This window comes from Platalea leucorodia (genome assembly GCF_965183815.1).
Source record: "Platalea leucorodia genome assembly, contig: HAP1_HAP1_SCAFFOLD_190, whole genome shotgun sequence".
Taxonomy (NCBI): Eukaryota; Metazoa; Chordata; class Aves; order Pelecaniformes; family Threskiornithidae; genus Platalea; species Platalea leucorodia.
In genome coordinates, this window is record NW_028121365.1 from 1 (window position 1) to 125066 (window position 125066).

General features: G+C 52.4%; 3 protein-coding genes and 2 pseudogenes across 5 annotated transcripts; 3 read left to right on the top strand and 2 right to left on the bottom strand.

Annotated features, from left to right (window-relative positions):
- Positions 1 to 15009: 15009 nt before the first annotated feature.
- Positions 15010 to 15945, top strand: LOC309603740 (olfactory receptor 14A16-like; the record flags this gene model as incomplete). The annotated part of the gene is made up of 1 exon (XM_082338664.1): positions 15010 to 15945. The coding sequence occupies one exon, from the start codon at positions 15010 to 15012 to the stop codon at positions 15943 to 15945; it is 936 nt and encodes a 311-aa protein (XP_082194790.1).
- A 358-nt stretch (positions 15946 to 16303) lies between these two features.
- Positions 16304 to 81181, top strand: LOC309603741 (olfactory receptor 14J1-like; annotated as a pseudogene). The gene is made up of 3 exons: positions 16304 to 16382; positions 49438 to 49598; positions 80388 to 81181. The product of its transcript is annotated as an olfactory receptor 14J1-like (transcript).
- LOC309603747 (olfactory receptor 14C36-like) lies at positions 69808 to 70766 on the bottom strand (annotated as a pseudogene). The gene has a single exon. The product of its transcript is annotated as an olfactory receptor 14C36-like (transcript).
- A 14564-nt stretch (positions 81182 to 95745) lies between the features above and the next one.
- On the bottom strand, positions 95746 to 96681 carry LOC309603742 (olfactory receptor 14J1-like; the record flags this gene model as incomplete). The annotated part of the gene is made up of 1 exon (XM_082338665.1): positions 95746 to 96681. The coding sequence occupies one exon, from the start codon at positions 96679 to 96681 to the stop codon at positions 95746 to 95748; it is 936 nt and encodes a 311-aa protein (XP_082194791.1).
- Positions 96682 to 109759: 13078 nt separating this feature from the next.
- LOC309603743 (olfactory receptor 14J1-like) lies at positions 109760 to 110665 on the top strand (the record flags this gene model as incomplete). The annotated part of the gene is made up of 1 exon (XM_082338666.1): positions 109760 to 110665. One exon carries the CDS (start codon positions 109760 to 109762, stop codon positions 110663 to 110665), a length of 906 nt encoding a protein of 301 aa, XP_082194792.1.
- Positions 110666 to 125066: the final 14401 nt, after the last annotated feature.

Consider the following 125066-nt stretch of genomic DNA (forward strand, 5'->3'; position numbering starts at 1 on the left):
CCTGGTAGCAAAGGCAGCCAGCAGGGTCCTGGAGTCCTTTAAAACCAGAACTTTTGATCCAGTGGAACACAGTGTTACCTTGAGCTTAACCCCAATACCACTGAGAACAAAAGGAGAACAGAATATATAAAAGTCCAATTCCTTAGACATTTTCTTGGAAGCAACGCTTGTGGAAGACCCCAGCCTTCAGGCATTGCACCCAGGAGATCCCCTTTTATTGAAGAGTTGCAATCTGACAGGCCACATCTGACACAGTGTTGTGCAAGGGTCAGACTCAGCAGGATCAAATCTCCACACAGAAGGAATATAAACCCAGAAAATTATCCCAAAGTAGAATTATGAAAAGAGAAAAAAAGCAGACTCGTGTCATAAGATAAACTCTGGGAAATGTGCAGAGGAGGGGAGGCAGGTTATTGTCAGTGAAACAGCACCATTGGATCAGTTGCCATACTGCATCCTTGATTTCCTTGTTACTCATGCTGTAGATGAGGGGGTTCATTGCAGGGGGCACAATGAAGTATAGAACTGACACCACCAGGTCTAGAAATGGTGAGGAGATGGAGGGGGGCTTCAGGTAGGCAAAAAATGAGGTGCTGATAAACAGGGAGACCACGGCCAGGTGAGGGAGGCACATGGAAAAGGCTTTGTGGCGTCCCTGCTCAGAGGGGATCCTCAGCACAGCCCTGATGTGATCTGTACATAGGAGAGAATGATGAAAAGAAAACATCCCAAAAAAAGAAAACCACTAACCAGAAGAAGCCCAGTCTCCCAGAGTTAGGAGTGTGAGGAGGAAAGCTTGAGGATCTGGGGGATTTCACAGAAGAACTGGTCCACAGCATTGCCTCGGCAGAGGGTAGTGAAAATGTATTGGCAGTGTGCAGCAGAGAATACAGGAGCCCAGTGCCCCCGGCAGCTGCTGCCATGTGGACACAAGCTCTGCTGCCCAGGAGGGTCCCGTAGTGCAGGGGTTCACAGATGGCAATGTAGTGACAGTGGTGGAGATGCAGCCCAGGTCAAGAATGGAGAGGTTGAGGAGGAAGAGGTACATGGGAGTGTGGAGGTGGCGGTCGCGGGCTACGCTGGTGATGATGATGCTGTTGCCCAGGAGGGCAGCCAGGTAGATGGCCAGGAAGAGCCAGAAGTGCAAGAGCTGCAGCTCCTGTGTGTCCGCGAAGGCCAGGAGGAGGAAGTGGGTGATGGAGCTGCTGTTGGACATTGTGTCTCTCTGCCCATGGGGATCTGTTCAAGGAGGTAAAAAGTAAGAAGTTAGGGCTGACTGCTTTGAGAAAAATCTACTCACTTTCTTAAAGAAAGTGCCCAAACAGCCTTTCACTTTTCAGGAATAGCTTTGGTGAGCTCTGGTTTGTGCTGGCTGAGGGTGCTCCAGGGAGCAGCAGGCTCTGCTGGGGGCTCTAAAGGGGTCAGTCCTGCCCTACAGCAATAAGGAAACAGGAACACGGGGTGATCTCAGATGTGATATCAAAGAGCTTTTCAGCATTGTCACTCCCAATTCACCTGACTGCAGAGCAGAGCTGTGGGGTGTTTAGGTTGTGCCTTCTGTTGTAGTTGCCCCAGCACAGCTGAGGAGTGGTTTGAATGCAGCAATGCCTGGCATTTCTGCTGCACTGCAAGGGAAACCTTGTGGGTGCTGAGATTGGGCACAGGGACTGTCCCTTAGTGCAGAGTGAGGACAGCCGCTCTGCCCATCAGCCCTGCTCTCAGCTGCCCAGTGCTGGCAGCTCTTCCACCTGGAGGACTATCGCACATAGCACTTGCCCCAAAGAGGCCACTGCTGGGAGCAGAGGAATCCAGTTTCCAAGTGCAGATCTCCAACCTCCTCAGACACAATCAGACACTTGAATTTTTCTCCTATTTGGTGGTCAGGCTGATGGGAAGGCAACTTATGGCCAAGTCCCCATGACATTCAGGACAGGGGCTCTGCTGTGTGAGTGAGGAGACCAGGGGGTTGCTCCCAGGAAAGCATCTGCACTGCAGGGGATGGCAGGGAGATGCCTGAATCCCTCTTCCCACGGCATTTCTGGCAGCAGGTCTCTCTTCCTGCCTGCCCATGGCTCTGCTGCCTGGAGCTCTTCTTGGCCACAACCTCTTTCTCTGTCCCCACATCTCCTCCCTCTCCATGCTCACAGAGCCCATCCCTCCTGCTGTGTGCTCAGCTCTGCCCTGCAGGCACCTCCTGGCAGCAGGGCACTGCCCAGGGGCATCTCTGTGTGTGCAGGGGCTAAGGAGCAGCTCAGACAAGTCCTAGAGAGAACTGGGGTCTCATTGCCTATTCCAGAGCAGAGAAATAAATTCCCATCTCCCACTGCCCACTCAGCCAATGAAGAAAGGAAAAACTCAAAGCACAGGCTCCTTCCCTTTCCTGTAATCCCCTATCTTGACATCCATCTTTAAAATGAAATCTCTGCAAATGTCCTTTGTGTGATGCAGAAGTCTGAGCAGCCCTGACCCACGCTGTACCCTCTGAACAGCAGAAAGTTCCTGCCCTGCCAGGGGTTACTTCTTCAACTCACTTCCCCTCTCCACAGTGTCATGCGGAGCTCCACAGGCAGAGGAGCTCCCCGGGCAGGCTGAGTGCTGACCCTGGCAGGTTGCAGAGTCTCTGCCCCAGCACTCAGTGCCCTGGGGTGCAGGGACCCTGCTCTGATGCACAGCCGTGGGCACGCCTGGATGCACACCCCTGCAGCCATCCCCAGGAGAAGGCAGTGTCATGTTCTGTCCTCTGACAGTGTGGCAGGGTATCCCTGTTTTGGAGCATGTCCTTCTCCACAGTAAAGAGAAACTGAGTGCCATCCAGCCATTTCCTATCTGCAGCATGATGTGCCACGTCTATGAGACACCTCAAAGGCTCTCATGTGCATTGCCCTGCTGCCAGAGACTTACTGTGTTCAAGGCTGTGAAGATTTCTCCTGCAGTGAGCTCCCAGCATCCTCCCACCCCACACAGCCTTTAAGATCACTCTTACTTCTCTCATCTCCCCTCGCTGCCTGCAGGCAGTGTCCTCAGCCCTGCTGCGCTTTGCAGAGGAGCTGCTCCTGGGCAGAGCTGTCTCTCTGCAGTGCTGCCCACTTGCCATCAGCTCCCTCCATCCCAGGAGTCCAGCCCAGCTCAGCAGCACAGGCCCAGCCCAAGGCACCACTTTCTTTTCTCCCTCTGGGCTCCCTCCAGGTGTCCCTGGGGCTCCAGGGGAACCTGCTGGGAAACAGGCTGAAGGCATCGCTGATGTTCCCTCCCTCAGCTGCAGGGAGATACGCTTAGTTCTGCTATCAGAAAAATACTTGGGCATGGGAATCCACTTTTTTGTCCCATTATTAGATAGGACACTCAGGAAGAAGACAAGGAAGGAGACAAGGAAAGATCTAATTTCTCCAAGCTGGGAGGGTATACTCAATTGAGTGAAACACGCATTTCATTCTGGGTCTTTAGACCTGGGGCTAGAAAGACATTTGTCTCTCTTTTGTCCATGCCATCTCTCTGTTATGTAGAAAAGCCTTTGCACAGATGGGGTCTTGGACACTTGGTACCAAGGTTCCTTATGGCAAGTCAGATTTTGTCTGGTTCCACAGCTTTGTTGCTTCAGCCCATATGTGCAGCAGTGCCCTCAGCCAGGGGCACAGGCAGGAGGAGCTGGAGCTGTTCCTGAGCAGACAGAGCTGTGACATGATGGCAGAGCTCAGGACAGCTGCTCTTCAAGGACAGCATCTTCCAAGCTCAGCAAGCGTCCAGATCAAAACTCAGTCTAAACTTGAAAGGCAATTGAAGGGCACCATAAGGAGTGTTTACTGCTTCAGGAACAGTTAAAGGGAAAACAAAGGTCCTGCGTGGCCACTGCTGAATTTAGCAAGAGCAGGTGTAGATAGATGTGAGATTCTCGGTGTCCTCTTTGCCTCAGTCTTCCCCAGCAAGGTCTCCCAGGCCTCTGTGACTCAGGGCAGGACTCTGGAGGAGATCAACCAGCAGCAGATGGGAAATCAAGTCAGGGATCACTTGAGCAAATGCTTCCCAGTCTATGGGACAGGAGGGGCAGCATCCCAGGGAGCTCAGTAAGCAGGCCAATGGCACAGCCAGGCCACTCTCCAGCATCTTTCAGAGGTCAGGGAGTCTGTGGGAACTCCCTGACAATGGGGAAAATGCAAACGTTGCATGCACCTTTCCAAAATGCCCAAAGGATGTGCAGAGGAGCGAAAGGCTGTGCCCCAACTTGTGTTGACTCGGATCCCATTTCTGGGTGTCTGAACGAGAAGGGGACTGGACTTACCCAGGGGAGTTTGTCTCTCACCATCCTCTTTGCTTTCTCTGCTGAAAGGACAGGATTGCTGGACCCAGGGAGAGCAGTGGTTGTCTTTTGACCTGGAAGTCAGTGAGGTTTTCAAAATCCCCCCCCCCAATATTCCCATGCCCAAGTTAGAATATTCTGGTTTCTATGGGTGCATAAGTTGATAGGTAAATAACCAGATGGATGGTCAGGCTCAGAGGCACGTGGTCAATGCGTGGTACTCTGCCTGGAGGCATCTAGCTAGTAGGGTCCTGCAGGGGTCTGTCCTGCCACCTGCCCTCTTTAATGTGTTTTTAATGACCCAGAGGACATGAGAGAGTGCTTTTTCATAACATTTGTAGAAGGCAACACATTGAGGAGAGCAGACACTGCACTGGAGGGCAGGGTGGTCATCACAAAGGACAATGACAAGCTGGAGTAATGGGCCAATAGGAACCTCAGGATAGCCATTAAGTTGTGCTCTTGAGGTCGACTAAGCCCATGACACAACATCGTCCAGGGACTGCCCAGGTGGGCAGCAGCTCTGTGGAAAGGCTTTGGTGGTCCTTGGGTTCCATTAGGCAAAAGAGGAGCAATCAGGAAAGAAGGCCAACAGCATCCTGGGCTGTAGGAGCCGGAGTACAGCCAGTCTGCCGAGCAGTTTTGACACCATAGCCAGAATATTTTCCTAGGTTTTGACATCCCACAATGCCAGAGAGACCTGGACAAACTGGGGCCAGGTCAGTGGAGGGCCACCAAGGTGAGTAGGGTGGGAGAACTTGTACTGTGAGAAGAGGCTTAGAGAGCTGGGCTTGTTCAGACAGGAGTAGAGAAGATCTTGTGGGAAACATGTAGCAGCATTGCAGGGTCCCCAGGAAGATGGAGTCAGGCTCATGTCCATGACACAAGGACAAGAGGCAATGGGTTGAAACAGGAGAGGGTCAGGCTAGATAGAGGCAGAAATTATTCCAGCATGAGGATAGTCAAGTGCTGGAAGCTGTTTCCCAGGGAGTGTGCACTAGGATCCTTGAATGTGATCAAGATGTGTTTGGATAAAGGCCTGACTACTCTGTCTGACCCTGCTTGGAGCAGGGGGTTGGTCCAGACACCTCCCGAGGTCCCTTCCAGACGGAATGATGCTGTCCTTCCTTCCCCTTCATGTTTTCCAATTCGGGAGAGCGCTCAGGTTCTCCCTGACCCCAGAAGTCATTCACATCAGGTTCAGGGCTGCTTCACAGGTGTCCCCAAACAGCCCTGACCACATCCTTTGCTTCCCTTTTCCTTTGCCCAAAGCCAACTTCTTCTCTTTTACTGCCTTTATGCTCTCCAAAAATAACAGCCTAGTGTGTTAATCCTTTCAGAGCAGGTTGCTCACTAAATGTCAGCATCCACATACAGAGTCCAGAAATGAGCTGGGCATTGAAGCCATCATTGCGGAAAGAAAGACAAGGCATCTGACCAGTGCCCTGAGCCCTGGAATCTGTATGCCATGCCTCCTGAGATTCCTGGCAACACCTAAAATTTAAGTTCAGAGAAATGTGAGTCCTCTTTAAGTGTCCAGGAGAGAGGGACAAGAGAGCATGGTACAGTTTCCCAAATGCCATGACAGTGCCCAAAGCATCGTTCCCTTGGATGTTTCTGTGATTTCCCTAAAAAAAACAGAATCTCTTTTTTTAAAAAAAAAAAAAAAAAGAGTTAGGAAGATTATAATAGGCATGAGGAAGATCATGAGGATGAGCAGTGCCCTGCTGCCAGGAGGTGCCTGCAGGGCAGAGCTGAGCACACAGCAGGAGGGATGGGCTCTGTGAGCATGGAGAGGGAGGAGATGTGGGGACAGAGAAAGAGGTTGTGGCCAAGAAGAGCTCCAAGCAGCAGAGCCATGGGCAGGAAGGAAGAGAGACCTGCTCCCAGCAATGCTGTGGGAGGAGGGATTCAGGCATCTCCCTGCCATCCCCTGCAGTGCAGGTGCTTTCCCTGGAGCAACCCCCTGGTCTCCTCACTCACACAGCAGAGCCTCTGCCTTTAATGTCATGGGGACTTGGCCATGAGTTGCCTTCCCATCAGCCTGACCACCAAGGAGGAGAGAAACTCAAGGGTCTGACTGTGTTTCCCTCTCCTGCCTCCCTTGGCAGGGCTCCTTTGGCATGTTCTCCTCCCTGCCGCCCTTCTTACTGTTACACTCAGTGGTGTGGGGAGGGTGAGGATTCAAGTGCAGCTCAGACACCAACGCTGCGTGTGCTGTCATGCACATATGGCCATGGAGGAAAAGCATCCAGCTCACACCCTGTTCACCTGGGGGGCTCTGGGTACTGCACTGTGCGCGGCTGGCAGTGATCTCACCCTCCCTTCAGGACATAACAAATTCAGGACAGTTGATTCTGTCCTCGGGAGGTCCTGCTGGGCTGCAGGCTGCCCTCCCGTGGGGCACAGGTCTCCCAGGGCATCTCTGTGTTATGCAGGAGCCCCCTGCAGAAGACACCTCGGTGCTAAGGCCATTGAAATGCTGGTGGGTGGCTGCATACAGGCAGCTGTAATGAGCCCTCTGTGTCCCTGGTTGGGAGGACAGAGCTGAGATCCTCCTCAGGTGCGATGAGATGGGGTGAGGGGTTTGGAGATCTGCACTGGGAAACTGGATTCCTCTGCTCCCAGCAGTGGCCTCTTTCTTTTGGGGGGAACACCCGAGTGCGATAGTCCTCCAGGTGGAAGAGCTGCCAGCACAGGGCAGCTGAGAGCAGGGCTGATGGACAGAGCGGCTGTCCTCACTCTGCACTAAGGGACAGTCCCTGTGCCCAATCTCAGCACCCACAAGGTTTCCCTTGCAGTGCAGCAGAAATGCCAGGCATTGCTGCATTCAAACCACTCCTCAGCTGTGCTGGGGCAACCAGAACAGCAGGCACAAAGCAAACTCCCCACAGCTCTGCTCTGCAGTCAGGTGAATCGAGAGCCACAATGCTGAGAAGTTTTCTTATATCACAAGCAGATTTAATCTGAGAGCACCCCGAGTTCCCATTTACCTTTTTCTATAGGGCAGGACTGACCCCTTTAGAGCCCCCAGCAGAGCCTGCTTCTCCCTGGGGCACCCTCAGCCAGCACCAACTGGAGCTCACCAAAGTTCTTCCTCAAAAGTGAAAGGCTGTTTGGGCACTTTCTTTAAGAAAGTGAGTAGATTTTTCTCAAAGCAGTCAGCCCTAACTTCTCACTTTTTACCTCCTTGAACAGATCCCCATGGGCAGAGGGACACAATGTCCAACGGCAGCTCCATCACCCACTTCCTCCTCCTGGCCTTCAGGAACCCAAGTGAGCACAAATGCCATCAGCTATTCCTTGGGGTTCCATGAGGGCCTGTGGGACAGACAGTGCCTTGAGGTTCACTTCACGTTGGGAGTAACATCCCATGGGAAACCACCTGAATGTAGCACTAGGATGTGCTTCCTTGAGCCGAGGTCCCCGTGCCCATTCCTCATGACGAGGGGCATCTCAGGTGAGTGCAGAGCAGGGCGATACACAGCAGGGCTGAGGTGCCTCTCAGCCTCTGGCAGTGGCAGCAGGAGGCCAGAGAGTCCCTATGACTCCTGCAGTGCCCTGCCTCTCTGTGTAAGAGGGAAAGACTCTGTCTCTGAACACCCCTGGGTGCATAAGGAGTCCATGAGGCCAGCTCAGATGTGGACGCCTGACAGAACCCTGCCATTCCTGTGTGTGACTCCAGGAACAAACCCCACTGGACCAGCAAGATTCATCTCAGCTACCGGGGACAGGCTCCTTGCAAGGGCTCCTATCTGCCAAGTCACCCTTGCCCGTGATTCTGGATTGTGCTCTCAAAAGTGCCAGAGCAATCAGAGAGGTTCTGAGGTCCCTGGAAAAGGCAGAGGTCAATCCCATTTTGAGGAAGGGCAGGAATGGGAACTGGGAGAATTACAGGCTGGTCAGCCTACCTCAGCCCCTGGGAAGGGGATGGGACACGTCCTCCTGCAGCGGTTTCCAGGCACTTGAAGGACAAGAAAGGGATTGCTGAACCACAACGGGCAGGGGAAAGAAAGGCGTGTTGTGTACATGGAATTTTGCAAGGCCTTGGTCTCCTGTGGTGTCCTTATAGCCAGATTAGTGCTACCTGGGCTGAAGAAGTGGACATTGGGTGGGAAGCTGGATGGATGATCAAGCCCAAATGTCACCAGTGGTACAAAGTCCTCTGGGCAGCCAGCTGCTGATGGCATCCCTCAGTGACCAGCACTTGGGCCAACACTCTTGAACGTCTTTATTATCCCCCTGTATGATGTGATGGAGCGCACTTTCAGCTCCTTTCTGGATGATGTAAAGCTGGTGGAGGCCTTGAACAACCTCATCTGGTTCACCCTGCCTTGAGCAGGAGAGTGAGGCAAGATGATGTTCAGGGCTCTCTTCAGACACGATTCATTCTATGACTCAGTGAATCTTTCCCTTGGAGAGGTTTTTGAAGAGAGAATAGGTGGAGGTCTGTGATGATCACCCTGGGGCAGCTTGCTTGCGGTGTGCAGGGACTATGGCACAGAGCAGGTCCTGCTCTGCTGGCCCTTCAGGTCTCTGCCAGGCCTGGCTGTGTGAAGGACACTGCTGCATGCCTTCACCCTCCACACTCACACAGCTGAGCTGTACGCTGGTGTTTTCGTTTCCTGGGAACTTTCCAGCCCAGCCCCTCCCCAGCTCTCCCCACCTCCTCTGTCCTCTCCCCATCCCATCCCAGGAGAGCAGCCCAGCCTGGGCTGGCCCCATGGCAATGCCAGCCACAGGGTGCTGCAGAGCTCTGAGCACAGGAACGGGGTGCTCTTTTTATTTCTCCCCTCCACAGCCATGGTGCCCTGCTCTTCTCCCTGGACACCCCTTCTCCCCAGGGAGCCTTTCCCCAGGTGAGTGTGTCCATGCTGGCCTGGCCGGCCGTTCCTGCACCCCTGGCCACGTTCCCCACAGGTCCCTGAGCTGGCGGTGCTGCTCTGCAGAGCGAGGGGACTGTGGTGCCCTGGGGCCATGGGGTGGCCCTGCACTGGCCATGCTGGTCAGGGTGAGAAGCAGACCCAGCCAGGCAGGGATCACTGCTGCTCAGCCCCTTTCCCTCTTCCACTTCCCAGCTGGCCTGTGACCAAAGAAGGTGCTCAGTAGGACCCTGACACATTTCCATATGCCTCTGCATTTGGCTGCTGCACTAAACCTGACATGGGGTGTTTCAGCTAGGGTGTCATGGATCACTCTCCAGTGTCCCTTGGCCTTCTGCTTGCTAACAGCCCATCCGGGGACTACAGAGAAAGAGTGCCCCTGGATGCAGCCCATCCAGTCACTAGACTCCGAAGGGGTGAGTTTGCTTAAGGAGCCCCTGACTTGATCCTCATCCACTGCTGGTTGTTCTCCTCCTCCTTGAGTCCTCCCTGAGGGCACAAAGACCTGGGAGAGCTTGCTGGTGAAGGCAGAGGAAAAGAAGACATCGTGTACTTCAGACCGAGCTGCATCTACTCTTCCTAAATTCAGCAGTGGCCCACTTCACCTTTCTGTGGTTTTGTCATGGTTAAGGAAGATGTAGCAGCTTACCTTGTTGCCCTTTGACATCCCTTGCAAGCTTGACCTTTTGGGGAGCTTTGACTCTCCTAACACAATCCTTATTTCTCCAGACAACATTTCTAAACTCCTCCTTTGGAGCCTCTCCCTGCTTCCACCTCCTGCATGCTGGCTTTGACACCAGACCTCAGCCATGAGGTTCCTGTTCAGCTCAATGGGTTTCCTGAGGTGAAGGGTTGTTTCCCTGCGTATCAGGACAGACCCTTCCTGTGCCTGGAGGAAGATGTCCTTAAAGGCCTCTCAGCTTTCATAGATTTTTTCCTTTCAAAGCTTCCTCTCCATGGGATCTCCTTCTACCAGAGCCCTGAGCAGGGAAATGTCTGCTTCTCTGAGATCCCAAACTTGAGCTCTGCTGGTCTCCACAGTCACCACAGCCAAGGCTGTCACTTCAACATCCCTGACCGGCCCTGACTCACCCTCTTGGCCAGCTTGGAAGCTGGGAAAAGAAGTTGACCCTGAGACTCTCCAGGACCCCATGGGACTGTTTGCACCCAAGAACTTTGCCCGTCCAGTGAGTGCAACTGTTGCTGATCTGGAGACTTCCTCGGGTTGCCTACAGAAGACTTTGTCCACTTCCTCACCCTGACTGAGTGGTTCTAACTCCCACCTTCATGTCACCTTCACTGGTTTCTCCTCTGTTCCTCACCCACAAACGCTCACGCAGCCTGTCTTCTGCCCCACCATACATTCAATCTGCCCCATCCTTCATAGAGGGCATGCCCCCGTCTCATTCTTCACCAATCACCCTCAGTGTCTCCTAAAGAGCCTGTATCTAGCCATGACAGTGCCCAATGCTGTGCAACCTCTCCTGCCACATCCCTGCAGTGGTTCCCTCAGAAGCTCCATGATGGAATAAGGGGCTCCAGATGCTCCTGCCTGTGTCCCAGGCTGAGGGCATTGGTGCACACTCCGGTTGCAGCAGCTCAGCAAAGGCTTCTCATGGAGAAAACTGGAACCAAGCACCCAGGACCCCGCATATCCAAAGGCTTTGCTTCAGAGCAAAGATGTGCGGGGAAGGATGGCAGGTGGCAATGTAATGATGAAATGAGGTGCTCATGAAGACAACAAACCCTGCAGTCCCCAAGGCTGAGAAACGCAGGCCTGGGCCATGATGGCCTTGCAAGAGAGAAGTTTGCTGCCTGAGCTGATTCGGCAGCACCTTGTGCCAGTCTCCAGGAACACAAGGTACCCCTGAGAAAGTCCCTAGGTGAGGTAAGCCTGCACTCCAGCCAGTCTGTGGACATCTGTGGCATGGGGTTTTTTCATATCATCAGGTAGGTGGGTAGAGGAGAGGGGAGAAGAGAACTGTCAGGGGTTGAGAGTACCGGGACATGAGTGGAGACCCTGGTGTGATGGGCCTCCCAATCTTGCAGCACATGTGGGTGTAGACGAGATGGACCTTGCCTTCTTGCCGGGGTGTTGGCATTCAGGTGCTGGCACAAAGACACCGGACTCCTTTGGGAGGCCCTGCTGTGCCTGCCCAGACCCCCCTCCAGTGGGACATGGCTTTCCTGGAGGTCCTGTGCCATGTTTGCCAGCCACAGGCAGTTTCACTGGGCACCCCAGCCTCCCCTGGCATGGCACTAGAGGCCTTTCTGATGCCATTTAAAACAGAGCCTTGAAACAAGGTAGGTGCCTTCACTGCAGGGATGTGCACGTGCCTGAATTTTGCAGTGAGCTGAGCTCTAGGGAGTGCAGAGGATGGTGCTGCAAGACAGATCTGACCCTCCTTCTCGTGCACTCCTCCTCTTGGTCAGCTGAAAGTCCAGCAGCTGCCATGGAAATGTGAGTCTGACAGACATTCAGATGCCCTAAACATTGGGTGTAACCTGAGGTGGCCAAGGCACCCTCCCCACCAGCCCCATAGCTGATGCTCAGGCAGGTGTGGGTGTCCCAGGTATGCTCCATCAGAGCTTGCAGACACATCCACAAGTCTTGGACCACCCCTGGCACCTCAAATGCCACCAGGAGTTTGTGTGAGAGCAGCTGACTGCCGCCCCCCATCCCCATGGATCCCTGTGGGTGCTCAGGGCAGGGGCTGGTCTGCAGGCACCTATTTTGTGCACCCTGAGCTGAAGCAAGAGGAATCCCATGTGCTGCGGGTCTGTGGGGTGCATGGGGGAGATCTGGACCCCACTGCAGTCTCTGGCCTCCTCACCAGAGAGGAGACACCTTATGGGCTCAGCTGAATCCCTGCCCTGCGCGGGAGGGGGAAATGATCTCTGCCTGTCACTGCCGAGGTGTCCTGCCTGGCAATGGGATGGGGAGAGGGCTAAAGGGATGGGAACATTTCCACCTCTCGTAGACCACCATGCCATGTTAGGAAAAATGCCACTTCTAAAATGCATCTCTCCAGCATTCAGAGAGGGACAGGCAGTGATGACATCAGTCTGTGTCAGCCCCCGCTCCCCAGGAGAGACCCTGCTGCCTCTCAGGCGCTGTCAGCCCTTACAGCCCCAGGGACACGTGGAGGGAGCCCAGAGGGGCAGAGAAAGTGGTGCCTTGGGCTGGGCCTGTGCTGCTGAGCTGGGCTGGGCTCCTGGCATGGAGGGAGCTGCTGGCAAGTGGGCAGTACTGCAGAGAGACAGCTCTGCCCAGGAGCAGCTCCTCTGCAAAGCGCAGCAGGGCTGAGGGCACTGCCTGCAGGCAGCGAGGAGCGAGGCAGAGAGAGGTTAAAGGCAGTGTATAGTGGGAGGATGCTGAGACCTCATTGTGGGAGAAATCTTCACAGCCCTTGACATGGTAAGTCCTTGGAAACAGGGCAGTGAAGCTGCAGTTGCGGGAGGGATCTCCAAAAGCTGCTACATCCCACAGCCTGTGGGATCTTTAAGTATTATTCTCACAACTTCTCTAGTGTAGAGGAGGAAGACATGTTCCAGAGCAAGTTTTCTCTGCTGCATCATCAGAGGAACAGGGCATGGTGGCTGCCTTCCTCCGGGGATGACTGCAAGGATGTTAAGCCAGAGGCACAGCCAGGGATGCCCAGGGCTGTCCTTCAGAGCAGGGTCCCTGTGCCCCAGCGCTCTGTGTGCCAGGGTCAGTGCTCAGCCTGCCCGGGGAGCTCCCAACAGCGCTGTGGGGAGAATCTGTGGGTGGAAGAAGGGACCCCTGGTAGGGCAGGGTCCTTCTGCTGTTGAGAGAGTGCTGCGTGGGTCAGTGCTGCTCACAGCTCCAGTTCAGCCCCAGAATATTTCCTAAGGCATGTTTCAAGGAGAAGGTCATGGCAGGTATTGCCATAAAGATAATGAAGATTTCCTGAATTTGTGTTTTCAGTTTTCTGCATGGAGTGGGGGGGTAGTGGAAAAGGAGCTGTCAACTTTGAAGAAGTCACTGGACTCCTGAGCGAGTGATCATTAACTCCTGAGAGGAGCCTCCTAAAGTGCCCTCAGCCACTCCTCTGCCTATGGACAGCACCAGCATCACCTCTGCTGGACCATCAGGGTTCTTCTGACCTGCCCTTTTCCACCTGCAAACAGGAACATGCACCCAGCCAGTGCCCTGCAAACAGGCAGGTTTCCGTGGGGCCAAGGTGAGCGCACAGAGGTTGGGAGGGGGACTGTGAGCACTGAGAGGGAAAAGCCACGGGACAGGGGAACACCTCCCAGCAGGAAAATCTCCAGGCAGCAAGGATATGATCTGGGAATGAGAGGAAACTAAAACCAGAAATGTTGTGGGAGGGAGAAAACTCTGTGTGATCCCCTCCAGTGCAGACCCCTTCCTCTGAGCAAGCCCCCTTGCCTCCTCTCCCACCCACCAACGCCTCTGCCCTCAGGGCTGGGGGCTCCAAGGCGTGAACCACCTCCTCTGCAGCCAGAGCTCCAGCAGAGCCGTGATGCAGCTCTCCAGCCACGGGCCCAGTTCCCTCTGCAGAGCCCAGGGGCTGAGAGCAGCTGCCCGGCAATGGTGGTGTCTGGGAGGTGGCGTGCACAGCTGGGGAAGGGGAATGCTGTCTGAGTGCCCCAATGCCTCTGCCCTGGCCTCTCTCAGCCAGATCCTCACTGTATTTTTCCTTGTTACTCCACTTGTTTGTGTTATTGCTGTTGTTATTCCATTCTTGCTGCCAGGATCCCTGGGGAGGTGGAGTTTCAGCTGCAAAGTCACACACTGATTTTGTGGGTCCTTTCATGCAGGTGTGTCCCAGCTTTCATCTCACCTGTGGGGCTGTGGGCAATGAGGTCTATGGGGCTGGAGAACAAGCTGGTTTTCCCTTAATCAGATTCTATCGTTAGCACACTTGACTGTGTCCTTGAGGTGTCCTTCCAGGCTGTGAGTTGCTGTCCAGAATGTGAACCTGTTCCCTCGCACCCTTTTTTTATCTGAAAGCCCCATGCAGAAGTGTAGAGATGCTACAAAGGAAGAAATGCTGTTGGGGCTGGTGAAATGAGCCCTGTGTGTCCTGGGCTAGAAGTGGGATGCTGAGACCTTGAGAAAGGGTGAGACATTTAGTGGTCTGCACTGGATCCCTCTGCTCTCAGTAGTGTCTGGTTGTTTTTCAGGGTAGCAAAACAGTCTGATCACCCTCCATCTCATGAAGAACAAGGCCATGGCAGCTCAGAACAAGTTGGAGGGACAGACCAGCTCCCCTCACTCTGCACTAAGCCATTGGCAATCCTCTTGCCTCGCAGGACTCACGCTGATCTTCCTGAGTACAGCAGAAATGTGAAGCCTTTCTGTAATCCAAGAAAACTCACCAGGTGAGATGGGGGGAGCTCTAAAACCCCCAAACCTTTCAAACTGCCTTCTGCTATCCCCATTCCTTAGTACTGAGAGTGCAGATGTTGACAAAGCCTTCTGCACTAGGAGCAGTTTCATCTTACAAAGTCGAACACCAGAACTGACACTTACCAACACTCCTCCCATGAACCCACTGCTGCAGTGCAGGGGTGACTCCTCAGCAGCCGGTGGGCAGAGGCCCTGCTCCTCATGGCATGCTCAGCCAGCGTGAGGCAGACGCCCTGCTCCCCACACTATGCTCAGCCAGGGCTGCAGCCACTGAGCTGAAGGAAGGTCTCCTGGAAAAGGAGTAGGCGGGGGGGGGGCAGAGTGAAGCAGAGTGATGAATTAGGAAAAAGGCTTTGATTTTGCTCAGAGAAGTCTCCACTAGGTCTTCATTGACTCTTCCTCTAAGAAAAGGACCCCATGAACAGAGGCAGCAGATGTCCAACATCAGCTCCGTCACTGAGTTCCTCCTGCTGGCATTCACAGACACAAGGGACCTTCAGCTCTTCCACTTCTGGCTCTTCCTGGGCATCTACCTGGCTGCCCTCCTGGGCAACGGCCTCATCATCACCACCGTAGCCTGCGACCACCACCTCCACACCCCCATGTACTTCTTCCTCTTCAACCTCTCCCTCCTTGACCTGGGCTGCATCTCCACCACTGTCCCCAAAGCCATGGCCAATTCCCTCTGGAACACCAGGGCCATCTCCTATGCAGGATGTGCTGCCCAGCTCTTTCTGTTTGCCTTCTTGGTAGTATCAGAGTATTATATTCTCACCATCATGTCCTATGACCGCTATGTTGCCATTTGCAAACCCCTGCACTACGGGACCCTCCTGAGCAGCAGAGCTTGTGTCCGCATGGCAGCAGCTGCCTGGGGCAGTGCTTTTCTCAATTCCCTCCTTCACACTGTCAATACATTTTCACTCCCCATCTGCCAAGGCAATGTTGTGGACCAGTTCTTCTGTGAAATCCCCCAGATCCTCAAGCTCTCCTGCTCAGATGCCTACCTCAGGGAGGCTGGGCTTCTTGTGGTTAGTGTCTTTGTGGCCTTTGTGTGCTTTGTTTTCATTGTGCTGTCCTATGTGCAGATCTTCAGGGCTGTGCTGAGGATCCCCTCTGAGCAGGGACGCCACAAAGCCTTTTCTACATGCCTCTCTCATTTGGCCGTGGTCTCCCTCTTTATCAGCACTGGCATGTTTGCCTACCTGAGACCCCTCTCCATCTCCTCCCCATCCCTGGATCTGGTGGTGGCGGTGCTGTACTCGGTGGTGCCTCCAGCAGTGAACCCCCTCATCTACAGCATGAGGAACCGGGAGCTCAAAGATGCACTGAAGAAGCTCATTCAATCTGTAGTCTTTCAGCAGCAATAAGCTGCTCGTGTCTCTTCACAAGTGATTTCCAATGTATCTGGGGAACCTCCTGTCCTTAGGGCATTTTATCTGTGATAATTCTGTTTCTCTAGGAATGTCTGCACGCAGTCCGCTTCTCCAGAGGCACGAACCCAGTCTGTCTTTGCGCGCATGTCTGTCCTGATGGTACAGTGGCCTCCCATGTCACATGTCTGTAATAAAAGGGGATTTCCTCAGTGCTGGTGTCTGGAGGTTGGGCTCTTCTTCCAAAGCTGAGCTCAGGAACAGGCTGAGGAAGTTGTCCCCCACGAGGCTGTGCTGCTGTGCTGGTGTTCTCCATGGGCTGAGGGGAGGAGGGCATGGGGCGATGTGTTCGGGAATGGGACTGGAGGGAGCTTTCACTGGCGCCCTCCCTATCTGTCCACTTGCAGCACTCTCCACTCACCACAGGTTTATGGGTGAGTTTTTCTGCATGGTCATTTTTGCCTCCTTCTGCTGGGCTCAGGGCCTGCCCTGGGGGAATGGCCATCCCTGCTCGACCTTTCTCTCCTTGTCCAGACCCTGGCAGACCCTGGAGCAGGGTTGTCTGCAAAATCTTACATGGGATGCGCATAAGGCTGGGTAGGTTCCAGGACATGGGGGAGGCTGTCTCAAGTAGGAGGAACAGAAAGGGGACAGGGCACAAAGGGATGTCATGGAGATCATGCAAGAGAAGCTGTTCCTCACACCAAATACACCCTTTGCTCCCCAGTGCCAACAGGGCACTGACAGGGGCACGAAGCAGCTGCCAGGGGGTGACCACCTGGAGTTGGGGGCTGCAAGAGAAGTCAGGAGCAAAGAGAAGAGCATCAATTGCTGTGTTAGAGACCAAGGCTGAACAAGGCAAATGCAGGGCTGCTGCTGAAAAACAACAACAGTGATCTACTAAACAGGAGCCAGCAATGGGGCTGAGGGACTCAAGGCCTTCTGTGCCTGAGTCTTTACTCCCAGGCCTCTGTGCTCAATGAAGGGGTTCAAGGAGGAGAGCGCATATTGGCAGGAACCTCATGAAATCCCGCAAGGACAAATGCCAGTTTCTGCCCCTGCAGGGGACTCACCCTGGCAATGGCACAGGCTGGGGGCTGCCTGGCTGGGAGAAGCCCTGTGGGAAAGGTCTTGGTGGTCAGCGAGCTGGACAGGAGGTGTCCATCAGCATCCTGGGCTGCATGACCAGGAGCATGGCCAGGATTTCAATGAAAAGTAATTCTCTGGAATACGTCATCCAGATTTCAAATCCTCAACTCAGGAACAATATTGGCAAGCTTTACGGGATTTAGCAAAGGTCCCTGAGGACAGGCAGGGACTGCAGCACTTTGCTGGTGAGGAGATGCTGAGGGAGCTGGGCTTGTCCAGCCTTGAGAAGGGAAGGCTGAGAGGGACCTCATCCCAGCCTGCTAGTGCCTATGAGGAGGTCACGGAGAATACAGAACCAGGGTGCATATTGGGAGGAAAATATCACTGAGCATTCAGCCTGGAGATAAGGAAAATGTTTTTCACCATGAAGCTGAGCTCCTCACTCCTGGGCTCTTCTTCCCAAGTGAAATCCCTCCATGATGAAGTCCCAAATGTGTGGATCTGAGGCTAATTTGGCCTGAGGTACTCTCCTGACAGTGAGGGACAGAAATCAAAGCAAGATGCAATTACTTTGACCTCCAGTGCTGTCCAAAAAGGCCTTGCACAGGCATGGAAGAGGCTGAGGATCTCATTGCCTCGTTTCCCCACCCCTTGCCTGGTAAGGTCTGCCCTCAAGTCTTCCTGGGCCTTGAGTCCCCCAGCAGCCTCTGGGGTAGCAAAGCTTCAGCCATGTGAGAGCAAGCTGCAGCTGGGGAGCACTAGTGCCAGCTGGACACAGGCAAGTGCCTGGGAGCAGAGGGGATGCACCCAAGGGGGCTGCAGGAAATGGCTGCTGCCATTGCAAGGCTGCTGCCCTTTGGCTTTGAAATGTCATGGCAGCTGGGGGGAACATAAGGATCCTTGTTAGAAAGTCCAACCGATGGCCAGTTTCTAGAGGCGTCCGTCCTGGAGAAGTGCTGGGGCCAATGCTGTCTGACATCTTTAGTGGTGGCCTGGACAATGGGACAGAGTTCACCCTCGACGTGTTTGTGGACGACACATAACTGTGGGGAGCCCTCCATTGAGTCGGGGGCAGGGAGGGGAACTGGATGATGCCCAGAAATATCTCCCACATTGAATTACTCAATCAATCTTCACCTGGAGCTCTCTGTAAAGACAAACTTGGTAGAGGAAGGAGAAAGGGCAGAGAGGTTGAAGAAGAGATGGGAAATAGGTCACTAGAGATAGAGTAGTTTTTCAGAAGAAAATTTCTCCACTGAGAGCACTGGTAGGAAATGTATTTTGATGAACAGCTGCATATAAATGTGTTGGCAGAGGGGAAGTAATGTGCTGTGCTCATGTGGTCCTCCCAAATACAAAAATAAAAAAAGGAAAAGAGTATTAGCACTCAGCCAAAATACCTGACATTCTGCAAATGAAGATTGTTTTGAGTTGTTGCCTAGAATAAGTTTTAAGTAGGTTTCAACTCAAGACTAAGACCTGCGTTTAGGTCTGGATTCATTTGCCCACATGCAGAGGCTGTTGCTGTCTGAGCTGCCCCGGGGTTACAGATGTACCCATAAGGCGCTTGGAAATGTAACCCAGGGCTCCCTTCTGGAGCATTAGTTGGTCACCAGGAAATCCCCAGGCACCTCTGCTGGGACATCTTCTGTCTCTCCATTTACTGCAAAGGGAAGCCTAGGCAACTCGATCAGAGGTAGACATCTGCGCTGAGGTGTTTGGTGTTGGGTAAGGACAACCTTGTCCCTTTCTGCACCTAAAATAGAGTGACAATTCATGCACCGCGGAGGGAATGTGAAGGCAGTGTGTCTTGCTGATTTAGGGACTCCTTCCAGAAGTGCTGGTAACACAAATATGTTGGCCATGCAGAAAGAGAGCGTTTCCCTGAAGACGGTCACCCTTCTTCTCTGGAACGGTTGAGAGAGCTCAGCCCCTCAGAGTGTGACCGGCTGTGTGAAAGGGCGAGCAGTGGCAAGGCCAGTCCTGGGCAGGGAGTGTTTGAGGGCACTGAACTCCATGTGAGACACAAGCATACTCTTTTTAATGTTATAGGCCTGATTACAATGGAAAAATTTAGAAAATGTCAAAAAATAAAATGAAGCCCAGCCCCTCTGAAGGGAGCAGAGAAGGCTCAGCCTCCCCATCAGCCCCAGGGCTGGAGGCTCACCATGGCATGAGGAAAGGGAGTTTAGGGAAACTGCAGGACCATGGTCTCTGGTCCAGGAGATGCCACAGACTGACCATGGCCCATCATTGCCAGTCCCCCTCCCCAGGCCAGCACAAGAGTCCTGGCCAGGGCACAGAGCAGCATGCCCCAAGCGGATGCCTGCAGAAAGAGGTTTCTCTTTCTCATGGATTCCTCCCTGCAGGCACAGAAATGCTCCCTTGCTCTTTTCCCTGGCCATCCTTTTCCCCTGGCCAACTTGTCTTGGTTCCCACCCCGTGCTCTCCACAGGCCCCTGAGCTGGCAGTGCTGCTCTGAAGAGACCAGGTCCTGCTGTTGTCCACAGCCATGGCTCCAGGGAAGCAGCAGCCCCAACGTGAAGGTGGCAGAAAGGATCTGCACACTGAGGCAGCAAAGGGCATCCCTGAGGTCCACAAGTGCCTGCTCCTCCATGTGGCAGCTGGGCTCGTGGCCCCTTGACCCCTCCTGTATGCTGGGGCTGCACCCCAGCTCCAGAGGATTTGTCCGAGTTGGGGGCAGAGTCAAAGAATTTTCTGCTGGATTCTTTATTGGGTTTTGCTAGACAGGGAGCCTGGCTCCATATCTATGTGAGGTGTTTTGCATCAGAAAACACTGGCAGGGGAATAATAATATTATTATTTAAGTGGAAGTAATATATGACGTAAAATAAACAAAGAGAAAACCAAGAAATATATGATCAAAAGAGCATGCGAGCTTTTCCTGAGGGTGATGGCCACCTTACTGATGCTGCAGTAGTCTGTGTTCAAAGAGTTTCCGCAGGGCCTCTTTGATGTCTGTGTTCCTCATGCTGTAGATGAGGGGGTTCACTGCTGGAGGCACCACTGAGTACAGCACTGCCACCACCAGATCCAGGGATGGGGAGAAGACGGAGGGGGGCTTCAGGTAGGTAAACATGGCAGTGCTGATAAACAGGGAGACCACGGCCAGCTGAGGGAGGCACGTGGAAAAGGCTTTGTGGCATCCCTGCTCAGAGGGGATCCTCAGCACGGCCCTGAAGATCTGCACATAGGACAGCACAATGAAAACAAAACAAGCAAAAAAGAAGAAGGTGCTAAATATGACAAGCCCAACTTCCCTGAAATAGGCATCGGAGCACGAAAGCTTGAGGATGTGGGGGATTTCACGGAAGAACTGGTCCACAGCATTGCCGTGGCAGAGGGGGAGTGAAAATGTATTGGCAGCGTGCAGCACAACATGGAGAAACCCATTGCCCCAGGCAGCTGCTGCCATGTGGACACAAGCTCTGCTGCCCAGGAGGGTCCCATAGTGCAGGGGTTTGCAGACAGCAGACAGCAACGTAGCGGTCGTAGGCCATGATGGTGAGAAGAGAGTACTCTGCACCAACCAAGAAGAACACAAAGACGACCTGGGCAGCACATCCTGCGTAGGAGATGGCCCTGGTGTCCCACAGGGAGTTGGCCATGGCTTTGGGGACAGTGGTGGAGATGCAGCCCAGGTCAAGAACAGAGAGGCTGAGGAGGAAGAAGTACATGGGGGTGTGGAGGTGCTGGTCGCAGGCAATCACAGTGATGATGAGGCCGTTGCCCAGGATTTCAAGCAGGTAGATGCCCAGGAAAGTCCAGAAGTGCAAGAGCTGCAGCTCCCGTGTGTCCGTGAAGGCCAGGAGAAGGAACTCCTTCATGGAGCTGCCATTGGACATCTGCTGCTTCTGGGCATGGAAACTGCCAAAGGAGATAAACCAGAAAAATTCAGAGAAGCTTCTCTGAGCAAAATTTGATTCCTTCATTGTGAAATAGCTAAGGGAGCTTTTCTTTCCTGGGGGACCGTTACGCAGCTCCGAGGCTTCAGCTCTGGTTTGTGCTGGCTGAGTGTGCTGTGCAGAGCCGTGCCCTCTCCCCAGGGGCTCCTCGAGGGTCAACCCTGCTTTACAGCAATGACCCATGGAGGCAGCAACAGCGCAGTGTGTTTGGAGGGAGGGTTCCTGGGGAGGAGTTCCCTGTGCTGCACTAGAGCGGAGCGTGAAAGCTCCGAAGGACACTTTCTTCCCCCGAGGAAGGTGGGAGCTGAGGTGCAGCGAATGTGTCTCGTTACACTGTGGTTTAGTATTCAGACACCCCCCATCCCACTTGGGAAATGTTCTTGGAAAGGGTGAAATTGCCCCGTTGCCCCATTGCTCTCAGTGTAAACCTGGGTCGGTGCTCCCATCCAGGAGGGCTGCTCTGTCCATCAGCCTGGTGCCCAGCTGCTCTGTGCTTGCCCCGCTCCCAGCTGGAGGAGGACTGCACCCAGAAGTTGCTCCAGAAAAGCCACTGGACTGTCCTGGGAGCAGAGGGGTCCTGTTCCAGGTGCAGATTTCAAAACACCTCTCCTTTCCAGCACAGCTCTGCGGAGTAGGATGGAGAGGACAGGACAAGGATGCTGCTTTGTTTGAACAGATCGAGTGCTCTCAGACATCACCAAGGTCCTACAGGAGAGCTGTGCCCTTCTGGAGTGATGCTCACAGCCCTGCAGGACTCCCTGTCCAGCATGATCAGGTGTCTGAAGGTGATGTCTGCTAAGGGAAGCAGTGTCTCATTGCCCAACCACTCGCTGCAGTGTCTCAAGCCAGGAAAATGAAGAGAGGGCTTGGGCACCTTGGTCCCATGGAAACACCTCCAGGGCAGCGCCCTCCAGGTCAAGGCCAGAGCAGGCACTCAGCACCCCCACCCCTTGCCCCACACCACCACTGTTACTGCCAGAGAGCCCAAGAGCAGGAAGAAGAGCAGCACAAGCAGGTGGAGAAACAAAGAAAAACTCTGTGACTCTCCTCCTAAGGGAAGCAAGGAGAGGAGAGGCAGCCGGGCACTCAGGAAAGCCTTCTCCTCACCCAGCAGAGCACAGCACCTCCCGGTTAGCAAAAGCCCAGGGCAGTCGCTCTCAGCCCTGCAGAGGGAAGCGGCCCCGTGTCAGGGGAGATGCCCCTCTGCTGTGCCAGAGCTCTGGCTGCAGAGGAGGCACCTCCTGCCCTGGACCACACAGCCTTGAGGGCAGCGGCTCTGCTGGGTGGGAGACGAGAGCAGGGGTCTTGCTCAGAGGAAGGTGTCTGCATTGGAGGGGATGAGAGGGAGCTTTCCAAAGTCTCCCTCCCATGACATTGCTGGTTGGAGTTTCCTACAACACTCTGCCCATGTGTTTGCAGCCTGGAGCTATCCCTGGTGGGAACTGTTTTCTCCCTCCAAGTTTTCCCTGTCAGGGATCACAGACCCCATCACCAACTGCTGTCTGCTCAGCTCTGACCTGAAGAAACCTCCCAGTTCCAGGCACTCTCTAGAGGTACTCCCCGTTTGCAGGCAGTGAGGAACAGGTCAGAGAAACCCTGATGAGGACAACAAAGGTGATGCTGGTGCTCTCTGGAGGTAGAGGAGGGGATGGAAGCAGTTGACTTGCCTCCCACCAGAACTACTGATCTCTCAGTGTAGCAGCTCAGGACTCTCAGTCTCCCTCTCCACAGGTAGCAGCACCTTTCCCCTTTTTCCTGAAACAGCAGGAATCTGAAAGCACAGACTCAGGAAAGCTCTTTAGCTTTAAGGGATCCCCTGCCTTGCTCTTCCTCTGGAAAAGTCCCCTCTGAAATGCCCTGGGCAGCTCTGGCTGCACACCCTGCCTTCACCCCTTCACCCTTGTCTACCATGAGCCCCTGGGCTGGGAGGTCTCCTGACAGATCCCATAGGCTGTAGGCTGTGATAGCTTTAGGAGAGCCTTCCAGGAACGGCAGCTGCATTGCCCTGCACCAATAGACTTACCGTGACAAGGGCTGGAAAGATTTCTTCCCTTGCAGCTCTCCTCTCTCCTCCCACTCCAGGCTGCCTTTAATCTCTCTCTGCCCTACTCCTTTTCCCAGAGCCCTGCTGCGCTTGGCAGAGGAGTTGCTCCTTGGCAGAGCTGTCTCTCTGCACTGCTGCCTGCTTCCCATGAGCTCCCTCCATCCCAGGAGCCCATCTCAGCCCCGGAGGAGAGGACCTGCCCAAGACGTCACTTGCTCTGCCCCCCACCCCACTCAGCACTCCCTCCAGGTGTGTCTGGGGCTCTCCAGGAACCTCCTTGGAAAGGGACTGAAGGAATCACCGATGCTGCCTGTCTCACCTCCGCAGAGACGTTTCTTTGCAGCAGTGCCCTTTCTCCTCTCTGAGACACAGTTAGGTCTGAGAATCCCCCTTCCTTGGCCCATCATGAGACAGGACACCTGGGCACTGGCAGGGAGGGGTCTCTTTCACCCATGCTGAGAGAAGGCAATCAGCTGAGGCAATGGAGGCATCTCCTCCTGCTTTTCTAGTCCTGGGGCTGGAAAGGACCTCAGCTCCCTCCCATGCCTGCCACAAACCCACAGGAGGTGAGATTCCTCTTGCTTCAGTCATGGTGTCTGCTAAAAATAGGCACCTGCACTGCTTTTCTGTGGTCCCATGGTCACTGATGGAGATGGAGACCAGGAGTTCACACACAAACACCTGGTGACATCTGAGGTGCCAGACGTTGTCCACAATAATGAAGCAGTACTGAGAGATTGGGAAACATCTGGGGGCATCATCCTGCAGCCTGGTGAGGATGCCAGCTGAAATGACGGCAGATGCCCACATTTAGGACATCACCCCCTGTCCCTACTCACGCTGTTCAGGGCCGCCTAGAGAGGTGTCCAGCTGACCAAATGGAGTTCTGTGCCAGAGGGAGAGGGAAGTCTTTCTCTTTCTCCCCTCCTTTAGCTGTATTTACTAGCTGACCGTTGCCTGTAACAAGAGTTGTCTCACACAGCCCCACGGAGCCTAACCTAATTCAGGGCAGCTGCTCATTGAATGGCCAAACACAGGCCAGTAGGGCTACGTGAGATGCCAAGGCTCTCCACCAAAACTGCCTGTGGCTGGCAGGGACAGCACAGGACCTGCAGGAAAGCCATGTCCACTCCGAGCGGGTGCGTGACAGACACCCCAGGTGCCATCTCCGATTCCTTCAGTGCTTGTGTGCAAGTGACTGATTGCCACCCCTGCAGTGAGGCCAGCCCTGTCCCATCTCTATCCAGAAGATGCAAGGCACTGCATGAATAAGAAGCACATTGCACTGGGCTCTCCGCTTGTGGGCCTATGTTCTCAGCTTCTTCTAGTTCTCCTCTGCCTCATCCTTTACTCACCCTCTTGATGATACAGTCTTCAAAGAGCCCAGTGAATTCTGAGCGGGCGTAGATCACAGGATGTCCACACCCAAGGACGCTTTCAGCAGCACCTTGTCCTTCCAGGAGATCAGTGCCTCTGTCCGCCAAAGGCCCTCCAGGGCTGCAGAGACACCACAGAGAGCCATGCCCTCTCCTGCCAGGGCTGCCCAGCCCAGCCCTGTTTCCCTCGGACCTTGGGGACAGCAGGCATTGCTCTCTTTTGGGGCACCTCATGTCTGTCTTACAATGCCGTCTGCCATCCGCTCCAGCATCTCTGCCATGCAGCAAAGCTTTTGCACACATGGGCTCTTGGGTGCTTGGTGTCCCTGTTCACCATGACAAGGCTGAGGTTGGCCTGGAGCCACGGCTCAGGGGCTGCAGCCCAGATGTGCAACATTCTCCTCTGACTGGGAACAGCCAGGAGGAGCTGGAGCCCCGAGGTCTGTCACAAGCTGTGACTTCTGAGGCACAGTGGGACACCTCCCACAGCTGGCGTGCTGCAATGGATGGGTAAAGGTTCTTCACGAGGCACAGGCTGGGAGCATCAGAAGAGGAATACTTTCTGTGTGAAGGAGTTGCTTGGATGTATGGAGCTCCTTGCTGGGAAAGTCAACAGGTTGGGTGAGCCCTTGTGGGTGAGGCTTGGAGGAGAGGCCAGTTAGGGCGACATCGTGATGGGAGATAAGGAACTGGTGATCAAGGGGAGGAGGTGGACGGGCTCTTACTTAAGCAACTCCAGGAAGCCTCCACATCAGTGACATGGGGCTCTGTCTGGGGACTTTAATGACCCTGACATTCATTGGAGAGGGAACACAGCACTGTGAAAACAGGGCAATAGGTTTCTGGAGGGTGTTGGAGCAATTTCTTTGCAAAGCCACCAGCTGGACCAACAGAGATGATGCTCACCTGGATCAGGTCCTTGCAAACCATGAAGAGTCAGGAACTGAGCTTGGCCTGCAAAGATGAGGACATTTTCTCAACATTTATCTAGTATGGGAACATTTTCATCAGCTGAAATGTTTGAATACTTTTCAGAGAGAGAGAATATTTTCCTGTGCTGCCATCATGAAACTCTCCAGGATGTGTACTGCTCTCGGGAGAAGAAACCTTGATCTTCCCGGCACTTGCTTGACCACTGCTCTGTCCAGTATGGAGTGTACTGAATCTCACTAATCTTCTAGGTATTCCCACACATCCTGATTCAGCTGACCATTTCTCAAGTCATCTTCTCCAGCAGACTGTCTGCACAGATGCCTTTTTGAGTGTCCATCTGGTTTTCCTCCTCCCATTACTCTCCATTCCCTCAGACCCCTCCCAAATACCCAGGTGCTGCTTGGAGCTTCAGGCAGTTGAAAGCTTTCTGCTCCTGTCTCCTGACTGTCTCTGTAGCCAACGCCTTCATTGCCTTTCTCTCTGCCCTTTCCTACTAATCTCACTGCAGATTTTCCCCTCAAAAGTGCAAGTGGGATTTAGTGGAGGCAACTTGGACTTCATAGACAGCTGAGGAATGTTTTTTATTCTTCACTGAATGACTCTTCCTTTTTTTGTTTTTGTTCATGTTACACTAAGAGAAATGCTGTGTCTCTGGGAAAGCAGAAGGAAATGGAGGCTGAGACATTCAGCTCCAGCCTGAGTGGGGAAAGCTTCCATTTGAACATGAGTGATGTGAGTTTCAGGTGACCGGTGAGAGAAATGGCAGGTTGGGGTGGGGTGGGTGGGATGAAGAGTGTCTCTAGAGTGTCTGACAGAAAGGGTCTTGCTTTTCCTGCCTGTTCATACTTCATCATGAGACCGTCGGAATCAATTTGACTTGGAGATTGTCTATATTGTTTATTCTGTAAGTAGAAAAATAATGAAAATGCACAAATCTTTTAAAAATGTTATTTCTTTTTGACATCTTCTCATTTAGACTATACTCCTGAACTCTCCCTAATGAAGCACACAAGAAGGGAGGCATTAAAGAAAACTGCAGAGCGCCATGGCATGTTAGGGTATCTGCATTTCCATGAGCCCTCTGCTGCCAAGTTCCTGAACTGCAGCTACCGAAAGGAGATTAAACAAGCCGCTGCAGAAGCCTTTAAAATGTGATTAAAATCTCCAGGACTCTAAGGGTGTCAGTGGGCGCCCTGAGGGCCATCACAGATGAAGCCATGAAGGGAAGCAGGGGTGGAGGTACCCCTCCCTGGGGGCTGCCTTAAACTGGCAAGAGGTCAGCACTGGTTCCAGGTGACCAAGGCAATGTGCAGGTGGCTCTGCTGCCACGTCAGCCCTTGATGGGTTTCATCCAGAAGGATGGGCAAGCTCTCATCCCTGGCACCTGGGAAGGGAGATCCTTTTCCTCATGCATTGCTCAGGGCTCGTCATGGAGCAGTGTGATGTGGGGGTGTGCGATGACGAGTGCAGGACAACCCTAGGACTGCCTGGACTCTAGGGGGGATGAGGAGGCACCAAGGCCATGGGGCTGTAAGGAAATGGTGTTCCCTCGTGGCTCTTGGTGGCAGTGACAATATTGATAGCTGAGAGGAGAGAGACCTTGGTTGTGTTGGGCAAGCCCCAGCCCCACCAAGCCCTCAGTTGTCCCCATCACAGACTCTCCCATACTGTCCCATGCCTGCAGCAGTTCTGCAGACTTTGGCCACCCCCCAGATTCCCCACCTTACTCTGACCCCAGGATCTCCCAGGCTTTACAAATGTCTTTTTGTGCTCCGTGCCTTTTGCTTCTAACACAAAGCTGTGGTTTTCTGGGGATTTGTCAAAGCTGTGAATCCCCAAGCAACACATCCAGCTGCTTTCAAAGCTAATGCTCCTCAGTCACCTATGATATCCCAGCACCGTACTTACTTATCATCAAATCATAGAAAGAATCATGGAATCACAGAATGGTTTGGGTTGGAAGGGACCTCTAAAGGTCATCTAATCCAACTCCCCCTGCAGTGAGCAAGGCCATCTTCAATTAGATCAGGTTGCTCAGAGCCCTGTCCAACCTGACCTTGAATGGGTGGGGCATCTACCACCTCTCTGGGCAACCTGTGCCAGTGTTTCACTGCCCTCATCATAAAAAAGTTCTTCCTTATATCTAATCTCAATCTCCCCTCTTTTAGTTTGAAACCATTACCCCTTGTCCTATCACTACAGGCCCTGCTAAAAAGTCTGTCCCCATCTTGCTTCTAAGCCCCCTTTAATTACTGAAAGGCACCAATAAGGCCTTCCCAGAGCCTTCACTTCTCCAGGCTTAACAACCCCAACTCTCTCAGCCTTTCCTCACAGCAGAGGTGTTCCATCCCTCTGATCATTTTTGTGGCCCTCCCTGGACCAGCTCCAACAGGTCCATGTCTATCCTGTACGGAGCGCTCTGGAGAAAAATTAGAAAAAGCATACTTTTTTCACTGATTTCCCGGGAGAAAACATTGCTTGGGGGGTATTATGAATGTGCATAAATACCTGATGGGAAGGAATGAAGACAAGGGAGCCAAACTCTTTTCAGTAGTCCCCACTGACAAGACAAAGGGTGATGGACACAGATAAAAACACATGACATTCCATCTGAACTCAAGAAAACACTTTTTCACTGTCAGGGTGGTCAAACACTGGAACAGGTTGCCCAGAGAGGCTGAGGAGCCTCCATCCATGGAGGTATTCCAGACCCTCCCAGACAAGGTCCTCAGCAACCTGCTCTAGCTGACCGTGTCTCAGCTGGGGAGTTGCACGTGATGAACTCCAGAGGTCCCTTCCAATCTCAACATCTCTGTCATTCTGTGAGTGTAAAGGAGAAAAGTAAGATGGAAAGAAATGAACAGCACATAGCCTTGACGGCGAACACAGTGGGATCCTGTGGAGAGGACCCACGCTGGAGCAGGGGAGAAGTGTGAGGAGGAAGGAGTGGCAGAGATGTTCTGTGCTGACCGTAACCCCCATTCACCATCCCCCCAGCTCCTCTTGGGGTTGGGGTGGGTAGAAGAATTGGGAAAAATGGAGTAATTTGAGCCTGGGAAGAAGGAGTGGGGTGGGGAAATGGTCTTGAATTTTTTTGCTATGCTTTCTCTCTATCCGAATGTCTTCTAATTGGCAATAAATTCAACTGATCTTCCCCAAGTCAAGTCTTCTTTGCCTATGACAGTAATGAGTAAGTGATCTCCCTGTCTTTATCTTGACGCATGAGCTAGTCCACCTTATCTTCTGCCTTTGTCCTTTTGAGCTGGGGGTGTGAGTGAGCAGCTGGGTGGGTGTCTGGCTGCTGGCCAAGGCTAACCCACCACAGGACCAGCACAGCAGGACTGCTGTGTCCAGCCTGGGGCTCAGCAGCACAAGGAAGATCCTGACAGACTGAAGCAAGTCCTGCAGAGGCCGGAAGGATGGTTGGGGCCTGGAGCATCTTATGGACAAGGAGAGGCTGAGAGAGCTGGGTTTATCAGAAATAGCTGCATTTTTGAGAAATCCCTCAGAGCCAAACACCGGAGCCAGTACCCAGGCCAGCTGGGGAGGTCTCAGTCAATGGAGATTTTCAAAATTGGTTGAGACAAGCACCTGATTGGGCTGGAGCTGTCTGAGAAGAGGCTTGGCTGAGAGACGAGCTGTGGCAAGAGCTGTGGGACTTGGTGTGTAATGAGTGTCAGGAGGAAACGAGTTTCATTTTGATTAATAATGGCAGTGGAGTTGGGTATGACTGAGCCCCACAGGATGCTGGGGGTGACCATGCAGCAAAGGTCCTTCCTCAGGGCTGGGGTGTATGGCCAGAGATGGAAATGGTTGGTGTGTGGGACTGGTCTGGGACAATTTCCTGGGGCAGTTTCCCCAGGGTGTCCTGGAAACATAGCACAGACCAGGCCCCTCTCTTCTGCACCTTTGGTGTCTTGCTTCCTTCACCACGACACCTGACTCTGCACTGGGGGTGCTGGCTGCCCCTACCCTGCACACTCACACATCTTAGCTCTACACTGGCGTTTCTCTCTCCCGGGCTCTTTCCAGCCCAGTCCAGCCCCTCCCCACCTCTCCCCACCTCCCCTGCCCTCTCCCCAGCCCAGCCCAGCCCAGCAGAGCAGCCCAGCCTGGGCTGGCTCCATGGCACTGCCCAGCGCAGGCTGCTGCAGAGCTCTGGGCACTCACCCCACAGCCCCAGCCCCTCTGAAGGCCACAGCAGCTGCTGGGGGGCAGACAGCGGGGCTCAGGCTCCCCATCAGCCCCACAGCTCGTGCTGACCACAAGGCCATGGGGAAACAGAGGCTAGGCACTCTCTGGCTCTCCTGAACTCATCTTGTAGGTGATCCCCAAGCCCCACTTAATTTTCCCCCTCCTCTGCTGCCACCAGCCCCACTCCCCAGGACACCACCAGACTCCTGGCCCTGGGGGCCCTCAGGCATCTCCTGCAGCTCTCCACTCTCCCTTCCCTGTGCCTGCTGAGTTCCCACTGACTCCCATGGCACTGCAGAGTCCTTCTTCCTGGATACATTACTTTAGTGCTTTACTTTTGTAGGACTTCACCACTGGGGGTATTTCACCTTCTGAGTCTCCATTCATTCCAACCCCAGGGCACATCATGAGTCCCCATCGTCTCCTCACCCCTCCAAATACATTTCCAGAGAGTCTAGTACATGCCATCAGTCTTGTCAAACAGGAAGGAAACTGAGGAAATAATGGGGAGATGATGGACCATCTCCACTGCTCAAGAAGAGAGCCTTTAAAAGCAGAACTTTTAATCCAGTGGAACCCAGTGTTACCTTGAGATTAACCGCAAAACCACTGAGAACAAAAGGAGAAGAGAAATTTTAAAAGACCAAGTCCTTGGGCATTTTCAAAGAAGCAACTTTGGAAGAAGAACCGAGGAACTGTACTCAGGAGGTCCCCATTTATTGAAGAGCTGCAATTTGACAGGCCACATGTGACACCATGCTGTGCAAGGGTCAGACACAACAGGATCAAACGTCCACAGGAGTATGAACCCAGCAAATTATCTCTAAGTAGAATGATCACAAGAGAAAAAGCAGACTTGTGGACTGAGACAAACTCTGGGAAATGTGCAGACGAAGAGAGGCAGGTTATTGTCAGTGAAATGCGGTCCATCGGATCAATTTCCATAAGGCATCCTTGAGCTCCTGGTTCCTCATGCTGTAGATGAGGGGGTTCACTGCTGGAGGCACCACCGAGTACAGCACTGCCACCACTAGATCCAAGGATGGGGATGAGATGGAGGGGGGCTTCAGGTAGGCAAACACGGCAGTGCTGATAAACCCGGAGACCACGGCCAGGTGAGGGAGGCACGTGGCAAAGGCTTTGTGGCGTCCCTGCTCAGAGGGGATCCTCAGCACGGCCCTGAAGATCTGCACATAGGACAGCACAATGAAAACAAAACAAACAAAGGCCACAGAGACACTAACTGCAAGAAGCCCTACCTCCACGAGGTAGGAGTGTGACCAGGAGAACTTGAGTATGTGGGGGATTTCACAGAAGAACTGGTCCACAGCATTGCCTTGGCACAGTGGTAGTGAAAATGTATTGGCTGTCTGCAGAACAGCATTGAGAAACCCACTGCCCCAGGCAGCTGCTGCCATGTGGAAACAAGCTCTGCTGCCCAGCAGGGTCCCGTAGTGCAGGGGTTTGCAGATGGCAATGTAGCGGTCGTAAGCCATGATGGTGAGAAGAAAATACTCTGCTGATATGAAAAATACGAACACAAAGACTTGAGCAGCACAACCGAAGAAGCAGATGGCTCTGTTGTCCAAGAAGGAATTGGCCATGGCTTTGGGGAGAGTGGTGGAGATGGAGCCCAGGTCAAGAACAGAGAGGCTGAGGAGGAAGAAGTACATGGGAGTGTGGAGGTGCTGGTCACAGGCTACGACTGTGATGATGAGGCCGTTGCCCAGGATTGCAAGCAGGTAGATGCCCAGGAAGAGCCAGAAGTGCAAGAGCTGCAGCTCCCGTGTGTCTGCGACGGCCACGAGAAGGAACTCAGTGATGGAGCTGATGTTGGACATATCCTTCCTCTGTGCATTGGATACTGTCATAGGAGGAAAATGGAATGGGAAGTTAGGGGAGCCTTCTCTGTGCAAAATCAAAGCCATTTTCCCTGAACTCTCTCCCTGCTACATGCACCCACCCTTTTCCTTTTCCAGGAGACCTTCCTTCAGCTCTGTGCCTGGAGCTCAGGTTGGTGCTGGCTGAGTGTGCCATGAGGAGCAGGGGCTCTTCCCGCTGGCTGACGAGGAGTCAGCCCTGCTCTGCAGGAAACAGTTCATGAAAATGGTGGGTGCAGGGTCCAGCGCTGGTGTTTGACTTTGTCAGATGAAACTGTTCCCAGCACAGAAGGGCCTTTCAGCATCTGCGCTCCCAGTGCTAAGGAACGGGGATGGCAGAAGGCAGTTGGAGAGGTTAGTTTTACAGCTTCCCTCCATCTCCAATGGGGAGTGTGTTTGGATGTCAGAAAGCCTCAGCATTTCTGCTGGGAGAAGAGAGGGAGTCCTGAAAGGCAAGAGGAGTGCCTGTGGCTTAGTGCAGAGTGAGGAGAGCCGGTCTTTTTCTCCATCTTGTTCCCAGCTGCCCTGGGCTTGCATCTTTCTGGGCTGGAGGGCGATCACACTCCCACATTATCCTGAAAAGCCACCAGACACTGCTGAGAGCAGAGGGATCCAGTGCAGACCACTAAATGTCTCACCATTTCTCAAGGTCTCAACACCCCACATTTAGCCCAGGACACACATGGCTCTTTTCAGAAACCCAACAGTATTTTCTCTGTTGTAGCATCTCTGCACTTCTCCATGGGACCTTCAGATAGCATAAAGGTGCTATAGGGCAGGTTTGCATCCTGGAAGGCAGCTCACTACTTGGAAGGACACCCCAAGGAGGCAGCCAGCTGTGCTAATGATGGCACCTGGTTAAGGGAGGGTGAGCTCATTCCCAAGCCTCGCAGACTGCATTGCCCAGAGCATCACAGGCTAGAGGAAAGCTGGGACACGTCATTGCCATAAACACACCCAAATGGGAGGACCCACAAGATCAGTGCCTGACTCTGCAGCTGAATCTCCCGTTCCCAGAGAGCCTGACGTCAACACCAAGAGCAGCTGAGGGAGTCAAGGAGAGAGACAGGGGGCACTCAGGAAAGCCTTTTGCTTACCCAGCGCTGCGCACCACCTCCCGGACGGTGACAGTGCAGGGCAGTCACCCTCAGCCCCTGGTCAGGGGGAAAGGGGCACATGGCAGGAGAGATGCACTTTGTCTCTCCTGCTGGCAGATGGACGAGGAGGTGACCAACACCCTAGACCCCACACGCTGGCTGGGGGCTTTGCTAGGCGGGAGAGGAGACAAGAGGGGTGTTGCTCAGGGAAGGCATCGGCAGTGCAGGGGTGGCCGGGAGGTGCCCGTATCTCCCCTGCAACAGGGTTTCCCTTAGCATTTCCCTCCCTCCCTGCCCTTGTCTCTACTGCCTGGAGCTGTCCCAGCCGGGAGCTGTTTCTCTGGCCCTGCGTCCCTTCCCTGCCAGTGCTCACAGACCCCAGCCCTGTCCCTGTGTGCGCAGCACTGCACTGCCCTGCTCTGTGTGTGCAGGTGTTAAAGAACAGGTCACGCAAACCCTGATGAACCTGGAAAGGTGATGCTGGTGTTATCTGTGGGCTGGTGGGGGTGAAGGCACTTGCTGAAGTTCCCAGTAAACCTCAGTGTGATGGCTTAGGAGTCTCAGCCCTTTCTCTAACGCACACAACTGTGTTTCCATTCCCATCAAGCCGAGCCAGAGAAAAGTGGAAGCACAAATTGAGGAACGCAGAGACTGAAGCAGGAAAGCCCTGCCCTGAACGGACTCATGAAAAGTGCCCTCGGAAATGACTTGGGCACGAGCTCGATCTGTGAGCTGCAATGCCCCATGCAGCAACCTCTCAACAGCAGAAGGACCCTGCCCTGCCCTGCCAGTGGTCCCTCCTTCCACCCACAGCTTCTTCTCATAGAGCTGTGCGGAGCTCCCTGGGCAGGCTGAGCGCTGACCCTGGCAGGCGGCAGATTCCCTGCCCCAGCACACAGCCCCCTGGGGTGCAGGGACCCTGCTCGGAAGGACAGCCCTGGGCACCCCTGGCTGCACACCCACCTTCACACCCGTGCAGCCTTCCCTGGGAGAGGGCAGCTGTCATGTCCTGTGCCTCTGATGGTGCAGCAGGGAATCTCTGCTCTGGAGCACGTCCTCCTCTACATTACAGAAACTGTGAAAGTCCTCCTGAAAGATGCCATAGGCTGTGGGATGTGCCAGCTTCTGGAGATTCCTCCAGGAACACCAGCTACATTGTCCTGCATCCAGAGACTTACCATGTAGAGGGCTGTGAAGGTCTCTCCCCCAGTGAGCTCTCAGCTCAAAGCCTTCCCACTCCAGGCTGCCTTTAACCTCTCTTTGCCTGGCTTCTCTCCCCTTGCTGCCTGCAGGCAGTGCCCTCAGCCCTGCTGCCCTTTGCAGAGGAGCTGCTCCTGGGCAGAGCTGTCTCTCTGCAGCGCTGCCCACTTGCCATGAGCTCCCTCCATGCCAGGAGCCCAGCCCAGCTCAGCAGCAGAGGCCCAGCCCAAGGCACCACTTTCTCTGCCCCTCTGGACTCCCTCCAGGTGTCCCTGGGGCTCCAGGGGAACCTGCTGTGAAACAGGCTGAAGGCATCACTCATGTTCCCTCCCTCAGCTGGGAGGAGAGAGACTTACCTCCAGCAGTGTCATTACTCCTATTAGAAAAGTAATTGGGCATGAGAATCACTTTTATTGTCCCATCCTTAGAGAGGACACCCAGGAAGGTGACAGGGCAGGATCGAATTTCTGCAAGGTGGGAGGATGTGTTTTGTTGAGTGAATTTAGGCATTTCATTCTGGGTCTTTAGTCCTGGGGCTAGAAAGACATGCAGTTCTCTTTTGTCCATGCCTTGTCTCTGCTCTGAAGCAAAGCCTTTGCACCCACAAGGTCTTGGACACTTGGTACCAGGATTTCGTATGGCAAATATGAGCTCCACTGGTTCAACAGCTGTGTTGCTTCAGACCAAATGTGCAGCAATGCCCTCAGCCAGGGGCACAAACCGGATGAGCTGGATGTTACTGTTACAGACAGAGCTGTGACACTGATGCAATAAACTACCAAGGCGTGGTGGCAGACCTCTATACAGCTAGTCTTCAAGGACATCGTCTTCCAAGCACAGCAAGAGTCCAAATCAAAACTCAATTTAAACTTGAAAGGCAATTCAAGGGCACCAAAATGAGTGTCTACGACTTCAGGAACAGTTAAAGGAAGAACAAAGATACCGTGTGGCCACAAGTATGAGGCAGGATCTGGAGGAGAAGAGCCAGAAGTGGATGGGAATCAAGTCAGGGGTCACTTGACCAAACCATCTTTTACCAGTCTATGGGAGTGGAGGAGTGGCATCCCAGGTGTCCTGGTTTCAGCTGGGATAGAGTTAATTTTCTTCTTGGTAGCTGGTATGGGGCTGTGTTTTGGGTTTAGGATGAGAACAATGATGTCGAGGATACACTGACGTTTTGTTCTTGCTAAGTAGTTGCTAAGTGGCGCTCACAGTGGTAAAGGACTTTTCAACTGCCCATGCTCTGCCGGGTGCACAAGAAGCTGGGGGGGGGCACAGCCAGGACAGCTGACCCAGACTGGCCAAGGGGCTATTCCATACCATGTGACGTCATGCTCAGTATATATAAACTGGGGGAGTTAGCTGGGGGAGGGGGCAACGATCGCTGCTTGGGGGACGGGCTGGCCATCGGTCGGAGGATGGTGAGCAATTGTAGAGTCTATTGTTTGCTTTGTATTACTATTGTACTATTCTTACTTGTTATTATTACTATTGTTATTATTATTATTACTACTGTTCTATTTTTATTTTACTTTAGTTATTAAACTGTCCTTATCTCAACCCACGAGTTTTCTCCCTTTTACCCTTCTGATTCTCTCCCCCATCCCACTGGTGGGGAGTGAGCGAGCGGCTGCATGGTGCTTAGTTGCTGGCTAGGGTTAAAACACGACAGTCCTTTTTGGCGCCCAACGTGGGGCTCGAAGGGTTTGAGATTATAACAGATTAACTAGAGTGTATTAAGGAATTTCATTCTGTTAACAGTTATCAGTTGTAATATTGATTCATCCGTTCTCGGTACTAGTCTACCTGATCTGCACCATGCTCTTGTTTTTGCTGTGCTTTGCCATAATGAGTGATGTGTTGCCTGGAAGACTGGTTATTAAAACACTGACCTTGAGTGCTATCTGGTTTTTGGGTTCTGTAGTGAAGCCATTACTGTACTTCGGGTACCACCTCATGGAGACAATTAGCAATTATACCTTGTCTTCTGAGAGTTTTTTTATGGAGGAAATACAGGATGGCACCTTTGTTACTTTCTTCTATGATGTTTTCTCCTTCATTACAACAATTTTTCATTATCTTGAGCATCCTTGGGTAGTTAAGATATATCCGTTGATAGTTCTTGGGAATTTTGTTTCAGTTTTATCTAAGGTTAATAAGCAGCTTAAGAATATCATCCAGAGATCTCCTCGAAGGCTGGATAGTTATGAGTGGCAGGGTGTGTGGGAGAGTATGGACAAGTACCTAGGACAGTGGGCACCTCCAGTGTTTTGGAACTTCACCCCCGAACAAGTGCAGAATCCTGAAAAACTAGTAAAGTATTTGGAAAATGTATGTTGTCACCCTGGCAACTCCAGAGAGACACAGATCACTGCAACGTGCTGGGGCCTGGCCCATGCCTACCGAGCCCTATTCAACACTATTCAGAACCCTCAAGGGAAAGAGAAGGTCTCTGGATCGGATGACAAAATGACGATCCCCATGGCTGTGCCGGCCCCTGCCACAGGCACTGCGGCTGCGCCAGCCCCTGCGCCGGCCCCCATGGCTGTGCCAGCCCCCACAATAGGCACTGCGGCTGGACCAGAGAACCAAACCGTGCCAGTATCACTTGCCCCTATACAGAAGAAAAAATACACAAGGAAATCAGCTCGTTTAGTAAGGGCTGATGATGAGCCAGGGCCATCACAAGAACAGGAGGAGGAAGAGGTGGAACCCATAAATGAGATGGTAACAACCCGATCTCTGTCCCTGAGTGAGCTGCGAGATACACGAAAAGATTTCGGTCGTCGTCCAGGTGAGCACATCATCACCTGGCTGCTCCGATGCTGGGATAATGGGGCCAGTAGCCTGGAATTAGAGGGTAGGGAAGCCAAGCAGCTGGGATCCCTTTCTAGAGAAGGAGGCATTGACAAAGCAATTGGAAAAGGGGCAAAAGCCCTCAGCCTCTGGAGGCGACTCCTGTCAGGTGTGAAGGAAAGATATCCCTTCAAGGAAGATGTTATATGTCACCCAGGCAAGTGGACCACCATGGAGAGAGGTATCCAGTACTGAGGGAATTAGCTGTGCTGGAAGTGATTTATAATGACCTGGACAATGAGCAGTTATCCAAAGACCCAGACGAAGTCCAATGCACACGACCCATGTGGCGGAAGTTTGTACGGAGCGCACCATCATCACATGCAAACTCATTGGCAATAATGTCCTGGAAAGATGAAGAGGGACCAACAGTGGACGAAATGGCTGGCCAGCTCCAACAATACGAAGAAAGTCTCTCTTCCTCCCTACAGGCCTGCGTATCGGCTGTGGAGAAACTGTCCCAGAAGGTCTAGCAACTCGAAGAGGGTATATTCTACTCCTCACCTGTATGGAGCAGTATCTCAGCCATTAGGAGTAAGCATCCCTCTCTTCAAGAGAGAAGATACAGTGGATACACACCACGGGGCACCCTGTGGTTTTATCTGCGTGACCACGGAGAGGACATGAGGAAGTGGGATGGAAAATCTACCTCGACCCTAGAGGCACGGGTACGTGAGTTGCAAGGAAAAACAACTACAAAAGGTGGTTCTCCCAGGAGAGTTGCGGCTCCAGTTTCCAGCGAGCAGTTCCTCAGACAGGGTACAAGGGCTGATTCTGTTTCCGATCCTAATAAAGGGATTTTTGACTTGCATTTACAAGAAGAGAGTAACGAGTGCTATGACCAGGACTAGAGGGGCCCTGTCTCCAGCCAGGTGGAGGAGAGGGACAACCGAGTGTACTGGACTGTGTGGATTCGATGGCCTGGCACATCAGCCTCACAGGAGTACAAGGCTTTAGTAGACACCAGTGCACAGTGTACCCTAATGCCATCAAGCTGTAAAGGGGCAGAACCCATCTGTATTTCTGGAGTGACAGGGGGATCCCAAGAGCTGACTGTATTGGAGGCCAAAGTGAGCCTAACAGGGAATGAGTGGCAGAAGCACCCCATTGTGACTGGCCCAGAGGCTCCGTGCATCCTTAGCATAGACTACCTCAGGAGAGGGTATTTCAAGGACCCAAAAGGGTACCGGTGGGCTTTTGGCATAGCTGCATTGGAGACAGAGGAAATGAAACAGCTGTCTACCCTGCCCGGTCTTTCGGAGGACCCTTCTGTTGTGGGGTTGCTGAGGGTCAAAGAACAACAGGTACCAATCGCTACCACAACAGTGCACCGGCGGCAATATCGCACCAACAGAGACTCCCTGATTCCCATCCATACGCTGATTCGTCAACTGGAGACCCAAGGAGTGATCAGCAAGACTCACTCACCGTTTAACAGTCCCATATGGCCAGTGCGAAAGTCTAATGGAGAGTGGAGACTAACAGTAGACTATCGGGGCCTGAATGAAGTCACGCCACCACTGAGCGCTGCCGTGCCGAACATGCTAGAACTTCAATATGAACTGGAGTCAAAGGCAGCCAAGTGGTATGCCACCATTGACATCGCTAATGCATTTTTCTCAATCCCTTTGGCGGCAGAGTGCAGGCCACAGTTTGCTTTCACTTGGAGGGGGGTCCAGTACACCTGGAATCGAGTGCCCCAGGGGTGGAAACACAGCCCCACCATTTGCCATGGACTGATCCAGACTACATTGGAACAGGGTGGGGCTCTGGAACACCTGCAGTACATTGATGACATCATTGTGTGGGGCAACACAGCAGAAGAAGTTTTTGAGAAAGGGAAGAAAATAGTCCAAATCCTTCTGGAAGCTGGCTTTGCTATAAAACAAAGTAAGGTCAAGGGACCTGCACAGGAGATCCAGTTTTTAGGAATAAAATGGCAAGATGGGCATCGTCAGATCCCAATGGATGTGATCAACAAAATAACAGCCATGTCCCCACCAACCAGCAAAAAGGAAGCACAAGCTTTCTTGGGCGTTGTGGGTTTTTGGAGAATGCATATTCCACATTACAGTCTCATAGTAAGCCCTCTCTATCAAGTGACCTGCAAGAATAACGATTTCAAATGGGGCCCTGAGCAACGACAAGCCTTTGAACAAATTAAACGGGAGATAGTTCATGCAGTTGCCCTTGGGCCAATCCGGGCAGGACAAGATATTAAAAATGTGCTCTACACTGCAGCTGGGGAGAACGGCCCTACCTGGAGCCTCTGGCAGAAAGCACCGGGGGAGACTCGAGGTCGACCCCTGGGGTTCTGGAGTCAGGGATACAGAGGATCTGAGGCCCGCTATACTCCAACTGAAAAAGAGATATTGGCAGCATATGAAGGGGTTCGAGCTGCTTCAGAAGTGGTTGGTACTGAAGCACAGCTCCTCCTGGTACCCCGACTGCCAGTGCTGGGCTGGATGTTCAAAGGGAGAGTCCCTTCTACCCATCATGCAACTGATGCTACGTGGAGTAAGTGGGTTGCACTCATTACACAATGGGCTTGAATAGGAAACCCCGGTCGCCCAGGAATCTTGGAAGTGATCATGGACTGGCCAGAAGGCAAAGATTTCGGAATATCGCCAGAGGAGGAGGTGATGCGTGCTGAGGAGGCCCCACCGTATAATAAACTATCAGAAAATGAGAAGCAATATGCCCTGTTCACTGATGGGTCCTGTCGTCTTGTGGGGAAGCATCGCAGGTGGAAAGCTGCTGTATGGAGTCCTGTACGACAGGTGGCAGAAACTGCTGAAGGAGAAGGTGAATCAAGTCAGTTTGCAGAGGTGAAAGCCATCCAGCTGGCTTTAGATATTGCCGAACGAGAAAAGTGGCCAATGCTCTATCTCTATACTGACTCATGGATGGTGGCAAATGCTCTATGGGGGTGGCTGCGGCAATGGAAGCAGAGCAACTGGCAGCGCAGAGGCAAACCCATCTGGGCTGCTGCATTGTGGCAAGATATTGCCGGCTGGGTAGAGAACCTGGTTGTAAAAGTACGTCATGTAGATGCTCATGTACCCAAGAGTCGGGCCACTGAAGAACATCAAAACAACCAGCAGGTGGATCAGGCTGCTAAGATTGAAGTGGCTCAGGTGGATCTGGACTGGCAACATAAGGGTGAATTATTTCTAGCTCAGTGGGCCCATGACACCTCAGACCATCAAGGAAGAGATGCAACATACAGATGGGCTCGCGATCGAGGGGTGGACTTAACCATGGACACTATTGCACAGGTTATCCATGAATGCGAAACATGCGCTGCAATCAAGCGAGCCAAGCGGTTCAAGCCTCTCTGGCATGGAGGACGATGGTTGAAATATCAATATGGGGAGGCCTGGCAGATTGATTATATCACACTCCCACAAACCCGCCAAGGCAAGCGCCATGTGCTTACAATGGTGGAAGCAACCACCGGATGGCTGGAAACATATCCTGTGCCCCATGCCACTGCCTGGAACACTATCGTGGGCCTTGAAAAGCAAGTCCTATGGTGACATGGCACCCCAGAAAGAATGGAGTCAGATAACGGAACTCATTTCCGAAACAGCCTCATAGACACCTGGGCCAAAGAGCACGGCATTGAGTGGGTATATCACATCCCCTATCACGCACCAGCCTCTGGGAAAATAGAACGATACAATGAACTGTTAAAGACTACACTGAGAGCAATGGGTGGTGGAACATTGAAACATTGGGATACACATTTAGCAAAGGCCACCTGGGTAGTCAACACCAGGGGATCTGCCAATCGAGCTGGCCCTGCCCAATCAAAACTTATACGTACTGTGGAAGGGGATAAAGTCCCTGTAGTGCACCTAAAAAATATGTTGGGGAAGACAGTCTGGGTTACTCCTGCTTCAGGCAGAGGTAAACCCATTCGTGGGATTGCTTTTGCTCAAGGACCTGGGTGCACTTGGTGGGTGATGCGGGAAGATGGGGAGGTCTGATGTGTACCTCAAGGGGATTTGATTTTGGGTGAAAATAGCCAATGAACTGAATTATATGATGTTTGTTGCTGTATAATACTGTATGTCATCACTTGTGTGATTACTATATGACATATCAACAGTATATAGCAAGAATCGCCCAAACTAATGAAGAATGAGCTCTTAGGAAACCAAGCAAAGCGCAGAGATGGTAGAATTAGAGCTGGCTTCAGCATGCTACAATCCAACACCACGCGCTAACTCTCCTGCCCAGAAAGACTGTTATGACAGATGAATCCCAGAGTCATAAACTATGAACTCAACAAATGTTCTAGAGGGATAGCATATACACTAAGGGAATGATACTCGTGTATTGTATCAAAGGAAAGGAAGGGGGTGGTCGTTAATGAGGATATGTTGGATAATGTGGGACCTGGGCATGATGTAAATGTTATGGAATAAGGGGTGGATACTGTCCTGGTTTCAGCTGGGATAGAGTTAATTTTCTTCTTGGTAGCTGGTATGGGGCTGTGTTTTGGGTTTAGGATGAGAACAATGATGTCGAGGATACACTGACGTTTTGTTCTTGCTAAGTAGTTGCTAAGTGGCGCTCACAGTGGTAAAGGACTTTTCAACTGCCCATGCTCTGCCGGGTGCACAAGAAGCTGAGGGGGGGGCACAGCCAGGACAGCTGACCCAGACTGGCCAAGGGGCTATTCCATACCATGTGACGTCATGCTCAGTATATATAAACTGGGGGAGTTAGCCGGGGGAGGGGGCAACGATCGCTGCTTGGGGGACAGGCTAGCCATCGGTCGGAGGATGGTGAGCAATTGTAGAGTCTATTGTTTGCTTTGTATTACTATTGTACTATTCTTACTTGTTATTATTACTATTGTTATTATTATTATTACTACTGTTCTATTTTTATTTTACTTTAGTTATTAAACTGTCCTTATCTCAACCCACGAGTTTTCTCCCTTTTACCCTTCTGATTCTCTCCCCCATCCCACTGGTGGGGAGTGAGCGAGCGGCTGCGTGGTGCTTAGTTGCTGGCTGGGGTTAAACCACGACACCAGGGAGCTGAGTGAGCAGGCCAGTGTCACAGGAAGGCCACTCTCCATCGTTATCTTTGAAAAGCCACGGAGACTCTGGGGACTCCCTGATCACTGGCAGCACCCACACATTGCATGTGCCTTTCAGAATGCCCAAATGATGAGCAGGGGAATGAAAGGCTGTGGCCCAGAGCATGTCCACTTTCATCCCATTTCTGGGTGTTTGAAAGAGAAGGGGACTGGGTTTACCCAGGAGAGCTTGTTCCTGGCCATCCTCTTTGCTTTCTGTGATGAAAGGACAGGATTGCTGGATGCAGGGAGAGCAGAAATGGTCTTTTACCTGGAAGTCATCAAGGCTTTCAGCATCATCCCTCCGGAAATTTCTTGTGTCCATGTTAGGACAGTACGGGCTGCCTGGGTGGATACGTCGTTGAGTAAAAAAACAGCTGGAGAGTAGTTGGGCTTGGAGGAGTGTGGTATACGCGTGGTGCTCTGCCTGGAAGCATCTAGCTAGTAGGGTCCTGCAGGGGTCTAGCTTGCAACCTGCCCTCTTTCACATCTTTTGAGTGACCTGGAGGATAGGAGAGAGTACTTTTTGATAACATTTGTAGAAAACATCTTGTTGAAGAGACCAGGGCAGGGCTGGAGGGCAGGGCTGGAGGACAGGGCTGCCATCCCAAAGGACACAGACAGTCGAGGGGGATGGGCCAATAGGATCCTCACAATATCCAGTAAAGATTCAAACAAAGTCCTGCTCCTGAAATGGATGTTAGCTGTGAAATATCCTAGGACAGGGACTGGCTAGGCGGGTAGCAGCTCCACAGGAAAGGGTCTGCTGGTCTTTGGGTTCCATTAGGCAAAAGATGAGCCATCAGCAAAGATGGCCAACAACAGCCTGGGCTGTGTGAGCAGGAGCACAGCCAGGGCAAGTGATTCTCTCCCTCTGCTCAGAACTTCTGACACTGCATCCAGAATACTTGCCCAGGTTTTGGTTGCCCGCAATGCCAGAGAGACATTGGCAAGCTGGAGGATCCACAAATTTTAGTGGAGGGCCACAGAGATGGTCAAGGCTGGAGCACTGGTCCTGTTAGGAGAGGCTGAGGGAGCTGGGCTTGTTCACCCTGGAGAATGGAGGGCTTTGTGGGGAGAATGGAAGACATTTGCATTGCCTACGGTGAGGTTCCCAAGAAGACACTGTGGTGCAAGGCAGGAGCACAGGAGGCAATGAGCTGAAACACGAGGGGGTCAGGCTCAATATAGGGAGAAGGTTTTGCAAGGTGAGGACAGCCAGACATGGGAAGCCACTTCCCAGAGAGTGTGCACTGCCTCCATCCCTGGAAGTTTCTCAGACCCATCTGGGTAAAACCATGAGCAACCTGGTGTGACCCTGCTTTGAGGAGGATGTTTTCTACAGATATCTAGCCAGGTCCCTTCTAGCCTGAATGACACTCTCATTCCTCACCTCTCCGTGTCCTCAGCATGAGGGAAAGCCCTCAGGTTCCCTCTGACTGTGGAAATAATTCACATCAGGTACAAGGCAGCAGCACAGGCACCCCAAACAGTCCCGAGGCCATCCCTGGCCTCATTTTTAAGTTACTGCTTCCCTTTTTCCCCCCTCTCAAATTCTTCACTGTTCTCATTCTCACACCTTCCAAAAAGGCCAGCCTGCCCTGGCTGGCTGGGGTGGAGTGCATTGTCTTCATAGCAGCCCATAGGGTTCCATGTTTCGGATTTGTGACCAAAACTCTTTTAGCTATTGCTGAACAGTGCTTAAACATTATGAACACCTTCTCTGTTTCTCACACTGCCCTTCCAATGAGTGGGCTGGGATTTTGGCAAGAAGTTGGGAGGGGAAACAACCAGGAGAGCTGACCCCAACTGACCAAAGGGATATCCCACACCATATGATGTCATGCTCAGCAATAAAAGCTGGGGGAAGCAGCAGGAAGACTTTTGGAGTTTTGGTATTTCTCTTCCTAAGTAATCCTTAGTCATGATGGAGCCCTGCTTTCCTGGAAGTGACAAAACACCTGCCTGCCGATGGAAAGGAGAAAACATATTCCTGATTTTGCTTTGCTTGTGGGCACAGCTTTTGCTTTACCTATTCAAGTCTCCTCATCTTGACCTATGAGTTCTTCCTCACTTTGCCATTCCGATTCTCTCCCAACCCCTCAGGAGAGGAGAGTGAGTGAGTGGCTGGCTGGGGGCTTAGTGGCCACATTACGGACTTATTTCTGTTTTCATTAAAAGCAGTAACAGTACCATGCTCTAAAATTTCCTCTTCTTCTTCATGATGATAAATTTAATTTCTTTCATTTTATTTTTCTCATTCATTCTGAATTGACAAGATAGCTATAACTTAAGAGTATTTAGATTCTGGCACGAAAATTTTAGAATAGTTCTTTTCCTCTCATTGCTAACCCTTTCTTACCATTTCATGGTAATACCGGTCAGACAATGTTGCCTCAAGTTCATTTCTGCTCTCTGTCTTTCATCCTTATTTCAAGTGTGTGTGAGGAGTTAATTGTTTTATCAAAAAATATCAAGGGGCAGATCCCAAACTGGGCAAAATCACAAAGCAGGCCAAATTTTTATGTGATGGACACAACACCATTACCTCCATTTTGGATATCTGAAGACCTAACCCTTCCGCAGAGTGCCTGCAAGGTCTGAAGTCCCTCCATCTGCCCTGTACGTCAGCACTGAAGGTGAAATTACTCCAGTCAGAGGTGCTGTTTGGATTCCCCTCACAGCCTAAACCACCACATGGGTCAGGAGATATTCCAGGACTTTTCAAGGGGCATCGTATTCCTCTGGACCAAAAAGTGGAATCTCAGGGGTCAGGGCATACCAATACTTGTGTTCAGGGATCTGGTCAAATGACCCATCTCCATTCCTGTTACGGTGCTTGAGTTTGCTCAAGGAACCCTTGAGTCGATCCCCATCCACTGCTGGCTGTGCTCCTGCACAGGAGGAGAACACAGGGGGCATCCCCTCAACACAGGGGGCCTCCGCCAGACTCATCCTCTCTGCCCGTCTCCCAGCAGAGCCTGTTTTCCTCCATTGCAGAACCCCATGTGAGCAAGCTGTCCCACCACATCTCATTTCATCCCAAACCATCACAGTTGTGTGACAAGCCACGGGGGTCCAGCTCCTCCTGCCTGCGATCCACCTCCTCCTGGCTGTGCACAGTTTGGCCGCAGCAGCTCAGCTGTGGCACCAGGGTGGAGCGCAGACTTCTCACAGGGAAACCTGAGCAGTGATCCTGACCAGAAGACCACGGTACAGCCAGCTGGGCTGCGCTGCACGTACAGCCTGGCCTTCACGCCTGTGCTGTGCTGCACAGATCCCTTGGCCACAGGACAACCTCAGCAGCTCGTTGTCCCAAGGGGCCTGCAGGCAGCTCCCACTCAGTACCAGCCCTTACGCCTCCTGCGTGGCCTTGCCTGTACCTAACAGTGCAGCAAGGAGTTCTCATGAGAACATCCTTGCTCTTTGACTGTAGAGGTGAGGAAAAGAGGTGGTTTCTTGTAAGCAAAGCTAAGAGCAGCTTGAATGACCAAACCAGGAGACTGTCTTCTATGGATGGGGTCTGCATGGCATGCTGTGTGGGGGTCAGAGGCCTGTTCAATGCTACGCCACCTTTAGATGGGTCCCACCATCTAAAGGCACCTAAGCCTATCTGCCTGATTCTCTCCTGACAGGGTTAGTGCTAATGAACAGCATTTTAAAAGATCCCTCACAGCATCTGAGTGCCTTTCTTACTGGAATTAGAATGAACCAGTGCCTCCTGCTGAAAAACACTCTCTCAGCACCCTTGGGTGCAGCCCCTCCGGTCCCATAGACTGGTAAGGGTGTAGTTTGCTCAAGTAACCCCTGCCTTGGTCCTCATCCACTGCTGGTTGTCCTCCTCCAGAGTTCTGCCTCAAAGCACAAAGGTCTGGGAGACCTTGCTGGTGGCAACTGAGGCAAAGAGTGCGTAGAGTATCTCAGTCTACCTACACCTACTCTTACTACATTTAGCAGTGGTCCCACAGTATTTCTGATTCTTCTGTAGCTTCTGTTCCTGAAGTAGAAACAGCTCATCTTGGTGCCCTTGCATGCCCTTTTCAGTTTCAGTTGAGTTTTGGTAGGACCCGAAGCTGTGCTTGGGGGATACTTTCTTTGAAGACATGATGTATCCAGGCACACGGTGAAAATGGTTCGTCTGTTCCTTGGCTGTATCATCGTGGGTGTGAGTAAAGACCCCAGTGTGATGTGCTTTGTGTTCAGGCAATGCCTGCAGCTCTTGGGTAGAGAAGGGAAAGACCTTGCCTCTCTGATGGCATCTGATGACTGATGTCTCTGATGGTATCAGTCAACAGCACACAGGCATCAAATCCCACTGCTTGCAATGCCTTCTGGGGTGTCTGTCACACACCCGCCCTGAATGGGAATTGCTTTGCTGTTGGTCATAGAATCGTCACAGAGTCACAGAATGGTTTGAGTTGGAAGGGACCTTAAAGATGATCTGGTTCCAACCCTGCTGCCATGGGCAGGGACACCTTCCACTAGACCAGGTTGCTGAAGGCCCCATCCAAGCTGTCCTTGAACACTTCCAGGGAGGGGGCACCTACAACTTCCCTGGGCAACCTCTTCCAGTGCCTTACCACCCTCATAGAGAAGAATTTCTTCCTTGCATCTAATCTAAAGCAACCCTCTTTCAGTTTAAAACCATTACCCCTTGTCCTAGCACTATATGCCCTTATAAAAAGTCCCTCTTCAGCTTTCTTGTAGGCCCCCTTCAGGTACTGGAAAGTCTCCATGTGGCCTTCCCTTCTCCAGGCTGAACAATCTCTCTCTACCTGTCTTCATAGGAGAGCTGCTCCAGCCCTCTGATCACCTTCATGGCCCTCCTCTGGACTCACTCCAACAGGTCCATGTCCTTCTTGTATTGGAAGCCCCAGACCTGAACACAGCACTCCAGGGGGGGTCTCATGAGAGTGAAGTAGAGGGGCAGAATCACCTCCCTCGACCTGCTGGTCACGCTTCTTTTGATGCAGCCCAGGAAACGGTTGGCCTTTTAGGCTGTGAGCACACATTGCTGGGTCACGTTGAGTTTCTGATTAACCAACACCCCCAAGTCCTTATCCTCAGGGCTGCTCTCAATCCAGTCTCTGCCCAGCCTGTATTTGTGCTTGGGATTGCCCCGACCCATGTGCAGGACCTTGCACTTGGCCTTGTTGAACTTCATGAGGTTCACACAGGCCCACATCTCCGGCCTGTCAAGGTCCCTCTGGATGGCATCCCTTCCCACCAGCGTGTCAACCGCACCCCACAGATTGGTGTCGTTGGCAAACTTGCTGAGGGTGCACTCAATCCCACTGTCCAAGTCAGTGACAAAGATGTTAAACAGCACCAGTCCCAAGACTGACCCCTGAGGAACACCACTCATCACTGGTCCTGTGCTGTCTCTGCAAGCCTTGGCATCTCATGTAGTTCTGCGGGCCTGGATTTAAACATTAAATTGAGTAGATACCTGGATATCTGTAAAGCAAAGTGGGGATGAACATGAGGCAACTGCCAGCAGAGTGAGTGGAGACCTAGTGAATACAGCTGATGGAGGAGAGAAAGAGAGAGCCTGAGCTCTCCCTGTGGCACATGGCTCCAGTGGTTCAGATGAATAACTCTCAAGGCTGCCCTGAACATAATGAGTGGGGGCAGGTTCAGGTGCCCTCATTTGGGCATCAGCTATCATTTCAGTTGGCCAAAGAAAATTCCCAGCAGCCTCTAAGAGGATTCCCCCAGATGTTGGCCTGTCTCTACGAACAGCTCCATCAGAGCTTGCAGTTGCCTGCACAGATCTTTCACCACTCCTGACACCTTCAATGTCACCAGGCATTGTGTCTGAACAGCCCAGTCCTGCCCTCCATCTCCATTAACAGGCATATGGGAACTGAGGCAAGGAGCTCCCATGCAGGTGCCTATTCTGTGCCCACCTGCACACCTGATGCAAGAGGAATCCCACCTCCTGTTGGTTTGTGTTGTGCATGGGAGGGAGTTAAGTCCCCTCCTAGCCCCTGGACTGCAAACCCAAAAATGAGACGCATCTATTGACTCATCTGCATCCCTTCCCTCAGCAGGGGTGATGGAGATTCCTCCTTGTCACTGTCTGCTTGTCCTGTCTCATGATGGGACAAGGAAAGGTGATTCTCCTGCCCAAATCTTTTCCTCATAGGAGAAATGACAGTGCTAGGAATAATTGTGTCTCCCCAGCTGAGGGAGGGAAAAGAAGTGTTTTCATTAAGCCTGTTTCACAGCAGGTTCCCCTGGAGCCCCAGGGACACCTGGAGGGAGCCCAGAGGGGCAGAGAAAGTGCTGCCTTGGGCTGGGCCTCTGCTGCTGAGCTGGAAGGAGCTGACGGCAAGTGGGCAGTGCTGCAGAGAGACAGCTCTGCCCAGGAGCAGCTCCTCTGCAAAGGGCAGCAGGGCTGAGGGCACTGCCTGCAAGTGCTGAGAGGAGAGGAGTGAGGCGGAGAGACTGTAAGGCAGTGTGGAGTGGGAGGATGCTGAGAGCTCACTGCATGGGAGAGATCTTCACAGCCCTCTACATGGTAAGTCCCTGGTTGCAGGACAATGTAACTGGTGGTCCTGGAGGGATCTAAAGCTGCTACATCCCACAGCCTATGGGATCATTCAGGAGGACTCTCGCAGTTTCTCTAGGGGTAAAGAAGGAGGACGTGATGCAGTGGAGGACTTCCCTGCTGCACCATCAGAAATAAAAGGCAATACAGCTTCCGCACTCTGTGGTTTCTTCTTACTGTTACACTCACTGGTGCAGGGGGGTGAGGATTCAAGCACAGCTCAGACACCAACGCTGCGTGTGCTGTCATGCACATAGAGCCATGGAGGAAAAGCATCCAGCTCACACCCTGTTCACCTGGGGGGCTCTGGGTACTGCAGTCTCTGTGGCTGGCACTGATCTCACCCTCCCTTCAGGACGTAACAAATTCAGGACAGTTGACTCTGTCCTTGGGAGGTCCTGCTGGGCTGCAGGCTCCCCTCCCGTAGGACACAGCTCTCCCAGGGCATCTCTGTGTTTTGCAGGAGCCCCATGGAGAAGACACCTCGGTGCTAAGGCCATTGAAATGTTGCTGGGCAACTGCATGTGGGCAGCTGTAATGAGCCCTCTGTGTCCCTGGTTGGGAGGACAGAGTTGAGAAGCTCCTCAGGTGCGATGAGATGGGGTGAGGGGTTTGGAGATCTGCACTGGGAAACTGGATTCCTCTGCTCCCAGCAGTGGCCTCTTTCTTTTGGGGGAACACTCGAGTGCGATAGTCCTCCAGGTGGAAGAGCTGCCAGCACTGGGCAGCTGAGAGCAGGGCTGAGGGACAGAGCGGCTGTCCTCACTCTGCACTAAGGGACAGTCCCTGTGCCCAATCTCAGCACCCACAAGGTTTCCCTTGCAGTGCAGCAGAAATGCCAGGCATTGCTGCATTCAAACCACTCCTCAGCTGTGCTGGGGCAACTAGAACAGAAGGCACAACCCAAACTCCCCACAGCTCTGCTCTGCAGTCAGGTGAATTGGGAGTGACAATGCTGAAAAGCTCCTTGATATCAGGAGTGGATTTAATCTGAGATCACCCCGTGTTCCTGTTTACCTATTGCTGTAGGGCAGGACTGACCCCTTTAGAGTCCCCAGCAGAGCCTGCTGCTCCCTGGGGCACCCTCAGCTAGCACCAACCAGAACTTATGAAAGGGAGCTGCCAAAGACCTTCCAGAATGGAGAGAGAGACTTTCGGGGGGGCAGGAGTTGTCTATGAGAAATGGCTTTTATTTTGCTCAGAGAAATCTCTCCTAACTTGTCTCTGTCTTTTTCCTCTTGGACAGTCCCTCATGCCCCAAGGCAGCAAAGGTCCAACAGCAGCTCCATCACCCACTTCCTCCTCCTGACATTCACAGACACACGGGAGCTGCAGCTCTTGCATTTCTGGCTCTTCCTGGGCATCTACCTGGCTGCCCTCCTGGGCAATGGCATCATCATCACTGCTGTAACCTGCGGCCACCACCTTCATACCCCTACTTCGTCCCTACTTCGTCCTACTTAATCTCTCCATCCTCGACCTGGGTTCCATCTCCACCACTGTCCCCAATGCCATGGCCAATTCCCTCTGGAACACCAGGGCCATCTCCTACGCAGGATGTGCTGTCCAGCTCTTTCTGTTTGTCTTTTTGATGTCAGCAGAATTGTGTCTCATCACCATCATGGCCTATGACCGCTACGTTGCCATCTGCAAACCCCTGCATGACGGGACCCTGCTGGGCAGCAGAGCTTGTGTCCACATGGCAGCAGCTGCCTGGGGCACTGGGTTTCTCAATGCTCTGCTGCAAACTGCCAATACATTTTCACTACGACTGTGCCAAGGCAATGCTGTGGAGCAGTTCTTCTGTGAAATCCCCCACATCCTCAAGCTCTCCTGCTCACACTCCTACCTCAAGGAATTTATTGTACTTGTTACTTTCCCATTAGCATTTGGGTGTTTTGTTTTCATCGTGCTTTCCTATGTGCAGATCTTCAGGGCTGTGCTGAGGATCCCCTCTGAGCAGGGACGACACAAAGCCTTTTCCATGTGCCTCCCACACCTGGCCGTGGTCTCCCTCTTTCTCAGCACTGGCACGTTTGCCTACCTGAAGCTCCCCTCCATCTCCTCCCCATCCCTGGATCTGGTGGTGGCAGTGCTGTACTCAGTGGTTCCTTCAGCAATGAACCCCCTCATCTACAGCATGAGGAATCAGGAGCTCAAGGAGGCCGTTAGGAAAGTGACTTCAGGAATGTTTTTCAACTGTGATACATTTTCCATCTCTGTTCACAAATGATACCCAGAGTATCCCATTGCAAGTCTGTCTTCTGTTTTTTTGTTTTAGTATTTTTGTTATCATTATCTGTATGGTTATTAGTGATTACTATATTTGGATTCATCTTACTGCTATTGAGGAACGAACCTGTTCCATCTCAGTTGGATCTGATATAAAAGTTTGTCTTTCTGGGACAGAGCTGACACTCTCATAGCATCTCTGTAAGAAAATAAGATCTCCCAGTCTGAAGGCCGTGCCCTTTTCCAAAGCTAATATCCACAACAGGCCCAAGGAATTTCACCCCAAAAAGGGCCTTTTTCTCCTTGTAACTGGGAGAGAAAAGCTCATTGTCACTTTGGTAGCTGTTGGAATGCAAGGGTTGGAATTTGGACTCACCCATTGGTGTGTGGTGATCATGGCGGTGGTGAATGCTCATTGAGGTGCATACTCAGGTTTGTCCCACAGATGACAGGGAAGAAGCCACCCTCCAGGAGGGGGTCCGGAGCTTCCTGGAGAGCCTGGGGTTTCTACAGAGAGAATGTGTGCTTGTGGCGGGCCATGGCTGGAGCCCCACAAAGTGGGAGATCGCATGAGGTGGAGTCACCAAAATGGAAGGTGCAAAGAAACAAAGATGGACACCCCAACCCTACACAGACCAGCTCCAACAGGGTACAGCACCGTTACAGTCACCATGCCACCAGCAGCACTCACACAACCATGAGTGACACGAACGTCTCTAGCCCATTCCCCCTCTCAGGCAGATCTGCTGTGAAGGTCACAAGTGGTCTGTGCATCCTCTGGGTCTGCTCAGATCCCCTGCCCCAGTCTCGGGGCCGTTACCCATTTGGCAGTTGGAACCCTGGGTGTCTCCAGATCCTCATGTCCTCTTTCTGAAGCCAGCCCGACTTGGATTTGGCCAGCAGAGCATGTCCATAAATTCACCCCAAACACATATCCAACAGTGAGCACACTCATGCATCAAACAGCCAGGAGCAGAGTTTAAGAAGATGGCAAGACCATGGTGATTAGGCACAGATTTGGCCAGCCCAGCCCTGGTCCGCCCCCCACCCACATGCAGCCAGCCCCTTGCATACCCCTCCTCTTCCCATACACTTTCTTCTTCCCAGTCTACCTGAATCCCTCCGTTTCTCTGCCCCAGTCTGCTCCCCAATTAACAACTGTCACCATAGAATCATAGAGTCATAGAATCATAGAACAATTTAGGTTGGCAAAGACCCTTAAGATCATTGAGTCCAACCGTTAACCTAGCACTGCCAAGTCCACCACTAAACCATGTCCCTAAGCATTACATCTACATGTCTTTAAGTACTGCCAAGGATGGGGACTCAACCACTTCCCTGGGCAGCCTGTTCCAGTGCCTGACAGCCCTTTCAGGGAAGACATTTTTCCTAATATCCAATCTAAACCTCCCCTGGCGCAACTTGAGGCCATTTGCTCTTGTCCTATCACTTGTTACTTGGCAGAAGAGACCGACCCCCACCTCACTACAGCTTCCTTTCAGGCAGTTGTAGAGAGCAATAAGGTCTCCCCTCAGCCTCCTCTTCTCCAGACCAAACAACCCCAGCTCCCTCAGCCGCTCCTTATAGGACTCGTGCTCCAGACCCTTCCCCAGCCTCGCTGCCCTGCTCTGGCCATGCTCGAGCACCTCGATGTCCTTCTTGGAGTGAGGGGCCCAACACTGAACACAGGATTCGAGGTGTGGCCTCACCAGTGCTGAGGACAGGGGGACGATCACTTCCCTAGTCCTGCTGGCCATGCTGTTCCTGATACAAGCCAGGATGCTATTGGCCTTCTTGGCTACCTGGGCACACTGCTGGCTCATATTCAGCCAGCTGTTGACCAACACTCCCAGGTCCTTTTCCACTGGGAGCTTCACAGCCACTCTTCCCCAAGCCTGTAGTGTTGCATGTGGTTGTCATGACTCAAGTGCAGGACCCTTTCTGCCCTAAAAATGAGGGCTTAGACCCTAAAAATTAAACTGTGGGCCCTACAAAAAGGCTATGGGTAATAAAAGACAGGTTGGGACCCTAGAAATGAGGATTTCGGCCCTAAAAATGAGAATTTGGGTACTAAAACTGATGGGCTAGCTGCTAAAAATGATGCTTTGTACCCTGATAAGGAGGGAAATTTCTTGGTTCCTCTATGGCCTGTGATGGGTGTGCTCAACCCCTTGACCAGACTGGCAGTGGGTTGGTGCAGGCTCCAGAAGAGGCAAAGGCCTGAGCCGTAGCAGGGCCATGAACTCCTCATGTTTCAATCTGTTCTCTGAAAACCCACAAAAGAGCAGAGTGGCAGAGTGTCGATGCATATGAGCTTGGAACACCGACCATGTGGTTGACACGTGAATAGTGGGTGGCTTTTCCAAGACTCATTTATCAAGGGACAAAGAAAGTTGTGGGTACAAGGGAGCCTCATGTATACCTTTCCTATCACATGTAATTTGAGTATGAGCCAACCACTTTATCCTAGAAATATGACAGCCTCAGTGAGCCTTCTTTGAGCTCTCCCTGCTCGGCAGCGTGGCGGCATGGCGGTGATCTCCCCTGGCGCTGGGACACCTCTCAAGGTTGCTCCTCGAGGCAGAGAGACCTTTACCAACGGCAGATCTTTGGTAAGCAACTGATACTGCACATAACCTTGTAGTGTGGTAACTTTGATTTTGTCTTTGATTGCATGCTGAATTGATGCTAACGAAATGTTACATAAACTTTTCATGTACAACCCCTTAGACATAAACTGTTCTCCAAGTCTGAGACTGAGACTGGACCTAGCCACACCTAAGCTCCATCAGGAATTTAGAAAGCAAGGGGGTCTACTCTGAACTTCATGACTCAATGGGTGGGTCCTCCTTAATCTTTTGTATCCCCGGAATCTCTGTAAATCATTTTAACGCAAGTCTAACTCAGTTTTCCTTTGTACGTTTCTTCCATGCAGTCATTTATAGAGTGGACCTTGCCATCGAACTTTGTTAAGTTGCACTTTTACAACACCATATTAAAACCACTTTTCCTAATACCGTTATTGGTGATTCCTTAAGCGACCTAAATCATCCATTTGCAAAAAATTGGCATAGGCGGCAGGATCCTAAATCAGGATTCACAACAGAGGGTCAGCCTCCCCATCAGTCCCTGGGCTGGGGCCAGCCATGGCACAAGGAGATGGAGGTCAGTGTTTGCCTGTGTCCCCTGCCACTGTCTCCAGGAGATCCCTATTGCCCACTGCCGACAGCCCCTCTGAGCCAGCCCCTCTCCCCAGCACAAGGCTGCTGGCCCGGGGGCTCCCCAGGGTGCTCCTGCTGCCCCAGTGAAAGAGCAGCCTGCCCTGAGCTGGTGTGTGCAGACATCGGTTTCTTTAGGTCACTTATTCCCCCAGGAAAGCACAGAGTTGCTCCATTCCTCTTCTCCAGGGACATCCCTGACCCTAGAGAGCCTTTCCCCAGGGGACTGTGTCCATGCGGCCACTCCTGCCCCTTCCCTGTGCTTCCCGCAGGGCCCAGATCTGGCAACACTGCTCTGCAGAGCAAGCGGGCTGTGGTGCCCAAAAGCCACAGAGAGACAATCCCAGGCAGATCCCTGTGGATCACTCACCATCTCCAGGGGTGCTGGGCACCCACAGGTGAAGGCTCAGCTCAAGCCCATGCCCTAACACATCACCACATGCCCTGCTGCCCTCAGCCCATGGAGAACCCAAGCACAGCAGCACGGCCTCGTGGGGGCAATTTCTTCAGCCTGTTCCTGACCTCAGCTTTGGAAGAAGAGCCCAACCTCCAGACACCGGCACGGAGGAAATCCATTTTATTACAGAGATGTGGCACGGGAGGCCAGCTGTACCATCGTGCCAGACATGTGCAAAGACCTCTGGGTCAGACAGACTGGGTTCATGCCTCTGGAGAAGCGGAGTGCATGCAGACATTCCTGGAGAAACAGAATTGTCACAGATAATACGCTAGGGCTAGAAAGACATGCAGCTCTCTTTTGTCCATGCCATGTCTTCGCTTTGAAGCAAAGCCTTTGCACACATGAAGTCTCGGACACTTGGTACCAGGTTTCCCTCTGGCAAGTCTAAATTTGCCTGGTGCCACCGCTGAGGTGCTTCAGCCCAAATGCGCAGCAATGCCCTCAGCCAGGGGCACAGCCAGGGTGAGCTGGAGCCATTACTGTTGGAGACGGAGCTGTGACACTGGTAAAATAAACCGCCAAGGCGTGGTGGCAGAGCTCAGGACAGCTGCTCTTCAAGAACTGCATCCTCTAAGCACAGCAATAGTCCAGACTGAGATTCAGTCTAAACCTGAAAGGCAGTTCAAGGACACCATAGCAAGCTGTTACTGCTTCAGGAACACTTAAAGAAAAAGAAAGCTTCTGTGTGGCCAGTGCTGAATTTAGTTAACAGAGACATCTCAGATTTTCTATGTCACGTTGTCCTTTGTCTTCCCCAGCAAGGTCTCCCAGGCTGCTGTTACTTGAGGCAGGACTCTGGAGGAGAAGAACTAGCGGTGGATGTGGATCAAGTCAGGGGTCACTTGGATGAACGCAATCCTTCCCAGCGTACAGGACAGGAGGGTCGGCATCCCAGGGAGCTGAGAGAGCAGGCCAATGGCGCAGCGAAGCCACTCTCCATCATTTCTGAGAGGTCATGGAGACTGGGGGAACACCCTGATGACTGTCAAAATGCAAATTTTTCAAAAATGCCTCATGTGCAGGGGAACGAAAGGCTGTGCCCCAGATCGTGTCCACTCAGCTTCCATTTCTGGGTGTCCAAAAGAGAAGGGGACTGGATTTACCCAGGGTAGGTTGTGCCTGACCATCCTCTTTGCTTTCTCTGATGAAAGGACAGGATTGCTGGATGTGGGCAGAGCAGTGCTTGTCTTTTACTTGGAAGGCAGAAAGGCTATCAGCATCATTCCCCACAATATTCTTGCATCCAAGTTAGGATGTTATGGTCTGCATGGGTGGATGAGGAGATGGGTAAAAATTCAGCTGGACAGTCGGGCTGGGAGGAATGTGGTCAATGCGTAGTATTCTGCCCAGAGGCCCGTAGCTGGTAGGGTCCTGTCATGTTTCAAGAGGTTTTAATTACCCAAAACAGTCGAGAAAATGCTTTTTCATAACATTTGTAGATGACAGCACATTGAGGAGCGCAGACACCACCCAAAAGATTTAGACAGGCTGGAAGAATGGGCCAATAGTAGCATCATGTTATCCAACAAGGACAGATCTAAAGTCCTGTCCTGATGTTGACTAAGGCCCTGCGGTGACAGAGGGCAGGGACTGCCTCGGTTGGTATCAGCTCTGCAGGAAAGGCTCTGCTGGTCCTTTGCTTTCATTAGGCAAAACACAAGCCATCAGCAAAAGCCAAAAGCATCCTGGGCAGTATGAGCAGGAGTACAGCCAGTGGAAGTGATTACTGCCCTCTGGTCAGCACATTTTAGAACAGATCCAGAATACTTCCCTAGGTTTTGACCTCCTGCAATGCCTGAGAGACATTGATAAGCTGGAGCCAGTTCCGTGGAGGGCCACCAAGGTAGTCAGGGTCAGAGCACTTGTACTGTGAGACGAAGCTTAAAAAGCTGGGCTTGTCCAGCTGGGAGAAGGGAAGATCCTGGGGGAACACGCAGCAGCATGGCACTGTTCCCAGGAGGACTGAGTCAGGCTCATGGCCATGGTACAAGACACAAGGACAAGAGGCAATGGGCTGAAACAAGAGAGGGTCAGGCTAGATAGAGGGAGAAATTATTCCAGCAGAAGGATAGTCAAGTGCTGGAAGCTGTTTCCCAGGGAGCGTTGTCGTGGTTTAACCCCAGCCAGCAACTAAGCACCACGCAGCCGCTCGCTCACTCCCCACCAGTGGGATGGGGGAGAGAATCAGAAGGGTAAAAGGGAGAAAACTCGTGGGTTGAGATAAGAACAGTTTAATAATTGAAGTAAAATAAATTAGAACAGTTAAATAGGCAAAGCAAAAACCGTGCACGCAAACAAAACAGAACAAGGAATTCATTCACTACTTCCCAGCGGCAGGCAGGTGTTCAGCCATCCCCAGGAAAGCAGGGCTCCATCACGCGTAACGGTTACTTGGGAAGACAAACGCCATCACGCCCAATGTCCCCCCTTCCTCCTTCTTCCCCCAGCTTATATACTGAGCATGATGTCATATGGTATGGAATAGCCCTTGGGCCAGTCTGGGTCAGCACTCCCCCTGGCTGTGCCCCCTCCCAGCTGGGGACCCTGCACCCTGCAGAGCAGGGGAAGCTGAAAAGTCCTTGACCAGTGTGAGCGCCACTTAGCACCTATTTAGAGACAGCTTAGCACTACTTAGCAAGAACCAAAGCATCAGTGTATCATCGACATTGTTCTCATCCTAAACCCAAAACACAGCCCCATACCGGCTACCAAGAAGAAAATTAACTCTATCCCAGCTGAAACCAGGACAAGCGTGCACTGGGATCCTGGAATGTTATCAAGATGTGTTTGGATAAAGGCCTGAGTAACCTGGTCTGACCCTGCTTTGAGCAGGGTTTTGGTCCAGACACCTCCCGAGGTCCCTTCCAGCCTGAATGATGCTGTCCTTCCTTCCCCTTCATGATTTCCAATTCGGGAGAGCTCTCAGGTTCTCCCTGACCCCAGAAGTCATTCACGTCAGGTTCAGGGCTGCTTCACAGGTGTCCCCAAACAGCCCTGACCCCATCCTTTCCTTCTGTTTTCATTTCCCCCTGCCCAAGATGTTCTCTGTTACCCTCCAAAAGAACAGCCTACCACGTTCATCCTTTCCCCATTGGCCCTGCATTTCTTGTTTTGTACCCTCTCATGGTACGTCTGAGGTGGTTGCTGTAGTGTTTCTGACCACGGGTTGCGACTCGGTTGAACACATCACTCTCTTTCATTACCTGTGGTGTCCTGCAATTCCCCATGCTGCTTTCTTGCTGGAGGCATTGGCCCACAAATCTTAAATGCTGCCATGTTGGAGTTTCAGTCCCAAGGGACCTTCACATCCTTGTGGCTTTGGACAACAGAAACCCCTTGAAGTTTTTCAAGATGAAGGGGGCAAGGTCTGCATAGGGAGCGGGATAAACCCCATGCACAAGGACCAGCTGTGACGTGACTGGCTGAGGAGTGTCCTGAGGAGAAGGGCATGGGAGTTACAATGGATGCCGTAGGAGCCAATGTGTTTCCCATTTTGAAAGGTGGATGGAGAAACTGGAGAAAGTCCAGAGGAAGTCTGTCATGGTGGGGTTAGGGACCTAAATCACATGAGCTGTGTGGAGTGGTGGAAGGAACTGGGTCTCTTTAGTCTGCTGAAGGAGAGGCACAGGGCGGTCTAAAAGCAACTGAATCCTGGCAGAGAAAACAGCCACAAGTTTCTTCCCGGGGGCTTCAGGCTGGGCCTCAGGAAAAATGGACTAGGAGGGTGATGCTACCCTGCAGCAGGACACCCAGAGCCTCTCTGTGATCTCCATTTTTGGAGGTTTTCAGGTTTCAGTCAACCTGGGATTGGTGATACCCCACCCTATGCTGGGAAGCTGGACCAGAGATCCCAGCCCTCCCTTTCCCAACAACCCTTCCATGAGCCTGTGCCTTGCAGTGTGCCTCAGGAGAAAGGATTCAGCTGGAGGTGGGGGTCTCTGCAGCAGAGGGTCATAGGACAATTCAGGGTGGAATGGTCTTGTACTCAAGAGGTCTCTAGTTCTACCTTTGGCTCCAAGCAGGGCCAGCTCTGAGGTCTGAGCAGGTTGCTCCATAAATATCAGCACCCCTGTACAAAGTCTGCCACCATTACAGAAATGGAAACGAGGCATTTGACCAGCTCCTTGAACCCAGGAATGGGTCTGCCATGCCTCCTGAGATTCCCAGGGACACCTAAGCTTTGTGTGCCGAGAAGTGTGAGTCCTCCTTTGGTGTCCTGGCCAGTCTCCTGGCAAATGCGGTGCTTTAGGCTGTGGAGAGAATCAAAAGAATCTTTTTGACCAGGTTAGGTTCATTTTTCATGCTGAAATGCAGGGCAGATGAAGGGAGCTCAGAGCTTCCAGGCTCTCTGCTGCCCAGTTAGGACTTCAGAAACCAGAAATGCAGGTAACGGTGTTGTGTCAGTGTACAGCACGTGGAAATGTTGGCTTCCTTTGTGCCTTTGCACTAATCTGGGATGTGTCCCTCAGCTGCCTTTGGCTAAAAAAGAAACAGCTGCCATCTTCCACCTCCCTCTCCTCCACAAAACAGGGAGAAAAGATAGGAAGCAGGGATAATTTAAGGGCAATACTGTCTAAGAAGTGTAATATTTAAATGATAACAGAGAGCTAGCAGTGAGAGAAAAAGCACTGTTCTAAGAACTTTGTGCCAGAAGCTAACTACTGAGCACTTATGGCTATTTTCTCAAGTAAAAATGCATGATGGGAATGAAATTAAAGCGCTTTAATTAATCATAATGACGAATAAGAAGGAACTCCCTTACAGCACTGTGCTGTACCTGTTATTATAGTGATAGTACCGCTCATTCCTTAAACATCCTTGAGAGCTGCTTTATTTTTCTCATTTCCAAAGCTCAACCTACTCAGATCATCAAAGGACTACCTCAAATCTCTGCGACCCAAATGTCTCCAACCTTCTCTCATCAAAGGTCTTTTAACCCAGGATACTTCTCACGATCACTTCAATACACTGCCCAGTCTCTATTTTTCATCTGGGTGAAGTCAGGATATTCCTTTGCAAAGCCTTCCCCACAAAAGCCTTTTCTACGTGCTCATCCCACTGGTATCACCTCCTGCTGGGTACAGCTCCATCCTCTTTCTGCAGAGCTCCATGGGATGGGCAGTTTTCCTGTTTCTTCTGCCCATTCACCTTCACAACCTTTTTGGATTGTCTGCGTATCAAATACTGTCTCAGGAAACACATTTATCCCCCACAGTTTCAGCCGTTCCCAATTTTGCTCATGATTTTAAAAAGCTGCATGAAGAAAAGGAACAGGGGGATGTTTGGAGCGATGGCGTTTGTCTTCCCAAGTCACTGTTACACGTGATGGAGCACTGCTTTCCTGGAGATGGCTGAACACTTGCCTGCCGATGGGAAGGAGGGAATTAATTTCTTGTTTTGCTTTGCTTGCACACACGGTTTTTGCTTTACCTATTAAACTGTCTTTATCTCAACCCACGATTTTCTCTACTTTTACCCTTCTGATTCTCTCCCCCATCCCACCGAGGGAGGTAGTGAGCGGGCAACTGTGTGGTGCTTAGTTGCTGGCTGGGGTTAAACCACGACAAACAGAAACTCCAGGGGTCTCTGGGCCCCTGTTCCAGTGCTGGACTGGCCCCCTGGTGATTTTTTTTTCTTTTTATTCTTTATGTCAAGTTAGTCAAGCATTACACAGCTCAGTGCAAGACATGATAGAGGGAAGATGACCTTCATGTCTTTTAACTTTTTTAAGCTGATTCCACACAGGGACACTGTAGATAGTCCGTGGCATCTAGCAAGTGATTTCTCAAGCCTGAGGGCAGTCATCTCTTCGTCGGTTGTGTCACCCTCTGGACCTTACTGACTACCGACCATGCTTTGACTCTTTCCCTAAAACGTTATGTTGGTCAGACGCAGCTTGAAGTAGCTATTGGCATCACACACTTGAGGGGCACTGAAGGTGCTCTAGAGTACAAAGATATCATGGTGGGGCATGGCGTAACAGGAATGCCTCAGGAGACCTCTCCCATTCTTGAGCAGGATGAAAGCCAGGCTGGACACATGGTTTTGTCTGAGCAAATATGGGATACTTTGTTCAGGCAACCACATAACCCAGTGGGACTTTTGGTACTGCTTGGGACTGTTCAAACTGCTTCACAAGATCATGGATGCAGCACGGTTCAGGCTAGCTTGGCTCATGGGAAACTGCCAGAGTACTTCTTAGATGGTGACTATCTCACAGGCGGCACTTTTCAAAGCTGAAGGAAGCCCATTTCCATGCCCAGCCAAGCTGGACAGATGCCTGCAGCTGCTTCTGTGCTGCCACACTATCTCAGGGCATGCCAAAAGGGACTTACCGTTGCCAGGAGCCAAGAGGCAGGAACACCCTCCTCAGTCCATGGTACTGCAGGAGGCAGAGGTGACCTCTTTTTCTCTCCGTCATTCCCCTCAAAACCACCTGGCCATGGCTCTCCGGACATGTCTCTGTCACTCTCACCTGGTTATAAGACAGTTAGTAAGCAGCCTCAGGAGAGAAGGTGGGGGTGCTGGTGCTGCACTGCTCCTCCCTGGACACCCACGGCACCAGGAACTGTTTTAGAAAGACTGTCAGAATCACAGGCGCCAGCCTGACAAGCAACTTCCAGCATAACTATTGGTCTTTAGAAAGAGAAAAACTGAGACATGAGGTTTAGCTGCTCAAAGGACAAGTGCCAAACTTGTAGGAGGAAAAACAAAAAATACAAAAAAGGCAAGCAGGGAAGCAGCACATAAGCCTTTCAGTCTGTGCTTAACTTCACTGTGCAGCAACAGAAAAGGCTTCTCTGTACCCCCACCTCTCTGGGTCCCAACCCGTGCCTGTGGCCCATGTTATCCTCAAGATGGAGGTGGCCCTGAGAGGTTGAACTCTGACTGCTTGTGGTGTCTGCATGCTGGTTCACATCCAGAAAGAGCTTGGAGAGGAAGCTTGGGTTTGGGACATCTGCATGGGAAGGAAAAAAGGACTGTATCATGGCACTACGCTGCAGATCTCTGTATCTGTACAGAATAATTTGGCCCCAATGCCTCAAGAATGGTCGACTGAGTCTGATCTAGGTAGACTTGGTGGCTTTATAGCCAATAGCACAAATAACCCCTCCAGAGGAAAGGATCTCCTGCCATTGTGTGAGGTAAATTCAGTCCCTGATTCCTTGCTCCAAAACCCGACATGTGACTCAACAGCCTCCAGTCTGTTGTTTTGGGTTACCCAACAAAGTCAGGATTAAGACAAGAGGATCATCTTCCACCAGGACCAAAGGACCCAATGGTCAGAAAGGCTATGAAGTGCTGTGGCTTGGACAAATCCAGGCACTGCAGGGTGCTTTCCTCCTGTCAGAGCTGTAGGATTGTAAATATGGAGAGACCGGGGTCAGCAGAGCTACTCCAGGAGAAATATCCCACCCAAAGCCTGGTTATCTATGTAACTAAGCTCTGATTAGAGCTCAACAGAGAAACAATGGATATGGTATATGAGAAATACAAAATGGTTCACCTGACCTGAGTCTGATTTGGGTGACACACAGTGGTGCCCACAGCCATGGTGCCTCCAGTTCATGAGGAAGCAGAGGGCAGCTGCTCATGCCGCCAGGCCTTGAACCAGCACTGACAGGATGATACCAGGATGCTCATCTGTCCATCCCATCTACCCAAATTATCTATTTTTTTCTAATGCTGTTACCATAGCAATCATTGCCTGAGACGATATTACAGATGTCGTTACACAGGTGCTGTTGGCTTTGCAAGATGCTTTAGGATACCTGTTAGGTTAGTCAGGGTTTAGGTTCAGGTTTGAGTTAGAATTAGAGTTAGGGTTAGGGTAAGAGTTATGGTTACACCTGGTTTAGAGTTAGACTTTAGGCTGTGGCTGATGTTCATTTAGGGTTAGGTAAGCGTTAGAGTTAGAGTTGAGCTTTATGATTGGAGTAGTGGTAGGGCTAGTTTCGGTAACGGTTAGGGTAAGGTTTAAGGTAAAAGGGTTAGTTCAGGGTTAGGTTAGGAAGCATTTGTCTTCCCAAGTTACCATGAATGATCCCCCTTCCTCCTTCTTTCCCCCAGCTTTTTTTTGCTGAACATGACATCACATGGCATGGAATATCCCTTTGGTCAGTTGGGGTCAGCTGTCACAGCTCTGTGCCCTCCCAGCTTCTTGTGCACCCCCAGCCTACTCACTGGTGGGGTGGTGTGAGAGGCAGAAAAGGCCTTGACACTGTGGAGGCTCTGTTCAGCAATAAATAAAACATCCCTGTGTGATCAACATTGTTTTGGTCACAAATCCAAAGCATGGCCCCATACGGCTGCTATGAAGAATCATAGAACCCTAGAATGCTTTGGGATGGAAGAGACCTCTAAAGGTCATCCAGTCCATCCTCCCTGCAATTGGCAGGGACATCTACAACTAGATCAAGTTGCTCAGAGCCCCATCCAGCCTGGCCTTGAATGTTTCCAAGGATGGGGCATCTACCACCTCTCTGGGCAATCTGTGCCAGTGTTTCACCACCCACATTGTAAAAAAGTTCTTCCTTATATCTAGTCTCAATCTCCCCTCCTTTAGTTTAAAACCATCACCCCTTGTCCTATCACTACAGGCTCTGCTAAAAAGTCTGTCCCCATCTTTTGTCTAAGCCCCCTTTAAGTTCTGAAAGGCCGCAATAAGGTCTCCCCGCAGCCTTCTCTTCTCCAGGCTGAACAACCCCAGCTCTTTCAGCCTTTCCTCATAGCAGAGGTGTTCCAGCCCTTGGATCATTTCTGTGGCCTTCCTCTGGACCCCCTCCAACAGGTCAATGTCCTTCCTGTGTGAAGGACCCCAGAGCTGGACGCAGTACTCCGGTGGGGTCTCCCCAGAGCAGAGTAGAGGGGCAGAATCCCCTCCCTCGCCCTGCTGGCCACAGTTCTTTTGATGCAGCCCGGGATACAGTGGGCTTTCTGGACTGTGAGAGCACATTGCTGGCTCATGTCCAGCTTTTTGTCTATCGGTTCCCCCAAGTCCTTCTCAGCAGGGCTGCTCTCAATCCCTTCATCCCCCAGCCTGTGCTGATACCAGGGATTGCCCTGACCCAGGTGCAGGACCTTGCACTTGGCCTTGTTGAACCTCATGAGGTTCACACAGGCCCACTTCTCCAGCTTGTCCAGGTCCCTCTGGATGGCATCCTGTCCCTCAGGCGTGTTGACTGCACCACTCAGCTTGGTGGCATCTGCAAACTTGCTGAGGGTGCACTCGATCTCGCTGTCTATCTCATTGATGAAGACATTGAACAGCACTGGCCCCAGTACGGACCCCTGACGGACACCACTCATCGCTGTTCTCCATCTGGACATCGAGCCATTGACCACTACCCTCTGGATGCGACCATCCAGCCAGTTCCTCATCCACCGAACAGTCCACCCATCAAATCCATATCCTTCCAATTTAGAGAGGAGGATATTGTGGGGGACTATGTCAAAGGCCTTACAGAAGTCCAGATAGATGACAGCCATAGCTCTTCCCTCATCCACTGATGTAGTCACTCCATCACAGAAGGCTACTAGGTTGGTCAGGCAGGACTTGCCCTTGGTGAAGCTGTGCTGGCTGTCCTGAATCACCTCCCTGTCCTCCATGTACCCTAGCATAGTGTCTACGAGGAATCCCACACCTCTTGCCGCAGTTTCCAAGCCCGTTCTGAGAAAGCTCCAGCTGGATCAAGTGCTCATGGCCTTGTCATGACAAATATTGAACATTTCCATTGAGTGAGATCCCAAGTCAGAAGTTTTATTTACATTGAGTTCACAGCCAAAGCACTCCATGGTCTTCAGATATCTCATTTCATTTTCTCCGGCCAGAAACTTCCATATTTCAAAATTTGACTCTTGCCTATTATTCTCCTGCCAAGCAATATAGGTAAAAGACCGGTTTCGCCTTCCTGAAAGCCTCCCCATGGGGACTGAAAGGTCACGATGAGCTTCCCAAGGCCTTCCCTTCTGCACGCTGAACAAGGCCCTTTCCTCCACTTTCTCCTCCCAGGCAAGTGCTCCAGCCCCTCAGCAGCTCGATGACTCTCCACTCAACTCCCTGCCAGTTACCAACACCTCCCTTGCTGTGGTGGTGATCTCTGGCCAAGAGCCCAGCAGCCCCACAGGTGCTCACTCCCTCCTCCCCTTCCCCAGTGGGGGCCCAAAAATGGACACGGTTGTGTACAGGTGGTCTAAGGAGCAATGAGCAGGGGGAGACAATCACTGCCCTCGCTCTTTTGGTGAGACTCCAGGGCTCTGCTGGCTGCCTTTGCTACCAGGTCTCACTGCTGGGTCATGTTTTGCCTTCTGTCCACCACCACCACCAGGGCCTTTTCCGCAGAGCTGCTCCCCAGCCAGGCAGTCCCCAGCCCCTGCAACTGCAGGCTGTTAGGCTATGGTCCGTCTTCTATCTCCTGAAGTTCCTGACAGGACAGTCCTTCTGCCTGTCAGGTTTGCCCAGAATGGCATCCCTAGGGCACAGGAATGGTCCTCCCAATTTAGTGCCATCCACAAACATGGTGACAGTTGCCTCCTCTACTTTATGGATACAGGTGTTAAACTGCACAGGGCTCAGGAGAGTCCCCCTGTGCTGCCCCACAATGCCCCAGTATGGCCCACTGGCCTCCAGGTAGGGTATGACCCCTTCTCCACTGCTCTCTCAGCCTCATCCTCCAACTGGTGTTTCACCCATCTCTTTGTTGACCCATCCAGACTGTAATGGCCCAATGTGGGTACGAGGCTATCGAGAGAGACCATGCCAAAAGTCTTGCTGGAGTGGAGGTAAAGGACATCCACTGTTCTCCCCTCGTGCATAAAAGCAGTTCCTTCATCAGGAAGGCCATCAGGTTGGTGAGGCAGGATTTACCCTTGGATAATCCATGCTGACTGCATTTGGACACCTTCTGCTCTTTGAGGTGCCCAGCAATGTCCCCCAAGAGCCCTCATGGGAAGGCTCACTCCTCCCCCAAGTGAGCTTGTACAGCCTGGGGTTCCCGGGGTTGCACTTTTGGCCTCTCTCAAAGATGGCTGCAACATTGGCTTGTCCTCACTCCCAAGAGACCTCTACCAATCCTGTGACCTTTCAAAAGGGATATTCCAAAGAAATATCGATCTTCCAGTGTAACTTCATTACCACTATTCTGCCTGTTATACCGTGTATTGAATTTATATTCAAATTAAGTTTAAATTTAAATTATTAAAATAAATTAATATTATTTCTATTAATTTAATTTTTATCTTTCATATGTTTTCACCTCTCTTGATAGAAGAACCATTTCTAATGTCATCTTTTCAGATGCAGACTGCCTAGGCAAAAGCCCTTTCCCTTTGTCTCCTGTTTTCTCCTCCCCTTACTCTTTGTTCCTTCAGATTCCTCACACCCATCCAGTTCCTGCTTTGACATCAGGGACTTAAAAGTTTGCCTCTCTTTCAGCAGTCTAATTGTCTCCTTAGCCAACTCTTTAATTATGTTTATATCTCTCTTCTTTGGATCTCCCTACCTGAAATAGTTCTCCTAAGATCATCCCTTGTAGAAAGGCAACCTCATTAGAGGCAGCTTGCACTTAGCAGGTGCTTGCAGAGTCGGTTTTCTTTATGGAACTTGACCATGCTTGACTTTTCCTTTGCTTGCAAATAGGAAAAACCCTTCTGTGCCTGTGTGCAGCCAGGTCTCTCAGGAGAGCAGGGGGGAGGTGGTGCAAAGGAGCTGTACTATCCAGCTGCAGAGATCAGTGGAGAAGTCTGCTGTAAGGAAAAGTCGCAGGTGGGCAAGGAGAGAAATGGTGGGGTTGGGGAGGTGAGGTGGGAGGTTGTCAGAGCTCAAGGGACAGCTTCTCCTACCAGTCCAGACCTCCTGAGGAGACACCCTGCAGCAATATCTATTGGAGAATGCTGCCGTCACCTCTTCTCTAAACTGAAAAGTAATAAACTGCACCCTTGAAAATAAAACCTTATGTTTATGAGGAGCTCTTTGAAATCTTTCTCCGTAACTATGCTAGGAAACAGCTCCAATTATCTGTACGACTCTTGAAGACTTGATGAAAATTACAGGAAGAGAGATGGCTCGTTAGGGCTTCCTTTGTTTCAATGAGCCCCATGGAGGATTTGTGCTGAGTCCTTGAACCTCAGGCACTGAGAGGAGATTGCACAAACCTCTCCAAGAGTCAGCATCAAAAGCAAAACCCAAAGTACCTTCAAGTATTCATAAGCCCCACTGAGGGCCATTACTGACAAAGCCTCCCCAGGGACTCGTTAGAGCAGAGACTTGGAGGCCATGATTGCAGGGAGGCAAAGGGAATGTGCAGGCGGCTTGGATGCTGAGAAAACCCTGGGTTTGTTTTATGAAGCAGAAAGGCCAAGCTCTGACCCCCAGCCCCGGGGAAGGCAGGTCCTGTCCCTCACGCATTGCTCAGGGCTCTTCCTGGGGCAGTGGGATGTGTGTGGGGGTGATGCTGAGTGCAGGACAAGGCTATGGCAGCTGCCAGCCTTACTGGGGGTGTGCAAGGAGGCAATGAGGGCCCCCCAGTGCCTCAGGACAACATGTCTCCTCATAGGCCTTGGTGGCAGGGATGACTGCTGTACCCAGGGGGACAAAGCCTTGGGTTCTCTTGGCAACTTCCAACCTTGCCACTACTCTTTGCCGTCTCCACCACAGCTTGTCCTACGCTGTCCCACAGCTGCTTCTTTTGCCCTGCAGGCTGCAGACACCCATCTCGCTTCCTCACCTTGCTCTCACCCTGCCATTTCCATACATTCACTGACGGCTGTCCACCCTCACACTCTGTTCCTTTAAACACAAGGAGATGGACTGACCTCAGACTCCTTCTGGAGGACTTCATCTACCACAGCACTACTCTCTGAGTTACATTTCTTCCTCCTCATGTCCAATCTCCACCATCCCAGCTGCACTGTGTGGCACTGTTTCTCTCTCCTGCTCTTTCCTACATCCAAGGAAAGCTCCACCATCTGGGAAATCACCCTTCTAAACAGGCATCCAAACCCATCAGCCTTCTTGGAGCCCTTCATCTGACCAGACAGAAGTAACCTCACCATGATCTTCCAAGGCTGCGAGCCTTTCTGCTTCTCGGATGGACATGACCAAGCTGCATGCCTGCTGCTGTCCCATCCTGTGCTCAGGCAGAAGAGACATGACAGCCAAAATACAAGCCCCCTTCCTGGAGTGAGCCTAGGTCCTTCGGCAGAGGGGGTCTCACAGCCAATGTGCCAACCAGGTGCCTTCTGCTGGCCTGTCAGAGACACCGGCAGAGGTGAGTTTAGAAGCACATATCCCAGCCATGAGTCAAGGGCTGACCTATCGGCTGTTTCAGGAAGAAATGACCTCACAGTGCCTTTCCCAGACACATTCCTGCTGTTGGCCTCTCACCTCCAGAGGCAGAAGTGACCTCACAGCCCCCTTCACAGCCATTGGCTTCCTACTGGATTATGAGTTCCTGGGACACATTTGACCACGTTACCGTATCCAGCCATCACCCTTCAGCAAGCAGATAGATGTACGTGAGCTGATAAAAGTAAGCTTGTTTCATCAAATTTATCTAATAGATTTCCTACCAACCATTTGAGCAGAGAAACGTTCCTCAAAGGAACGTTGTATTTATATTGATGCATTTTATGCCTCTACTCTTGCCTCTCTGTTTCTCCTTCTTCCTCTGTCTCTTCTGCCTTCAAAAAGCTCTCCAAGGAAAACGTTCATTGAATCCTAGAATAACTCAGCTTGGAAGAGACCCCTGAACATCACCTCGTCCGCCTATCCTGCTCAAGGTAGGGTGAATAAGATGAGGTTGCGGAATGGGCCTGCCCAGTTTGGCGTCATCCACAAAGGAGCTGAAAAGGCAATCCGGCACATTATCCAGGCAGTTAATGAAGACATCCAGAGTGTTGGCCCAAGTGCTTGCACTGAGGGATGCCACTGGGAAGTGGCCACCAGCAGGACTCTACCATTGATGACATTTGGGCTGGATCCACCAGCCAGCTCCCCACCCGCTACATCACCCACTTCTTCAATCCAGATATCACCAATCTGGCTATAAAGAGATTATGGGAAACCATGTCAAAACCCTTACTAAGGTCCAGGAACAAAACATCCCCTTCTTTCCCCTACCCATACAGGTTCGGCAATCCCTTTCTTGTCCTACAAGTACCTGGAAATGGCTGCAGCAGTATTTGGCCCATCCCCTTCCCAGGGACTGAGGTAACATTGGCCAGCCTGTAATTCTACCAGTCCTCCTTCTTGCACTTCTTGAAGAAAGATTCGATGTCTGCCTTTTCCAAGGACCCCAGAACCTCTCTGATGGCTCTGACACATTTGAGGGCACAATCCAGGAGAATTTGCAATGATCTTTTGCAAGGCGGGTGAGATGAATCTCACTGGGCCAGTGGGTTTTGTTCCTGGAGTCACACACAGAAAAGGCAGGGTTCTGTCAGGTGTCCACATCTGAGCTGGCCTCATGGACTCCTTATGCACCCAGGGGTGTTCAGAGACACAGTCTTTCCCTCTTACACATAGAGGCAGGGCACTGCAGCAGGCACAATGGCTCTCTGGCCTCCTGCTGCCACTGCCAGAGGCTGGGAGGCACCTCTGCCCTGCGGTGTATCGCCCTGCTCTGCACCTGTCTGAGATGCCCCTCGTCATGAGGAATGGACCCAGGGACCTCGGCTCAAGGAAGCACATCCCAATGCTGCATTTGGGTGGTTTCCCAGGGGATGTTGCTCCCAACGTGAAGTGACCTGGAGGCAGTGTCTATCCCACAGGCCTCCTTGGAACCCCAACGAATACCTGATGGCATTTCTGCCCACTCAGGTTCATCTCACCTCACGTACATGATGTGCATGCTTACATCTCCTCTGTACAACAGAAACATGGACTTCTGACCTACTCCTTTGGTGTCCTTCCATGAAGGGACAAAGAACCTCTCCGAGTTGGAGTGAGAGGCCAGTGCCGGGAATGGTGGTTGCAAGGGGCTGGTCTGTGGCCATTGCCCTGGGGCACCTTGCCCAGGGTGTCACGCAAACACAGGCACAGACCAGACCCTGCTCTGCTGGTCCTTCCAGTCTCTCACAGGAGGCCTGGCTGTGCGAGGGACACTGCTGTGTGCCCCAGCCCTGCACACTCACACACCTTAGATGTTCACTGGTGTTTTCCTCACCAGGGCACTATCTTGAGCTTGTTCTTGACAGCAGCTTTGGAAGAAGACCTAAGCCTTCAGGCACTGCCTGAGGAGGTCACCCTTCTTTATGGAAGCGCTGTTATGGAGGCTAGCTCTGTCACAGAAGTGCCCATTGTGACCAGGCTGCCAGAGCACTCAGGGCTGACACCAACACAAGGGATCAGAAAGAGAGTGTGGAAGTGGAGAGAGAACAGCTCTTGAAGACCCAGCACTGGTGCTCCCTGGCAGTGCTGCCATGCCAGGATGTTTTTCCCCTCCACCCATGCACACAGAAACTGTCCCTGCAGCTCCAAAAAAGGCCTTGGAGGAAGGATGTCAGGAAAAAAATAGTTCCTGCAGGGTCCTTTATTTTGTTTACAAACACAGGGAGCATGGCTCCTCATTTACACAGCCACTTGGTCAGAAAAGAAAAGCAGACAGTGAATTAGAAAGGAGATGACAAAATTATCACAATTGAGAAACCACCACCACCAACAAAAAATACAGAAGATAGGTTGGTCCTGCAATGAGTTACATTATAACTACCATGCAGAAGATGATGGGCAGTTTATTGCTTCAAAAAAACATGCAGTCATTATTTTCCACACTGCATGCTTGAGCTGCTGGTTCCTCATGCTGTAGATGAGGGGGTTCACTGCTGGGGGAACCACTGAGTACAGCACTGTCACCACCAGATCCAGAGATGGGGAGGAGATGGAGGGGGGCTTCAGGTAGGCAAACATGGCAGTGCTGATAAACAGGGAGACCACGGACAGGTGAGGGAGGCACGTGGAAAAGGCCTTGTGCCGTCCCTGCTCAGAGGGGATCCTCAGCACGGCCCTGAAGATCTGCACATAGGACAGCACAATGAAAACAAAACACCCAAAGGCCACACAGACACTAACCACAATAAGCCACACTTCCCTGAGGTAGGCATCTGAGCAGGAGAGCTTGAGGATCTGGGGGATTTCGCAGAAGAACTGGTCCACAGCATTGCCTTGGCAGAGGGGGAGGGAAAATGTATTGGCCGTGTATTGGCAGCATAGAAGAAATAACTGCCCCAGGCAGCTGCTGCCATGTGGAAACAAGCTCTGCTGCCCAGGAGGGTCCCATAGTGCAGGGGTTTGCAGATGGCCACGTAGCGGTCATAGGCCATGATGGTGAGAAGGCAATACTCTGCTGACATCAAAAAGACAAACAGAAAGAGCTGGGCAGTACATCCTGCATAGGAGATGGCCCTGGTGTCCCAGAGGGAATTGGCCATGGATTTGGGAACAGTGGTGGAGATGGAGCCCAGGTCGAGGAGGGAGAGGTCGAGGAGGAAGAAGTACATGGGGGTGTGGAGGCGGTGGTCACAGGCTATGGCAGTGATGATGATGCCATTGCCCAGGAGGGCAGCCAGGTAGATGGCCAGGAAGAGCCAGAAGTGCAAGAGCTGCAGCTCCCGTGTGTCTGCAAATGCCAGGAGAAGGAACTGGGTGATGGAGCTGCTGTTGGACATTTGCTGTCTATGGGCATGGGGCACCATCATAAGAGAAAAAGAGAGTGAGAAGTTAGGGGAGATGTCTCTGAGCGAAATCAAAGCCATTTCCAATAGACCCTGCCCCTGCCACACACAGACAACCATTTGTTTTTCTAGGAGAGCTTCCTTCAGCTCTGTGGCTGCAGCTCAGCCTGGTGCTATCCGAGTGTGCAATTCAGAGCAGAGCCTGTGCCCATGGGCTCTTGATAAGCCAGCCCTACTCTGCAGAAGTGGGGAGGGGCAGGGACCAGTCCTGATGTTCAACTTTGTCAGGTGAAAACAACGCAGAAGGGCCTGTCAGCATCCGCACTCCCAGTGCTAAGGAACGGGGATGGCAACGGCAGTTTCAGAGATCTAGGTTTTTGTACAATTCACCCCCATCTCCCCTGGCGAGTATTCTCAGATGTCAGCATTTCTGTTGCCCTTAGGGAGAACAGAGCAAGTCCTGCAAGGCAAGAGGAGTGCCTGTGGTTTAGTGCAGACTGAGGGGAGCTGGTCTTTCCCACCGTCTTGCTCCCAGATGTCTTGGGCTTGCACCTTTCTAGAGATGGAGGGTGATCACAGTCCCATGGTACCCTGAAAAACCACCCAGTACTGCTGAGAGCAGAGGAATCCACCACTGACCACTATGTCTCAGGCCTTCTTGAGGTCTCAGCACCCCACTTCTAGCCAAGGACACACAGGACTCATTTCACCAGCCCAACAGCATTTTCTCTGTCGTAGAATTTCTGTGCTTATACATGGGGCTTTCAAATAACACAAAGGTTCAATAGGACAGGTTTTCATCCTGGAGGGAAGCTCACAGCTTGTAAGGAAAACTCAAGCAGACAGCAAAGTGTCCTAATGATGGCATTTGAGTGAGGGAGATTCAGCTCATTCCCTAGATGCACTGACTGCGCATTGCCCACAGCCCCACAGGTGAGAGGAAAGCTGGGACACTTGTTCCCATGGACACACCTGCATGAAAGAGCCCACAAAATCAGTGTGTGACTCTGCAGCTGAAACTCTCATCCCCAGAGAGCCTGGCAGCAAGAACAAGATAACAATAGCAATAAAACAGACCAGTGGAGAAAGAAGGGAAAATCCAGTGAGGGTGTGGCTGAGAGAGGCCAGGGCAGAGGCATTGGGGCACTCAGACAGCATTCCCCTTCCCCAGCTGTGCACGCCACCTCCCAGACACCACCATTGCCGGGCAGCTGCTCTCAGCCCCTGTGCTCTGCAGAGGGAACTGGGCCCGTGGCTGCAGAGCTGCACCACAGCTCTGCTGGAGCTGTGGCTGCAGAGGAGGTTCAGGTGCTGCCTGAGCAGCCCTGACCCTTGCAGCACCCTCTCAACAGCAGAAGGACCCTGCCTTGCTGGGGGTCACTCTTTCCACCCACAGCTTCTCCCTGCAGCTCAGTGGGGAGCTTCCCGAGCAGGCTGAGTGCTGACCCTGGCAGGCGGCAGATTCCCTGCCCCGGCACACAGCCCCCTGGGGTGCAGGGACCCTGCTCGGAAGGACAGCCCTGGGCACCCCTGGCTGCACACCCACCTTCACATCCTGCAGCCATCCCTGGGAGAAGGCAGTCATCATGCTCTGTCCCTCTGATGGTGCAGCAGGGAGTCCCTGCTCTGGAGCATGTCCTCCTCCTCTACACTAGAGAAACTGTGAGAAGCCTCCTGAAAGATCCCATAGGCTGTGGGATGTGCTACCTTTTGGATTTTCCTCCATGAGCAAAAGCTACATTGCCCTGCAGCCAGAGACTTACCATGTAGAGGGCTGTGAAGATTTCTCCTCCTGTGAGCTCTCAGATCAAAGCCTTCCCACTCCAGGCTGCCTTTAACCTCTCTCTGCCTGGCTTCTCTCCCCTTGCTGCCTGCAGGCAGTGCCCTCAGCCCTGCTGCGCTTTGCAGAGGAGCTGCTCCTGGGCAGAGCTGTCTCTCTGCAGTGCTGCCCACTTGCCAGCAGCTCCCTCCATGCCAGGAGCCCAGCCCAGCTCAGCAGCAGAGGCCCAGCCCAAGGCACCACTTTCTCTGCCCCTCTGGGCTCCCTCCAGGTGTCCCTGGGGCTCCAGGGGAACCTGCTGTGAACAGGCTGAAGGCATCACTGATGTTCCCTCCCTCAGCTGGGGAGAGAGACTTACTTCTCCTCTCAGGAAAAGACTTGGGCATGAGAATCCTCTTTGCCTCTGTCTTCCCCAGCAAGGTCTCCCAGGCCTCTGTGACTCAGGACAGGACTCTGGAGGAGATCAACCAGCAGTCGATGGGAAATCAAGTCAGGGAGTACTTGAGCAAATGCTTCCCAGTGTATGGGATAGGAGGGGCAGCATCGCAGGGAGCTGAGTGAGGAGGCCAATGGCACAGTGAAGCCACTCTCCAGCATCTTTCAGAGGTCAGGGAGTCTGTGGGAACTCCCTGACAATGGGGAAAATGCAAACATTGCAGGCACCTTTCCAAAATGCCCAAAGGGTGCGCAGAGGAACGAAAGGCTGTGCCCCAGATCGTGTTCACTTGGATCCCATTTCTGGGTGTCTGAAAGAGAAGGGGACTGGATTTACCCAGGGGAGTTTGTCTCTCACAATCCTCTTTTCTTTCTCTGCTGAAAGGACAGGATGGCTGGACCCAGGGAGAGCAGTGGTTGTCTTTTGACCTGGAAGTCAGTGGGGTTTTCAACATCACCTCACACCCTGCCCCATATCCTCATGCCCAAGTTAGAATATTCTGGTCTGTATGAGTGGATAAGTTGATAGGTAAATAACCAGATGGATGGTCAGGCTCAGAGGCACGTGGTCAATGCGTGGTACTCTGCCTGGAGGCATCTAGCTAGCAGGGTCCTGCAGGGGTCTGTCCTGCCACCTGCCCTATTTAATGTGTTTTTAATGACCCAGAGGACATGAGAGAGTGCTTTTTCATAACATTTGTAGAAATACCACATTGAGGAGAGGAGACAGTACACTGGGGGGCAGGGTGGTCATCACAAAGCAAAAGGTGTCTTTCAGCCATACCCAATGTTTCTTTTGGCTCTTTCCAGCAAGCTCTTGATTCAGAACATTGCCTTTCCTCATTGCTCTCCAGTACTGTTTAATTTTCTTCATTCACAGCACCAGCCATCCATCCAGATGACTCATTAGGTGGCCTTACTCATCCTGCGTCATGTGGATCTATGACATCCATAGCAGCATGTAGGTGCCTCAGTCTCCTTATGATAATTTGAGGGTTTGCACTGCTTGGTTAATAATCTTCATGAATAAAATTCACCTCTTCTCCACACATGTCTGTAGGACAGCTGTTTATGTTGGATGATGCTTTTCTAGACTCTCTATTCCTTAAAAAGAGAGGCACACGGTATCAGAACACTTTCAAAAATTCGTGCTTGGTAGCCAAACTAACCTGGATTAAACCTTTGATAGTAGGACAAAATTCAGCTGTGTGTGCAGACTGCAAAAGCAGTGACGAACCCTCTCCTTTCTTCCTTTCTCCGCATCACTTGCTCAGGTCTTGGGAGGAGAAGAAGTGAATAAAGGTGACATTCCTGGGTGCCAACGATTGAATTCTGCTCCCATGAGTGCCTGATGTTGAGACCCTCAGCTTCAGCTGAATCTCTTCTCTTTGGGAACACTGCAAGGCAGTGGCTCTGATGTTACGGTATGTGTGCAGATGCCCGACACTCTGACAAGCTAACACCATGAGCAACGGCAGGACACTACAGGTAAAGTAAGGGGTGACCTGTTTCATGGATTTGCTGCCCAAGGTAGAAAGTGGCACAGCAACCATCTCAGAGACACCACAGGAGGATGTAAAAGAAGACAAGCATGGCCAATGTGGAAAGGATTAACAAGTGTGGTGGGATGATCCCAGCCAGTAACTAATCAGCCACCCAGTCACTTGCTCACTCCCCCAACAGCAGCCTGGGGAAGAGAACTGGAAAGGTAGAAGTGAGAAAAGCTCATGGGTTGGAATTAAGGAAGTTTCATAAGTGAAGCAAAGCTGCATTCACAAGCAAAGCAAAAAACGAATTCATTCCCTCCATGCCATTGACAGGGAAATGTTCAGCCATCTCCAGGAAACCTTCCAGGCCTTCATCACGTCTAACAGTTACTTGGGAAGACAAATGTCATAACCACAAACGTCCCCCCTTCCTGTTCCTTTCCCTGGGCTTTTATTGCTGAGCGTGATATCCTATGAGATGGAATATCCCTTTGGTCACTTGAGGTCAGCTATCCTGGCTGCATTCCCTCCCAACTTCTTGTCCAGCCCACTCATTGGAAGGGCAGCGTGAGAAACAGCATGAGAAGGCCTTTATGTTGTTTAAGCACTGTTCAGCAATAGCTAAAAGAGTTTTGGTCACAAATCCGAAACATGGAACCCTATGGGCTGCTATGAAGACAATGCACTCCACCCCAGCCAGCCAGGGCAGGCTGGCCTTTTTGGAAGGTGTGAGAATGAGAACAGTGAAGAATTTGAGAGGGGGGAAAAAGGGAAGCAGTAACTTAAAAATGAGGCCAGGGATGGCCTCGGGACTGTTTGGGGTGCCTGTGCTGCTGCCTTGTACCTGATGTGAATTATTTCCACAGTCAGAGGGAACCTGAGGGCTTTCCCTCATGCTGAGGACACGGAGAGGTGAGGAATGAGAGTGTCATTCAGGCTAGAAGGGACCTGGCTAGATATCTGTAGAAAACATCCTCCTCAAAGCAGGGTCACACCAGGTTGCTCATGGTTTTACCCAGATGGGTCTGAGAAACTTCCAGGGATGGAGGCAGTGCACACTCTCTGGGAAGTGGCTTCCCATGTCTGGCTGTCCTCACCTTGCAAAACCTTCTCCCTATATTGAGCCTGACCCCCTCGTGTTTCAGCTCATTGCCTCCTGTGCTCCTGCCTTGCACCACAGTGTCTTCTTGGGAACCTCACCGTAGGCAATGCAAATGTCTTCCATCCTCCCCACAAAGCCCTCCCTTCTCCAGGGTGAACAAGCCCAGCTCCCTCAGCCTCTCCTAACAGGACCAGTGCTCCAACCTTGACCATCTCTGTGGCCCTCCACTAAAATTTGTGGATCCTCCAGCTTGCCAATGTCTCTCTGGCATTGCGGGCAACCAAAACCTGGGCAAGTATTCTGGATGCAGTGTCAGAAGTTCTGAGCAGAGGGAGAGAATCACTTGCCCTGGCTGTGCTCCTGCTCACACAGCCCAGGCTGTTGTTGGCCATCTTTGCTGATGGCTCATCTTTTGCCTAATGGAACCCAAAGACCAGCAGACCCTTTCCTGTGGAGCTGCTACCCGCCTAGCCAGTCCCTGTCCTAGGACATTTCACAGCTAACATCCATTTCAGAAGCAGGACTTTGGTGGAATCTTTACTGGATATTGTGAGGTTTATATATCCTTTGGGATGGCAGCCCTGCCCTCCAGCCCTGCCCTGCTCTCCTCAATGGGATGTCTTCCACAAATGTTATCAAAAAGTACTCTCTCCTATCCTCCAGGTCACTCAAAAGATGTGAAACAGGGCAGGTTGCAAGCTAGACCCCTGCAGGACCCTACTAGCTAGATGCCTCCAGGCAGAGCACCACGTGTATACCACACTCCTCCAAGCCCAACTACTCTCCAGCTGTTTTTTTACTCAACGACGTATCCACCCAGGCAGCCCGTACTGTCCTAACATGGACACAAGAAATTTCCGGAGGGATGATGCTGAAAGCCTTGATGACTTCCAGGTAAAAGACCATTTCTGCTCTCCCTGCATCCAGCAATCCTGTCCTTTCATCACAGAAAGCAAAGAAGATGGTGAGGAATAACCTACCCTGGGTAAATCCAGTCGCCTTCTCTTTCAGACACCCAGAAATGGGATCTGAGTGGACATGCACTGGGGCACAGCCTTTCATTCCCCTGCTCATCCTCTGGGCATTTTGGAAAGGTGCATGTAATGTGTGGGTGCTGCCTGTCATCAGGGAGTCCCCAGAGTCTCCTTTCAAAGATGATGGAGAGTGGCCTCGCTTTGCCATTGGCCTGCTCACTCAGCTCCCTGCGATGCCACTCCTCCAGTCCCACGCACTGGTAAAAGATTGTTTGCTCAAGTGATCCCTCACTTGATCCCCATTCACCGCTGCCTGTTCTCCTCCAAAGTCCTGCCTTGAGGCACAAAGGCCTGGGAGACCTTGCTGGTTAAGTCTCAGGCAAAGAGGACACCGAGAATCTCACATCTATCTACACCTGCTCTTATTAAATTCACCAGTGGCCACACAGGATCTTTGTTTCCTCTTTAACTGTTCCTGAAGCAGTAAACACTCCTTATGGTGCCCTTCAATTGCCTTTCAAGTTTAGACTGAGTTTTGATCTGGACCCTTGCGGAGCTTGGAGGATGCTGTCCTTGAAGACCAGCTGTCCTGAACTCTGCCACTGCACCTTGGCAGTTTATTCCATCAGTATCACAGCTCTGTCTCTAACATTAACGGCTCCCACTCATCCTGTCTGTGCCCCTGGTTGACGGCACGGGCACGCATTTGGACTGAAGCAACACTACTATGGAACGAGGCCAGCTCATATTTGCCATAAGAAACCCTGGTACCAAGTGTCCAAGACCCCGTGTGTGCAAAAGCAGAGATATGGCGTGGGCAAAAGAGAGCTGCATGTCTTACTAGCCCCAGGTCCAAGGACCCAGGATGAAATGCCTCAGTTCACTGAACAGAACACATCCTCCCAGCTTGGAGAAATTAGATCCTGCCCTGTCACCTTCCTGGGTGTCCTCTCTAAGGATGGGACAATAAAAGTGATTCTCATGCCCAATTACTTTTCTAATAGGAGTAATGACACTGCAGGGGAGAAGTTGAGGGAGGGAACATGAGTGATGCCTTCAGCCTGTTTCACAGCAGGTTCCCCTGGAGCCCCAGGGACACCTGGAGGGAGCCCAGAGGGGCAGAGAAAGTGGTGCCTTGGGCTGGGCCTCTGCTGCTGAGCTGGGCTGGGCTCCTGGCATGGAGGGAGCTCATGGCAAGTGGGCAGCGCTGCAGAGAGACAGCTCTGCCCAGGAGCAGCTCCTCTGCAAAGCACAGCAGGGCTGAGGGCACTGCCTGCAGGCAGCAAGGGGAGAGAAGCCAGGCAAAGAGAGGTTAAAGGCAGCCTGGAGTGGGAAGGCTTTGAGCTGAGAGCTCACTGGGGGAGAGACCTTCACAGCCCTCTACATGGTAAGTCTCTGGATGCAGGACAATGTAGCTGGTGTTCCTGGAGGAATCTCCAGAAGCTGGCACATCCCACAGCCTATGGCATCTTTCAGGAGGACTTTCACAGTTTCTGTAATGTAGAGGAGGACGTGCTCCAGAGCAGAGATTCCCTGCTGCACCATCAGAGGCACAGGACATGACAGCTGCCCTCTCCCAGGGAAGGCTGCACGGGTGTGAAGGTGGGTGTGCAGCCAGGGGTGCCCAGGGCTGTCCTTCCGAGCAGGGTCCCTGCACCCCAGGGGGCTGTGTGCTGGGGCAGGGAATCTGCCGCCTGCCAGGGTCAGCGCTCAGCCTGCCCAGGGAGCTCCGCACAGCTCTATGAGAAGAAGCTGTGGGTGGAAGGAGGGACCACTGGCAGGGCAGGGCAGGGTCCTTCTGCTGTTGAGAGGTTGCTGCATGGGGCATTGCAGCTCACAGATCGAGCTCGTGCCCAAGTCATTTCCGAGGGCACTTTTCATGAGTCCGTTCAGGGCAGGGCTTTCCTGCTTCAGTCTCTGCGTTCCTCAATTTGTGCTTCCACTTTTCTCTGGCTCGGCTTGATGGGAATGGAAACACAGTTGTGTGCGTTAGAGAAAGGGCTGAGACTCCTAAGCCATCACACTGAGGTTTACTGGGAACTTCAGCAAGTGCCTTCACCCCCACCAGCCCACAGATAACACCAGCATCACCTTTCCAGGTTCATCAGGGTTTGCGTGACCTGTTCTTTAACACCTGCACACACAGAGCAGGGCAGTGCAGTGCTGCGCACACAGGGACAGGGCTGGGGTCTGTGAGCACTGGCAGGGAAGGGACGCGGGGCCAGAGAAACAGCTCCCGGCTGGGACAGCTCCAGGCAGTAGAGACAAGGGCAGGGAGGGAGGGAAATGCTAAGGGAAACCCTGTTGCAGGGGAGATACGGGCACCTCCCGGCCACCCCTGCACTGCCGATGCCTTCCCTGAGCAACACCCCTCTTGTCTCCTCTCCCGCCTAGCAAAGCCCCCAGCCAGCGTGTGGGGTCTAGGGTGTTAGTCACCTCCTCGTCCATCTGCCAGCAGGAGAGACAAAGTGCATCTCTCCTGCCATGTGCCCCTTTCCCCCTGACCAGGGGCTGAGGGTGACTGCCCTGCACTGTCACCGTCCGGGAGGTGGTGCGCAGCGCTGGGTAAGCAAAAGGCTTTCCTGAGTGCCCCCTGTCTCTCTCCTTGACTCCCTCAGCTGCTCTTGGTGTTGACGTCAGGCTCTCTGGGAACGGGAGATTCAGCTGCAGAGTCAGGCACTGATCTTGTGGGTCCTCCCATTTGGGTGTGTTTATGGCAATGACGTGTCCCAGCTTTCCTCTAGCCTGTGATGCTCTGGGCAATGCAGTCTGCGAGGCTTGGGAATGAGCTCACCCTCCCTTAACCAGGTGCCATCATTAGCACAGCTGGCTGCCTCCTTGGGGTGTCCTTCCAAGTAGTGAGCTGCCTTCCAGGATGCAAACCTGCCCTATAGCACCTTTATGCTATCTGAAGGTCCCATGGAGAAGTGCAGAGATGCTACAACAGAGAAAATACTGTTGGGTTTCTGAAAAGAGCCATGTGTGTCCTGGGCTAAATGTGGGGTGTTGAGACCTTGAGAAATGGTGAGACATTTAGTGGTCTGCACTGGATCCCTCTGCTCTCAGCAGTGTCTGGTGGCTTTTCAGGATAATGTGGGAGTGTGATCGCCCTCCAGCCCAGAAAGATGCAAGCCCAGGGCAGCTGGGAACAAGATGGAGAAAAAGACCGGCTCTCCTCACTCTGCACTAAGCCACAGGCACTCCTCTTGCCTTTCAGGACTCCCTCTCTTCTCCCAGCAGAAATGCTGAGGCTTTCTGACATCCAAACACACTCCCCATTGGAGATGGAGGGAAGCTGTAAAACTAACCTCTCCAACTGCCTTCTGCCATCCCCGTTCCTTAGCACTGGGAGCGCAGATGCTGAAAGGCCCTTCTGTGCTGGGAACAGTTTCATCTGACAAAGTCAAACACCAGCGCTGGACCCTGCACCCACCATTTTCATGAACTGTTTCCTGCAGAGCAGGGCTGACTCCTCGTCAGCCAGCGGGAAGAGCCCCTGCTCCTCATGGCACACTCAGCCAGCACCAACCTGAGCTCCAGGCACAGAGCTGAAGGAAGGTCTCCTGGAAAAGGAAAAGGGTGGGTGCATGTAGCAGGGAGAGAGTTCAGGGAAAATGGCTTTGATTTTGCACAGAGAAGGCTCCCCTAACTTCCCATTCCATTTTCCTCCTATGACAGTATCCAATGCACAGAGGAAGGATATGTCCAACATCAGCTCCATCACTGAGTTCCTTCTCGTGGCCGTCGCAGACACACGGGAGCTGCAGCTCTTGCACTTCTGGCTCTTCCTGGGCATCTACCTGCTTGCAATCCTGGGCAACGGCCTCATCATCACAGTCGTAGCCTGTGACCAGCACCTCCACACTCCCATGTACTTCTTCCTCCTCAACCTCTCTGTTCTTGACCTGGGCTCCATCTCCACCACTCTCCCCAAAGCCATGGCCAATTCCTTCTTGGACAACAGAGCCATCTGCTTCTTCGGTTGTGCTGCTCAAGTCTTTGTGTTCGTATTTTTCATATCAGCAGAGTATTTTCTTCTCACCATCATGGCTTACGACCGCTACATTGCCATCTGCAAACCCCTGCACTACGGGACCCTGCTGGGCAGCAGAGCTTGTTTCCACATGGCAGCAGCTGCCTGGGGCAGTGGGTTTCTCAATGCTGTTCTGCAGACAGCCAATACATTTTCACTACCACTGTGCCAAGGCAATGCTGTGGACCAGTTCTTCTGTGAAATCCCCCACATACTCAAGTTCTCCTGGTCACACTCCTACCTCGTGGAGGTAGGGCTTCTTGCAGTTAGTGTCTCTGTGGCCTTTGTTTGTTTTGTTTTCATTGTGCTGTCCTATGTGCAGATCTTCAGGGCCGTGCTGAGGATCCCCTCTGAGCAGGGACGCCACAAAGCCTTTGCCACGTGCCTCCCTCACCTGGCCGTGGTCTCCGGGTTTATCAGCACTGCCGTGTTTGCCTACCTGAAGCCCCCCTCCATCTCATCCCCATCCTTGGATCTAGTGGTGGCAGTGCTGTACTCGGTGGTGCCTCCAGCAGTGAACCCCCTCATCTACAGCATGAGGAACCAGGAGCTCAAGGATGCCTTATGGAAATTGATCCGATGGACCGCATTTCACTGACAATAACCTGCCTCTCTTCGTCTGCACATTTCCCAGAGTTTGTCTCAGTCCACAAGTCTGCTTTTTCTCTTGTGATCATTCTACTTAGAGATAATTTGCTGGGTTCATACTCCTGTGGACGTTTGATCCTGTTGTGTCTGACCCTTGCACAGCATGGTGTCACATGTGGCCTGTCAAATTGCAGCTCTTCAATAAATGGGGACCTCCTGAGTACAGTTCCTCGGTTCTTCTTCCAAAGTTGCTTCTTTGAAAATGCCCAAGGACTTGGTCTTTTAAAATTTCTCTTCTCCTTTTGTTCTCAGTGGTTTTGCGGTTAATCTCAAGGTAACACTGGGTTCCACTGGATTAAAAGTTCTGCTTTTAAAGGCTCTCTTCTTGAGCAGTGGAGATGGTCCATCATCTCCCCATTATTTCCTCAGTTTCCTTCCTGTTTGACAAGACTGATGGCATGTACTAGACTCTCTGGAAATGTATTTGGAGGGGTGAGGAGACGATGGGGACTCATGATGTGCCCTGGGGTTGGAATGAATGGAGACTCAGAAGGTGAAATACCCCCAGTGGTGAAGTCCTACAAAAGTAAAGCACTAAAGTAATGTATCCAGGAAGAAGGACTCTGCAGTGCCATGGGAGTCAGTGGGAACTCAGCAGGCACAGGGAAGGGAGAGTGGAGAGCTGCAGGAGATGCCTGAGGGCCCCCAGGGCCAGGAGTCTGGTGGTGTCCTGGGGAGTGGGGCTGGTGGCAGCAGAGGAGGGGGAAAATTAAGTGGGGCTTGGGGATCACCTACAAGATGAGTTCAGGAGAGCCAGAGAGTGCCTAGCCTCTGTTTCCCCATGGCCTTGTGGTCAGCACGAGCTGTGGGGCTGATGGGGAGCCTGAGCCCCGCTGTCTGCCCCCCAGCAGCTGCTGTGGCCTTCAGAGGGGCTGGGGCTGTGGGGTGAGTGCCCAGAGCTCTGCAGCAGCCTGCGCTGGGCAGTGCCATGGAGCCAGCCCAGGCTGGGCTGCTCTGCTGGGCTGGGCTGGGCTGGGGAGAGGGCAGGGGAGGTGGGGAGAGGTGGGGAGGGGCTGGACTGGGCTGGAAAGAGCCCGGGAGAGAGAAACGCCAGTGTAGAGCTAAGATGTGTGAGTGTGCAGGGTAGGGGCAGCCAGCACCCCCAGTGCAGAGTCAGGTGTCGTGGTGAAGGAAGCAAGACACCAAAGGTGCAGAAGAGAGGGGCCTGGTCTGTGCTATGTTTCCAGGACACCCTGGGGAAACTGCCCCAGGAAATTGTCCCAGACCAGTCCCACACACCAACCATTTCCATCTCTGGCCATACACCCCAGCCCTGAGGAAGGACCTTTGCTGCATGGTCACCCCCAGCATCCTGTGGGGCTCAGTCATACCCAACTCCACTGCCATTATTAATCAAAATGAAACTCGTTTCCTCCTGACACTCATTACACACCAAGTCCCACAGCTCTTGCCACAGCTCGTCTCTCAGCCAAGCCTCTTCTCAGACAGCTCCAGCCCAATCAGGTGCTTGTCTCAACCAATTTTGAAAATCTCCATTGACTGAGACCTCCCCAGCTGGCCTGGGTACTGGCTCCGGTGTTTGGCTCTGAGGGATTTCTCAAAAATGCAGCTATTTCTGATAAACCCAGCTCTCTCAGCCTCTCCTTGTCCATAAGATGCTCCAGGCCCCAACCATCCTTCCGGCCTCTGCAGGACTTGCTTCAGTCTGTCAGGATCTTCCTTGTGCTGCTGAGCCCCAGGCTGGACACAGCAGTCCTGCTGTGCTGGTCCTGTGGTGGGTTAGCCTTGGCCAGCAGCCAGACACCCACCCAGCTGCTCACTCACACCCCCAGCTCAAAAGGACAAAGGCAGAAGATAAGGTGGACTAGCTCATGCGTCAAGATAAAGACAGGGAGATCACTTACTCATTACTGTCATAGGCAAAGAAGACTTGACTTGGGGAAGATCAGTTGAATTTATTGCCAATTAGAAGACATTCGGATAGAGAGAAAGCATAGCAAAAAAATTCAAGACCATTTCCCCACCCCACTCCTTCTTCCCAGGCTCAAATTACTCCATTTTTCCCAATTCTTCTACCCACCCCAACCCCAAGAGGAGCTGGGGGGATGGTGAATGGGGGTTACGGTCAGCACAGAACATCTCTGCCACTCCTTCCTCCTCACACTTCTCCCCTGCTCCAGCGTGGGTCCTCTCCACAGGATCCCACTGTGTTCGCCGTCAAGGCTATGTGCTGTTCATTTCTTTCCATCTTACTTTTCTCCTTTACACTCACAGAATGACAGAGATGTTGAGATTGGAAGGGACCTCTGGAGTTCATCACGTGCAACTCCCCAGCTGAGACACGGTCAGCTAGAGCAGGTTGCTGAGGACCTTGTCTGGGAGGGTCTGGAATACCTCCATGGATGGAGGCTCCTCAGCCTCTCTGGGCAACCTGTTCCAGTGTTTGACCACCCTGACAGTGAAAAAGTGTTTTCTTGAGTTCAGATGGAATGTCATGTGTTTTTATCTGTGTCCATCACCCTTTGTCTTGTCAGTGGGGACTACTGAAAAGAGTTTGGCTCCCTTGTCTTCATTCCTTCCCATCAGGTATTTATGCACATTCATAATACCCCCCAAGCAATGTTTTCTCCCGGGAAATCAGTGAAAAAAGTATGCTTTTTCTAATTTTTCTCCAGAGCGCTCCGTACAGGATAGACATGGACCTGTTGGAGCTGGTCCAGGGAGGGCCACAAAAATGATCAGAGGGATGGAACACCTCTGCTGTGAGGAAAGGCTGAGAGAGTTGGGGTTGTTAAGCCTGGAGAAGTGAAGGCTCTGGGAAGGCCTTATTGGTGCCTTTCAGTAATTAAAGGGGGCTTAGAAGCAAGATGGGGACAGACTTTTTAGCAGGGCCTGTAGTGATAGGACAAGGGGTAATGGTTTCAAACTAAAAGAGGGGAGATTGAGATTAGATATAAGGAAGAACTTTTTTATGATGAGGGCAGTGAAACACTGGCACAGGTTGCCCAGAGAGGTGGTAGATGCCCCACCCATTCAAGGTCAGGTTGGACAGGGCTCTGAGCAACCTGATCTAATTGAAGATGGCCTTGCTCACTGCAGGGGGAGTTGGATTAGATGACCTTTAGAGGTCCCTTCCAACCCAAACCATTCTGTGATTCCATGATTCTTTCTATGATTTGATGATAAGTAAGTACGGTGCTGGGATATCATAGGTGACTGAGGAGCATTAGCTTTGAAAGCAGCTGGATGTGTTGCTTGGGGATTCACAGCTTTGACAAATCCCCAGAAAACCACAGCTTTGTGTTAGAAGCAAAAGGCACGGAGCACAAAAAGACATTTGTAAAGCCTGGGAGATCCTGGGGTCAGAGTAAGGTGGGGAATCTGGGGGGTGGCCAAAGTCTGCAGAACTGCTGCAGGCATGGGACAGTATGGGAGAGTCTGTGATGGGGACAACTGAGGGCTTGGTGGGGCTGGGGCTTGCCCAACACAACCAAGGTCTCTCTCCTCTCAGCTATCAATATTGTCACTGCCACCAAGAGCCACGAGGGAACACCATTTCCTTACAGCCCCATGGCCTTGGTGCCTCCTCATCCCCCCTAGAGTCCAGGCAGTCCTAGGGTTGTCCTGCACTCGTCATCGCACACCCCCACATCACACTGCTCCATGACGAGCCCTGAGCAATGCATGAGGAAAAGGATCTCCCTTCCCAGGTGCCAGGGATGAGAGCTTGCCCATCCTTCTGGATGAAACCCATCAAGGGCTGACGTGGCAGCAGAGCCACCTGCACATTGCCTTGGTCACCTGGAACCAGTGCTGACCTCTTGCCAGTTTAAGGCAGCCCCCAGGGAGGGGTACCTCCACCCCTGCTTCCCTTCATGGCTTCATCTGTGATGGCCCTCAGGGCGCCCACTGACACCCTTAGAGTCCTGGAGATTTTAATCACATTTTAAAGGCTTCTGCAGCGGCTTGTTTAATCTCCTTTCGGTAGCTGCAGTTCAGGAACTTGGCAGCAGAGGGCTCATGGAAATGCAGATACCCTAACATGCCATGGCGCTCTGCAGTTTTCTTTAATGCCTCCCTTCTTGTGTGCTTCATTAGGGAGAGTTCAGGAGTATAGTCTAAATGAGAAGATGTCAAAAAGAAATAACATTTTTAAAAGATTTGTGCATTTTCATTATTTTTCTACTTACAGAATAAACAATATAGACAATCTCCAAGTCAAATTGATTCCGACGGTCTCATGATGAAGTATGAACAGGCAGGAAAAGCAAGACCCTTTCTGTCAGACACTCTAGAGACACTCTTCATCCCACCCACCCCACCCCAACCTGCCATTTCTCTCACCGGTCACCTGAAACTCACATCACTCATGTTCAAATGGAAGCTTTCCCCACTCAGGCTGGAGCTGAATGTCTCAGCCTCCATTTCCTTCTGCTTTCCCAGAGACACAGCATTTCTCTTAGTGTAACATGAACAAAAACAAAAAAAGGAAGAGTCATTCAGTGAAGAATAAAAAACATTCCTCAGCTGTCTATGAAGTCCAAGTTGCCTCCACTAAATCCCACTTGCACTTTTGAGGGGAAAATCTGCAGTGAGATTAGTAGGAAAGGGCAGAGAGAAAGGCAATGAAGGCGTTGGCTACAGAGACAGTCAGGAGACAGGAGCAGAAAGCTTTCAACTGCCTGAAGCTCCAAGCAGCACCTGGGTATTTGGGAGGGGTCTGAGGGAATGGAGAGTAATGGGAGGAGGAAAACCAGATGGACACTCAAAAAGGCATCTGTGCAGACAGTCTGCTGGAGAAGATGACTTGAGAAATGGTCAGCTGAATCAGGACGTGTGGGAATACCTAGAAGATTAGTGAGATTCAGTACACTCCATACTGGACAGAGCAGTGGTCAAGCAAGTGCCGGGAAGATCAAGGTTTCTTCTCCCGAGAGCAGTACACATCCTGGAGAGTTTCATGATGGCAGCACAGGAAAATATTCTCTCTCTCTGAAAAGTATTCAAACATTTCAGCTGATGAAAATGTTCCCATACTAGATAAATGTTGAGAAAATGTCCTCATCTTTGCAGGCCAAGCTCAGTTCCTGACTCTTCATGGTTTGCAAGGACCTGATCCAGGTGAGCATCATCTCTGTTGGTCCAGCTGGTGGCTTTGCAAAGAAATTGCTCCAACACCCTCCAGAAACCTATTGCCCTGTTTTCACAGTGCTGTGTTCCCTCTCCAATGAATGTCAGGGTCATTAAAGTCCCCAGACAGAGCCCCATGTCACTGATGTGGAGGCTTCCTGGAGTTGCTTAAGTAAGAGCCCGTCCACCTCCTCCCCTTGATCACCAGTTCCTTATCTCCCATCACGATGTCGCCCTAACTGGCCTCTCCTCCAAGCCTCACCCACAAGGGCTCACCCAACCTGTTGACTTTCCCAGCAAGGAGCTCCATACATCCAAGCAACTCCTTCACACAGAAAGTATTCCTCTTCTGATGCTCCCAGCCTGTGCCTCGTGAAGAACCTTTACCCATCCATTGCAGCACGCCAGCTGTGGGAGGTGTCCCACTGTGCCTCAGAAGTCACAGCTTGTGACAGACCTCGGGGCTCCAGCTCCTCCTGGCTGTTCCCAGTCAGAGGAGAATGTTGCACATCTGGGCTGCAGCCCCTGAGCCGTGGCTCCAGGCCAACCTCAGCCTTGTTATGCTGAACAGGGACACCAAGCACCCAAGAGCCCATGTGTGCAAAAGCTTTGCTGCATGGCAGAGATGCTGGAGCGGATGGCAGACGGCATTGTAAGACAGACATGAGGTGCCCCAAAAGAGAGCAATGCCTGCTGTCCCCAAGGTCTGAGTGAAACAGGGCTGGGCTGGGCAGCCCTGGCAGGAGAGGGCATGGCTCTCTGTGGTGTCTCTGCAGCCCTGGAGGGCCTTTGGCGGAGAGAGGCACTGATCTCCTGGAAGGACAAGGTGCTGCTGAAAGCGTCCTTGGGTGTGGACATCCTGTGATCTACGCCCGCTCAGAATTCACTGGGCTCTTTGAAGACTGTATCATCAAGAGGGTGAGTAAAGGATGAGGCAGAGGAGAACTAGAAGAAGCTGAGAACATAGGCCCACAAGCGGAGAGCCCAGTGCAATGTGTTTCTTATTCATGCAGTGCCTTGCATCTGCTGGATAGAGATGGGACAGGGCTGGCCTCACTGCAGGGGTGGCAATCAGTCACTTGCACACAAGCACTGAAGGCATCTGAGATGGCACCTGGGGTGTCTGTCACGCACCCGCTCGGAGTGGACATGGCTTTCCTGTGGGTCCTGTGCTGTCCCTGCCAGCCACAGGCAGTTTTGGTGGAGAGCCTTGGCATCTCACGTAGCCCTACTGGCCTGTGTTTGGCCATTCAATGAGCAGCTGCCCTGAATTAGGTTAGGCTCCGTGGGGCTGTGTGAGACAACTCTTGTTACAGGCAACGGTCAGCTAGTAAATACAGCTAAAGGAGGGGAGAAAGGGAAAGACTTCCCTCTCCCTCTGGCACAGAACTCCATTTGGTCAGCTGGACACCTCTCTAGGCGGCCCTGAACAGCGTGAGTAGGGACAGGGGGTGATGTCCTAAATGTGGGCATCTGCCGTCATTTCAGCTGGCATCCTCACCAGGCTGCAGGATGGTGCCCCCAGATGTTTCCCAGTCTCTCAGTACTGATCCATTATTGTGGACAACATCTGGCACCTCAGATGTCACCAGGTGCTTGTGTGTGAACTCCTGGTCTCCATCTCCATGAGTGACCATGGGACCACAGAAAAGGAGTGCAGGTGCCTATTTTTAGCAGACACCATGACTGAAGCAAGAGGAATCTCACCTCCTGTGGGTTTGTGGCAGGCATGGGAGGGAGCTGAGGTCCTTTCCAGCCCCAGGACTAGAAAAGCAGGAGGAGATGCCTCCATTGCCTCAGCTGATTGCCTTCTCTCAGCATGGGTGAAGGAGACCCCTCCCTGCCAGTGCCCAGGTGTCCTGTCTCATGATGGGCCAAGGAAGGGGGATTCTCAGACCTAACTGTGTCTCAGAGAGGAGAAAGGGCACTGCTGCAAAGAAACGTCTCTGCGGAGGTGAGACAGGCAGCATCGGTGATTCCTTCAGTCCCTTTCCAAGGAGGTTCCTGGAGAGCCCCAGACACACCTGGAGGGAGTGCTGAGTGGGGTGGGGGGCAGAGCAAGTGACGTCTTGGGCAGGTCCTCTCCTCCGGGGCTGAGACGGGCTCCTGGGATGGAGGGAGCTCATGGGTAGCAGGCAGCAGTGCAGAGAGACAGCTCTGCCAAGGAGCAACTCCTCTGCCAAGCGCAGCAGGGCTCTGGGAAAAGGAGTAGGGCAGAGAGAGATTAAAGGCAGCCTGGAGTGGGAGGAGAGAGGAGAGCTGCAAGGGAAGAAATCTTTCCAGCCCTTGTCACGGTAAGTCTATTGGTGCAGGGCAATGCAGCTGCCGTTCCTGGAAGGCTCTCCTAAAGCTATCACAGCCTACAGCCTATGGGATCTGTCAGGAGACCTCCCAGCCCAGGGGCTCATGGTAGACAAGGGTGAAGGGGTGAAGGCAGGGTGTGCAGCCAGAGCTGCCCAGGGCATTTCAGAGGGGACTTTTCCAGAGGAAGAGCAAGGCAGGGGATCCCTTAAAGCTAAAGAGCTTTCCTGAGTCTGTGCTTTCAGATTCCTGCTGTTTCAGGAAAAAGGGGAAAGGTGCTGCTACCTGTGGAGAGGGAGACTGAGAGTCCTGAGCTGCTACACTGAGAGATCAGTAGGTCTGGTGGGAGCCAAGTCAACTGCTTCCATCCCCGCCTCTACCTCCAGAGAGCACCAGCATCACCTTTGTTGTCCTCATCAGGGTTTCTCTGACCTGTTCCTCACTGCCTGCAAACGGGGAGTACCTCTAGAGAGTGCCTGGAACTGGGAGGTTTCTTCAGGTTAGAGCTGAGCAGACAGGAGTTGGTGATGGGGTCTGTGATCCCTGACAGGGAAAACTTGGAGGGAGAAAACAGTTCCCACCAGGGATAGCTCCAGGCTGCAAAAACATGGGCAGAGTGTTGTAGGAAACTCCAACCAGCAATGTCATGGGAGGGAGACTTTGGAAAGCTCCCTCTCATCCCCTCCAATGCAGACACCTTCCTCTGAGCAAGACCCCTGCTCTCGTCTCCCACCCAGCAGAGCCGCTGCCCTCAAGGCTGTGTGGTCCAGGGCAGGAGGTGCCTCCTCTGCAGCCAGAGCTCTGGCACAGCAGAGGGGCATCTCCCCTGACACGGGGCCGCTTCCCTCTGCAGGGCTGAGAGCGACTGCCCTGGGCTTTTGCTAACCGGGAGGTGCTGTGCCCTGCTGGGTGAGGAGAAGGCTTTCCTGAGTGCCCGGCTGCCTCTCCTCTCCTTGCTTCCCTTAGGAGGAGAGTCACAGAGTTTTTCTTTGTTTCTCCACCTGCTTGTGCTGCTCTTCTTCCTGCTCTTGGGCTCCCTGGCAGTAACAGTGGTGGTGTGGGGCAAGGGGTGGGGGTGCTGAGTGCCTGCTCTGGCCTTGACCTGGAGGGCGCTGCCCTGGAGGTGTTTCCATGGGACCAAGGTGCCCAAGCCCTCTCTTCATTTTCCTGGCTTGAGACACTGCAGCGAGTGGTTGGGCAATGAGACACTGCTTCCCTTAGCAGACATCACCTTCAGACACCTGATCATGCTGGACAGGGAGTCCTGCAGGGCTGTGAGCATCACTCCAGAAGGGCACAGCTCTCCTGTAGGACCTTGGTGATGTCTGAGAGCACTCGATCTGTTCAAACAAAGCAGCATCCTTGTCCTGTCCTCTCCATCCTACTCTGCAGAGCTGTGCTGGAAAGGAGAGGTGTTTTGAAATCTGCACCTGGAACAGGACCCCTCTGCTCCCAGGACAGTCCAGTGGCTTTTCTGGAGCAACTTCTGGGTGCAGTCCTCCTCCAGCTGGGAGCAGTGCAAGCACAGAGCAGCTGGGCACCAGGCTGATGGACAGAGCAGCCCTCCTGGATGGGAGCACTGACCCAGGTTTACACTGAGAGCAATGGGGCAATGGGGGAATTTCACCCTTTCCAAGAACATTTCCCAAGTGGGATGGGGGTGTGTGAATACTAAACCACAGTGTAACGAGACACTTTTGCAGCACCTCAGCTCCCACCTTCCTCTGTGGAAGAAAGTGTCCTTCGGAGCTTTCACGCTCCGCTCTAGTGCAGCACAGGGAACTCCTCCCCAGAAAGCCTCCCTCCAAACACACTGCGCTGTTGCTGCCTCCATGGGTCATTGCTGTAAAGCAGGGCTGACCCTCGAGGAGCCCCTGGGGAGAGGGCACGGCTCTGCACAGCACACTCAGCCAGCACAAACCAGAGCTGAAGCCTCGGAGCTGCGTAACAGTCCCCCAGGAAAGAAAAGCTCCCTTAGCTATTTCACAATGAAGGAATCAAATTTTGCTCAGAGAAGCTTCTCTGAATTTTTCTGGTTTATCTATCTCCTTTGGCAGTTTCCATGCCCAGAAGCAGCAGATGTCCAATGGCAGCTCCACGAAGGAGTTCCTTCTCCTGGCCTTCACGGACACACGGGAGCTGCAGCTCTTGCACTTCTGGACTTTCCTGGGCATCTACCTGCTTGAAATCCTGGGCAACGGCCTCATCATCACTGTGATCGCCTGCGACCAGCACCTCCACACCCCCATGTACTTCTTCCTCCTCAACCTCTCTGTTCTTGACCTGGGCTGCATCTCCACCACTGTCCCCAAAGCCATGGCCAACTCCCTGTGGGACACCAGGGCCATCTCCTACGCAGGATGTGCTGCCCAGGTCGTCTTTGTGTTCTTCTTAGTTGGTGCAGAGTATTCTCTTCTGACCGTCATGGCTTACGACTGCTATGTTGCCATCTGCAAACCCCTGCACTATGGGACCCTCCTGGGCAGCAGAGCTTGTGTCCACATGGCAGCAGCTGCCTGGGGCAATGGGTTTCTCCATGTTGTGCTGCACGCTGCCAATACATTTTCACTCCCCCTCTGCCACGGCAATGCTGTGGACCAGTTCTTCTGTGAAATCCCCCACATCCTCAAACTTTCGTGCTCCGATGCCTATTTCAGGGAAGTTGGGCTTGTCATATTTAGCACCTTCTTCTTTTTTGCTTGTTTTGTCTTCATTGTGCTGTCCTATGTGCAGATCTTCAGGGCCGTGCTGAGGATCCCCTCTGAGCAGGGATGCCACAAAGCCTTTTCCACGTGCCTCCCTCAGCTGGCCGTGGTCTCCCTGTTTATCAGCACTGCCATGTTTACCTACCTGAAGCCCCCCTCCGTCTCCTCCCCATCCCTGGATCTGGTGGTGGCAGTGCTGTACTCAGTGGTGCCTCCAGCAGTGAACCCCCTCATCTACAGCATGAGGAACACAGACATCAAAGAGGCCCTGCGGACTCTTTGAACACAGACTACTGCAGCATCAGTAAGGTGGCCATCACCCTCAGGAAAAGCTCGCATGCTCTTTTGATCATATATTTCTTGGTTTTCTCTTTGTTTATTTTACGTCATATATTACTTCCACTTAAATAATAATATTATTATTCCCCTGCCAGTGTTTTCTGATGCAAAACACCTCACATAGATATGGAGCCAGGCTCCCTGTCTAGCGAAACCCAATAAAGAATCCAGCAGAAAATTCTTTGACTCTGCCCCCAACTCAGACAAATCCTCTGGAGCTGGGGTGCAGCCCCAGCATACAGGAGGGGTCAAGGGGCCACGAGCCCAGCTGCCACATGGAGGAGCAGGCACTCGTGGACCTCAGGGATGCCCTTTGCTGCCTCAGTGTGCAGATCCTTTCTGCCACCTTCACGTTGGGGCTGCTGCTTCCCTGGAGCCATGGCTGTGGACAACAGCAGGACCTGGTCTCTTCAGAGCAGCACTGCCAGCTCAGGGGCCTGTGGAGAGCACGGGGTGGGAACCAAGACAAGTTGGCCAGGGGAAAGGGATGGCCAGGGAAAAGAGCAAGGGAGCATTTCTGCGCCTGCAGGGAGGAATCCATGAGAAAGAGAAACCTCCTTCTGCAGGCATCCGCTTGGGGCACGCTGCTCTGTGCCCTGGCCAGGACTCTTGTGCTGGCCTGGGGAGGGGGACTGGCAATGATGGGCCATGGTCAGTCTGTGGCATCTCCTGGACCAGCGACCATGCTTCCTGCAGTTTCCCTAAACTCCCTTTCCTCATGCCAGGGTGAGCCTCCAGCCCTGGGGCTGATGGGGAGGCTGACCCTTCTCTGCTCCCTTCAGAGGGGCTGGGCTTCATTTTATTTTTTGACATTTTCTAGATTTTTCCATTGTAATCAGGCCTATAACATTAAAAAGAGTATGCTTGTGTCTCACATGGAGTTCAGTGCCCTCAAACACTCCCTGCCCAGGACTGGCCTTGCCACTGCTCACCCTTTCACACAGCCGGTCACACTCTGAGGGGCTGAGCTCTCTCAACCGTTCCAGAGAAGAAGGGTGACCGTCTTCAGGGAAACGCTCTCTTTCTGCATGGCCAACATATTTGTGTTACCAGCACTTCTGGAAGGAGTCCCTAAATCAGCAAGACACACTGCCTTCACATTCCCTCCGCGGTGCATGAATTGTCACTCTATTTTAGGTGCAGAAAGGGACAAGATTGTCCTTACCCAACACCAAACACCTCAGCGCAGATGTCTACCTCTGATCGAGTTGCCTAGGCTTCCCTTTGCAGTAAATGGAGAGACAGAAGATGTCCCAGCAGAGGTGCCTGGGGATTTCCTGGTGACCAACTAATGCTCCAGAAGGGAGCCCTGGGTCACATTTCCAAGCGCCTTATGGGTACATCTGTAACCCCGGGGCAGCTCAGACAGCAACAGCCTCTGCATGTGGGCAAATGAATCCAGACCTAAACGCAGGTCTTAGTCTTGAGTTGAAACCTACTTAAAACTTATTCTAGGCAACAACTCAAAACAATCTTCATTTGCAGAATGTCAGGTATTTTGGCTGAGTGCTAATACTGTTTTCCTCTTTATTTTTGTATTTGGGAGGACCACATGAGCACAGCACATTACTTCCCCTCTGCCAACACATTTATATGCAGCTGTTCATCAAAATACATTTCCTACCAGTGCTCTCAGTGGAGAAATTTTCTTCTGAAAAACTACTCTATCTATAGTGACCGATTTCCCATCTCTTCTTCAGCCTCTCTGCCCTTTCTCCTTCCTCTACTTAGTTTGTCTTTACAGAGAGCTCCAGGTGAAGATTGATTGAGTAATTCAATGTGGGAGATATTTCTGGGCATCATCCAGTTCCCCTCCCTGCCCCCTATTCAATGGAGGGCTCCCCACAGTTATGTGCCGTCCACAAACACGTCGAGGGTGAACTCTGTCCCATTGTCCAGGCCACCACTAAAGATGTCAGACAGCATTGGCCCCAGCACTTCTCCGGGAGGGACGCCTCTAGAAACTGGCCATCGGTTGGACTTTCTAACAAGGATCCTTATGTTCCCCCCAGCTGCCATGACATTTCAAAGCCAAAGGGCAGCAGCCTTGCAATGGCAGCAGCCATTTCCCCCAGCCCCCTTGGGTGCATCCCCTCTGCTCCCAGGCACTTGCCTGTGTCCAGCTGGCACTAGTGCTCCCCAGCTGCAGCTTGCTCTCACATGGCTGAAGCTTTGCTACCCCAGAGGCTGCTGGGGGACTCAAGGCCCAGGGAGACTTGGGGGCAGACCTTACCAGGCAAGGGGTGGGGAAACAAGGCAATGAGATCCTCAGCCTCTTCCATGCCTGTGCAAGGCCTTTTTGGACAGCACTGGAGGTCAAAGTAATTCAATCTTGCTGGGATTAATCTGTCCCTCACTGTCAGGAGGGTATCCCGGGCCAAATTAGCCTCAGATCCACACTTGGGACTTCATCTTGGAGGGGTTTCACTTGGGAAGAAGAGCCCAGGAGTGAGGAGCTCAGCCTCATGGTGAAAAACATGTTCCTTATCTCCAGGCTGAATGCTCAGTGGTATTTTCCTCCCAATATGCACCATCATTAAGAGCCTGGCTCTGTATTCCCCATGACCTCCTTGTAGGCACTAGCAGGCTGGGATGAGCTGCCCTGCAGCCTTCCCTTCTCAAGGCTGGACAAGCCCAGCTCCCTCAGCCTCTCCTCACCAGCAAAGTGCTGCAGTCCCTGCCTGTCCTGCAGGCCCTTTGTTAAACCCACTCCAGCTTGCCAATATCGTCCCAGAATTGAGGATATGAAACCTGGACAGAATATTCCAGAGAATCCCTTCCCTCCATCTCCTGGCCATGCTCCTGATCACACAGCCCAGGATGCTGGTGGCCTCCCTTGCTGCCAGGGCACACGGCCGCCTCCTGTCCAGCTCGCTGACCACCAAGACCTTTCCCACAGGGCTGCTCCCAGCCAGGCAGCCCCCAGCCTGTGCCATTGCCAGGGTGAGTCCCCTGCAGGGGCAGAAACTGGCATTTGACCTTGCGGGATTTCATGAGGTTCCTGCCAATATGTGCTCTCGTCCTTCTTGAACCCCTTCATTGAGCACAGAGGCCTGGGAGTAAAGACTCAGGCACAGAAGGCCTTGAGTCCCTCAGCCCCATTGCTGTCTCCTGTTTATTAGATTACCACCCTCGTTCAGCAGCAGCCGTGCATTTGCTTGTTCAGCCTTGGTCTCTAACACAACAATTGATGCTCTTCTCTTTGCTCCTGACTTCTCTTGCAGCCACCAACTCCAGGTGGTCATCCCCTGGCAGCTGCTTCGTGGCCCCTGTCAGTGCCCGCCCAGCCCCCCTGCCTCCCATGTGGTCCCACAGCCCCACTCTGCAGGCACAGCATGGCAAAGTGTGTATTCGGTGTGAGGAACACTTTCTCTTGCACGATCTCCATGAGATCCCTTTGTGCTCTGTCCCCCTTCTGTTCCTCCTACTTGACACAGCCTCCCCCATGTCCTGGAACCTACGCATCCCTATCCGCACCCCATGTGGGGTTTCGCAGACATCCCTGACCCAGGGTCTGCCAGAGTCTGGACAAGGAGAGAGGTTGAGCAGGGCTGGCCATTCCCCCAGGGCAGGCCCTGAGCCCAGCAGAAGGAGGCAAAAATGGCTGTGCACCCAAACTCACCCATAAACCTGTGCAGAGTAGAGAGTGCTGGAAGTGGCCAAATAGGGAGGCTCACTCCAGTAACTGAAAGCTCCCTCCAGTCCCATTCCCTAACACATCGCCCCATGCCCTCCTCCTCTCAGCCCATGGAGAACACCAGCACAGCAGCACGGCCTTGTTGGGGGACAACTTCCTCAGCCTGTTCCTGACCTCAGCTTTGGAAGAGCCCAACCTCCAGACACCCGCACTGAGGAAACTCCCTTGTATTACAGAGATGTGAGACAGGAGGCCATCTCTACCGTAAAGCCAGACACATGTGCAAAGACCTTTGTGTCCCCCCGACTCGGTTTATGCCTCTGGAGAAGTGGAGTGCATGCAGACATTCCTGGAGAAAAACAATTATCACAAATAAAATGCCCAAAGCACAGCAGGTTCCCCAGATACATTGGAAATCACATGGAAAGAGACCTGGGCCGCTTATTGCTGCTGAAAGACTACGGATTGAATGAGCTTCTTCAGTGCATCTTTGAGCTCCTGGATCCTCATGCTATAGATGAGGGGGTTCAATGCTGGAGGCACCACCGAGTACAGCACTGCCACCACTAGATCCAAGGATGGGGATGAGATGGAGGGGGGCTTCAGGTAGGCAAACGTGCCAGTGCTGATAAACAGGGAGACCACGGCCAGGTGAGGGAGGCACGTGGAAAAGGCTTTGTGGCATCCCTGCTCAGAGGGGATCCTCAGCACGACCCTGAAAATCTTCACATAAGACAGCACAATGAAAACAAAACAGCTGAATACTACTAAGATACTGACCACAGGAAGCCCAACTTCCCTGAGGTAGGCATCTGAGCAGGAGAGCTTGAGGATGTAGGGGATTTCACAGAAGAACTGGTCCACAGCATTGCCTTGGCAGAGGGGGAGGGAAAATGTATTGGCAGTGTGTAGGAGAGCACTGAGAAAAGCACTGCCCCAGGCAGCTGCTGCCATGTGGACACAAGCTCTGCTGCCCAGGAGGGTCCCGTAGTGCAGGGGTTTGCAGATGGCAATGTAGAGGTCGTAGGCCATGATGGTGAGAAGAGAATACTCTGCACCAAACAAGAGGAATACAAAGAAGACCCGGGCAGCACATCCTGTGTAGGAGATGTCCCTGGTGTCCCAGAGGGAATTGGCCATGGCTTTGGGGACAGTAATGGAGATGCAGCCCAGGTCGAGGAGGGAGAGGTCGAGGAGGAAGAAGTACATGGGGGTGTGGAGGCGGTGGTCGCAGACTATGGCAGTCATGATGATGCCATTGCCCAGGAGGGCAGCCAGGTAGATGGCCAGGAAGAGCCAGAAGTGCAAGAGCTGCAGCTCCCGTGTGTCTGCAAATGCCAGGAGAAGGAACTGGGTGATGGAGCTGGTGTTGGACATCTGCTGCCTCTGTGCACGGGGTCCTGTTCCTACAGGAAGAGTCAATGAAGCGTTAGGGGAGACTTCTCTGAGCAAAATCAAAGCCTTTCTCATACACCTTCACCCTGCTACACTACACCCCCCACCCTGCCTACTCCTTTTCCAGGAGACCTTCCTTCAGCTCAGTGGCTGCAGCTCTGGCTGAGCATGGTGTGGGGAGCAGGGTCTCTGCCAGCTTGCTGCTGAGGACTCAGCCCTGCTCTGCAGCAGTAAATTCATGGGAACGGTCAGGGCAAGGGCCAGTCCTGGTGTTCAACTTTCTCAGATGAAACTGGTCCTAGTGCAGAAGGGCCTGTCAGCATCTGCACTCCCAGTGCTAAGGAACTGGGATAGCAGATGGCAGATTGAAATGTTTGGGGTTTTTAAAGCTCTCCCCATCTCACCTGGGGAGTGTTCTTGGATGCAAGAAAGCCTCAGCATTTCTGCTGCACTCAGGGAGAGCAGAGCGAGTCCTGCGAGGCAAAAGGATTGCCTGGGGCTTAGTGCAGAGTGAGGGGAGCTGGTCTGTCCCTCTGACTTGTTCCCTACAAGCTGCTGTGGGCTTGTTCTTCATGAGATGGAGGGTGATCACAATCTTGTGTTACCCTGAAAAAAAAAAAAACAGACACTGCTGTGAGCACAGGGATCCAGTGCAGACCACTAAATGTCTCACCCTTTCTCAAGGTCTTAGCACCCTACTTCTAGCCAAGGACACACATGGCTCATTCCACAAACCCAAAAGAACGTTCTCTGTCATAGCATCTCTGCACTTCTCCATTGGGATTTCAGATAACACAAAGGTGCTATAGGACAGGATTGCAACCTGGAGGGAAGTTTGGAAGGAAACCTCAGGGAGATAGCCAAGTGTCCTAATGACACCATCTGATTAATGGAAAACCAGCTTATTCTACAGCTCCACAGAATGCATTGCACACAGCCACAAAGGTTAGAGGAAAGCTGGGACACTTCTTGCCATGGACACACCTGCATGAAAGGACCCACAAAATCAGTGTGTGACTCTGCAGCTGAAACTCCACCTCCCCAGAGAGCCTGGCAGCAAGAATGGAATAACAACAGCAATCACACTGACCAGTGGAGAAACAAGGCAAAACACAGTGAGGGTCTGGCTGAGAGAGGCCAGGGCAGAGGCATTGGGGCACTCAGACAGCATTCCCCTTCCCCAGCTGTGCACGCCACCTCCCAGACACCACCATGGCCGAGCAGCTGCTCTCAGCCCCTGTGCTCTGCAGAGGGAACTGGGCCCGTGGCTGGAGAGCTGCACCACGGCTCTGCTGGAGCTCTGGCTGCAGAGGAGGTGGTTCACGCCTTGGAGCCCCCAGCCCTGAGGGCAGATGCTTTGGTGGGTGGGAGAGGAGGCAAGGGGGCTTGCTCAGAGGAAGGGGTCTGCAGTGGAGGGGATCAAATGGAGTTTTCTGCATTCTCCCTCCCACAGCACTTCTGGTTTTAGTTTCCTCTCATTCCCTCATCATATCCCTGCTGCCTGTAGTTTTTTGTCCTGAGAGGTGTTTCCCTGTCAGTGCTCACAGACCCCATCCCAACCTCTGTGCACTCACCTTGGCCCCACAGAAACCTGCCTGTTTGCAGGGCACTGGCTGGGTGCATGCTCCTGTTTGCAGGTGGAAAAAAGGACAGGTCCCTAACCCCAATGTGTCCAGCAGAGGTGATTCTGGTGCTGTCCATAGGCAGAGGAGTGCCTGAAAACACAACAGGAGACTCCTGGAAGACCTACTGGTCACTCAAAGATACAGTTCAGCAGTCTCAGTGACTTGTCAAAATTAAGGCGGTCGTTCTGTTCTGTCCCTCTGATAGTGCAGCAGGGAGTCCCTGCTCTGGAGCGTGTCCTCCTCTTCTACACCAGAGAAACTGTGAGATTCCTCCTGAAAGATCCCATAGGGTGTGGGACGTGTTACCTTTTGGATTTTCCTCCATGAGCAAAAGCTACATTGCCCTGCATCCAGACACTTACCATGTAGAGGGCTGTGAAGATTTCTCCTCCAGTGAGCTCTCAGATCAAAGCCTTCCCACTCCTGATTGCCTTTCACCTCTCTCTGCCTCGCTGCCTGCAGGCAGTGCCCTCAGCCCTGCTGTGCTTTGCAGAGGAGCTGCTCCTGGGCAGAGCTGTCTCTCTGCAGCGCTGCCCACTTGCCAGCAGCCCCCTCCATCCCAGGAGCCCAGCCCAGCTCAGCAGCAGAGGCCCAGCCCAAGGCAGCACTTTCTCTGCCCCTCTGGGCTCCCTCCAGGTGTCCCTGGGGCTCCAGGGGAACCTGCTGGGAAACAGGCTGATGTCATGACTCATGTTCCCTCCCTCTGCTGCAGAGAGACACTTCTTTTCTGCAGTATCATTTCTCCTATCAGGAAAAGACTTGGGCATGAGAATCCCCTTTTTTTTGTCCCATCATTAGGCAAGACACCCAGGAAGGTGACAAGGAAAGATTTAATTTCTTCAAGATGGGGACTTATCCTCAGTTCAATCAATCAGGCATTTCATTCTGGATCTTTAGACTTGGGTTAGGAAGACATGCAGCTCTCTCTTGTCCATGCCATCTCTCTGCTCTGAAGAAAAGCCTTTGCAGCCATGAGGTCTTCGAGATTTGGTACCAGATTTTCTTATGGCAAATATGAGCTTGCCTGGTTGCACAGCTGCAGTACTTCAGCACAAATGTGCAGCAGTGCCCTCAGCCAGGGGCACAGGCAGGAAGAGCTGGAGCTGTTCCTGAGCCAACAGAGCTGTGACATCATGGTAGAGCTCAGGACAGCTGGTCTTCAAGGACAGCATCCTCCAAGCACAGCAAGGGTCCAGATCAAAACAGTCTAAACCTGAAAGGCAATTGAATAATGAGTGTTTCAGGAACAGTTAAAGAAGAAACAAAGATCCTTTGTGGCCACTGCTGAATTTAGGAAGAGCAGGTGTAGATAGATGTGAGATTCTGTGTGTCCTCTTTGCCTCAGTCTTCCCCAGCAAGGTCTCCCAGGCCTCTGTGACTCAGGGCAGGACTCTGGAGGAGATCAACCAGCAGTGCATGGGGATCAAGTCAAGGATGACTTGAGCAAACTCCATCCTTCCCAGTGTATGGGACAGGAGGGGCAGCATCCCAGGAAGCTGAGTGAGCAGGCCAATGGCACAGCCAGGCCACTCTCCATCATATTTCCAAGGTCATGGAGACTGGGGGAACTCCCTGACAATGGGGAAAGTGCAAACGTTGCATGCGCCTTTCAAAATGCCCAAAGGATGTGCAGAGGAGCAAATGGCTGTGCCCCAGGTCATGTTCACTCGGATCCTGTTTCTGGGTGTCTGAAAGAGAAGGATTTACCCAGGGCAGCTTGTCTTTCACTGTCTTTTTTGCTTTCTGTGCTGAAAGGACAGGATTGCTGGACTCAGGGTAAGCAGTGGTTGTCTTTCGACCTGGAAGTCAATGAAGTTTTCGACATCACTTCCCTCACCCTCTCAATAGTCTTGTGCCCAAGTTAGGATATTCTGGTCTGCCTGGCTGTATAAGTAGATGGGTAAATAACCAGATGGATTGTTGGGCTCACAGGGACGTGGTCAATGTGTGGCACTCTGCCTGGAGGCACCTAGCTAGTAGGGTCCTGCAGGGGTCTGTCCTGCCACCTGTCCTGTTTACAATGTGTTTAATGACCTGGAGGAGATGAGAGAGTGCTTTTTCATAGCATTTGTAGATGACATCTTATTGAGGAGAGCAGACCTGCCACCCCAAAGCACAAAGACAGGCCAGACTGATGGGCAAAAAGGAACATCATGATGTCCAATAAAGACAAATTTCAAGCCCTGCCTTGAGGCTCACTAATCCCATGCAATGACAGAGGCCAGCGGCTGTGTGGCTGGGCAGCAGTTCTGTGGGGAAGGCTCTGGTGGTCCTTGGATTTCATTAGGCAAAACAGGAGCTATCAGCAAAGAAGGTCAACAGCATCCTTTGCTTCTCTTTTCATTCCTTGAAATTACAAGTACTTCTTGTACAAGTACTTTTACTATCCTAATACCCCATAAAAAGAACAGCCTACCCTATTAAACCTTCCCCCATTGGCCATGCATTTCTTGTTTCGTGCCCTCTGTTGGCATTTGTGAGATGGTTGCTGTGGTAATTTTCAACCTTGGGTAGCAACTCCATTAAGTACGTCATTCTCTTTCCGTACTTGTAGTGTCCTGCAATTCCCCATAGTGTTATCTTGTTTGAGACACTGGCGCGCAAACCTCAAATGCCGATGTGTCGGAGTTTCAGTCCAGAGGGACCTCGACACACGTAGGGACTTGGCCAACAGAAACCTCCTGAAGTTTTACAACTCAAAGAGGTCAAGGTCTGCACTGGGGGCAGAATAACCTCGTGCATCAGGACAGGCTGGGACCTGACTGGCTGAGGATTGTTCTGAGAAGGGCATGGGAGTTATGATGGATGCCATACGAGCCCACAGGTTTCCATTTTGAAAAGAGCATGGAGAAACCAGAGAAGGTCCAAAGGGAGTGTGTTACGATGGGCTTAGGAGCCTAAAGCACATGAGCTGTGTGGAGAGACTGAGGCAACGGGGCCTCTTTAGTCTGCTGAAGGGGAGGCACAGGGCAGCCTAAAAGCAGGCGACACCTGCCTGGAGAGGTGGTGGAGCCAAGCTCTTCTGCAATGGCAGATGGTATGGCAGAGACCACAGCCACAAGCTTCTTCCCAGGGGCTTCAGACTGGGCCTCAGGTAAAACTGACTAGGAGGGTGATGCTGCACTGCAGCAGGACACCCAGAGCCTCTCTGTGATCTCCATCTTTGGAGATTTCAGCTTTCAGCTCTGCAAAGTCACAGCCGACCTGACCCGCGGTTGGTGATTCCCCACCCTTTGGTGGGAGCCTGGACCGGACACCCCCAGTAGTCCCTTTTCCCACCATCTGTTCCACGCACTTGCGCCTTGCAGTGTGCCCCAGGAGAAAGGATTCAGCTGGAAGTGAGGGTCTCTCCAGCACTGGCTCCTGGGACAATTCAGGGTGGAATTGTTCTGTACGCAGGAGGTCTCTAGTCCTACCTTTGGTTCCAAGCAGGGCCAGCTCTGAGGTCCAAGCAGGTTGCTCAGTGAATGTCAGCATCCCTGTACGCAGTCTGGACATGAGCCAGGCATTGATGCCACCATTGCAGCAATGGAGACGAGGCATTGGACCATCTCCCTGAACCCAGGAATCGGTGTGCCATGCCTCCCGAGATTCCTGGGAACACCTCAGCATTTTATCCAGAGAAGTGTGCCTTCTCTTTCGATGTCCTGTGAGAGAGGTACAAATAGGTGAAGCTGTATCGCCTGAACTCACAAATTCTCTGTCAGTAAAGAGAAAGTCCCACAGCCTGCGGGATGTTCTCATGATGTGGTCCTATGGGAAGCTCAGTTTCATGGCTTGAGCCTGCTGCATTCATGTTTCCAGCAAGAGGAAATGTTCGAGTTTGGGCATCAAACTTTTGCCCATTCTGCCTGGAGAGCCAGGACAGTTGTGTCACACAGCAGCCAGTGTCAGAGGGAAGATGGAGGTCGTGTGAACTGAAATGGTTTCAACTCAAACGGAAGCTTGAATCCTGAGCTGGCAGGACAACATTGGCTGCAGTTAGACAGAAGTTACCCACACAACTCTAAGTTCAGACCTAGTTGGCAGAGTTTCTCACACAGCTCACTGAGGAGAGCAGCGTGTTGGGGAGAGGGGAAATGTTTCAGTTTCCCAAATCCCGGGACAGTGCCCAAACCATCCTTCCCTTGGCCTGAGATGCAAATCTGGTATGGCCTCTGTCAAGAATCCTTCAACAATCTTTCAGGTGTTTGTGTGATTTCTCTAAGAATTTCAGTATCTAGAAAAAGAAAAAAAAGAAAGCCTTAATCTGATTAAACGTAAATTTCTGCAATGTAGCAGTCTGCTTCTGTAGCAGCAATTCTGGGCAATGCCAACTGAATCAGTGTTTGCAATACAAGGCATGAAACCCCATCCGTTAGTACACATCTGAAGTAGTTCAGATGAAGGTGGTTTTGCAAAGGTCGCCCTTTGTGTGCCCAGGTGGCATGGATACTGCTGGTTTCCCTCTGCAGAGAGTGGCAGAGGCTGGATCCCCTTCTCAGGACAGACGCCTTGCCAGGAAGACACAGCCATGGGGGTTGCTCATTAGGTTCTTACTGGCACTTCACTCAGCATCTCTTTGGATGTAGCTGGTGCTTTTCTGTGACTACAGAAAAACACACCCGTTTCAGAAGAGGTGGTCATAAAAGCCCTGTTATGAACAAGAAAGCTCACCTTGAGCTCTGGCAGAAACCAAGAAGATTGTAACAAGCACTAGGAAGATCCAGGAAGATCAAGGATTCTTCTGAAGTGTGAGTGGCCCTGAGCAGCAGTGATTGGCCGTGTGTAGGTCTGGGTCGGGGATGTCAGGGAGAAAGAAGGTGATGGCTGATGGATTTAGCGAACCCTTAAACCATGTCTGAGCCCAGAAATGGAAAGCAGTTGATGTCTGTTGGTAGAGGAGGCGAGGAGAATGTTTGTCCCGGGAAGATGACAGGAAGGAAGGCCCCTCCTGTGTAAATCAGGGATGATACAGATGTTTTCACCCATGGCTCAGCTTAGGAGACGGGGAATGCCTGCTGCTGTGAGTGGCTGTGCTCGGTCATGCCCCAGGAGCTGACCTTGCGCTCCTTCCCTCCTTCCCTCCCCATACTTTTCTGGACTCAGGAAACATCCATGAGCCTGGAGGATGGAAAAACCTCCATGGCTGAGGTGAAACAGGTTGAGTTTTGATTGTGAGGCAGCAGAAGAAGGAGGATGTGCAGTTCAGTGCTGGGATATGGAGATAAAGAGAGGATTCAAGTGAGTTTCAGGGCTGGGACACCTTGGGTGACAGAGGAGCATTAGCAAGGCTTTGGAAGAAGCTGCACAGGTTATGGGAAATTCATAGCCATTGGCAAAACCTCAGAAAACCACAGCTTTGTGTTTGAAGACATGGTCAGTGAGGACAGAAAGTCATTAGTAAAGCCTGGGACATCATGGGGTCAGAGTGAGGAGGGGAAGCAGGGTTGGTGGTTAAAATCTGCAGAGAAAGAGGACAGTGTAGGACAGCCTGTGGTGGGGATGGCCCCTTTGGGGGGGCTCAGACCCCACAACAGAACTGAAATCCTTGTCCTTTTGACTATGGCTGCTGTCTCTTCCACTGTAGTTCCTGAGAAGACACCAGCTCCTTACAGCCCTAGAGCTTTGGTGCCTCCTCACCCACCCTCCCTAGAGCCTGGGAGGAGTCCTGCCACTGTCCTGCACTCAGCATCACACACACCCCTATCTCACTGCTCCCAGGAACAGCCCTGAGCATCCCGTGAGGGAAAGGATCCCCATTCCTAGGGTATGGGGCTCAGCACTTGGACATTCTGCTTGATGAGACACAGCAAAGGCTTTCACAGCAACCTCCACGTTTGATTTTCACATTTCATTTCAGCCCCAAGGGACGGCAGCTTTGTCTGCTCATTCCTTCCATGGTCTCTTCAGTGATGGCCCTCAGTGGGGTCCACTAGCACCCTCAGAAACTTGGAGGTTTGCTGCTGACTTTTGCTTCTGTAGAGGCCAGTTCAGTCCACTTTCCGTATCTGCAGTTGAGGAACTCGGCACCAGAGGGCTCATGAGCTTTCTCCACTCAAGTCTGTAGCTGCACGTTTCAGCCCATTGGCACCAGTTTCCACCTGTTTTACTTGGACAACAATCTGCATGCAGACACAGAACATGTTTCTTAATTGAAAAAAAAAAAAAAGGAAGACGTGGTTCTGTAAAAAATAAAAAACCACTCTTCTGATTTAAATTAAGTCCACATTACCTCCTCTGAAGGCCTCTTTTGACAGTGGATGGCCTTAGGTCAACAGAAAACACATTTTTGTGTCAAGCACAGATCCTAAACCCCCCCAAAGCACTCCTTGCCCTGCACTTTGTTTGTCCATATTTGCTCACAGCAAGCCACACACTGAAGTCCCAAGCTCCCTCGATTCACAGAGGGAAGCAAAGAGACAAAGTGCATGAAATGCTCTCTTTTGAATAGTCAAATCTGCACTAACCCCAGCATATCTGGGTTACAGGAGCATCTTCAAGTAGACTCTGCAGCATCTAGACCCACTCATTTCTCATTCTCTTCCAGTGCTGGACAGCTTGCGTGCAATTCTCCAGGCTTCCCTTTCTACTCAATGGAGAGATATCAGTTGTCTCAACTGAGATGCTTTGGCCTACCCTGCCTGTCCACCAGCTCCTGCTCCAGAAAGTCTCCCGTCAGCTCTGGGTCACTTTGCCCAATCCCAGGTGGGAGCCTCAGCTACCCCTCGGAATCTTGGAGGCAGTGGACACCTCTGTGTGGGCAACTGCATCAGCCCCTGAAGGAAGATGTTAGGCAGAAGTTGAAACGTATGCAGGAAAGACCTTGGTGTAATGAGTGTGTAAGAAGTCTTCCTTTTCACAACTTGGACGCTGGTCTGTAAATTCTCATTATTGTTTCATGGGCCATGGACATGGACCAGCAAGCTGATGACACTTTCTCTCCCTCTCTGTAAATACAGATTTACACATCTGGTCCCTTTTCGCGGGTAACATTTGAGTTTGCTCCAGTAGCCCCTGATTTGATTCCTCTCCACTCTTGGCTGTTTTCCTTTAGAGTCCTGCCTTGAGGCACAAAGGCCTGGGAGATCTTGCTGGTGATAATGGAGATAAAAAGCACACAAAATATCTCAGATCTATCTCTACCTACTCTTTAGCAGTGATCCCATATTAGCTTTGCTCCTTCTTTAACTGTCCCTGAAGTAGTAACAGCTTATTACGATGCCCTTGAATTGACTTTCCAGTTTCAAGTGAGTTAGCAGCTGTGCTAACAAGTTCTCCCAAGACACTCCAGAAACCGCCTGGACTGTTTGCATGCTGCTGTGTTCCTCTTCCAGAAAAAGCCAACGTCATTAAAGACCTCGGTGAGGCCCAGGCTTCTACATTCAGTGACTTCCTTGCGGTGCCTATTGGTCTCTTCTCCCAAGTAGCAAGCGATAGGACAAGAAGAAGTGGCCTCAAGTTGCACCAGGGGAGATTTAGATTGCATATTAGGTAAAATTTCTACACCAAAAGAGTTGTCAGGCATTGGAACAGGCTGCCTGGGGAAGCTGTTGAGTCCTAATCCGTGGAGATATTTAAAAGATGTGTGGTGCTTAGGGACATGGTTTAGTGGTGGACTTCGCAGTGTTAGGTTTATGGTCAGACTCGATGATCTTAAAGGCTTTTTCCAACCTAAATGTTTCTATGATTCTACGAGTCTATGACTATGCCCACTTTCTCACCCTCACATGACAGCTGTGCTAAGAAGTTCTCCCAAGACACTCCAGAAACTGCCTGGACTGTTTGCATGCTGCTGTGTTCCTCTTCATGAAAATGCCAGGGTTATTAAAGTTCCCAGTGAGACCCAGGCTTCTACATCCATTGACTTCCCTGGGGTGCTTAGAGAAGACTATGCCCACTTTCTCACCCTGACTGAGGGTTCCTTGTCTCCCACCACGATGTCACAACTTCACTGGTGCCTCCTCTGACCCTCACTCACCAGGGCTCAGCCAGCTTTTCACTTGCCCCAGTAAGGAGCTCCAGACATCCAAGCAGCTTCTTCACTTTGAGGAAACCCAACTCCTGCTCCTTCCAGGCTGTCTGTCCTGAAAAGTCTGTACCCATCCATCGCAGCACCCCAAGCACCACCATGCCTTGGCAGTTACTCCATTGATGTCAAAAAGCACAGTCTCCAGCTCGTCCTGCCTATGCCCCTGGCTGAGGGCATCGGTGCCTGTTTGGGCTGTAGCACTCAGCTGTAGCACGAGGCCAAGCTCTGACTTGTCTTAGGGAAACCTGGTACCAAGTGTCCAGGACCCCCATGTGGGCAAAGGCTTGGCTTCAGAGCAGAGACTTGCCAGAGGGGTTGGCAGATGGAAACATAAAACTGCAATTGGCTGCTAAGAGAGTAAGCAAACAGCAAGGACAGAGAGAAACAGGGCTGGGAAGGGCAGCCCTGGCAGGAAACGGGTTTTTGTCAGTGGTGTGTCTGCTGCCCCTTAGGACATTTGGTGGAGGTGAAGCTGGTGGAGGTGAAGATGGGACAATGATAAGGTGGTTCTTGGACCTAACTCTTCTTCAGATGGGAGAAATGACCCTGGTGGAAAGCGGTGTCACTCCCCAGCTGAGGGAGGGAACATGAGTGATGCCTTCAGCCTGTTTCCCAGCAGGTTCCCCTGGAGCCCCAGGGACACCTGGAGGGAGCCCAGAGGGGCAGAGAAAGTGCTGCCTTGGGCTGGGCCTCTGCTGCTGAGCTGGGCTGGGCTCCTGGGACGGAGGGAGCTGCTGGCAAGTGGGCAGCACTGCAGAGAGAAAGCTCTGCCCAGGAGCAGCTCCTCTGCAAAGCGCAGCAGGGCTGAGGGCACTGCCTGCAGGCAGCGAGGGGAGAGGAGCGAGGCAGAGAGAGGTTAAAGGCAGTCTAGGGTGAGAGGACACTGAGAGCTCACTGCAGGAGAAATCTTCACAGCCCTTTCCATGGTAAGTCTCTGGCAGCAGGGCAATGCAGCTGCGTCTCCTTGAGGAGTCTCCTAAAGCTGGCACATCCCACAGATTAAAGGATCTGTAAGGACAACTCTCAGAGTTTCTCTAGTGTGGAGGAGGAGGACATACTCCAGAGCAGGGACCCCCTGCTGCACCATCAGAGGGACAGAACAGGACGGCTGCTTTTTCCCAGGGATGGCTGCAGGGGTGTGAAGGTGGGTGTGCAGCCAGGGGTGCCCAGGGCTGTCCTGAGCAGGGTCCCTGCACCCCAGGGGCTGTGTGCTGGGGCAGGGACTCTGCTGCCTGCCACGCTCAGCACTCAGCCTGTCCGAGGAATTCACCATAGTGCTGCACGGAGAAACTGTGGGTGGAAGGAGCAGCCCCCAGCAAGAGAGGGTCCTTCTGCTGTTAAGAGGGTGCTGTGTGGGTCAGGGCTGCTCAGAGCTTCAGCTCACTTCCAGAATATTTCCAAGAGGAGGTTTCAAGGAGAATAGCAAGACAAGAATTACTCTAAAGATAAGGAACTTTCCTGAGTCTGTGTTTTAATTTCCTAGTGTTGGGGAATGGGAGGGGACAAATGAAAAAGGAGTTCACCGAGACTGCTGAACTGTAACTTTGAGTGACCAGTAGGTCTTCCAGGAGTCTCCTGATGTGTTTTCAGGCACTCCTCTGCCTATGGACAGCACCAGAATCACCTCTGCTGGACACATTGGGGTTAGGGACCTGTCCTTTTTTCCACCTGCAAACAGGAGCATGCACCCAGCCAGTGCCCTGCAAACAGGCAGGTTTCTGTGGGGCCAAGGTGAGTGCACAGAGGTTGGGATGGGGTCTGTGAGCACTGACAGGGAAACACCTCTCAGGACAAAAAACTACAGGCAGCAGGGATATGATGAGGGAATGAGAGGAAACTAAAACCAGAAGTGCTGTGGGAGGGAGAATTCAGAAAACTCCGTATCATCCCCCCCAATGCAGACCCCTTCCTCTGAGCAAGCCCCCTTGCCTCCTCCCCCACCCATCAAAGCCTCTGCCCTCAGGGCTGGGGGCTCCAAGGCGTGAACCACCTCCTCTGCAGCCAGAGCTCCAGCAGAGCCGTGGTGCAGCTCTGCAGCCACGGGCCCAGTTCCCTCTGCAGAGCACAGGGGCTGAGAGCAGCTGCTCGGCAATGGTGGTGTCTGGGAGGTGGCGTGCACAGCTGGGGAAGGGGAACGCTGTCTGCGTGCCCCAATGCCTCTGCCCTGGCCTCTCTGAGCCACATCCTCACTGTGTTTTGCCTTGTTTCTCCACTGGTCAGTGTGATTGCTGTTGTTATTCCATTCTTGCTGCCAGGCTCTCTAAGCTCACTGTATTTTTTCTTTTTCCTCCACTCGTCTGTGTTGCTGCTGTTGTTATCTTGTTCTTGCTGCCAGGCTCTCTGGGGATGGGAATTTTTAGCTCCAGAGTCACACACTGATTTTGTAGGTCCTTTCATGCATTTGTGTCCATGGCAACAAGTGTCCCAGCTTTCCTCTAACCTGTGTGGCTGTGGGCAATGGAGTCTGTGGAGCTGGGGTATGAAGTGAATCTCCCTTAATCAGATGCCATCATTAGGACACTTAGCCATCTCCTTGAGGATTCCTTCCAAGCTGTGACCTTCCTTCCAAGATGCAAACCTGTCCTATAGCATCTTTGTGTTATTTGAAGGCACCATGGAGAAGATCAGAAATGCTAGAGCAGAGAAGATGCTGTGGGGTTTGTGAAATGAGTCGTGTGTGTCCTCAGCTAGAAGTGGGTTGTTCAGATGTTGAGAAAGGGTGAGATAGATATTTAATGGTCTGAGGTGGATCCCTCTGCTCACAGCAGTGCTTGATGGCTTTTCACGGTAATATGGATGTGTGCTCACTCTCCATCTCAGAAAGCTGCAAGCCCAGGGCAGCTGGGAGGAAGACAGAGGGACAGACCAGCTCCCCTCACTCTGCACTAAGCCACAGGCACTCCTCTTGCCTCGCAGGACTCCCTCTGTTCTCCCTGAGTGCAGCACAAATGCTGAGACTTTCTGGCATCCAAGAACACTCCCATGGGTGGGACGGGAGGAAGAGCTGTAAAAACACCAAACCTCTCAACCTGCCTTCTGCCACCTCAGTTCCTTATCACTGGCAGTGCAGATGCTGACAGCCCCTTCTGCACTAGGAGCAGTTTCATGAGAGAAGGTCGAACACCAGGACTGGCCCCTGCCCCCACTCTTCCCATGAACCCACTGCTGCAGAGCAGGGCTGACCTCTCGGCAGCCAGTGGGCAGAGTCCCTGCTCCTCATGGCACGTTCAGCCAGCACCAACCAGGGCTCCAGCCACAGAGCTGAAGGAAGATCTGCTAGAAAACGAAAAAACTGTTTGTGTAGCAGGGGTGGGGGTGGGGGTGGGGGTGTATGAGAAATGGCTTTGATTTTGCTCAGAGAAGTGTCCCCTAACTTGTCACTGTCTTTTGCTCCTATGTCCATGCCCATATCCACTGTCAGAAAATGTCCAACCACAGCTCCATCACAGAGTTCCTCCTCCTGGCATTCACAGACACACGGGAGCTGCAGCTCGTGCACTTCTGGCTCTTCCTGGGCATCTATCTGGCTGCCCTCCTGGGCAATGGCCTCATCATCACCGCTGTCACCTGTGACCACCGCCTCCACACCCCCATGTACTTCTTCCTCCTCAACCTCTCCCTCCTTGACCTGGGATCCATCTCCACCACTGTCCCCAAATCCATGGCCAATTCCCTCTGGGACACCAGGGACATCTCCTATGCAGGATGTGTTGCCCAGCTCTTTCTGTTTGTCTTCTTGATGTCAGCAGAGTATTGCCTTCTCACCATCATGGCCTATGACCGCTATGTTGCCATCTGCAAACCCCTGCACTATGGGACCCTCCTGAGCAGCAGAGCTTGTGTCCACATGGCAGCAGCTGCCTGGGGCACTGGGTTTCTCAATGCTCTGCTGCAAACTGCCAATACATTTTCAATACCCATCTGCCAAGGCAATGCTGTGGAGCAGTTCTTCTGTGAAATCCCCCACATCCTCAAGCTCTCCTGCTCAGATGCCTACCTCAGAGAAGTTGGGCTTATTGTGGTCAGTATCTTAGTAGTATTCAGCTGTTTTGTTTTCATTGTGGTGTCCTATGTGCAGATCTTCAGGTCTGTGCTGAGGATCCCCTCCGAGCAGGGACGCCACAAAGCCTTTTCCACGTGCCTCCCTCACCTGGCCGTGGTCTCCCTCTTTCTCAGTACTGTAGTGTTTGCCTACCTGAAGCCCCCCTCCATCTCCTCCCCATCTCTGGACTTTGTGGTGGCAGTTCTGTACTCGGTGGTGCCTCCAGCATTGAACCCCCTCATCTACAGCATGAGGAACCAGCAGCTCAAGGGTGCATTTTGGAAATAGATAACTGGATGTTTTTCTGGAGCAATAAACTGCCCATCATCTTCTGCATAGCCATTGTTGTGGTTTAATCATGATAATATTGTCATCCCCTCTCTAATTCACTGTCTGCTTTTCTTTTCTGACCGAGTGGCTGTGTAAGTGAAGAGCTGTTCTCTCTGTGTGTTTAAAGAAAATAATGGGTCATTCACTAACTTCTTCTTTCCTGACATCTTTCCTTCAAGGCCTTTTTGGAGCTGCAGGGACAGTTCCTGTGTGCATGGGTGGAGAGGATAAGAGTCCTTGTATGGCAGCACTGCCATGGTGCACCAACACTTGGTCTTCCAGGGCTTTTCTCTTGCACTTCCACACTCTCTTTCTGATTCCTTGTGTTGGTGTCAGGCCTGAGAGCTGTGGCAGCTTGGTCACAATGGGCGCTTCTGTGAAAGAGCTGGCCTCCATAACAGCATTTCCATAAAGAAGGGTGATCTCCTCAGGGCAGTGCATGAAGGCTTAGGTCTTTGTCCAAAGCTGCTGTCAAGAACAAGCTCAAGAAAGTGCCCTGGGGAGGAAAACACTAGTCAACATCTAATGTGTGTGAGTGTGCAGGGTTAGGGCACACAGCAGTGTCCTCGCACAGCCAGGCGTCTAGGGATAGACTGGAAGGACCAGCAGAGCAGGGTCTGGTCTGCGCCCGTGTTTGCCTGACACCCTGGGCAAGGTGCCCCAGGGCAATGGCCACAGACCAGCCCCTTGCAACCACCATTCCCAGCACTGGCCTCTCACTCCAACTCGGAGAGGTTCTTTGTCCCTCCATGGAAGGACACCAAAGGAGTAGGTCAGAAGTCCATATTTGCATTGTACAGAGGAGACGTAAGCATGCACATCGTGTGCATGAGGGGTTATGAACATGAGTGAGCCCAAATGCCATCAGCTGTTGCTAGAGGTGCCATGGAGGCCTGTGGGACAGACAGTGCCTCAAGGTCACTTCACTTTGAGAGTAACGTCCCCTGGGAAAGCACCTGAATGCAGCACTGGGATGTGCTTCTGTGAACCGAGGTCCCTGTGTCCATTCCTCATGCCGAGGGGCATCTCAGATGAATGCGGAGCAGGGCTGAGGTGTCTCCCAGTCTCTGGCAGTGGCAGCAGGAGACCAGAGAGCCATTGTGTCTGCTGCAGTGCCCTGCCTCCACACGTGCAAGAGAAGCACTCATGCCTCTGAACACCCCTGTGTGTATGAGGAGTGCATGAGGCCAGCTCAGATATGAGCACCTCACAGGGCCCTGCCCTTTCTGTGTGTGACTCCAGGAAGAAACCCCACTGGCCCAGTGAGATTCATCTCACCCGCCTCGGACAGACTCATTGCACATGCTAATGTCTGGTCTCGTCACCCTTTCTGGATTGTGCCCTCAAATGTGTCAGAGCCATCAGAGAGGTTCTGGGGTCCATGGAAAAGGCTGACACCAAACCTTTCCTCTAGAAGTGCAAGAAGGAGGACTGGGAGAATTCCAGGCTGGTCAACGTCACCTCAGTCCCTGGGAAGGGGATGGGCCAAATAGTGCTGCAGCCATTTCCAGGTACTTGTAGGACAAGAAAGGGATTGCCGAACCTGTGTGAGTAGGGGAAAGAGGGGGATGTTTTTTACGTGGGCCTTAGCAAGGGTTTTGACATGGTTTCCCATAGTCTCTTTATAGCTAGATTGGTGATATCTGGATTGAAGAAGTGGGTGATGTAGTGGGTGGGAAGCTGGCTGGTGGATCCAGCCCAAATGTCAGCAGCGGTAGAGTCCTGCTGGTGGCCACTTCCTAGTGGCATCCCTCAGCGCAAGCACTGGGGCCAACACTCTGGAATGTCTTCATTAACTGCCTGGATAATGTGCCGGAGTGCCTTTTCAGCTCCTTTGTGGATGATGCCAAACTGGGCAGAGCCCTTGAGCAACCTCATCTTGTTCACCCTGCCTTGAGCAGCACAGGTGCACAAGGTGATGTTCAGGGGTCTCTTCCAAGCTGAGTTATTCTAGGATTCAATGAGTCTTTTCCTGGGAGAGCTTTTTGAAGACAGAAGAGACAGAGGAAGAAGGAGAAACAGAGAAGCAGAAGTAGAGGCATAAAATGCACCAGTATAAATACAGCAGTTCCTCTGAGGAACATTTCTCCACTCAAACCATTGGTCAGAAATCTATTAGATAAATTTGATGAAACAAGCTTACTTTTATCTGCTCACATACTGGGCCACAAAGAGAGTGATGGCTGGGTAGAGTATCATGTGGTCACTTGTGTCTCAGGAACTCATAATCCAGTAGGAAGCCAACGGCTGTGAAGGGGGCTGTGAGGTCACTTCTGCCTCTGGAGGTGAGAGGCCAACAGCAGGAATGTGTCTGGGAAAGGCACTGTGAGGTCACTTCTTCCTGAAACAGCCGATAGGTCAGCCCTTGACTCATGGCTGGGATATGTGCTTCTAAACTCACCTCTGCCGGTGTCTCTGACAGGCCAGCAGAAGGCACCTGGTTGGCACATTGGCTGTGAGACCCCCTCTGCCGAAGGACCTAGGCTCAGTGCAGGAAGGGGGCTTCTATTTTGGCTGTCCTGTCTCTTCTGCCTGAGTACAGGATGGGACAGCCGCAGGCACGCAGTTTGGTCATGTCCATCCGAGAAGCAGAAAGGCTCGCAGCCTTGGAAGATCATGGTGAGGTTACTTCTGTCTGGTCAGATGAAGGGCTTATGGTTTGGATGCCTGTTTGAAGGGTGATTTCCCAGATGGTGGAGCTTTCCTTGGATGTAGGAAAGATCAGGATACAGAAACACTGCCGCACAGTGCAGCTTGGATAGTGGAGACTGGACATGAGGAGGAAGAAATACCACTCAGAGGGTAGTGCTGTGGTACATGAAGTCCTTCAGAAGGAGTCTGAGGTCAGTCCATCTCCTTGTGTTTGAAGGAACAGAGTGTGAGGGTGGACAGCCGTCAGTGAATGTATGGAAATGGCAGGGTGAGAGCAAGGTGAGGAAGCGAGATGGGTGTCTGCAGCGTGTAGGGCAAAAGAAGCAGCTGTGGGACAGTGTAGGACAAGCTGTGGTGGAGATGGCAAAGAGCACTGGCAAGGCTGGAAGTGGCCAAGAGAACCCTAGGCTGTTCCCTTTAACTATGGCAATCATCCCTGCCACCAAGGCCTATGAGGAGTCGTTGTCCTAAGGCACTGGGGGGCCCTCATTGCCTCCTTGCACACCCCCAGTAAGGCTGGCAGCTGCCATAGCCTTGTCCTGCACTCAGCATCACCCACACACACATCCCACTGCCCCAGGAAGAGCCCTGAGCAATGCGTGAGGGACAGGACCTGCCTTCCCCGGGGCTGGGGGCCAGCACTTGGCCTTTCTGCTTCATAAAACAAACCCAGGGTTTTCTCAGCATCCAAGCCGCCTGCACATTCCCTTTGCCTCCCTGCAATCATGGCCTCCAAGTCTCTGCTCTAAGGAGTCCCTGGGGAGGCTTTGCCAGTAATGGCCCTCAGTGGGGCTTATTAATACTTCAAGGCACTTTGGGTTTTGCTTTTGATGCTGACTCTTTCAGAGGTTTGTGCAATCTCTTCTCAGTACCTGAAGTTCAAGGACTCAGCACCAAATACACCATAGGGCTCGTTAAAACACAAAAAGCCCTAATAATTTATTTATCTTCCTTTAATTTTCTTCAAGTCTTGAAGAGTTGTACAGATAATTGGAGCTGTTTCCTGTGTACTTATGGAGAAAGATTTCAAAGAGCTTCTAAAAAACATAAGGTTTTATTTCCAAGGGTGTAGTTCATTATTTTTCAGTTTAGAGAAGAGGTGACGGCAGCATTCTCCAATAGATATTGCTGCAGGGTGTCTCCTCAGGAGGTCTGGACTGGTAGGAGAAGCTGTCCCTTGAGCTCTGACAACCTCCCACCTCACCTCCCCAACCCCACCATTTCTCTCCTTGCCCACCTGCGACTTTTCCTTACAGCAGACTTCTCCACTGATCTCTGCAGCTGGATAGTACAGCTCCTTTGCACCATCTCCCCCCTGCTCTCCTGAGAGACCTGGCTGCACACAGGCACAGAAGGGTTTTTCCTATTTGCAAGCAAAGGAAAAGTCAAGCATGGTCAAGTTCCATAAAGAAAACAGACTCTGCAAGCACCTGCTAAGTGCAAGCTGCCTCTAATGAGGTTGCCTTTCTACAAGGGATGATCTTAGGAGAACTATTTCAGGTAGGGAGATCCAAAGAAGAGAGATATAAACATAATTAAAGAGTTGGCTAAGGAGACAATTAGACTGCTGAAAGAGAGGCAAACTTTTAAGTCCCTGATGTCAAAGCAGCAACTGGATGGGTGTGAGGAATCTGAAGGAACAAAGAGTAAGGGGAGGAGAAAACAGGAGACAAAGGGAAAGGGCTTTTGCCTAGGCAGTCTGCATCTGAAAAGATGACATTAGAAATGGTTCTTCTTTCAAGAGACCTGAAAACATGTGAAAGATAAAACTTATATAAATACTATTAATTTCTTTTAATAATTTAAATTTAATTGTAATTTAAATTTAAATTCCATACACTGTATAACAGGCAGAATAGTGGTAATGAAGTTACACTGGAAGATCGATATTTCTTTGGAATATCCCTTTTGAAAGGTCACAGGATTGGTAGAGGTCTCTTGGGAGTGAGGACAAGCCAATGTTGCAGCCATCTTTGAGAGAGGCCAAAAGTGCAACCTCGGGAACCCCAGGCTGTACAAGCTCACTTGGGGGAGGAGTGAGCCTTCCCATGAGGGCTCTTGGGGGACATTGCTGGGCACCTCAAAGAGCAGAAGGTGTCCAAATGCAGTCAGCATGGATGTACTTTACCTCTACTTCAGCAAGACTTTTGGCATGGTCTCCCTTGATAGCCTTGTACCCACATTGGGCCATTACAGTCTGGACAGGTCGACAAACAGATGGGTGAAACCCCAGTTGGAGGATGAGGCTGAGAGAGCAGTGGAGAAGGGGTCATACCCTACCTGGAGGCCAGTGGGCCATACTGGGGCATTGTGGGGCAGCACAGGGGACTCTCCTGAGCCCTGTGCAGTTTAACACCTGTATCCATAAAGTAGAGGAGGCAACTGTCACCACGTTTGTGGATGGCACTACATTGGGAGGACCATTGCTGTGCCCTAGGGATGCCATTCTGGGCAAACCTGACAGGCAGAAGGACTGTCCTGTCAGGAACATCATGAGACAGAAGACGGACAAAGGCCAGGCCCTGTGCCTGGGAGAGCCTAACAGCCTGCAGTTGCAGGGCCTGGGGACTGCCTGGCTGGGGAGCAGTTCTGCGGAAAAGGCCCTGGTGGTGGTGGTGGACAGAAGGCAAAAGATGACCCAGCAGTGCAACCTGGTAGCAAAGGCAGCCAGCAGGGTCCTGGAGTCTCACCAAAAGAGCGAGGGCAGTGATTGTCTCCCCCTGCTCATCCCTCCTTAGACCACCTGTACACAACCGTGTCCATTTTTGGGCCCCCACTGGGGAAGGGGAGGAGGGAGTGAGCACCTGTGGGGCTGCGGGGCTCTTGGCCAGAGATCACCAGCACAGCAAGGGAGGTGTTGGTAACTGGCAGCAAGTTGAAGGGAGAGTCACCGAGCTGCTCAGGGGCTGGAGGACTTGCCTGGGAGGATGAAGTGGAGAAAAGGGCCTTGTTCAATGTGCAGCAGGGAAGGTCTTGTGAACTTCATAGTGACCTGCCAGACCATGTGGGGAGGTTTTCAGGAAGGTGAAACTGCTATTATAACTGTATTGCTTGGCAGGAGAATAATAGGCAATCGTCAGATGTTGAAATGAGGAAGTTTCTGGCCAGAGATAAGGCAATGAGATATCTGCAGAGCGTGGGGTGCTTTAGGCTGTAAAGAGAATGTAAACCAATCCTCTGACTTGGGATCTCACTCAATGGAAATGTTCAATATTTGTCATAACCAGGCCATGAGCAGCTGATCTAGCTGGAGCTGTCTGAGAAGAGGCTTGGGTGAGAGACCACCTGTGGCAAGAGCTGTGGGATTTGATATTTAATGAGTGTCAGTAGGAAACTGGTTCCCTTTTTATTAATAATGGCGATGGATTTGGGTATGACGGAGCCCCAGAGGAGGATGGGGGTGACCATGCAGCAAAGGTCCCTCCTCAGGGCTGGGGTGTATGGCCGGAAATGGAAATGGCCGGTGGGTGGGAGTGGTCTGGGACAGTTTTCCTGTGGCAGCTTTCCCGCGGCAGCTTTCCCAGCGTGTTCAGGGCACATGGCACAGACCAGGCCCCTCTCTTCTGCACCTTGGATGCCTTGCTTCCTTCACCATGACACCTGGCTCTGCACTGGGAGTGCTGGCTGCCCCGACCCTGCACACTCACACACCTTAGCTCTGCACCGGCATTTTTCTCTCCCGGGCTCTTTCCAGCCCAGCCCAGCCCCTCCCCAGTACTCCCAAACTCCCCTGCTCTCTCTCCAGCCCAGGCCAGGCATGAGGGCATGAGGAAACAGAGGCTAGGTACTCTCTGGCTCTCCTGAATTCATTCTGTAGCTGATTCCCAAACCCGACTGAATTTGTCCCCTCCTCTGCTGCCACCAGCCCCACTCCCCAGGACAGCACCAGAGTCCTGGCCCTGGGTGATTTGCCATCCTCTCCTGTCCCCTCCAAATTAATTTCCAGAGAGTCTGGTACATGCCATCAGTCCTGTCAGACATGAAGCAACCGAAGAAATAATAGTAGATGTCACGGACCATCTCCCCTGCCATTGGACACCAAGAAGAGAGCCTTTAAAACCTGAACACTTGATCCAATGGAATAATGTTGCGATGTTACCATGAGCTTAACCCCAAAACCACTCTCGGCGAGGCGTCGGGCACGCGGGCGAGCTGTACGTAGGAGCTGCGCTGGAGAGGCTGGTCCGATTCCAGCAAGGCGATGTCGTTCCTCTCCAAGATATTTCTATAGTGTTGGTGAAGCAGGAGCCGCTTAATATGGCGCACATGGGCCTCAGGGCCCAGCTGGGTGGCCCCTGTCACCATGTGGTGATGTGCCTGGAAGGCAGATGGAGAGAGGGGTCAGAGATGCCCGGTGCCTATTCCCCATGGATCCTCTGCCCCCCACGACGCGTCACATGCCGTGGTGAGCAGCCATGGGCCGGAGCCCGCAGGTCCCTCTGCAACCAGAAACTCATTACTGTCCTGCTTGATGGCTTGCTGCTGTTGAGGCTGAAGGTCGGCTGTCTTCCCTCCCCACATGGCGCTACATGGACAGCAGGGCCAGGGAGCCCCGTGGGGCATGTGTCTGTCCGTCCCTGTTTCTGCTTGAGCCCCATAGATGAGTTGTGCCGGCAGCCTGGGTGCTGGCAGGGAGCTGAGGCTCCCACATGGGGTTCGGGAAGCTGTGACGTGGCCACGGGGGACAAGCGGGCACCCTCCAGTGAAGCCCATAAGGGTTGCCCCAGCTCCCTCCCAGAGCCTTGGGCCACTTACCCACAGCTGTCCCATGTGCCATGCGCAGGCCAGCACGTGGCCAGCAGGACGAGGAGGGGGAGCGAATTCATGGCTGCCATCGGCACGTGGCAATGCAGGGCTTGTCCCCACCGGTGCAGCAGCCGACGTAGCGCCCGCAGTAGTCACATTGCCTGCGGTGGCCTCGGCCCCGGGGCTGATGTCACGGAGTCGCTGGGCATGGTGGCCTCTTGGGGTGGGGCAACGTGGCAGGGTTCCAAGCAGGAGGGGAGGCAGAAGCTGGGATGGGACACCCCCGACAGCGCCACACTGAGTGCTCCCCTTGCGGGATGAGGTGCGATGGATGTGCTCGACCCCTTGACCAGGCTGGTGGTGGTTTGGTGCGGGCTCCAGAAGACGTTAAGGCCGTAGCCGGGCCATGAACTCCCATAGTTTCAATCCGTTCTCTGAAACCCCACCAAGCAGAGCAGAGCGACACCGTGAGTGTCGATGCACACGGGCTTGGAACACCAACCGTGCGGTTGACACATGGCTTTTCCAAGACTCATTTATCAAGGAACAAAGAAAGTTGTGGGTACAAGGAGCCTCCTGCAGACCTTTTCCATTGCCTGTACTTTGACCACGAGCCAACCACTTTATCCTATAAATACGACAGCCTCAGTGAGCCACCTTTGAGCTCTCCCTGCTCGGCAGCGTGGCGGCACGGCGGTGATCTCCCCTGGAGCTGGGACACCTTGCAAGGTCGCTCCTCAAGGCAGAGAGACCCTTTGCCAACGACAGATCTTTGGCGAGCGACCGATATCACACCTAACCTTGTAGTACGGCAACTTTGATTTTGTCTTGGTGACTTTGATTGCTGAACTGATGCTAATGAACCGTTACATAAACTTTGCATGTACAATCCCTTAGACATAAACCGTTGTCCGAGTCTGAGACTAAGACTGGACCTAGCCACACTTAAGCTCCTTCAGGAGTTTAGAAAGCAAGGGGGTCTACTCTGAACCTCGTCACTCAACGGGAGGGTCTTCCTCACTCTTTGCATCTCCCGTCTCTCTGTGAATGACTCTAACTCGAGCATAACTCAGTTTTCTTTTCTATGATTCTTCCCGGCAGTCGTTAATAGAGGGAACCTTGCCATCGAACTCTAAGTCCACTTTTACAGCGTCATATTAAAACCACTTTTGCTCTCCGCTTTTGGAGAGGGACTTTTTACAAGGGCGCGTAGTGACAGCACAAGGGGTAATGGCTTTAAAGCGAAAGAGGGGAGATTTAAATTAGATCTAAGGAAGAAATTCTGTACGATGAGGGCGGTGAGGCACAGGTTGCCCAGAGAAGCTGTGGATGCCCCATCCGTGGAAGCATCCAAGGCCAGGTTGGATGGGGCTTTGAGCAACCTGGGCTGGTGGAAGGTGTCCGTGCCTGTGGCAAAGGGTTGGAACCAGATCATCTTTAAGGTCCCTTCCAACCCAACCCATTCTTGGATTCGATGATAACAATACCTTGGTCGGTGATTCCTTAAGCGTTCTAAATCACCCATTCATCACGCTCTGTGCCACTGAACTATTTTCTCCTCTCTTCATTTAAAACCTAGATCTCATCGAATGCTTCCCGGCTGTTGAGTCCTGGGCCAGCAAAGCCCTGTGGCAAGTCGGCACTCTTCCAGTTGGCCGAGGTTACACCCATTAGTGTCACGATGGGAAGACATGTGTATCTTTTCCCCCCCAAAAAATATGAATTGCGTAAGGGTTGCTCTAGTATCAAATTTAGTGTTTCTAGAAGTGTAAATTAGTAAATAATGGAAGAGTAAGAGAATCAGGTGGTGGCGATGGCCCCGGGGACCTAGCTGTTCTTTATACACTTGTTCACGTGCAGTTTCTTGAAGACCGCACGGAAAAAGTTATGCTTCTTTTTAGAAAAATAAGCCTTATAATAAAAACAATGCTCAGCAAAGACAAGAGACAACGGCATTCTTCTTCCGGAGGAGCTGGATAGCAGGGTTCAAAAAGTAAAGCTTTGGTTATAAGGCCTGGAAGGTGGATTGCTGAATCGGGGAGCAAGACTAAGAGAAGTAGACTTGGAGATCATCAGGAATCTCTGTGAAGAGTTGGGAGCTGTAGTCGTGCATGGAGTTCTAAACTTGGCAGCGGCCAGCAGTAATCAAAAATACCAGGTCAGGTTTCCCAACAGTCCTAGAAATTCTCCATGAGTCTTAAATATGCCTTGTAGAGGTCTCCCCTTTCATACGGATGAATCGCTCAAAACCCTCTGAGGCTCGGTGTGCAAATATTATTCTTTTCGATGACCGAGAGACGAAGACACACACTGCATTCCAGGTAAAGAAGAGTGGATGCTTGCACCTTACTCGTACGCTTTTTTGCCCTTTTTTTAAAAATCATTTCCTATTTCAGTGAGGAAAATGGTTCTCTGGATCCCACCTAGTAGCATCCAGCCATATATTCTTGCTGGTTAATCCCTCTGTGGGGAAAAAAAGAATGGAAGTGCTGAAATAAAAGTCTTTCATGCCTCGTTCCGTGGAGAGTAACGCTACGATCTGACTTTGCAGGAACCTCTACGAGCAGAAGACAACCTGCCTTACCCTACAGGCAGTCCCGGGCAGTTTGTGGGTGCATGCTGGATGTCAGCAGTGCCTCTGCAAGGGTGATGACAGCCAGCTGGGATCAGCGATCCGTAAGGGCATTCGACTCCTGCAGCCCCGGGACAGCAGAAAGGCCGGTAACGCTTCGGGACACCAGAAGCTTCCGAGGTGTCCTCTTGCAGGACGGCAGCAGGCTTTGAGTAGCGCTGTTAAAGCTGTTGCTGAGTCCAGCCTGACTTTTGGAAGCCAGGATGAAAAGTTGCGACAGGACCGTGAAGCTTGTGGAGGCCTCGTTTGGGGGAAGGAGAGGTGCTTGTCCACAGGAGCGCGGAGTTAGTGCTGCCGTTGGCGGAAAAGGCGAAGCTGAGTCTGCCGGCCTGACGTTGGCGTGTTGGGCAGGTTTCCGGAATCTCTCTCTCAGTGATTGCTCAAATGGCTTCCTACAAGCCTAATTTAATATGCAAAATGAATGTTAAAGGCTCTGATTCAAACTGAGAAAAGCGTGGCAGACATGCTGAGAACGTCCTCCTTATCTCTAGCCCAAGTGCCGTTGATTTTTTTCCAATTTTGGAGGCCGCTGTAATGTGGGATTGGAATCGGATACAAGCTGGATGAAAAGGACCACCGTCATCAGGGTTACCACAGGCTTGAGCAGGCCTGCCCGTCGCTCTTGGTGGAACCGGGACACAACAGGCACCCAGTTCCCAGAACACCACCACGATGCTGTGCTGAAGAATCGTCTCCTTTCCTCTTTCTAGAGGATCTTGCCGAGAAGCGTCTCCTTCGTCAAGCAAGGCTTTCTCCAGAGCGGTCACCAGCAATGACTGTGAAGTCGGAGCAGCGTCGGAGAGCTGAGAGGAGTGAGCCTCCTACCAGGATCAGGGTGACCCCGTGCTCTCGTCACCATGGGAGCGAGATGTTTCTCCTGGACACAGAGGCTAGACCAACTCAAAGTGAGATTATCCACGTCCCACTAACCAATGGTTTCTTGGTGGATGGCACGCTTCTTGTAGCTTCTTGGGAGGCTCTGCTGGCAGCATCGTTTCTTTCTTTGCTCCTGCTGTGCAGATCTGCTGAGTAACTAACTGCAAATGCTCCTTGCGGGAGCGGAAGGTCTTTTTGGCTTTCCTTCAGATTGAAACGACCCCGACCTTTCTCTTGGTTGAGGACAGTGTTCTGCTGTTAGGTACTGCAGAGGATTCCTCTGATTAACCCGAAGCCTCTTCTATGCCAACACCCGTCTTATGGCCTGCAAAAGAGAAAAGCCAAAGAGAGCTCAGTGGCAGGATTGCTTTTCGCATGGGGTCGCATCCTCCTCCTTTTGACACCGCGTCCCCAGCGCCCAACCTGCTCGTAGAGCCCGTGAGCACTCTCTATTTCGGACTGCTGAGCAGGCAGACTTCGGTGTGCTGACCTGGAGGGCGTAGCGGTATCTCCGGGTGTAGGCCCCCGTCGCTCTCGTTGCTGCAGCAAGAGAGGGCCTAGACCTGGGCATCCTGAGTCTTCGGGGGGCTGTTGGGCACATCCGAGTCTGACGGCTTGGGGTCTTCGCTGTCTCCGTGGACTCGATCCCAAGAAGGCAAGCAAAGCGCATTCTGCTGCAGAAGCAGGCGTGCCACTTGGAAGCACGAGATGCACAACCGGCTCCTCCTGCCCATGCACCCTGTTGCATCTTTGCAGGCAGCTACCGGCCATTCAGGGGAGCTCCTTGAAGGGAAAGGAGGGGAAAGAGAACCTAATTCCTCTGGAGAAACCCAGAACAGTAGACTTCATTGCCAGAACCATTGAGAGGAGACAGAAGGTACCTGACATGGGCTGCCGCAGCGAGCGTGTCGGACGGGACCATAGAGAAGCATCGCTCCGTGCACGCCGATTCTCACAAGATTCATCACCGTGTGTTCACGGGACCACTGCCGAGTTGCTTTGGTGCTTACTTGAAGAGAGGCGGGTTACTCTGTCCTTTGAGAATAGACTTTTCACTTCCGTTGGCCTCATGAAACACACCCGAAGACCTTGTGGATGTTTCTGTCGGCAACTGACAGCAAGGCTTGTCGGGGATAGCCAGGGCCCTGGCGGTCGCTTAGCTGCCTGGTCATTAGAGCCTGGGTCTTTGGTGGAGCCTGCAGGAACCTGGGAGCAAAGCGGCGTGGAGAGAAAGGCAGAGGAGAAGGGGCAGAAGGGAGGGTAGGCATGAAAACAGCTCAGCCCTCTGCAGGGGCTGTTGTCTTTTGGTCTCCCTGTAGAATAAATGCTCAAAGAGGAAGGAGAAGCTTCCAGAAACACGTCCAGAAATACTTGGAGAAAGAGAAAAAGAAGCTGGCAGAAGAGAAAAAAAGGCCGGTGCAGGAGCCTTTCCCCACGGACACACCAGGCCCTGCGGGAGGTGGCAACGTGCATCCTGGGGCAGGTCGCCCACTTGGGAGCCCCCGCTGTAGAGCGCTCTCCCTGTGCTCACACCGCCTCCTCCCGCCATGTGTCTGCAGCGAGTTGGCAGTGCTGCAGCGGCATCGGTCGGGGAAAGGGGCACGCAGCAGCCACCAACTGTGAGAAGCTGGACCCCAACCTGCACCCCCTGCTAGGCCAGAGAAGAGGAAGGCAGGACTGGTACGTGGCATGGGCTCCTGGGGGCACTGTGTCGTACCCACCTGTAGAAAAGCATAGTTATATGCGTGTGACGTCTTTCAAGACCCCTTAGCGTGTGCTTAGCTGACAGCTGAAGCACTTCTCCCAAGGCTTTCTTGAGAGGCAGCCTTCACTTCTGTCATCTCCAGAAACACCCACAGACTTGATGTGATGGTGTTTGCAATGACGATGGCACTGCCAGGCTTGTCTGGGATAGCAAGCAGCTGGGTTGCTTTCAGCCCCACGGTCACTTGGCTCAGGGCTCATTGCAGAAGGGCTCTGCAGTGGGTCTGTGAGGGCTGTGAGCAAAGCAGGGCTGATGGAGAGGCTGAAAAGAAGGGGCAGGAGGGAGGGGGAGAGCTCAAACCCCCCCAGCCCTCCGCCGGGGAATCTAACACTGCCTGCTGCTGCATTGCCATGGCCCTGCAGGCGCAGCCCTGCACGTGCACGGAGGAGGAAGGACACAAGCTCTGGGACTCCTCACGCAAGAAGTTCCAGCAGAAGGCGAGGGCAAAAGTGGCAGCCCCAAAGGCTTGGAAAGAAGAGCGAGAGCAATGGCAGGCCCAGGTACTGCAGGCAGTGAGAAACACTAAGGAAAAGGACATTCCTCTCCTGCCGGGGAGCCAAGGTGGGAAGGTCCCTAAGCCTTAGGAGCATGGGGGCTGACTGTCCTGTGTGGGGCCGTACCAGCTCGAGGCGCCTTCCCTGCTGCCCAGTGGCATCTCCTGTGCTCATCCCTCTCTCTCTGTGCAGGGCTCCTGCATTCGCGGCACTCCAGAGTGGTGGAGAGAGGGCCAAAAAGAGCCCTCCGTGGAGGATGAGGAGAGCCCAGAGGACAAGTTGAGTCTTTGCCTTTCGGAGCCCTCACCTCTGAAAAGGTGAGTGTGGGCCAGCTTGAGGCCAGACCTGGGCCAGCTGGGGCCTGGTGGCCCAGCTGTGGGTGAGGGAAGCAAATCCCAGCACCACGGGGCTGGACACGAACAGCATCCCCTCCTTTCTCATGCCATGGGAATGGCAGGGGTCAGTCCCTGGTGCCAGGTGCCTCTCTGCAGCCCCAAGCACAGCCAGCACTGAGGGGGCTGTGGGGTTAAATGGGACTGTGTGGGTGGGGGCGACTGGGAGAGAGGAGAGGCAGGAGGGTCTCGGTCGAGATGTGAGACTTCGTCCTTGCCGCAGTAGGAGCCTTTCCCCAAGGACCCAGTGGGCTTTGCGAGGAGCAGCGACCAGCCTACTCGAGAAGGTAGAGGGAAGAGCCCATTGCCATGGTGGTGAGGAGGAGTCCCTCAGGTAAGGATCTCCAAACATGCCCGGTGTTTGCCCCTGCCCGGCAGTGCCTGTCCTTCCTTCGACTCCCCACAGCCCCTGGGCAAAGAGGGTCTCCTCCCGACAGCCCTCGTGGCGTGGAGAGCGGCAGGCTGGGATTGCATTACAGGGACCATGGGCCTGCTCTCTCCAGACAGAAGCAGATCCCACCCCATGTGTCCTGACTAGACTTGCAGTGTTGCTCTGCACCTCTCTGTGCATACAAGGCTACAGAGCTTTGTATTCAACTCCTCAGCTCTGGGCAGCAGATGTAGTCCACATCGACGAGTGCCAGGAGAGCCTCTCGGGCAGTCCAGCAAGAGCCTCCTCCAGGATGACGAGGGCCAGCGCCGGCCAGCCAGGCTGTTAACACCAACGCACCTCCTGGTCCCTGGCAGTGTGCCCTGCTGCGGCTGCACATCCCTGCTGAGGAGGAGATTTTCCCCAGGGGGA